Raw genomic sequence first — 144,179 nt, forward strand, 5'->3', positions numbered from 1 at the left:
TTTGCAGGGAAGTGAGACACCTAGTGGCCAAGACATGTTTTTTTTCTTGGATAAGAAGTCATTTTTGGTAAACAAAGTGATTTACATATATGTTAGGAACCACCTAGGCCATGGGTCTCCAAACTGCGGCCCTCCAGCTGTTGCGAAACTACAACCCCCTTGATGCCTGGACAGATAAAGCTTTAGATTTCGCTGTCCAGGCATGATGGGAAATGTAGTGTTGCAACAGCTGGAGGGCCGCAGTTTGGAGACCCATGATCCTAGGCTTTGCAATAGACATAGGTTGTCATTAATCTAGCTGTTGGCTTATTGTCTCTGGGATTTTTATTATGCTTATTAAAGCTTTTAATCAGTTTAACCCATTGCCTGTTTTATATTCTTCTATTAACCCATCACATCCTGCCGGGGGGGGCAATAGGGAAATCATAATTATTTTAAATTATCATTGTATATTTTTGGGTACTTGTGAAGACTATGCTTTATAAAGGGAACTAAAACCCTCTTCTTAGACAACTAAAGTCTCATGTCCTCCCCCCTCAACCCATTCAACATAAATTGTATTATAAAGCACTTTAGCTGCAATTTTGTAATGTTTTTAATGTTAATGTTTATTTCCTGGAGGCAGCCATTTTGGAGATTTATACTTCTATCCTGCACTGTCTGTGTAGACAGTGCAGCGGGGTGTGTGCACTTTATTGCAGCTATAATGAATGGAAATTAATTAATTGAGAATGTCCTAGAGCCTCCAGGATGTGATAGATCATAACCCATTTGTCCTTAAGCAACCATTGTGAGAAGTGCAAAATTTCAAGATTTCTTATGTTTAGAGTCATAAACAGAAATATAAATACCTCCAAAATGCTGGTAAAGTGACCCAGAAAGTTTTATATTATATATTATACATATTATGGTGATACATATCAGTTGGCTCAATTACTTCTATTAGAAAATCTTAAAGTGTACTTGTCGTTTTAGCTTTCAAAATCTAAATCAGCAGGGGATGTGATATAAAGCAAGTTTGCAATTTAAATTCATTTTTTTTTTTTTTTACTTATCTTAGAAAACATGGCACTTCCTGTTTTCTGACGAAAAACAGGAAACAGTCAGAAAACAGGAAGTCCTGTGTATACCAGGCCATCTGATCGGTCACAGAGAGAAGGCAGTCATGTGACTGATGGACACATTGAGCCGTGACTCTCTGTACTGGCCGGAATTCCTTTGTTTAGTCTGTTTTCAACCAGTACAAGTCAGAAAATCTGCGTTTAAGAGACTGGACCTGGATTTCTGGTAAGTACAGCTTTGTTTTACAGCATGATAACAACAAAGAAATAATGAATGTATATTGCAAACTTGCTTTATATCACATCTACTGTTGATTTAGATTTTGAAAGTTATAATGACACTTTAATTCTTCCAGTACTTGTCAGCTGCTGTATGTCCTGCAGGAAATAGTGTATCCTTTCCAGTCTGACAGGGTGATGTCCGTTGCCACTGGTGTCTGTGACAGAAACTGTCCAGAGCAGTAGCGAATCCCCATAGAAAACCTCTCCAGGTCTGGACAGTTCCTGACATGGACAGAGGTGGCAGCAGAGAGCACTTTGTCATACTGGAAAGAATACACCACTTCATGCAGAACATACAGCAGCTGATAAGTACTGGAAGGCGTGATATTTTTAAACAAAAGTCATTTACAAATCTGTATAACTTTCTGACACCATTTTTATTTTTAAAGAAATTCTCCAGACTACCCCTTTAAATCAAAGGGTTGAATCCTGTTAGTATTGAGCTTTTTGATATTTGTGGGAAAGTAACTGTTAAGATTTTGTGCTTCTTTTAAAGGTTTCAACCACCAAAACTGCTGAATCACTGTATGTTAAAGAATTCAGTAAACTCGTCTGACTGCATTACAATAGTCAGCACATGTCTTCTTTTAAATGAAACCAAGCATGAGGATGGAGTCAGAGCCTCTTTCAAATCAATTGGTGTCAGAAAGTTATATAGATTTGTTATTTACTTCTATTTATAAATCTCAAGTCTTTCCATACTTATCAGCTGCTGTATGTCCTGCAGGAAATGTTTTCTTTTTAGTATGTGTATGTTACTTTTGGACATGACATCATGTCTGTGTTACCTGGTTGACATTACTAATTACCTTTTGTGACGTTAAACCATGTCCACGTCCTGCTCGAGGGTAATAGGGAAGTGATTCTTTTTTAAGCCTATTTTTGGTGACTAGTAAAGAATGTGAAACATTACTCAGCATTCTCTGTTACCTTAAAAGAGATCATTGCACAGGGAGAGGGAGGCTGAGCTGTGAGCTGTAATGCTGTGCAGATCACTTTACAGCAGCCTCCTCCTTATCATCACACACAAAAGAGGAAGTCTCAGCATAGATTTAGACCCAGTAGTGATTATTTTATAATATACATATATACAAATACATCGTAAGCACTTGACGAAAATCCCCCCTCCCCCCCAAAAAAAAATATGTTTAACATAAATACCTTATTTTCTGATGTCGAATTCCCTTTAAAGTCCGCCAGCCAGGTTCTTTCATTTTTAAACCATGTATAAGATGATTATTATCCGGGGTATATAGCTGGAAATCCTACCTAATACAGTGTTCTACCTCTTCCTAGCCTATATTTCATCTGTTCGTCTGGGCCGAAAACATACTTTATTATGTCCCACAGTGTATTCAAATGATCTTCAGCCAGTCATCTGGGCGTTGTTCTTCTTCTCTCAAGGAGGCCTGATGGGTGGACAGTTATCTATAATAATCACTCCTCTCGCTTCCTACATCACAGAGAGGCGGCCCATAGCTTGGCTTTGGCGCTGACTGCATTTGAATCACGCCCAGAGGGGAATGAATGCAACGGATTACAGTCCACCCACCATAACTACTTGGAAGAAGAAGAAGGCCCAGATGGCTAGCTGGAGATCAATTGCATACGGTGTGCGATATAATAAAAGTATGTTTTGTCCGATAGCTGGCCCAGGCGTATAGATGATACATATGTTAGGAATGACTGCAGGACACTGTATGAGGTAGGATTTATAGCTACTGTATATACCTGTAAAAGCCCTGATTGGTTCCCTTTAAATTAAACTGTAGTATCCCAGCACAGGTGTGTCACTAAGTTCCTTATGCACCTGGGTAAAGTACCTCGCTCAGGTTTCCACAGTGGGTTGAAGGAGAGTTGTAGTGTTTGTTTTTCCCACTAGGTGTCCAGGCCTGTATTTAGAGTTCATGCTGCCCTAGGCACTTTGCACGCAGAGGCGCCCCCCCTCACCCCCCCCCCCCCCCCGCCGCGCCGTTACTGTACATGCATGGTATATACCCTGGCACTTGGGTGCCGCTCTGCTTGATGCCAGCTGTTCTCATCAAACAGACGTGATGGAGGAAGGAAGGAGGCCGGGGGACTGGTTCTGTCCAGTGTTGGACTGGGGGACCTGGAGCCACCAATATACAACCAGTGAGACACGACATGCTGACCCGCTCCTTTCCTGAATTCATCTGTATCTGTGACAAATCCCTACATTTATACAGCTCTCAGGGTATGCTGGGAGTTGTAGTCTCTGAGAGGACAACCCTGTAATAAATCACTGTGTGCAGAGGCTCCTGGTGGCTGCAATCTGTGGGTGACAACCATCAGCCCTGAGGGTCCAGCAATACATCTGTCTACAGCCGCAGTTATCATAGGATTGTACTTTACTACAACTCCCAGCATATCCTGAGGGCTGCAGACTGTCAGTACATGCTGGGAGTTGTAGTGCCTGCAGCTGTTGTAGTTGGGTCCTATACACTGAATGCTTTGTGGCATATAAGAATAAAGAGATCTGTGGGGGCTCAGTGCAGGGAAGTGACCCCAGAACATTACTAATAGGGGATAGAACAAAAACATCTCCCCCAATATCTTATTAGTGATGTTCTGGGGTCACTTCCCTACACTGAGCCCCTACAGATCTATGTATACTTATATGCCACAAAGTATCCAGTGTATGATGCACCTAGGACCCAACTACAGCAGCTGCAGGCACTACAACTCCCAGCATATCCTGAGGGCTGCAGACTGTTCTGGGAGTTGTAGTGCCTACAGCTGTTGTAGTTGGGTCCTGGAGGCGTTGCGGGAGATCAGAATACATAGATCTGTGGGGGCTCAGTGCAGGGACGTGACCCCAGAACATCACTAATATGGTAGGGGGAGATGTTGTTGTTCTATCCCCTATTAGTGATGTTCTGGGGTCACTTCCACACACTGAGCCCCCACAGATCTATGTATTCTTATATGCCACAAAGCATCCAGTGTATGATGCACCTAGGACCCAACTACAACAGCTGCAGGCACTACAACTCCCAGCATTTACTGACAGTCTGCAGCCCTCAGCATATGCTGGGAGTTGTAGTGCCTGCAGCTCTTGTAGTTGGGTCCTAGTTTAAAAGTTTGCACTAGTGTACTGTAGTGACCGCAGGGCTGTGTCAGTACACTACCGCAAACAATAAACTGACCCTTATAGACCCCAATGGTACACAGGCTCTGCACACTATAGAAGTGATTACAGTGCAGTTACTAATGACTCACAGGTGACGTCTTCTCGAATTGCTGTCGCTAACTTTTTGCTTTCTTCTCCATCTGGCGCAGCATCATGAAGACTTCTCCGACCACAACTTGTCTGCAGGGGCAGCTGGGGGTGACTGGGGCAGGAGGGCAGCTGGGGGGGGCTGGGAAAGGGAGGCAGCTGGGGGTGACTGGGAAAGGGAGGCAGCTGGGGCGACAGGGGGACTGGGGAAGGGGGGCAGCTGGGGGTGACAGGGGAAGGGAGGCAGCTAGGGGTGACTGAGGAAGGGAGGCAACTGGGGGTGACTGGGGAAGGGAGGCAGCTGGGGGAAAGAGAGAGCAGCTGGGGGAAAGGGAGAGCAGCTGGGGGGCAGGGGACCAGCAGGGAGGGGCAGCTAGGGTGGCAGGGGAGAAGCTGGGGTTCAGGGGGGGCTGGGGCTCAGGGGGAGAGGCTGGGGGTCAGGGGGAGCGGTAGGGGGGCAGGGAAGAAGCTGGGATTCAGGGGGAGAGGCTGGGGTCAGAGGGAGAAGCTGTGGGTCAGGGGAAGGGGCTGGGAGGCTGGGGAGCAGCTGAGAATGCAGGGGAGAGAGGCTGGGGGCAGGGGAGAGGCTGAGAATGCAGGGGGGAGAGGCTGGGGACCAGGGGAGAGGCTGGGGACCAGGGGAGAGGCTGAGGGTTAGGGGGAGAGTCTGGGGGGGCAGGGGAAAGGCTGGGGGGGGGCAGGGGAGAGGCTGGGGGGGGCAGGGGAGAGGGTGGGGGGGGCAGGGGAGAGGCTGGGGGGCAGGTGAGAGGCTGGGGGGCAGGTGAGAGGCTGAGGGGCAGGTGAGAGGCTGGGGGGGCAGGTGAGAGGCTGGGGGGGCAGGTGAGAGGCGGAGAGGCTGGGGGGGCAGGGGAGAGGCTGCAGGGGGGCAGGGGAGAGGCTGCAGGGGGCAGGGGAGAGGCTGGGGGGCAGGTGAGAGGCGGAGAGGCTGGGGGGGCAGGGGAGAGGCTGCAGGGGGGCAGGGGAGAGGCTGGGGGGCAGGTGAGAGGCGGAGAGGCTGGGGGGGCAGGGGAGGGGCTGCAGGGGGGCAGGGGAGAGGCTGGGGGGCAGGTGAGAGGCTGAGGGGCAGGTGAGAGGCGGAGAGGCTGGGGGGGCAGGGGAGAGGCTGGGGGGGGGGCAGGGGAGGGGCTGCAGGGGGGCAGGGAGAGGCTGGGGGGGGGGGGCAGGGGAGGGGCTGCAGGGGGGCAGGGGAGAGGCTGGGGGGCAGGTGAGAGGCTGAGGGGCAGGTGAGAGGCGGAGAGGCTGGGGGGGCAGGGGAGAGGCTGGGGGGGGGGGGGCAGGGGAGAGGCTGCAGGGGGGCAGGGGAGAGGCTGCAGGGGGGCAGGGGAGAGGCTGAGGGGCAGGTGAGAGGCGGGGGGGGCAGGTGAGAGGCTGGGGGGCAGGTGAGAGGCTGAGGGGCAGGTGAGAGGCTGGGGGGGCAGGTGAGAGGCTGGGGGGGCAGGTGAGAGGCTGATGGTTAGGTGGAGAGGCTGGGGGGCAGGTGAGAGGCTGGGGGGCAGGTGAGAGGCTGGGGGGCAGGTGAGAGGCTGGGGGGGCAGGTGAGAGGCTGGGGGGCAGGTGAGAGGCTGGGGGGCAGGTGAGAGGCTGGGGGGGCAGGTGAGAGGCTGGGGGGGCAGGTGAGAGGCTGAGGGGCAGGTGAGAGGCTGATGGTTAGGTGGAGAGGCTGGGGGGCAGGTGAGAGGCTGGGGTTCAGGGGGGGCTGGGGCTCAGGGGGAGAGGCTGGGGGTCAGGGGGAGCGGTAGGGGGGCAGGGAAGAAGCTGGGATTCAGGGGGAGAGGCTGGGGTCAGAGGGAGAAGCTGTGGGTCAGGGGAAGGGGCTGGGAGGCTGGGGAGCAGCTGAGAATGCAGGGGAGAGAGGCTGGGGGCAGGGGAGAGGCTGAGAATGCAGGGGGGAGAGGCTGGGGACCAGGGGAGAGGCTGGGGACCAGGGGAGAGGCTGAGGGTTAGGGGGAGAGTCTGGGGGGGCAGGGGAAAGGCTGGGGGGGGGCAGGGGAGAGGCTGGGGGGGGCAGGGGAGAGGCTGGGGGGGGCAGGGGAGAGGCTGGGGGGCAGGTGAGAGGCTGAGGGGCAGGTGAGAGGCTGGGGGGGCAGGTGAGAGGCTGGGGGGGCAGGTGAGAGGCTGGGGGGGCAGGTGAGAGGCGGAGAGGCTGGGGGGGCAGGGGAGAGGCTGCAGGGGGGCAGGGGAGAGGCTGCAGGGGGCAGGGGAGAGGCTGGGGGGCAGGTGAGAGGCGGAGAGGCTGGGGGGGCAGGGGAGAGGCTGCAGGGGGGCAGGGGAGAGGCTGGGGGGCAGGTGAGAGGCGGAGAGGCTGGGGGGGCAGGGGAGGGGCTGCAGGGGGGCAGGGGAGAGGCTGGGGGGCAGGTGAGAGGCTGAGGGGCAGGTGAGAGGCGGAGAGGCTGGGGGGGCAGGGGAGAGGCTGGGGGGGGGGGGGGCAGGGGAGGGGCTGCAGGGGGGCAGGGGAGAGGCTGGGGGGGGGGGGGCAGGGGAGGGGCTGCAGGGGGGCAGGGGAGAGGCTGGGGGGCAGGTGAGAGGCTGAGGGGCAGGTGAGAGGCGGAGAGGCTGGGGGGGCAGGGGAGAGGCTGGGGGGGGGGGGCAGGGGAGAGGCTGCAGGGGGGCAGGGGAGAGGCTGCAGGGGGGCAGGGGAGAGGCTGAGGGGCAGGTGAGAGGCTGGAGGGGCAGGTGAGAGGCTGGGGGGGCAGGTGAGAGGCTGGGGGGCAGGTGAGAGGCTGAGGGGCAGGTGAGAGGCTGAGGGGCAGGTGAGAGGCTGGGGGGGCAGGTGAGAGGCTGGGGGGGCAGGTGAGAGGCTGATGGTTAGGTGGAGAGGCTGGGGGGCAGGTGAGAGGCTGGGGGGCAGGTGAGAGGCTGGGGGGGGCAGGTGAGAGGCTGGGGGGCAGGTGAGAGGCTGGGGGGCAGGTGAGAGGCTGGGGGGCAGGTGAGAGGCTGGGGGGGCAGGTGAGAGGCTGAGGGGCAGGTGAGAGGCTGATGGTTAGGTGGAGAGGCTGGGGGGCAGGTGAGAGGCTGGGGGCAGGTGAGAGGCTGGGGGGCAGGTGAGAGGCTGGGGGGGCAGGGGAGAGGCTGCAGGGGGGCAGGGGAGAGGCTGGGGGGGCAGGGGAGAGGCTGCAGGGGGGCAGGGGAGAGGCTGGGGGGGCAGGGGAGAGGCTGCAGGGGGGCAGGGGAGAGGCTGGGGGGGCAGGGGAGAGGCTGCAGGGGGGCAGGGGAGAGGCTGGGGGGCAGGTGAGAGGCGGAGAGGCTGGGGGGGCAGGGGAGAGGCTGGAGGGCAGGGGAGAGGCTGAGGGGCAGGTGAGAGGCTGGGGGGGCAGGTGAGAGGCTGGGGGGGCAGGTGAGAGGCTGAGGGGCAGGTGAGAGGCTGGGGGGGCAGGTGAGAGGCTGGGGGGGCAGGTGAGAGGCGGAGAGGCTGGGGGGGCAGGTGAGAGGCTGGGGGGCAGGTGAGAGGCTGGGGGGGCAGGTGAGAGGCGGAGAGGCTGGGGGGGGCAGGGGAGAGGATGCAGGGGGGCCGGGGGGAGACGGAGCGGCCGGGAGCAGGATGGGCAGGCAGGCTGGTTCCCTCCCCCCATGCAGCGCCGAGGTCCGAGGTCCGGGGTGCAGGGCTGGTGTTGAGCTTCCGGCACACACAGTGTGACAGAGGCCGGAAGCTCCCAGCTGCAGCCCCGCGTTCCTGGATCTTCTCTCCTGCTAGGCGATGACGTCACATCACGTGAGCGCCGCCGAGCAGGAGAGAAGATCCGGGACCGCGGGGCTGCAGCTGGGAGCTTCCGGCCTCTGTCACACTGTGTGTGCCGGAAGCTCAACACCAGCCCTGCACCCCGGACCTCGGACCTCGGCGCTGCATGGGGGGAGGGAACCAGCCTGCCTGCCCATCCTTCTCCCGGCCGCTCCGTCACACCTCCCCCCCCCCCCCCGGCGCGGACTAGGCACCCGTGGGCCGGTGCCTACGGACGTTTTTTTTTTTTTTTTTTTTAATAATAATAAAAAAAGTGTTCCCTGCGGGTGCCGCCCCCCCCAGGGCGCCGCCCTAGGCACCGGACCACGGGTGCCTAGTGACAAATACGGCCCTGTAGGTGTCACTACTGTATTCACTGTATGTCTTATGTTCTGCAAAGCTAAAGAAAGCATTGGGTTAATTGTTGATGTCACATGTTTGTTCTCATCCTGTCACAGGTGCAGGTCTGTTTTCCTCTTTTGCACGCACAGCCCCACCAATCCTACACTAGCTAAGTTGTCCCTATAAAAAGGAGCTAGCTCCTAGTGGGAGGGTCTTCGAGTTCTTTTAATGAGGAGTGTTGGAGAGAAACAGATTTCTTTTAATGCAAGTAACCTCAGCTAGCATGCAGTGCTAGACCCCTCAGGAGAAAGGACATCTTCTGTGGATCACCTTGTCCATGCCAGGGATACACTATATACAACACAGGGTAGCATACCTGAGCTAGGTACTGACCCCAGTGGAACAAAGCTTCAGTTCAAGCCGACGTATCCTACTGCAACGCATGGCTATTCCAGGAAACCCTGCGAAGTCTGCTCAACACAGTGCAGGGACCTGGGACCTTGTACTATCCTAGCAGGACGGGTATCCCCACACTATACGCCATAAGGCAGTCAAATTAAAAAAGGGGTCTATACGTGAGTGCGAGTATCTTCTTTTCTTCTACTGTGCTATTCTGGCAGAGTACACAGCTACATTGGACAGGGCCCTCAAGACGCTCCGCTACTCTACTCACTTCTAAAGTTCTATACTACTACCTCTTGTCTGCACAGCAGTTACCAAAGTGTTATTACTATATTGCACTGAAGATTTCCTGGTTAAGCTATTGGACTCTGGGCTATTCTTCCTGCACCCAAACCTACGCACCCGGTCACACTTGAATTACCCTAACTTCGGGGCAGTGCCTGCTTGTCCGGGATTGGGTTCTAACACCACTCCAGGCTACCTTGAAAGTGCCCAAGTGACCCTACACCCACCTAGCTGCCACACCACCGCACAAGCTCCCCGGCATACGTCAAAACCAAACATCAGGATGGAGTCAGAACCTCAGGCTACATATGTATTTCCTCACCAATAGATAATACGCAGAATACTGATACCATTGATCTCCACCTTTATTGAACTTTCAAGTATTTTCAGGATTGTCTTGCTATTACTTTTAGGCGTGACTGCATGTCTGTCTCATCCGGTTTGCACTGCTTATTGTCCTTTGTGTGGCTAAACCATGTCGGTAATGAATAGAGCGATACCTTTGTCCTTTGGGTGAGAGGTGATGATTATGTGACGTTACCTCCGAGGCATAACCCACATCTTGTGCTATAGGCAGTAGATAGGAGTGATGTCATTGGAGTTTCCACACTATATGTCACATGACTAAAACGGTAATTGCACCACCTTATGCACACATTTACAATAACACTGTGTTGTATATATAATAAAAGAGGCAAAGTACTGCAATAAACATGATGGCTAGACATCACTATTGATTACACACACAAAGGAAGTCAGAGCCAGCTTTATAGGAAATTAAAAAATCTCTAGTTTTCCAGTATATATCAGCTGCTGCATGCCCTACAGGAAGTGGTGTATTCTTTCCAATCTGATACTGTGCTCTCTGCTGCCACCTCTGTCCATGCCTGTTTAGAGCAGTAACAAATTTCCATAGAAAAGCTCTCCTCGCTTGGACAGTTCCTGTATTAGACAGAGGTGGCAGCAGAGAGCACTGTGCCAATACACCACATCCTGCAGGATATAGGTGTTGTGGCTTCTAGGTGGGTGTAGGGTCACTTGGGCATTTGTCACGGTAGCCTGAAGTGGTGTTGGTACCCACCCATGGTTAGACAGGAACTTCTTCCGCAGGTTTGGATAACCCAAGTGTAACCTGATGTGTAGGTGCAGAATGATAGGCAGAGTCCAATAGCTTAACCAGAGTAACGTCCGTTTACTTTAAGTGTAACTGTCATTTCAGGGTAATTTTTCTGAAAACAATAAATATCAACAGTACAAGCGATTTTAAGAAACTCTGTAATAGGTTTTATTTAGCAAAAAAGTTTCCTTATGTACTGAAAAAGCTGTTTTCTTAGCCCCCCCCCCTTCACTTCAGAAGAAGCAGGATTTCTGTGTCCATTGTGCTCTATGAAGAGGGGAGGGACTTAAAGGAGTGAGTGAGCACAGAGCAATCCTGCACAGCACAACACCCTGCAATCTTCTCTCAGCAAGTTCCTAGATAAGCACCTAGATAATCCAGCGTTTTAGGTGGCCAGTCTACAAACATCTGACCTTCATGTGTCTTTTTCCTGCTAACTCATCTCCCTTGGCCCCTCCCCCCTCCATAGGATATAATGGACAAAGCAGAACCCGTCTTCACTGGCTTCTCTACAATGAAAACGTATTTGCCTGACAATGAACAGATAAGAAGTGGGGGAGGCTTGGAATTTTCTTTCTGAGTACAGAAAGAGGCTTTTTTGCTTAATAAAACCTATTATAGAATTTCTTAAAATCACCTATACTACTGATTTCTGCAATAAAAAAAAATGACAATTACACTTTAAGTTCTTCAATGCAATACAAAATAAGGCTTCAGTAACTGCAGATGCAAGCAAGAGGTAAAAGAAGTTGTAACAGCAAAAAGTGAGAGTAGAGGAGCGTCTTAAGAGCCCTGTCTAATGTAGCTGTGTGCTCTGCCAGGATAGCGTAATGAAGAGAATTAGACAAAGAAAATCATACGCACATGTTTGACTGCCTAATGCCCTTCAGTGTCGGGATACCCATCCTATAAGGGAAGTACGAGGCCCCATTTTTTAGAACAGCCGTGCGTTACAGCAGGATACGTAGGCAAGTGGCAGCTTTGTCCTGCTGGGGTCAGTACCAAACTCAGGTATACTGCTCTGTATCTTGTTGAAAGTATCCCTGGCGTTGACAAGGTGATCCTCAGAGGATGTCTTTTCCTCCTGAGGGTTCTAAGCACTGCATGCTAGCGATGAATAACTTGCATAAGAAATAAAGTCTTTTACTTGGCCCCTGACAAGGGTCTTGGCCTAAGCCAAGCCCTGGCTTCACTGCAGCAGGAACTGCTCTCTGTGTTGCTCTCTCTTACAAAACTGACTAGAGAATTCCTCCCACCAGGAACTAATCTCCCTTTATAGGGGCAAACTAAGCCTCCTAGTGATAGGTGGGGCTGTGTAGTGCAAAAGAGAGAAAGAAGTAGATAGGACAGAAAAAGGAGGGAACAGGCCTGCATCTGTGATTGGACATAAGAACAACATGTGACAGAAAACAGTTAACCCAGTGCATTCCTTCAGCTGTAAATCACATAAAGCATACAAAATCATAGTAGTGACACCTAGTGGAGAAAACACAGAATACACTTTTACTATATCCCACTGTGGGAACCTGGAACCAGGTGCAACAAAAACTTAGTGGCACATCTGTGCTGGGACACTACAAAGCGGCCATGTTTTTTAGGCCAGGACAACCCCTTTCAGTGTGCCAATTTATTTGGAGATGAAATCAGGAATCATCCTATGTGGATATATGCAAGTCAGCTGTACCCATATCAAATGTTCCCCTGTATGGGGAGAAGGGGACTTGACGGGAGAGATATCTGATTGCCGTCAGTTACTGAAGGTGTACATAACAAAGGTACCTGTACATAACAAAGGTTATATGCAGGTAATTTACTTCTATTTAAACATTTCAAGCCTTCCCATACTGCTGTATGTCATGCAGGAAATGGTGTATTCTTTCCAGTCTGACACTGTGCTCTCTGCTGTCACCTCTGTCCATGTCAGGAACTGTCCAGACAAGTAGCAATTCCCAATAGAAAACATCTCCTGATCTGGACAGTTCCTGACATGGACAGAGGTTGCAGCAGAGAACACTGTGTCAGACTGGAAAGGAAACACCACTTCCTGCAGGACATACAGCAGCTGATGAGTATGGAAAGGCTTGAGATTTTTAAATAGAAGTAAATTACAAATCTTTATAACTTTCTGGAACCAGTTTATTTGAAAGACAAAGATTTTCGCCAGAGTACAACTTAAATTGTTCTCTCCTCTTTCCATTGCAGTATTCTCCCCTATACATTGTATAGAAACTCTCTGTTACATAACTGTTTTAGGTAGGTTTGCATATGCAGTATATCTGGTGCCTTATCTCCGTATTGACTGGGAAAGGCTATATCGGTCACTTGCAGGTGTTCAGTCTCAGACATTGACACACATGGCTTATTAAAGGGCTACTCCAGCATCTATATACAGAAAACAGTAAAGATGTTATGCTTACCTCTCCACGCTCCTCCGATGCCCTCTGCCATGTCTATGGCCCCCCCCCCCCTGACCACAGCCACTGAACCAATCTCAGCAGAGACAACCCAGTCAACCAATCACTGTCTGTGGCACTGTTCCATCTTGGTCAGTGATTGGCTTAGCAGGGTGTCACTGTTGAGATCACTTCTGACCACTAGACCACACTATGGCTTGTCTCCAGTTCTCCTTCCGATACCAGTACCTGCACCTGTGATTGGTTTAAGAGGAGTGAACAAACAATATAACAAGTTAACCCATTCCCTTCAGCTATGCTCCTATAAAGATTTGTAGAGAAGAGTGAGACATCTAGTGGGGAAAACACAAATAACACCTTCATCCTCTTTATGCAATACCTGACAGAGATGCTTTACCCAGGTGGTATAGAACTTACTGGGCGACCCTTACTGGGACACTACAGAATGATGCATTGACCAGAGCACAGCTGCCTTATCATTATAGATGGGAAAAACCACTGCTTGGATAGGTTTAATGCAATCTGTAGTCATTTTGGCAGCTGTTGGGGCGCTGCCTGCCAGACCTATAGACAGCAGACTGTTGGCAGGATCGGTCTTTAAGAATCTAATGTCTACAGGCAGCTGAATTGGCAATCGCTTTACTGATCTGCATCCTGGGAGCACATCTGAGTTTACAGTGGTCCATGTCTTCTTCAATATATATATACTCTCATCTAATATTGTAGTCCCTCCCTGCTTCTCTCCTCATCCACACACATGTGGTCCATCCATTATTGGCAGTCACAGTGCTATTGCTGCCAGGATCCTCTAAATGATTAACTCAATTACCTTGGCAGGGGGCCCTCCATGATCTCAATGAGCTGCCTAAAGGAACATTTTTCCCAAGATACAGCTGTTAAGATTATTTGCATAAACTTTATATGGCTTTTTTGTATTACATTAAATTAGATATAAAGCTGATATTTATTGAGGCATGTGTGCGGCGTTCCAGGCACTGCCAGAGTGGGGGGCAGTGTTCCTGGCACTGTCAGAGGGGGGTGGGGGGTGCAGCGTTCCTGGCACTGCCAGAGTGGGGTTCAGCGTTCCTGGCAATGTCAAAGTGGGGGGCGGTGTTTCTGGCACTGTCAGAGCAGGGCAAAGCGTTCCTGGCACTGTCAGAGCAGGGTGCAGCGTTCCTGGCACTGTCAGAGTGGGGTTCAGCATTCCTGGCACTGTCAGAGGGGGGCAGTGTTTCTGGCACTGACAGAGCAATGTTTAGCGTTCCTGGCGTTGTCAAGTTCCCTTAATAGAACTCTCTAATGCTGCCCCCTGAAGTAGTTGCCCCCACAGTAGTTACCCCATCATTTCCCCCACACAGTAGGTAATCCTATTATAGCTCCCCATATAGTAGTCAACCCCCCCAATGGAGCCCCGTATACTGTAGTAGTTATTTCCCCTGATAGTTCCTAATTTAGTACTTAATTCCCCCAATTGTACCCCATATAAGTGAACTCCCCCAATAATGCCCCATATTAGTGAATTCTCTCAATAGTTCCACAATCCCCTCCCTTGTTATAAAGACTGGGCTGGACTTAGTTTTCCTGGCTCTCACACTGCAGCTCCTCTGGCTGCAGGACACCCTGCCGCAGGATGTGTGTAATGATGTCCCCATGCTTCCTGCACCTCACCCGCTTCTAGGCCACAGGCTTAAAATTGAGTGTGGCCTAGAAGGTTATAATATGGGCTGTCTGGACCACTCCTGTTATAAACCGCTGCAATATCCTGGGACCAGTTAATTTTCTTGGTGGGCCAAAAATTCTGGCTTCGCTAGAGTTTGACAAGCCTGATCTAGAAGGACTAATACTACAATGCAAGGAGGAATTGCATTTATTTTCATAGACTTATGTCTTATCCTGAACACAGGTCTGGTGACCTGACCTGAAGGCATCTATTTGCTGAATATTGCCAATATTACACATATATGGAACTGGCCAGGGCTCATCTGGGCAAGTGGGCAGGGCCCAGATGAGAGGGGCCCGGTGTTCTAATGTTCAGCCCCCTCACTGTAGTGCAGGGTGAGTGGATTGAACATCAGAAGACACAGGAGAGGGAGCAGGACCTGAACAGAGAAAAAAAGAGGGTGAAGGACCTGATCACATGACCAGAAGGTCCTCTACCTTAGAGTGTGGAGAGCAGCCTGATAGAGAGGAAGAGGGAAGCGACTCAGCTGTAAGTGCAGTGAGTAAGCATCTCAATGTGTGCCAGTCAGTCAGTGTCCGTGTCAGTCGGTCATTGTCAATCAATCATTCAGTGTCAGTCAGTCCGTCAGTGTCTGTGTCAATCAGTCAGGGTCTGTGTCAGTCATTCTCTGTGTCAATGTGTGTTTGTGTGTGTTAGTGGTGTCTTAAGTGATTGTGCATAGTGTGTGGATGATGGGTGCATAGTGGATGGATGAGGGGCCCACTCAGTCTCTGCAAAAACCTGAAACTGGCCTTAGGTTATGTTCACACACATTGGAGTTTGACTGCAGTAACACAATGAAATAATGCAGAATTTATAGCATTGTATTTTGTATAGAAAACAGGCAAAAAGTAAATTGCTATATATCCCTGCCCTGATGATTTACCTATTTTATTGGTAATGACGTTGCCCATATAATAAAATGATAGCCAGTTTACAAGCTCGGGGACAAGCGGAATGCCCACCTGGTTGAATCCTGGTTTTATTGCTATCCATTTTATAAGGCCCTTTTACATGGACAGATTATTGGCAGAATGGGCCGATTATTGCTCTGTGTACACGGTCCAGTGATCATACGCTCATTTGTCGTCTGTTTTATGTAGCACTAAAAATCATTGTTGGCAGCACCTCTCCCCGTGTAAATGGCCTCTGATGGCAACAATGTTTTTTTTTTTTTTTTTCAATCAACTGGTAGCAGAAAGTTATACAGATTTGTAACATTATTTCTTCTAGTACTTATCATCTGCTGTATGTCCTGCAGGAAGTGGTGTATTCTATCCTGTCTGACACAGTGCTCTCTGCTACCTCCTCTGTTTGTGACAGGAACTGTCCAGAGCAGCAGCAAATCCCCATAGAAAACCTCTCCTGCTCTGGACAGTTCCTGACATGGAAAGAGGTGTCAGACTGAAAAAAAAGAATACACCACTTCCTGCAGGACATACAGCAGCTGATAAGTACTGGAAGACTTGTGATTTTTAAATAGAAGTAAATTACAAATCTATATATTTTTCTGACACTAGTTGATTTGAAAGAAAAAGATTTTCGCCGGAGTACCCCTTTAAGAGTGCACAATGTATGGTATTATTAAGATTTTAGAGGATGTGCTGCAAAAGCAAAGAATCAAAAACATCTGTTTGTTAAACTTTGCCAAGACCAGTTGCGGCCGGGAAAAGCTGTCATGGCGGTTTGGGCTGAATGATGAAAAACAAGTAAGAGAACATATTCAACTCAAAAAACCCATTGCCTGAGGGGGAGAGAAAGTCATTGCTTATCCTCTGTCTGTGACCGTCTATCCAGTTCTCGATTCACTGTGTGGTCAGCGCTGAATGAAGATGGGAGGAAGCATTCGTGTGTAATGACTCTCTGCAGACCGTGTCATTGTTCAGGTCAAACAGAAAGCTGTACTTTCCCACTACAACAACATATACTGTATAGTAATGCGTACCCTGTCACCCACTCAGGAACAGGATACAAATGTTTAACAACACATTCCCTGTTTGGCCTGACAAGCCTGCTGTGTAGTGTGTCACAGAAATTTATAACACCGCCATATACTGCGCAACCTGAATACACTGTACTGTGCAGTACTTATCAGCTGCTGTATGTCCTGCAGGAAGTGGTGTATTCTTTCCAGTCTGACACAGCGCTCTCTGCTGCCACCTCTGGCTGTGACAAGAACTGTCCAGAGCAGGAAGGGGAATTGCTGCTGCTCTGGACAGTTCCTGTCTCGGATAGGGTGGCAGCAGAGAGCGCTGTGTCAGACTGGAAAGAATAGACCACTTCCTGCAGGACATACAGCAGCTGATAAGTACTGGAAGACTGGAGATTTTGAAATAGAAGTAAATTACAAATCTATATAACTTTCTGCTACTATTTGATTTGAAGTAAATAATTCCTCTCCAGAGTCCTGGAAGTGATTATATTTTTGTATGCAGCAATATTCTATAGTTTGAGCACTTTTATGAGTTGAAGCATGCAGAGGCTCCGATGCGCACATGACTAGGGTAGTTGCCAAGGCCCTTCCGCCCTACTAAGGCCCCCCTTTCTACCACTCTGTCCCCTTCCCTTCCCAATAACCACAGACACCGTTCTGGAATTAAATGGCCACAGCAGCCGTTTATTACACCAAGTATAAAACATATCAAAACTGTAACATATTTATTTTGACGGGGCGGTCCTCGGAGCCCCAAAAATCCCCTTAGGCGGCTTATTTAAACTTGACCCCAACTGCACGCAGGATTTGCCTCTGGTCGACGGGCCACATAACCCAGAGGCACCAACTATGCACCTGTGTGCGTATAACTGTACCCCTTTTAATGGTGGCTAACTACAGCCGCCCAGCCCAATAATTGTATTTCCTTTTCCGGGGAGTCCGGAAACACTCCGAGGTCCCCTCCCACCACGACCAAGTCCACACCAACCCCGAGGACCCCCACCGCCACAGACGCCAATTCCTGAACCTTTAGGTGTTGGCGTCCCGCCACACTCGGAGCCCCACATCAATCCTGTCCCGGACACCCAGCGACCACATGTCGGTGCCTACAGCGTTTAGGTGTACCCCATCCCGCCTCCAGTATGCTCCAACACCCGCCTCCAAGTCCATATGCCGTATAGCCAACGCCCCATTACGCGCCATAAATCTCCCCATGGCTCTGTTCACTTTAACTCGCGCCTTGTTAATCCGCGCTACCGAGCGCGCCCCCCGCCACACCTTGCGCGGCACTATGTCCGACCAGACCGTCACTAGCTTCGGAAACTGTGACCATAACCGAAGAAGGTCAAACTTCATGTCGGCCACCAGCTCCCTGATCGGTCGGGCCCCTAAATCGTTCCCCCCTACATGAAGTAACAGCACATCTGGCTCCCTATCCAACCTTACATAACGATGGAATTCCGGAAGCACTCTCCTCCCCGTCATGCCTCTCTCCCCCAACCATCGAACCACCGCCTCCGCACGTGAAATGCCCAGTTGCCGTCCGTCCGGCCACACCGCTGCATGTAACGCTCCCCAGTATACAAAAGAATGTCCAAGTATCCACACCAAACGCGGCTCGGGACCTGAGGAGGAAACAAAACAGATAACCAACAACGTGCACAACACCCCGTAACCAAAACAATCAACTCCCCCCCATCCACCCCCATCCTCTAACTGCCTGTTCCCTCCAGCCACCCGAAGCGGATGTAGGAACGAAAGCGTTCGGATTCCCATCGCCCAATGTGGCGAACTACCTCCTCACTCAGGCCCCACCTTGCCACCTCTGTTGCTGCACCAATCCGGAACAAATGCCCACAATACTCCCCCGGACAAAATCCCGCCGCCCCTAGACATTTCCTGAATACTGCTATGAATTGGAATCGGGACAAGAAGGAGCCTTCGTCATGCTTGAGCAACGGCCCCTCCCCTCCAGGTCCCAGCCCATACGCCCTCATACAAGCTACCGGGTACACTCGCGACCCCGGGACTGCAAAAAGCACCATTCTCTTACCCCTACCCCTCTGGTCCGTCTTAGAGCGGCGAATCCTAAACTCCACCCTATCCTCAAACATCTCCACATCCTCATCCCGTAAACCCCCCCGGTACCTTGACCGACGGGCTAACCAGCTCCCCCAGGCAGAGCGCACCAAAAAATGCCAACGAGAACGCCAACCTAAACAACCTAGCTTCACTGAGCGAGCGACACAACGACCCTACCTGCACCCCCAATGACTCCAAAACTCCAAATGACACCGGACGACGCTGATCCGCCACCCTGTAACCTCTCCGAAAACCCCTCACCGCCTGACGCACCAAAAAGGCCTTCGTAACGTCAGGAAGGCCACGCAACTTGCAGCCAAACGCTAGCCCCGCCAACATCCTGTTTAGCCTCGGGACCGTCCAGCCCTCCTCCCGGCAATTACCGATCAATAACAAAAAACCCCATTCCCCCTCCTCCAATCGTCCCCAGGTATCCTGCCACTCCACCCAATGCGACCAAGCCGCCTCGTAACCTCGACATGTATTCCGTGTTACCGACTCTCTAATCAGGCACTCAGCAGACCGAAGGGCAGCCTCCACAATTCCTCCGGAAACGGATCCCCCCTCTCATTCGCGTCCGGAACCAGTGACCGGAAACGATCCCACTGTGAACGAGAGAGAGAATCAGCAATGGAGTTAGAAACGCCGGGCACATGCACCGCGGTCACCCAAGCGTTCAACGACAAACACTGCAATACTAGATGCCGACAACCCGTTAATTGCTGAAACCAAAACCACGCTCATGTTATCACATTGAAATCGCACTTTCTTGTTCCTGAACCTGTTCCCCCAAATGGTAACCGCCACCACTATGGGAAACAGTTCGAGCAACGTAAGGTTCCTTACCAGCCCCGCCCTCTTCCACGACTCCGGCCACAAACCCCAACACCAACTCCCCTGCAAAAACGCCCCGAAACCCCCAACCCCAGCCGCATCGGTAAACAAATCTAAGTCCGGCGCCTCCACAACCAAGTCCATCATCAGCGACCTCCCGTTATACGACGCTAGGAACGACTCCCACACCCCCAGGTCGTCCCTCAGCTCTCGCCGCAGCCGCACAAAATGATGGGGGCATGTGATACCCGCCATCGCCTGGGGCAGGCGACGACAGAAAACACGCCCCATTGGCATGATCCGACACACAAAGTTAAGCTTGCCGAGGAGGGACTGCAACTCCCTGAGAGTCACCTTCCGCAACCCCTTTACTCTCCGCACTACCGCCCTGAGGTCTACCAGCTTATCCTCCGGCAAGCTGAACTCCATGCGCACTGTGTCGATTCAAAGCCGTAACCGGACCTTCTGACTTTTCCACCGCCAGGGGAACCCCAAAGTCGGAAAAAAAACCCTCCAACGTACGCAACAAAACCGAACACACCCTCGAATCCGCTGGCCAATGTACAAAAAATCATCCAGGTAGTAAATGACCGACCGGATGCCAGCCACGTCCCTCACCACCCACTCCAAAAACGTACTGAACGCCTCGAAGTAGGCGCAGGACAGCGAGCATCCCATCGGCAGACAGCGGTCCACAAAATAAGCCCCTTCCCAAAAACAGCCCAACAGTGGCATAGAATCTGGGTGGACCGGAAGCAGCCGAAAAGCTGCCTCCACATCCACCTTTGCTAACAATGCCCCCCTTCCATACAGCCGCACCCACCGCAATGCCTCGTCGAACGAGGTATACACCACCGAGCAAAGCTCCGGGTCTATCCCGTCATTCACAGAGGAGCCCTTGGGGTATGATAGGTGATGAATCAACCGAAACTTGTTCGGTTCTTTCTTCGTCACCACCCCAAAGGTGAAACCCGCAGACCCGCACACGGGGGCGCCCCGAACGGACCCGCCATCCGTCCCAGAGCCACCTCTTTCCCCAACTTTGCCGACACCACCCCCGGGTGAGCCTCCGCCGATTTCAAGTTACGCCGCCCCGCTGCCCCCCCCTCCCGAGACTCCAACAGACGGAATACGAAACCCCACCGCAAATCCCTCTTCCAACAAACCAGCCGAAGCACGATCCGGTTATCTACTTAGAAACCCCCGCATTGCCTCCAGACGCACCGGCGTCACCCCCTTTTCCAACCGCGTCCCTCCCTCCTTGCTGCCTGTTCTTCTTAAAACAGCGCGTCTCCCCATGGGTACCCCCGCAGAAGGAGCACTCATGCCTGAACTTGCACTTAGCTCCGTACTTACAACTTCCCTTGTTAAAGAGGAAACACAGCCCCCGTTGAGCCGCCGTCGAATGTCCGGGCTGGCTAGGACCTCCAACGGACCCTGGAAAAGACTGGGACCCCACCCCCGTGCGTACTGGAGCCGTCACCCGCAACCACAAGCTGATATCCTTGTGATCCCCACGAATTCTGGGTCGCAAAGCCTTCCGCTGTCTGAAACCCTCATCATAACGGAGCCAAGCCTGGCCCCCATACACCCTATAGGCCTCGCCTATAGCGTCCAGATAGCAAAAGAGGCCGCAGCAATGCTCAGGCGCCTTTTCCCCAATAACACTGGCCAGGATGGAGAACGCCTGCAACCAGTTAGTAAAAGTTCGAGGTATCAACCGATACCTCTTCTTTTCCTCCTTGTCCTTTTTCTCCTCAGACGGCTTCACCTTATCCAGGTTAAATTTCTCTAGCGGCAATATTGAGAAAATCTCAACTTATTCCCCCCGCCATATCTTCTCCCGCACTTCCGGCTTGAGGTGTGCCCCCAACGGCCCCTCAAAACACACATACACCTCCCCCCGAGCCGCATCCCCCAGTCTCACATATTCCCCCTCCCCGTCCACCTCCGTTTCCCTGCCCTGGGCCCTACCCAACCCCCCTCCGCCACCAGAGCCGGCGTCTCCAAACCTGCCCCACTCCCGCTAGGCCCAGCCACACTGCCACTCACCCCCCGGACCCCGGTCCACGCAGGTACTGGTGATCCTCCCCCGCCCACTCCCGGGCCAAAACCAGCCAACAACTCCTTCAGCCCATACAACAATGTCCCCAAACCCCCCAGCAGCGCGTTCCCCAACCCCCCCAACGCAGGCGCTGCTACAGCTGCACACTCACCCGGCTGTCTGGGAACGGCGGGCCCAACAACGGCCGACCCTGGATCCGGACGCACGGCTTCTCCTCTCTCCTGGGCCTCCGGTCTGCGTCGGCTGGCTTCCGGTGACTCGCAGCGACCAACATCCGGCAACACCTGACGGCTGGCTCCTGGTGGCTGACGCTGGGGCACTTCCGGCTGAGGCTGATGACGACGCCCATCTTTGTCACTCTCGCGACGCTCAGAGCCCGCGCGGCTCCGCCCCCTCACCTCCGCTGGCGAGTGGCGCCGATCATCCCGAGCCCGACCATGGCTGCTGGCGTCCGAACCAGGGGAACCCAGTTCGCAGTCCTCCCCACGCCGAGAGGCCGCCGACTGCGGCCCCCGCCTCCTTCCTTTGCTGCTTCTCACCGCAGCGGTCCCCCGCCGAGCTGGCGCTCTTCTCCCTCCAGGCCTCGCTGCAACAGCCGCTCTGGACCCCGATCCACCCGCGACGCATCTGAAGGAGGGGAGAGGACTTCTCCCCTCGGCTGCGAGTCCCACCTTGTAGAGGGATTCCTCCCGGATCCTGCACGCCGGGCGGAAGCGGCCCTGCCCGCAGCAGAACCCGGAGGGTCCCTAGAGGGGCTCCCGATTCGGCGCCGGACCCGGGGGGTCACTTCAGGGCTAAGGCGCTCAGGAGGACGTGACCTCCTAGTCCGTCTCGGAGGGGAAGGAGCTGGCGGCGCCGCTTCCCCGGACCCCAGCAGACCTTGGAGTTGGGTCTGCAGCCATTCTTAGCCCTGCTCATCGGCCATCCTCCTCAGCCTCTCCATCAGAATCTCGGCAGACATGAGGCAAGCAATACAGCGCAGCAGTACAGGTAAGACGATTGCTAAACCACAATGGGTGACCACCCCCACTCGTGGCTAACTTTTATACCCCGGCCCCTTCAGCTACTCCCCCCTCTTCCTTCTGACCAACCACCTCTTCTGTTTACTTCTCCACACTCACTTTTCTTCCTCCCCCCTTGTGCACGTGCTCCCCACCTGCTCACCCTGAGCCTGGTGCCCCCCATCTGACCTGCTACTGGCCTGTCAATCCCTGTCATGAGGGACTCCCCTTTTGCTGCGCACTAGTCCGTCCCCACTGGATTATTGTAGAGGTATTGCACCTCTATAGTTAACCATGGCACTGCGGGGGCATGTTTAAGCCCGGGGCAAAAAATGGCAGACTTAATAAATGTCCCACATGTCTCTATGCAGGTTGGTGTAGTTTTTTAAGGGTTTTTTTGTCACTTTTTTTAGCTTTAAAAAACATGAAAAATCAGTGTCTGATGAAAATCTTAAAGTTGCATTTTTGCTTACTTTGCATGCTGCATTTGAGTTCATATAGATTTAGGGCAAAGATATATATATGTGTGTGTGTGTGTGTGTGTGTGTGTGTGTGTGTGTGTGTGTGTGTGTGTGTGTGTGTGTGTGTGTGTGTGTGTGTGTGTGTGAAATGTGTAACCTCGAAAACTAGCACCATCTGCTAATGTTATAACACACAAAATCAGGCAATAAATATATCAGCCTATTCATAAAACGCCATGAATGCTATTCCACCTACTGACATAGCATGAACCGTATGTAAATATATAAATACATTCCACCTTAAAGATGTGCAAAGTGCAGAGCAACACAAACTGGACAAGACTAAAGCTGATTTAGTAAGTAGTGGAATGACAAGGGGAAAAAGTGAAATATTAGTGAGCGTTCTTCACCGCCAGAGAATGCATCAGGTGTGTACTCCACAAAGAAAACATTTTTCAACATTTCGTTGTTTTTTTTTTTTTTTTTTTAATAATGTTTTTTATTATTAATTTTTTGCTTTTTTTCTACCGTTTTGTCAGAAGAGCAGGCTGGATGATGTTACGTCTGTCCAGTTGTTGTATTATCAGAAGGCAGGGAACACTTTTTAGGGACCACTTTAAATAGAGAACACGGGGAGAGATTTATCAAACATGTAAAGTGAAACTGGCTCAGTTGCCCCTAGCAATCAATCAGATTCCACTTTACATTCCTCACAGACTCTTTGGAAAATGAAAGGTAGAATCTGATTGGTTGCTAGGGGCAACTGAGCCAGTCTCACTTTACACCATGTTTGATAAATCTCCCCCATGATCTTTATTAGCAGCTGTATATTTAACATTCAATGACTAATTAAGTTCAATAGGTCCATGTTAGATACTGTCCAGAGCAGGAGAGGTTGTCTGTCTGGATCTTCCACTGCTCTGGACAGTTCCCAACATGGACAGAGGTGGCAGCAGAGAGCACTGTGTCAGACTGGAGAGAATACACCACTTCCTGCAGGGCATACAGCTGCTGATAAGTACTGGAAGACTTGAGATTTTATAAATAGAAGTCATTTACAAATCTGTACAACTTTCTGACACCATTTGATTTAAGAACTATTTTTTCTCTGGAGTACTCCTTTGAGAAGACAGTATTTTTTTTTTGCACTTAATTCTTTATTTGTATAGCACCATTATTTGTGCAGCACTTTTCATAGATTTGATCCCTGTCCCCATCTTTATGTGGAAGGAAACTCCTGCAAAGACAGGAAGATCTTACTAACTCCTTGCAGATGATGTCCTTGGTGGGATTTGAACCCAGGACCTCCGAAACGTGTATACTAGAATATAAATCTGTAACGATTTCACTTGTTTCTTTTTATATCTGGGGAAATTCATATGATTCTGCTGATGGAAGCAATCTCGTCTCCATCCTATAAGATGTCCACAGGGAGGACACTTTAAGAGAGTCCATTGACGCAACTGAAAGGCTGATGACACAGTGTTCTTTATCTAATGTGATAATGCCCATTGCCCCCATTCTGGTTGCCAAGCATTTATTAAAAATATTAAAAAAATAAAACCTTTAGAAACTAGGGACACCTTTGAACTATTCATGTCGATTTGTTTCCCGAATGTACAATAGAGCAACTAAAGATTTTCTATCATATAGCTGCAAGCCAGAGAAAGGCAAGATATATCCGACAGACTTTCTGCTCTCAGTGTTGAAACCAGCAGCAGCAAGGAGGGGGTTACACACCAGCTTAAAGAGTGGACAGGGGGCATAGAATTCTTGGAGGACAGCTCACACAGGGTAGAGAAGGAGAGAAGAGCAGACAGAAGCTAGTTTGCAGTAGATAATCATACTGGCTGTATATAGAGAGAAGTGTAGAGAGAACACAGAGCTCATGCAGCAAGCAAACAGGAGGTGTTTTGATAGTACTATGGTAGCACTGATGACTCCTATGTGCTACTGACATTGCAGTTTGGACAGTAAGTGCTGTAAGACCAGGTGGCTTTTCCTGTAACCTGCATCCTTTCCTCTTCATCATAGTATTGAATGAGGCTTTCCCACTCCCAACCTGCTGGGGACATATCCAAAGAGGACATTTGATGCCAGAAGGAGAATGAAACAGCATGGTGGAGGGTCTTCATGAACTACTGGATTTGTATAAGGCCTTATTTATTGAGGTCATGAAAGCACACCATTTTTCCATAACTGTACAGAACTATGATAGTCTTGGCACAAAAAAGTAGATTCCAGTGAGTTCCAAGTAATCTAGGACATTGGTAGGTCAACCAACCAACTAACCATGCAACAAACCAACCATGATACACAGGTGAGAGACAGCATTACAGACTACTCCATGAGTCCCAAAGGTGTCATGCTCTGGAAATGTACCTACTTCAGTGATGAGCAGCTTGTCCTGTAATGATAGATCTTGTATCAAGATTCATTGGAAGACCACCACCATCCTAAAGAGCAATGAATGGACTATTCCCATCTTAGCTTGTTATCCTATGAATAGGGGATAACAAGCTGATCGCGGGGGGTCTGACTTAGGGTCCTATTCCACGGGCCGAGCAGGGCCCGATCAATGATGTAAACGAGCGTGGATCTGCTAGATCGGCGCCCGTTTACTGGGCCTATTCCAAGGCTGCAGGGACATTGTTACCGATGTCCTTGCAGCCCTTGCAGCATACATTACCTAGCAGGGTTTTCCTCCCCTCCGTCTTCCTCCCCCGGGCCTGCGGCGCAGAATTAACTCCGGAGCGGCCTGACTGAGCTGTCAGACCGCTCAGTCAATCACTGGCCGCAGCGGTCGCGGCCAGTGTAATTGGCTGAGCGCTCCCACAGCTCAGTCAGGCCGCACCGGAGTTGATACTGTGCCGTGGGACCCCGGGGGAAAGACGGAGGGGAGAAGAAGCCCTGCTAGGTAATGTATGCTGCTTCTCAAATCGTCGGTGCGCACCGCTATTCCACGAAGCGATGTGTGGTGGGTGACCGATGATTTTAGGTTTGGGCCTAAATAAACGATCAGCCAATGACACAATCATCGGCTGATCGTTTTGCCTATTCCACCGAGCGATAATCGGCCGAATCGATTATCGCTCTGTGGAATAGGCCCCTTAGTTTCTATGAATCTTTCTTGCATGACAGCATATAAGGAGGTTGATTTTGTAGAAGCAAGAACAAAGAGACGTTAGAGGGGCTCTCCTCCCACGTCCCACTGGTGCATCCAAAGGTTCACACTGCAAATTCTTGAAAGTGAGGACTGTAACACATCGGCGCTCATTTACTGAGCCTAGCACACGGCGTGCTGCACGGAGATTGTTAGTGATGTCTGTGCAGCCCTTGCTGTATATAGTAAATAAAAAATTGTTTGCGTTACTTCTCTATGCTCCCTGGTGTCTTCTTGGTTTCTCCATGCGCCCCGCAGCCACCGGTACAATTTCAGAACCGCCTTGTGAAGTGACAGGCTGCCCTGCCAATCACTGGCTGCAGCGCTATCCTGGCCAGTGATTGGCTGAGCAGCCTATCACTTCAGAGACCAGCTCTGAAGTTGTATCGGCGGCTGCAGGGAGTGAGGGGAAACCAAGAAGACACCGGGGAGCGTGGAGAAGTAATGTATACAATTTATTATTTTTTTTTTACAGATTCATCACGTTGCGTTGCACTGACGTCGCCCGATGATTTTAGATCCAGACTAAAAGACACGATCATAGCCAATGATCGCTGTCATCGTTTGATCGTTGCTATATTAGTCGTTTGTCTTTCAACATGTTGAAAGACAAACGACTACAAAGATCAGCCGACATCGTTCATGTCGTTGCCTTGTATTACACAAGACGATTATCGGCTGTAACAGCCGATATCTGCCGAATACAGTCGATAGTCATTTCCTGTAATAGGGCCAGTGGCGTAGCCACCGTGGTCGCGGGGGTCGCCGCCGCGACCGGGCCCCCCGATCAGTCACTCTTGTGACCGCAAGCATTGTTTTGCTTGCGGTCACAAGAGTCCGGCTCCGTCTTCCCCCGGCTGCTGCGCGGCTGCCGGGGGTGTCGCGTCTTACCCCCGGCAGCGCGCGCATCCCAGAACTCCCTGCGCGCCTTGGGCCCTGACTTCCGGTTTCCGGCGCGCAGGGAGTTCTGGGATGCGCGCGCTGCCGGGGATAAGACGCGACACCCCCGGCAGCCGCGCAGCAGCCGGGGACAGACCAGGAGGAGTGAGAATCAACGTGGGAGCGCGATGTCAGGTGAGTTAAGTTTTGTTTTTTTTATCAGCCTGTACGGGTGGGGGGAAAGGAGGGGGCCATCTATGAGGGTGGGGGCAAAGGAGGGGGCCATCTATGAGGGTGGGGGGAAAGGAGGGGGCCATCTATGAGGGTGGGGGGAAAGGAGGGGGCCATCTATGAGGGTGGGGGGAAAGAGGAGCAATCTATGAGGGTGGGGGGAAAGAGGGGCCATCTATGAGGGTGGGGGGAAAGAGGGGCCATCTATGAGGGTGGGGGGAAAGAGGGGGCCATCTATGAGGGTGGGGGGGGAAGGGGACCATCTATAAGGGAGGGAGGAAGGGGACCATCTATAAAGGGGGGGAAGGAGGGGGCCATCTATGAGGGTGGGGGGAAGGGGACCATCTATAAGGGAGGGGGGGGAAGGGGACCATCTATAAGGGAGGGGGGGAAGGGGACCATCTATAAGGGAGGGGGGGGGAAGGGGACCATCTATAAGGGAGGGGGGGGGGAAGGGGACCATCTATAAGGGAGGGGGGGGGGAAGGGGACCATCTATAAGGGAGGGGGGGGAAGGGGACCATCTATAAGGGAGGGGGGGGAAGGGGACCATCTATAAGGGAGGGGGGGAAGGGGACCATCTATAAGGGAGGGGGGGGAAGGGGACCATCTATAAGGGAGGGGGGGGGGGGGGGAAGGGGACCATCTATAAGGGAGGGTGAGGAGAGAGGGGGCCATCTATAAGGGAGGGGGGGGGGAGAGGGGACCATCCATAAGGGAGGGTGAGGAGAGAGGGGGCCATCTATAAGGGAGGGGGTATAGGGGGCCATCTATAAGGGAGGGGGTAGAGGGGGCCATCTATAAGGGAGGGGGTAGAGGGGGCCATCTATAAGGGAGGGGGCCATCTATTTGGGGGGGCAACATAGGGGGAGAGGGAATACACAGAGGGGGGCATATATTATTAGGAGGTCACATAGAGTCAGGGCTACCCACTAAATGAGGGTGTAAAGGGGACAGTACAGATGTGCAGTGTGTAGAGAGATGGAGATGGTGTCAGAGTGTGGAGCCTAATATGTCTGTCTGGCAGATTCTGTGGATTCGTGGCTCGGAGAAGTTCTCATAACGGCCCAGGACAGATGGAGAAGATGATGAAAAGGAAAGAACTCCGATCAGAGAAGACGTCCCCCTGTGAGTCACCTGATATAACTGCACTGTAATGTATATGGTGTATAGAGCCTGTGTAGAGCTGGGGCCACCTCTATATGACTGGATGAGGTGATTTAGTATACTGGATTTGGTCAGTAACAATATGGTGGTGATGGTAGTGGTTGTGGTGTGGCGGTAATGTTTCCTCCCTATATACTGGTATTACTGGTAATATTGGTCTCAGTATACAGGATTTGGTCGGTAACAGTATGGCGGTAATAGGTAATATCTGTCTTGGTGTGTGTGTATGTGTATATATATATATATATATATATATATATATACATACAGTGGTACCTTGGTTTAAGAGTAACTTCGTTTAAGAGCGTTTTGGTTTAAGAGCTCACAGTTTTTCAAAATTGTGACTTGGTTTAAGAACATTGCTTTGGTTTAAGAACTTCCTGTATTGGGTGGGAGCGCGAGTGGAGAAGGGGCATGGCCTGCATAGCGGGGTCTACAGCACTGTACTCTAAACACCTTCCAAATCATAGCAGATCCCATTCAGGCTGGGGCTTACATCAGGGGACAGGACTGTGGGGGGGGGGGGTAATCTCTCCATAGCTGTAACCCCTCTCTCCCCGGACAGAGAGCGCTGCATGTATGTGCCCACATCTGTCCTGCTCATTCCTTCCTGCTCCCTGCAGTCTCTGTCAGCCCTTGTGTTTCCCATCCTCTCCATTACTGTACAGTACAGAATAATAAATATATTTGGGGTGCGGAACCAATTGTCTGCATTTACATGATTTCTTATAGGAAAATTTGCTTTGGTTTAAGAGTGGATTTGGATTACAAGCACGGTCCTGGAACGAATTATGCTCATAATCCAAGGCACCACTGTGTGTGTATATATATATATATATATATATATATATACACATACATACACATACACATACACACACACACACACACACACACACACACACAACAATAGCATCACTTGGTCGTGAAAGGAGGGGGGGGGGGGCCCAAGTTGGCCTCTCGCACCAGGGCCCAGGAGACATTAGCTACGCCCCTGAATAGGGCTTTAATCCTTGGCTGGATAGCAGATCCATATAATACAAGGCAGGTTTGACCAAGAAGCAGCAGCCTTGTAATTCGTGTAGGGCGTGTGTTCTCTTCTCCACAATCAGGGGCGTAACTAGAAATGTCTGGGCCCCATAGCAAACTTTCCAAGAGGCCCCCCCCAACTTTTCAGAGACCAGCCGCTCCGTGACCTGGAACAGCTGGTCTCATACGCCATGTGAACATGGCCTGGCACTGCACACACACACATATATATATATATATATATATATATATCCAGCCTGGTACTGCATGTATACATCCTGTCTGGCACTGCACATATATATATATATATTTCTGAATACGATTGGGGGTTGGCCGAACCCCGTGAGGACTGTGCGTCTCGTACTGCATTGCCGCGGATCCAACTTGCATTATATATATATATATATTATATATAGATAGATCTCCAGCCTGGCACTGCATATATATATCCAGCATGGCGCTGCATATGTATATCCAGCCTGGCGCTGCATATGTATGTCCAGCCTGGCGCTGCATATGTATGTCCAGCCTGGCGCTGCATATATATATCTAGCATGGCGCTGCATATGTATATCCAGCCTGGCGCTGCATATGTATGTCCAGCCTGGCGCTGCATATGTATGTCCAGCCTGGCGCTGCATATGTATATCCAGCCTGGCGCTGCATATGTATGTCCAGCCTGGCGCTGCATATGTATATCCAGCCTGGCACTATATATATATATATATATATATATATATATATATATATAAATTTATCCAGTCTGGCACTGCATATATATATCCAGCCTGGCTCTGTATATATATATCCAGCCTGGCACTGCAAGTAAAAATGGGACAATTTGCATTATTCTATGATTGTATGCAGGGTGACTATAATGCATAAGGATGGGGGGGTCAGTCCTCCAGGAGCTGCAGCCACAGGGTAGCTTTGTATATTGACAGTGTGGGACTACAACTCCCAGTGTGATCTGTCTGTGCAATCTGTGTATCCATTGAGTCTGAGGAGGGTGGAGGGCACAGACAGCAGAGAGACCACATTGGGAGTTATAGTCCCATAATGTCACAGCACCTGCAGGAATACAAACCCGCCCCACCACACACACACACACACACACACTATAGCAATAGTAATTGCGATCGTTTTTCTTCGCTATTTATTCGCTATTGCGTTCGTATCTATTGCAAACGACCGAACGATGTCTTATTCAATGCGAACGATTGGCGAACGTTTTGCGAACGAGCAACGATAAAAATAGGTCCAGGTCTTATAAAGCGATCAACGATTTCTCGTTCGGTCGTTAATCGTTAACTACATTTCAACCGAACGATTATCGTTTAGATTCGAACGATTTAACGATAATCTGAACGATAATCGTCCGGTGGAATAGGGCCCTTACAGGAGGAGGAAGGAGCTGTCACCGAGGTCCGGCAGGAGAGGGCAGGGGGTCAGAGGTTATCATGCTTCTCCGTGCAGGCAGCTGATAGGCCAGACAGGAGAGCGGCCTCTAGCTGCAGCAGGAGGAGAGGAGTCTCCTGTCACGGCGCACTGACAGTGATAGGGGGGGGGGGAGAGAGAGAGAGAGTGAGTGTACACCAATGTTTTATCTCTCTCTCTCTCTGTATATTCTGTGATGCGGCTGTGAAGTTGGCCCGAATCACGCTGTCACAGGGGCCTAGAAGATCGCACAGTTGCACATGTTCTACCACAGGGCCCCATAGCCCCGGGCCCCATAGCCCCGGGCCCCATAGCAACGGCATACCCTGCCCCCATTGTAGCTACGCCATTGTCCACAATTTATGTCCAGATAGTGAAGATGTATTCTCTTCGCCTCATACTGTATAAAAATGAGAAGATACTGCTGGTAAGAAATAGAGATCTTAGTCCAGGATGACTCTTGTTAGGAAGGTGAATGAGGTATAGTAGAATAAGCTATAACTTACAGGAGGATTGGATTTCACCTGTCCACCTCAGGGAAGTTATTGCCTGAATAAAAGGTTTTTCAGACTTACACGTTTAACACAAGATTCTTTAACAAGTTCAAAAGAAAGGAAAGTTAATGCTGAAGGAGCCCGGATCAAATTCCAATGAGAAACTTAAGACCTGGGGGAAGCTTCTCTCCTGGAGGTTAGATATATATATATCTTTTCAAGCATCTATGCTTCACCAGAGAACAGTCATAAAAGGAACTTAGGGCAGACGCCTGCACTATAGAAGTGATAGGTCTGAGAACTACATCAAGTTACGCCAAGAATCTGAGAACGTGGAGCTTAACAGAATCAGGTTTTTGAGAGGAATTTATTTCCAAATGTTTAAAGCGTACCTGCCTCTTCAGGTGACTCTATATCTTGTCTTTCTTAACCATGTTCTATTTGCTCGCTCTTTAATCCCCCTCCCATCTTGACTTGTAAATTGATCCAAGTAATCAAGTTGTAACCAGTAAACAAAAGTAGTTTAATAATAGGAGAAGGAAGCATTTTTGTCTGATAAGATATATTACATGTCTGATAAGATATATTAGTTTTCTTTACTTGCTTGAACTATTGCTCTGTGCAAAAGTTGCTAAAATACCAGTGCCTATTAAAGCTTACTTCTTCTTCCCACAGGTAATATTACCACTTTCCCTTAACTTGGCCCTTTAAGGATCCAGGGCAGTAACCCAAGATAGATGAAGGATGGGACTGCAAGGCAGAAGATTCCGTCAGGATGACTGCCATAGTCAATCTTCCAGTTCAAGTTTTCTCAACCAAGAGAACCAACTGTACTGGGGTCAAAAAGTAAGGAGGATTCAGAATGAGGATTGTTGTCTCTGAAGTTTTTGGAGAACTTTGGAAATTATTGGAAAGGAAGAATAAGAAGAGAACATTCATACCTAGAGGGGAATTCCTCAAAAAAAAAAATCTACTTTCTATTTCTTCTTACAACTTTCATAAATTCACAAAGCTCTAGTCTTGAAAAGCATCACTTTTTTCATTTATTCACAGAATATGTGATAAGTATCTGATTGGCTCTGATCAATGGGACCCCCATGACCCCCAGATATCCTCTGCTGTAAATGAAGCTATTGGCTTTCCTTGGCAGTCACATAGCCTTGGCAGAATGCATGCTGAATCACCTCTCCTTTGAAACAGGATCATGCCGAATATGACAACACTTTGGAAAAGTTTTCAGTGATCATATGGAGACTGGAAAGCAGATTGGTTGGTGTGATGAACAAATCGGAAGTAGTTGCTCAATAACAGCTCGTATAGAATTTCTTCTAGACCTAAAGGTGCTAGATATTTAAAGGACAGTATGCACCATATCTATATAGTAGTCTGTTAAAGGAGTACTCCAGAGAAAAAAGGTTTTTCAATCCTCTGGTGTCAGAAAGTTTTACAGATTTGAAACTTACATCTATTTAAGAAACTCAAATCTTCCAATACTTATTAGCTGCTGTATGTCCAGTAGGAAGTTGTATATTCTTTCCAGTCTAACACAGTGCGCTCTGCTGCCACCTCTGTCCATGTCAGGAACTGTCCAGTGCAGGAAAGGTTTTCTATGGGAATTTCTTACTCCTCTGGACAGTTCCTGACATGGACAGAGGTGGCAGCAGAGAGCACTGTGTCAGACTAGAAAGAATACACCACTTCCTGCAGGATATACAGCAGCTGATAAATACTGGAAGAATGGGGATTTTGTTTAAATAGAAGTAAATTACAAATCTATATAACTTTCTGGAATCAATTGATTTGAAAACTATATACCCCTGAAGAACCCAAATAAAAAAAAAATTAGTTCTTCTATATTATTTTTTCCTATAAGACTCTATCAAAGTATACAATTTTCTTTGGAATAATATTGCATGTAAATACATACCTAGACACCCCTTGGTCACCTCCAAGCATTAAGTTCCAGATTCTGAAAATGAATTCTTTCTGTTTCCTTCCACTGTAATAAACTAGGGATGTGCTTATAAGCAAGTGTTTCTAAAAGGAAAGTAAACATAAGAACAATGTGAGGAAATATTTTACTGAAAGAGTAGTAGATGCTTGGAGGAACTTCCAGCAGATGTGGTTGGTAAGTCTACAGTAACTGAATGTAAACCTGCCTGGGATACACATATGGCTATCATAAGGTAAATATAGGGAGAATGTTGTAAGGGAGGACCTGACTGGGCAGATTGGGTCATTGGTTTGTTGGCTGATCGCTGCTTCTTTTACACTGGCAGATTTTTGGGACTGCCTGATAGTCAGTCTGTGTAAAAGTGCCATAAAGGGGTTTTCCAGGCAAAATAAATGAATGAACTCCCCAGAATAGGTCATCAATATCAGGTGGGTGGGGGGCCAATACCCGTCGCCCAAATGATCAACTGTTTGTCAGAGCTGTAGCTTGTGTATGCACAGTGAGGGTACAAACACACACGGCTTATACGCTGCGTATTTAATGCTGCGATACGCAGCAGATTAGATCTAAATAACTGATCACAGTATCAAATCTGCTGCGTATCTGCTGTGTGTGTTTGTACCCTTAGAGTGAGACAGAGCAAGAAGCAGACAGCTCCAAACACTGTGCAGTGGCCAAGCTGGGTTACTGCAGCTCAGCCCTCATTCACTTGAGTGGGATCTGAGCTGCAGTAACCCAGTTTGGCCACTATACAGTGTACAGAGCTGTCTGCTTCCTGCTGTGTTTCACTAAATGCAGCTTCACTGCTCTGGAAAACAGTTAATCTACAGGGATTTTGGGTGTTGGCACCCAAATGATCTGTAATTGATGACCTATCCAAATTTGCCCTGAAAACCCCTTTAAGTGATGATAGTGGTGATAGAGTAAACAGAGACTGTGTAGTACTGTGCCCTTGGTGTTAGGGTCTTGTGGGTATATTAGACCCTTTACTGAAGGATCATAATGGATTCTGAATTATAGAGACATTGCCGCACAACTAAAAATTTCAACAGCCAGGCATTGTAAGCTAACATTTCCTGTACCCACCCTTGAGTCACCAGCTCATCTGAGTAAAGAGTTCCTGAGTTTGCACGCAAAGGACTGTGTTTGTCAGGTTATTGCAATGTTATCTCCTCACCAGAACTGTCATCATGAGACCCGCTGGGGTTATCATCCCATAAATGAATGGCATAAGCCTCTTCTCACATCACGTGTTTCTCTTTCCACTGGATGCATACGTCTTATGACAAGAGAAAGCCCTGTGACTTATGAGTTTAACATATATAGCCATTGGCCCAGATTTATGAGGCATAGTTATTGTTGAGTAACTCTTATACTGCTGGGTGAGTTGGTCCCGTGAGGTACATTGTTGCTGAGATACTAAACAAATCAATACAATACATATGTATTTCCATGATCTCTGTAACCAATTTATCATCTTTCCGCCATCTTGCTCCCCCCTATCTAATCTGTCAATCACAATCAATGGTTGCACCCTGTCCCCCGAGTCTGCTGCCTTGGGGGTCACCTTTGACTCTACCCTTTCTTTTAAAGGGGTACTCCGGGCCAGCTGTATAATCCGTATCTGGCCGGGGAGGGGCTGGAAATAGAAGCCTCCGGTGACTTACCTCCCCTGTTTCAGTGCCGGCTCCCGGATAGCGCTGCCCCGTACTCCCGTGCCGCGGCCGCTTCCTGGTGTGAGCTGCAGCATAAGACGTGACATCTTAAGGCAGCTCAGCCATTCTGTGGCTGAGGCGGGACTCCGCTGGAGTACGGGGTGGTGCGATCCGGCGCTGGAACCAAGGAGGTAAGTCACTGGAGCCCCCTCCCTGGCCAGACATGGATTATACAGCTGGCCCGGAGTACCCCTTTAAACTGCACATTCATCCCCTGACCACCTCCTGCTATCTACACCTCAAAAACATTTACCGCATGCTGGTCCATGCTCTCATTATCTCCAGCTTGGACTACTGCATCCTCCTCTCTGGCCTTCCATCTAACTTCCTTGCTCCCCTCCAATCTATCCTTAACTCTGCTGCCCGACTAATCCACCTTTCCCCTCGCTTTGCCTCTGCCTCTCCCCTCTGTCAATCCCTCCACTGGCTCCCATTGCCTAACAAATTCATTTTAAATTGTTGACATAATGGCTATCCACACCCTGTCCCCTCCATATAGGTCTGACTTGATAACCCACTACCGTCCCTCACACAATTTTTGTGCTCGCCTCTTGTTCGTACCTTACTCAACCACTTGGAAGATTTTGCCTGAGCCTCCCCCATACTCTGGAACTTGCTTCTCTGACACATCCGGCTCTCATCCACCATCAAGACCTTTAAAAGTAACCTGAAAACACAACTCTTTAAACTAAGCTACAACCTACAATAACTCTGCCCCATACCAGCTGCTCTTTACCCTCCATCTTACCTTGTAGATTGTAAGCCCTTGCGGGCGGGGTCCTCTGTCCCCATGTACCAGTCTGCCATTTACCTTATTCATGTAACATGGTTTTGATTTTGTAATGTTCTGTCACCTCCTAATGCTCGTATATCCAGGATGCTTAGAATCCAGAGTGCTTTAAAAATAAATAAGAATAACAACAATGTTTGAATGTTCCCTGTGGAAGCGAAAATAAGTGTAAAATAAAGGTAAAAAAACACCAAAACATTAAAAAATTATAAAAAATTTTCATTACCTCCTCTATCCCATTTTTCATGGTGAACGGCATAAATGAAAAAAAAAAAATGTAGCAAATGCCAGAACTGTGTTCTTTTTGGTCATATTTTTGGAAAAAAATGGAATAAAAAGCAATCAAAAAGTCCTAATGAAGTGTAAAATAAAAGCAAAAATATAATATTTTTTCTTTTTCTTTAACCCCGATACGACATAGGACGTACCGGTGTGCCTTGGGTGCCTGTCCCCAGTCAACCCTGGGCGTACCGGTACGTTCTGTGTCATGAACCCTCAGCGATCGCGCTGCAGCGTGTCATTAACCCCTTAAACACCGCGGCGTTTAAGTGTAAGTGACAGGGGCAGCCCCCTGTCACTTACCGATCGGGATCCCCGCAGTGTGACTTCGGTCCCGGTCGCTTCACGGGACCACCAGAGGTCTCTTACCTTCCTCTGTGCGGTCCAATCGGCGCTCTGTTGCTTGAGTATGCCACAGGCAGGCTCAATGAGCAGAACGCCTATAACACTGACCAATGCTATGCCTATGGCATAACATTGTACAGTGTATGCAATCTAATCAGGTAAAAGTCCTCCAGGGTGACTTAAAATGTGTGTAAAAAAAAGTAAAAATGTTTTTATGAATACCCCAAAGCCCCTCCACCAATAAAAGTTAAAATCACCCCCCTTTTCCATTATATAAATAAAAAATATAAAAATAAGTAAATAAACATATTATATACCGTAGCATGCGTTATTGTCCGATCTATTAATATATAACAATCGCATCGCGAACGGTGAACGATGTAAGGGAAAAAGTGCCAGGATTACCAATTTTTTGTCACATTATATATATATATATATAAGAAAAATAAAAAGTGATCAAACGTCGGATCTTCACAAATATAGTATTAATAAAAAACAGAGATCATGGCGGAAAAAATGACACCCCATACAGCCCCACAGGTGAAAAAATAAAACGTCACAATAGGCCCATTTTATTAATAATTAATTGTAAAAAAAAAAAAAAGGATTTCATAAAAAATATATATATATAACATTAGAGAATCTGTGTACACCTGCATATGGTTGTGTTCGGGCTGACCTATAGAATAATAGTATCATGTCGCTGTTACCATATAGTGCATTACGTAGACACAGGAACCCCCCAAAAGTTACCATATTGCATTCTATTTTTACAATTACATCAATTTATATCTTCATAAATAATAATTATGGGGTTCCATCATACATGTTATGGTAGAATGAAAGACGCCATTACATAGTTCACCTATTCCCGGAATAAACAAGCCCTTACATGGCCTTGTAGATAGAAAACTGAAAGTGCTAGAGCTCTTAGAAGGGGAGGAGGAAAAAACGAAATCGCAAAAATGAAAATTTGACTGGGTCATTTTGGGTTTAGTCCTCCAAGGGTTAAAAAAAAAAAGATCAAAAGCTCACATATATCCCGGAATCTCCCTGTGGTGGGGCAGTTGTCGTCTTCCTCGTGGGGGTTTTCGACCCTTCTTTGAATCAACACAGTGGGGTTTCTCTCAGTGGTCTTCTTTCAAACTTATTAACTATGTTACTATGTACCAATAAACACTACAGATCACAGTGTTATAGGGGTCAAAAAGTTTTACATTTTTAGTAGTAAAATATCACAAAAGCCTTACACTCACCACTGTACACATTACTCCTTATTGCTGGGAGACCTCCACTGTACATTACCCCTATTGCTGGGAGACCTTCACTGTACATTACCCCTATTGCTGGGAGACCTCCACTGTACATTACCCCTATTGCTGGGAGACCTCCACTGTACATTACCCCTATTGCTGGGAGACCTCCACTGTATATTACCCCTATTGCTGGGAGACCTCCACTGTACATTACCCCTATTGCTGGGAGACCTTCACTGTACATTACCCCTATTGCTGGGAGACCTCTACTGTATATTACTCCCTATTGCTGGGAGACCTCCACTGTATATTACCCCTATTGCTGGGAGACCTCCACTGTACATTACCCCTATTGCTGGGAGACCTCCACTGTATATTACTCCCTATTGCTGGGAGACCTCCACTGTATATTACCCCTATTGCTGGGAGACCTCCACTGTATATTACCCCTATTGCTGGGAGACCTCCACTGTATATTACCCCTATTGCTGGGAGACCTCCACTGTATATTACCCCTATTGCTGGGAGACCTCCACTGTATATTACCCCTATTGCTGGGAGACCTCCACTGTATATTACTCCCTATTGCTGGGAGACCACTGTACATTACTCCCTATTGCTGGGAGACCTCCACTGTACATTACCCCTATTGCTGGGAGACCTCCACTGTATATTACCCCTATTGCTGGGAGACCTCCACTGTATATTACCCCTATTGCTGGGAGACCTCCACTGTATATTACTCCCTATTGCTGGGAGACCACTGTACATTACCCCTATTGCTGGGAGACCACTGTACATTACTCCCTATTGCTGGGAGACCTCCACTGTACATTACCCCTATTGCTGGGAGACCTCCACTGTACATTACGCCCTATTGCTGGGAGACCTCCACTGTACATTACCCCTATTGCTGGGAGACCTCCACTGTATATTACTCCCTATTGCTGGGAGACCACTGTACATTACCCCTATTGCTGGGAGACCACTGTACATTACTCCCTATTGCTGGGAGACCTCCACTGTACATTACCCCTATTGCTGGGAGACCTCCACTGTACATTACGCCCTATTGCTGGGAGACCTCCACTGTACATTACCCCTATTGCTGGGAGACCTCCACTGTATATTACCCCTATTGCTGGGAGACCACTGTATATTACCCCTTATAGCTGGGAGACCTCCACTGTACATTACCCCTATTGCTGGGAGACCTCCACTGTAAATTACTCCCTATAGCTGGGAGACCTCCACTGTACATTACCCCTATTGCTGGGAGACCTCCACTGTACATTACCCCTATTGCTGGGAGACCTCCACTGTAAATTACTCCCTATAGCTGGGAGACCTCCACTGTACATTACCCCTATTGCTGGGAGACCTCCGCTGTACATTACGCCTTATAGCTGGGAGACCTCCACTGTACATTACCCCTATTGCTGGGAGACCTCCACTGTATATTACCCCTATTGCTGGGAGACCACTGTAAATTACTCCCTATTGCTGGGAGACCTCCACTGTACATTACCCCTATTGCTGGGAGACCTCCACTGTACATTACCCCTTATAGTTGGGAGACCTTCACTGTACATTACTCCCTTATAGCTGGGAGACCTCCACTGTACATTACGCCTTATAGCTGGGAGACCTCCACTGTACATTACCCCTATTGCTGGGAGACCTCCACTGTATATTACCCCTATTGCTGGGAGACCACTGTAAATTACTCCCTATTGCTGGGAGACCTCCACTGTACATTACCCCTATTGCTGGGAGACCTCCACTGTACATTACCCCTTATAGTTGGGAGACCTTCACTGTACATTACTCCCTTATAGCTGGGAGACCTCCACTGTACATTACGCCTTATAGCTGGGTGACCTCCACTGTACATTACTCCCTATTGCTGGGAGACCTCCACTGTACATTACTCCCTATTGCTGGGAGACCTCCACTGTACATTACCCCTTATAGCTGGGAGACCTCCACTGTACATTACCCCTATTGCTGGGAGACCTCCACTGTACATTACCCCTATTGCTGGGAGACCTCTGGGGGCTCTTACGCTTACATTGCCGCCATTACTAGGAGACCTCCACCATAGATACATGCATGTTCCTAGAAGACCTCCACCCCCCTCCCTTACTGTATTTCCCATCTGCACTTCTCACATTCCTGAATAGGGGATTCAACCAAAACTAAATGCATAGGTAGACCCCCTGCTGCAGAGGGGTCTTTTCCTTCCTGTCCTATTGTATGGGACCCCCCTCCATCCAGAACTTTGTCCCTGTAGCTGTGATCCTGCACACATTGCTGAGCTCCTACCCTCTCCCCACCCCCTGCTTGCACATCTCCACCCCTATAGCCTCTCATCCTGCTGGGTGACTGGAGGCAGCATGTTGTGATGTGACTCTCTCCAGAGATGTGACTCCTCTTCTCCAGCCTCCTTCTTATTCCCATGAATCCGCTTTGCCTCTAGCACCTTTCCCTATAGCTGGATGTGAAGCCCAGGACTAACCTCACAGCCGCCCCTCATCCATGTAAGTTTACTGGTGGTCTTTCCTCCTTTAAGAAAAGTTTGAGTTCTCAGAGTTGGGGGCTGGGGTGGTCTTCACGTTCCTATGCCTCGGTCTATTGGATGTGGCTAGAAAGTGAATGAGATTTCGTAATGAGTAGAACATTTAGAGATGTAGTGGAGCTGAGTATGTCAGGGCAACTTATTGTCATATTGCGATGTGTTACATAGGACTGTACCTGTTGCTTTACATAGGACTGCAGTTAGGATCTGCCGTTAACGGCAAAGTAGCAAAACCCCAAGGACCCTATTATTGCCGGTGTAGGTTGCATTAATTTTGCGATAGATCCGACTATAGATCCTGGTTTCTAATATAATCTAAAACCACAATGTAAATGTGAACATAGCCTTAGGATCTACTACATGCATAATAAACACTGCTGAATATTCATCCTGCCTGTACGTTCCCTATTCCTGTAGGGATATATTATATTTACCAGGATACTATAATACCGGGGAGATCCGTAGCTCCCAAAGTAACATTTATAGAAGCAGAATTTTTTTTTTTTTATAGAATAAAGTTCATATAGTTTATACGATACAATAAAAACAATAAATACCGCCTCTCCTGTACAAGGAAGGTTATGTCGAAATGATGTAGAAAAAAAGTACCTATAATAACATAAAGCAAATTAGCAGAAGTCACTTTTGTGGTTTACAGAATAATTTCTCCTTAAATTTAACCCGAAGAAGAGGAAACGAAATTTCGGAAAGAAACACAATGGGGCAAATGAGTTAGAGAGCTATATGGGGTGAAAAGGATGGAGCATTGTTGGATATTTGTATGACTGATCCCTTTGTTCTCTGGAGAGGATTCTGGCAGCGGCTGAACTGAGCGTTCATGTGTATAGAGGATTTCGGGAGAGACAGCTATGTGTATGGGCACCTGATGTTGGGAATATTAGTTATAGAAATAGGTTGGAAATATGAATAAGTCCACAACCGTTTGTGATATTGTATCCCATACTTTTATAATATTATTTAATATTTGATATAGAGCAGGGGTAGGGAACCTTGGCTCTCCAGCTGTTGGAAAGCTACAACTCCCATCACGCCTGAACAGCCAAAGAAGCTTTGGCTCTCCAGGCGTGATGGGAGTTGTAGTTTTGCAATGGCTGGAGAGCCAAGGTTCCATACCCCTGATATAGGGTATCTTGTTTTGGGGGTATCCAAGACTAAAGGTTTATGTTCAGCTATCACATACACAAGAACACAGTTCATATGTTCTCAATCATACAGGGTGGGGGGGGGGGGACTCCTCCGGCTGCAGCTTATCTCTCTAAGAACAAAAGAGTCGGTCAGCTGAAATCCAACTTTTGACTAATGTGTACGGGGTCCTTAGGAACATATACTGGATTAAATATAGTTGAAATGATTATAGAATAGCTATCCTGAAAGTGTCAATGGAATTATAATCATCATTTTGGCCAACTGGACAACAGAATGGAATTGAAGTGAAGAATGAATTAAAGAAAGTTATGGGACATCCTAACCTGCTGTTCTTTGTTGTGGACATTAGGAAAATAGTGCCTTTATATGGCCCAGCCGTGTCGGTACACAGGGAGGGGGGCTGGTGGGGGGGAAAGTTTCCTTCCCAGGACACCAAATGGCCTCATTAACATACCAATTAAAATGCTGGTTTTCACATAGTAAACGTTCCCCTTTAAGGATTTATTAGAAGGTTAGGATGTCCTTTAATGTATACCGTATCAGGTTATAGAGGCTGGGTTCACAACAACGTTATAACTGCAATGCCAGATACCCCGCATGCAAAACACCACCACCGCAATGCTTCCTATCCCATCATGGTGCCCGCTCTTTTACAGGGCACTATAGTGCAGAATTTTGTCTACGATTTATTACACAATCTTCACAAAGCCAACACTTTTGTTTTGTGACTTTTGCCCTGGTGTCATGTGTTGTTGTTTTTTTTTGTTTTTTTTGCAAGCATGTGTTTTTTATCCTATAAAAGAGCCGACAATTTTTATACAATGACGTATGCCTAAGGGTAGGGTCAGTTTTGGGGAAGATAATGAAATTTTGTTCCTTTTTTTATATTCTCGATGTTGTATTATTGCCTAAAAGGAAGATATGTAATAAATTAAGTGTATAGGATAGCCATGTGTGCTGCTGTAATCCGCCATCGTTGTAGCTGTCCTCAGTATTAACAAGCATGTGTGACATTCTTACCGTGCACATAAATGTGTGTGACTGAAGCAGCAGAGCTGGGTTTGCAATGTGGCACACCTCCCCTTGAGATCACAGTTTATTCTTTGGAGTCTTATGTAGGATTCTAGGTGAATTACTATTTCTACCAGCTACAGACCACCTCAGGATATGTCTTATATTAGAGGAAGGGGGGCAGCTACGGTGACTCCATGCCTATGAGAGCTGCTCACGCGTATTAACTGAAGAGTTACACAACCACGTTAGCTCTGCTACATCAGAATGAGAAGCAGTTCGAATTTACTAGAATTGATGAGTGTTTATAGGCAGGGAGTATCACATTCACTTTCTTCAGATGAACAGTATCTTACTCATTTAGTCAGTTGTGAGGTGATATAATAACCTGTAATATGAGATGTATGTGTGAACTATTTGCATCCCCCTATACACCCCCCCCCCCCTACAATATACATTGTTAGACGTTTCCGTTTGGGTGTGTGACTGCACAAGACTAAAAGTCTTGCCGCCATCAGAGCTCTGCTATGTACACATAGCGTTACCCATAGGAACTGTATGAGTTTATAGTAAATAATTTCCCTGTCTGTATATCTGGATGCCTCCTGTTATAGCCACGTGCCCCCATGACTGGACAAAGTTAGTTATACACATACTATATCAGCCGGCAAGTGTCTCTCCCACCCCTCCATACACATGGCTGAGGAGTAACCACAATGGGGACGTCCTTTGCTATGTGTACGGCCTTTCATGTCTATGGCCATCCTTTTCTCTGTGGTGGGGCTACAGGGGTATTAAAGACTTGCTAGTGGGTTACCCCATTCAGTTAATTTTTGGCCATGCAGCCGAACCCGACAATTTAAGGCCCCCCCCTTATATACTTTAGACTTGACTATCTAAAGGCCCTATTACACAAAGCGTTTACCAGCCGTATTCGGCCAATATCAGCCAATAATCGTCTTGGCTCGTTGACAACATGTTGAAAAATCTAGATTGCACCGATATGCTGCAGTCGCTCCCATTTATACGACGGCAGTAGACCGTGGATATCTTCTATGGGCCCCCCTGCAGCTCCCCGCGCCCCCCCCCCTCCGACTCTTACCCACTCACTGTCGGGCGTGTAATAGTGCCGGCAGCGAGTGGGGAACGAGGAGTAAGCGAGCGCTGACCTGACAGGTCGGTGCTCACTTGCTCATCTGAATCACCCCGTGTAATAGGGGCTTAATGTGAATGGAGGCCTTCTGAGATTAAAGGAGACCTGTCACCCCCCGTGCCGGGGTGAAGGCCGCCCGACCCCCCGCTAGAGACCCTCATACTTACCCCTTCTCCCAAGTCCCGCACGATGTGTTTTTCATAACGATCAGTCTTTAGACGGAACGATATATCGTACGGAAAAATCGTTTTGTGATCACCTAAGCCTATCTCACACATAGGTTAAATTGGTGAAAGGCTGTTTACATGGAACGATCTGCGAATTTTTTCCGAAGGACCAACGACGATTTGAGAATTTGTTGAAAGATCAAAATGAACGATTTCTCGCTCGTCGCTTGATCGTTCGCTGCATTTACACGTACGATTATCGCTCAAATGTGATCATTATCGTGCAAATTCGAACGATAATCGTTCCGTGTAAAACCACCATAAGACAGGAACTGTCTAAACAATTAGAGGCTTTTTTATGGGGATTTGCTACTGCTCTGGACAGTTCCTGGCATTGACAGAGGGGGCAGCAGAGAGCTCTGGAAAGAATACACAGCTTCCTGCAGGACATACAGCAGCTGATAAGTACATTACAAATAGTAAATTACAAATCTATATAACTTCCTGAAACCAGTTGATTTGAAAGAAAAAGATTTTTGCAAATACATTAATTTATCAAACTTGCCTCCTGATATGCTGCTCTTTCCCTTAAAGTGTTGAGAGCTCGTTGTCTAGGTTAGCAACCACTGCTCTGCAGTAAAAGCAGTAGTCTGGTTGGTGTATATATAGCTATAGTATACATATTTTTATATTAAACAGTATATATACACATAGGGGGGAGATTTATCAAACATGGCGTAAAGTGAAACTGGCTCAGTTGCTCCTAGCAACCAATCAGATTCTGCCTTCCATTTTCCAAAGAGTCTGTGAGGAATGAAAGGTGGAATCTGATTGGTTGCTAGGGGCAACTGAGCCAGTTTCCCTTTACACCATGTTTGATAAATCTCCCCCTATATCTATACTTTATATATACACAAGATAGACCACTGCATTTAGAGCAGAGTGGTGATCGGTAACCTAGGCAATAAGCTGTCCAATGGGAGGGAAAGAGCAGCAGATCAGGAGAAGGAGGCAAATTGTATTTGCAAAAAATTGAAGAGTCCTACAAGTATAACGATGTTAGTTGAGAAAGGAATATCCCTTTAAGCCAGACACTCATTGCTTATGGTCACATGCATGGATTAGCCTGAAGTCTTTCTGTCTGGCTCTACACTCAGCCAATAATAATGTCTCCTCGACTGTATCTTTTACCGCGCTTGACAATGCAGCTCTTGTATTCCCCAGTCTTCCCCACACATAACACTGGGCCACTTGTGTATGATGCAGGGCATGTGAACTTCATGTGTTGTACGCTGGGATCAGGGGGGCTATGACCTGTACTGACCTCATTCTATTCTCCATACACAGGGCGATGCACCTGACTGAAAACTAACACTGGCTTTTTTTTTACTTTCATGTTTGTGTAATAGTTTAGAGCAAACACAAAGCAAACGCCGGCATGTCGGAGCTCTCTGGTAACCGCACATGATAAATGAGAAAATAAAAGCACATACACCATATTCTTCTTATTCCTTTAATTGGAGGTAACTTGGGGGTATGTTCTTTAAATTCTAAATTCCTTTTGACATATCATCAGGAATGTCAGAAGTTATTGATTGCAGTGGGTCTCAATGATGAGACTCTGATCAGGAGATTTATCCGTGGAAGAGAACGGCGGCTGTGAGATCCACTTCCCGCTTGCTCGCTAATTCCGACAGTTTGGCCTCATTATAGTCTATGAGGCTAAAGTGTCGGAACAAGCGAGTGACCAGAGAGTGGATGGCGCAGCTGCCACACTCTCTCCCCACCTATATCTCCTGATCACAGCGGGTCTCATCATCGAGACCCACTGTGATCAATACCTTCTGACATGCCTGATGATATGTCAAAAGTTAATTTTAATGACAGTGACCCTTTAAGTATGGATTTTCCTTGTCCAAATCCTGTTTGTTTGAGGGACATACGCCAATAATCTGCACGATCTTATATTGTCCTGTTAGCTATAAACGTTAGGGTCCTATTACGCGAAACGATTTTTAACGATTAACGACTAACGATAAACAATCGCAAACGAGATTGTTTTTCGTTATACTGCGTTTACACGAAGCGATAATTCGCCCAATCGATCGTTTAACGATTTTGAAGCAACGATTTGGCTTTTATAACGATCAGCGTTTAGACGAATAAATCGTTAGAAAAATCTTAAGAAAATTCGTAAGAAAAATCGTTAATGCAATCGTTTTTAAGATTGCTTAAGCCCATCTTTTACATAGGGTGAATCTTTGAAAGACCGTTTACACGAAACAATCTGTGAATTTTTAGCAAACGATGAACGACAATTTGAGAACACGTTGAAAGATCAAAATGAACGATTTTTCGCTCATCGCTTGATCGGTTGCTGTGTTTACACGGAACAATGATCGCTCAGATGCGATCGTTATTGTGAAAATTCGAACGATAATCGTTCCGTATAAATGCAGCATTAACCTGAAATTGTTCACCATATTACACAGAACGATAATCGTTAGCTACGATCGTTACTATGATCGTTATTGCGATCGTTACTATGATCGTTTATTACATCTGATCCCAGCAAAACAATGGACAATGTGCAATTACACTGAACGATTAGTAAACAAATGCCGAACTTGAGTGAACGAATATGGAATTACAGCTAACAATTTGCGAACAATTAACGATAATTTTAGGTTCAGATCTAAATCAACGATCAACGACATACGAACAATTTTTCGGTCGTTGCCTGCAATTACACAGAACGATTATCATTTAAATACGAACGATTTAACGATTTTTCGCTCGATAATCGTCCCGTGTAATAGGGCCCTTAGATGTGCCGAGAGACATGTTGTGGCTTCTGTAATTATTGGTATTCTTCTGTATGAAACTGTAATTTGAGGAAGTTTTAGCTGATTGTATGAAGATAAATAAGAAAGAGAGATAAGATATTATTGAAGGAAACTACTGACTGTCTATGAGGACTCCCTGCAAATAACACATTTTCAGGCATAGTCAGACAAACTTCAGGTTAACAGGATCCAGTCTGAGCCTTGGGGTTATTATCCTGTAAACCTACACTATAGAAATTGCATTTTGGCTTTCTTAAGGCTGCCTGAAAAACATGGATACAGCTGTAGGCTGTATCCGTATTTTCCAGGACTCCCCAGGGCTGCATCCACTGGTAATCAAATGCCGAACAATTGGACTCTAGCATGCTCAATTGCGTTCATCTCTAGCCCATATACATTAATTCACCATCCCATAAAGGCAGACCATGCCACTGCTTTGGTCCATAGGTCCCTCGACCCTTTAACTGAGCATTTATGATGAATGCTCACAGTTAAATGCTGACTGACAGAGCAAGAAACCATTGGCTCCCCGCCCTGACAGTTTCTCTTATAGCTGGCATTACACCTCCAGCCACAAAAACATTCCCCTCTTACACTTACTGAACTGGCCCAGTGCAGTTTCCCGGGGAGCTGGAAGAATGAATGAACATGAGTATGTGTGTGTGTGTGTGTGTGTGTGTGTGTGTGTGTGTGTGGGGGGGGTTCCATACAGGATTCATGGGCAACAGTGTTTTTGCTATGAGGCCCCTATGATGATGCTAGGAGTAGAAAGAGTAGAAAGAGCAGATGATTGAATCTACATAGACAACTCTTCCTGTTGACCCCATGCTGGGGCTGATAACATATGTGCAGACTGGATAATGGGGACACTGCACCCCTAGGAGGATGGTGTAGAAGCTGTAGAGGCCCCCTGCAGGGTTCTGACCACTGCCACAGCCAGCCATGGGGAGGGGGAGGGCAGCTTCCCACACTGAGGTACAGTATAAGAGATACAAGATATAAGATATAAGAGAGGGTTGTTGTTGAGGTTGTAGTTGATCTATGAGGATCTGAGAGGAGCTGATGTGAGCATAGCATCTCTGTAAGTTGGCGGAGAAGCCATTGCTCAGAGGGGTGGGGTTGTTGACCTGTTCCGGACTATATTGCTGTGGTTATCTCTGCTAAACAGACCTCACTGCTTTCCTATCTCTCGTTTTGTTGAATATGCAGAACATATCTAGTATTTGTCCCATCACAGGCTGTATGGAATTTGACCACTGAACCCTTTTGTTCTTTGAGAGATAAGCTGATGCTAAAGCTTGTTGATTGAACGATCGTTCGGCTGATAATTATTGAAGGTGTATGGGCATCCTTACGCTGCGTTTACACGGAACGATTATCGTTCGAATTTGCACGATAACGATCGAATTTGAACGATAATCGTACGTGTAAACGCAGCGAACGATCAAACGACGTGCGAGAAATCGTTCATTTTGATCTTACAACATGTTCTTAAGTCGTCATTCGCAAAAAAATCACAGATCGTTCCGTGTAAACAGTCGTTCACCGATTTAACCTATGTGCGAGATAGGCTTAAGCGATCGCAAAACGATTTTTTTGTATAATATATCGTTCCGTCTAAACACTGATCGTTATAAAAAAAAATTGTTACTTCGAAATCGTTAATTGTACGATCGGGCGAATTATCGCTCCGTGTAAACGCAGCGTAAGAAACCATAAGCTCTGTTTAAGGAGCCCAAATAGCAATTATACATCTCCTAACCATAATAACCAAGTGTATAGCTTCAAATGAATAGGAAAAAACAGGAGATAACCTTGCTTAACCTTGATTTCCCGCATGTTAGAGCCTTGCAGAGAACACGTGTTCATTCCTTGCTGAATTCTTCCACGTTTGGCTATGGAACAGTGGAGCTGAGACAAGGGGGAGGATTTATCAATCTTTTTGTCTAAAAGTAGCCATACAGATTACATATGTGCTCGGTGGCAGCGACCAACCATTTATTGTCTAGAGGGCCTCTTGACTCCTCACAGATGAGGTCTGGTAAAAGAAGGATCGGGCATGTTGGATTTATTCTCCTTTTGTTTTTGGAGAATAACAATGCACATACAATTTATACCCTCAGAAAACATAGTTGCGTGTTCAAATGACAACAGTCTTAAAGGGGTTATCCAGTCTTGAACGCTTTCTTCCAGAAACATCACCTCTCCTGTCCCCAGGCTATGTTCACACTACGTAAGTGATCAAGTGTTGTTGATCAAGGCCGTGATTACTACGGTATTTACATAGTGCTGCCGTTGAAGGAATCCCGGGATCACCAGGATCCAGTAGCGGATTATAAAAGGGGCGTTCCGGGCGGCAGCCTGGGGCCCTGAGCTCCTGTGGGGCCCATGACCACCCAAAAAGACTTATACTTTCAGTGGTGTACTGTCTCCTGGCTACACTTCCGCCATGATTTGCAAAAAAATCACAGTTTTTTTATGGCAATATTGCACAAATCAGGACATCATGACATTATCTATGCTGTACTATGAACGCCAGGCTAGTGCCGCCATAGTTACAGTGGGGTTTGGGGGCCCAGGCTTGGTGAACAGCCCGGGGCCTATGGTAAAGTTAATCTGCCCCTGCCAGGATCCCTAGCGGCTCCGCAAGAAACTGACATGTCAGTTCACACAAGAGACCCTGTCAGTTCACACAATGGAGTGTGTGGCTCCGGCCACACGCTCCATTGTGTGCAGCGGGAAATTCGGATGCGGGCGCAGAGGGATTCGCCCGAATCCAAATTCAGTGGAGGTAAAGATAATCCGGCCAGTACTGCAGTTCTGGCCAGGATGATCTTTTTTGACACTGGCCGGTCTCTTACAGAATGGGAACATGGCCTCAGTTTGGGTGTGGGGTTTGCAACTCAGTTCCATTGAAGTAAATTGAGTTGATTTGCAGTATCGCACGCAACCTGAGGACAGGGGTGGTGCTGTTTTCACTAGAAAATAGCTGTGCTTTTTCTCATCCTGGATAATAGCCAGGAGGGGGGGAGGCTCCTGCTGCAGCAAGTTGTTTTATAAGAGACAATAAAAGACGAACCAGTGGAATATTACTGCACCCGCATTTTCTATATTTAATGATAAAATATAGCATTTCCTGTAACTGAGGCTTTCTTCTCAGAACATCTGTTATTGTGGTTGCTCACGTAAAAAGCATTGTTTGTGCTTTTTTTTTTTTTAAGTTTTGGAAAGAAAAATTCTGTATCAGTAAAATTACAGTATGTTAAAAGAGGGGTTTCAGTGCTAGAATAATGGGGGTCTATCTGGTACTACAGGTTTACCCCATAAGAGTGACCGGGGCAGAGCTGTTATACCAGACACATCCACTACCAAACTTAGTAGATTTGGTGGACTCATTAGTCACCGATCAGAGGGAGTCAGACCCCCCTTTTATTACATATTATTCTTAAATAAGCCATCAGTGTAATTGTCCCAGACAATCCACCAATAGTATGGGGGTGTATGGGGGTTTCCCAACCCCCCATCGACAGAAAAGGCCAGTGGAGAGAAGGGTCAAGCGTGATGAATTTCCAAAGCTTTCGGATGGAAAAGCCAAAGCTGTGTATCAGCGGCTCCCCCCTCCTGAATGTTTACATCAGTGATGGAGAACCTTCAGCGAAGCTTTGGCTGTCCAGGCATCATGGGAATTGTAGTTTTGGAACAGCTGGAGGGCCGAAGGTTCCACATCGCTGGTTTATGTGTTAAGCAGTTATTGAGGTGGACACCTTTATAGTATGCACCTATGGATTTATATTCTACCTACAGTATATCAAGGATCTGGGCAAGTGGGACCTTTATCATTCAGTAGGATGTCCCAGGGGGTTCAGAAATGATTTCTCTTCTGTTTTTTGCTCAGAAGTCTCTACATTTCTGAAATTCCCTGAATTAAACGTTGACATTGTCTCCATAGACCAAGGAAGCTATGGATTCGACGTGATCAGCTACATCAACTTGTCAGGAACCTAGAAGTACTTCCATGTGACTGTGATGAAATCCTGAGATCATTTCTTGGACTCGTGGTAGCTGGCGCCACTGCTGGTTCTTATTTGGAAATATTTGCTGGACTATCATCAGACCATTGGATTTGTTGTGGGAACGAAAGCTGAGCTGCTCAAGGGTCCAAGCCCTTCCCATAGAACTGTGCATGACAGCACACTGCAAAACTAAGTATTGGATGCAACGCCTCATTCCATGTGCATTAGAATTGGTTAATTGGATCCAGGTTGTTAGGAGACTGGAACAAATCTCGGCCTTGTATGAAGGCAGGGCTGAAAAATTCCTTAAAATCTGGTCCCCATGGGATGCATTTTATAAACGGTCACACCGTACCTAGTGCTCAGGGCTCCGTGTTGTGAATATTCACCCCTTGTGTGTCTGTCTTGTCTAGTCTTCCCTTCTATCTTTCTATTAGTTTAGGTTTGGTATAAGGGCACAGGAAGAGTTCTGTTCTTGAGTTGTCGTAACACTGGTGACTGATGGACTGGGCGAGCTGCTACAGTGCTCATAAAGGACTGTTGGAAGATGATTACTTAGGACAGCCCGTTCGCCCTCAGTTATGTTGTATGATATATTTAAATGTGTTTGGTTGGATGTGCTACAGCTTACTTTAACCCCCTAATGATGGCGGGCGTACATGTACGCCCCCACCGACTGTACTTAATGCAACGGGTGTACATGTACGCCCTGTCAGGTACCACACTATGAAAATGAGCTCAGGAGCTGAGCTTGCTTCATAGTGGGTGAGGACTGTTCTGGCTGTGATGATAAGGAGGAGGCTGATGTAAAGTGATCTGTACAGCATTACAGCATCAGGTGACACTAGTAGATAAATAGCACCAGACAATAGGAGCTCCCTGTGGAATGACTTTTTCACAGGTCACAGAGTTCGCTAGGTACTCTGTGGTTATCCAGGACTCGAAAAAACAAAATTGATTTCTTCTTGGGTGTGGTATTGCAGCTCTGTTCCATTGAAGTGAATGGAGCCAAGTTATAATAACCCTTTTTTTTTCTTTTTTTTTTTTTTAAATAAATGTATTTTTATTGAAAGTTTTCATTTTTATAACAAAGTTGACATTGACAAAACACCATAGAAGAATTCGGTCAGGTATTTCTAAATCAAACTACCATTAATCGTGTTGTAGTCGTATTGCTGGAGGCTTGTAACTATGGGTACCAAACAGTACAGAAACTGTAACCGTATGAAGCACAGCAAAAAAAAAACCCAAACATCAGAAGCAGAAAAGACATTGACAAAAGAGACTGGGAAAACACGATGGGAGGAGGAAAGGATAAGAAAGGGAAGAGGGGAAAAGAGAGGAGGTAATGTAAACGGTAGCAATCTCTACCAATTCAATGAGACGCAGGAAAAGTGTGGTTATCCCATGGGGACCAAGTACGGTCAAAGGTATCCAAAGTGGTCAAGCGCTCAAGAGATCGTAACTCTTTGATTCTGGTGATCAGGCAGTTAAGAGATGGGGGGGGGGGGGGCAGTTTGCTTCCAAGACCTAGCAATTAGTGACTTGGCCGCTGTCAACATAATCATAAGTAGTTTGGAGGCCTTTTTCCCAAGGATTTTAGGAGGCAAGCTAAGAAGTCAGAGAACAGGATCCGGGGGAACATCCTTCCCAAAGATCCTAGTGGCCAATCCACAGACCTCAGACCAAAAACCCTTGATAAGAGGACAGGTCCAGAAAATGTGGAATAAAGATCCAACCCCCCCCCCCCCCCAGACAGGGCCAACAAAGCGGAGAAATAGAATAATTCAGCTTATGGAGGAGTTCTGGAGTATGGTACCACATCATCATAACTTTGTAGTTAGCTTCCTTAAAAGTTGTACATATTGATGATGTGGCCGCCCTATTCCAGACAATTTTCCAGCATTTTGGAGAAAGTCTTCTACCCAGTGTCTCCTCCCACTTGTCCATATACTTATGCCGAGTAGCAGTATCGCCTGTCGGGGAGTTGAGTGTGTTGTATCTGGCCGAGATAAGCCCACTCGTAGATGTTCCCATACGCACCAGCTGCTCAAAAGCCATGGGCTTAGCGACTGTCAGCGTCCCCAAGCGTCCCCCAGCGTACCTTCATGTAAGAGAAGAGTCCAGTGGAGGCCAGGTCATTTCTCTCCACCAATTTGTCAAAAGGAAGCAATGTGCGGGATAGGGGGTCCACTATATCAGCAAACTGGAAAAGCTTCTTAGAAGACCATGCCCTCACAGTGGAAGAGTCTAAGCCTGGAGGGAAATCTGGGTATAGCAAGAAGGAGTTAAGAGGAGAGATCATAGAGAACAACACAAATCTAGAGGCACAGCTGACCAGATTGAAAGACTGAAGCGCATAGGGCCTAAAAGGGATAGGTGAGAGTAAGAAGGAGGGGAGGAATGCCATAGAAAAAAATTGGGATGAAAAGGAGAAAACCATATTCGTTCTATGTCCACCCACTTTTTATATGCGTGCTATTTAGACCAAGCTACAATTTGTCGCAAGTGTATAGCCCAATAATAATTTTAGACGATCTGGACTGACAGTCCCCCCTGGGTGTTACTGTTAACTGACTTTGGAATACGATGTCTACCGGAGTGCCATATAAATTTAAACATTACACTCTGTATGGTATCCACACTGGCAAAGTTTTAAAACAGTAGAGAAGCTTTGGCAGAACAGTCATTTTAACTGAAGCAATATGACCCAAGAGGGAAATATAATAAGAGGACCATTTAGACATCAAGGACTTAATATCACGAAATAAACGGGAGTAATTAGCTGAGTATAAAGTAGCATAGGTAGGGGTGAGACAAATACCCAAGTATTTAATGGACGCTGTCATCCAGCGGTACAGGAAGTTAGATTTCAGTTGGGACACTGTAGAACCAGGAAGGTTTAAGGACATCGCCTCAGATTTAGACAAGTTAAAGGGGTTATCCAGCGCTACAAAAACATGGCTACTTTCCCCCTACTGTTGTCTCCAGTTTGGGTGGGGTTTTAAAACTCAGTTCCATTGAAGTAAATGGAGCTTAATTGCAAACCACACCTGAACTGGAGACAACAGTAGGGGGAAAAGTGGCCATGTTTTTGCAGCACTGGATAACCCCTTTAACTTTATATCCCGATAGTATTACAAATGTGGTAAGTAGGCTGTGAAGGACAGGAAGAGTAATGATCGGTTCCGACAGGGTGAGGAGAACATCGTCTGCAAATAGCATTATTTTGGACTCCTTTCCCCTTATAGACACACCTCTAACATCCCAATTCTCTCGAATGGCCGCCGTCAGAGGTTCAATGCATAAAATAAAAAGTAGTGGGGAGAGCGGGCAGCCCTGGCGCGTGCCATTCGAAAGGGGGAATGTGTCAGAGAGACAGTAGCCCAGCCGAGTCGCCAAGATCTTAGTAAAGATTTTGAGGTCAGAGTTCAAAAGAGCAATCTTTTTTTTTTCTTCTATTCCTGGATAACCCCTTTAAAATGTTTTGGAGCCAGACAACAACATGATAATAAAACATGAAAATTTACTTTAAATAACACATAAACCAGAACTGTAACGAGATAAAATGACAGAAAATGACACGACTCCTTTGTTTTGTGTAATGACCCAGCATTATGGAGGAGGTGGAGAGGTGATACTTTAAAGATTAACAAGGAACACGTTGGGACTGGTGGATCTGCCAATGGAAAATGCTTAGTAGTGGAAAATGCCCATTGTGCAGCATCCTGGGCGGAGCAGATGTGAAGCTGCTGGATCGGACATTGCTGAGCTGTGCTTATTGCTGAGCCGTACCTTTAAGTATTTAAAGACAAAAATGTTTTCTGCTTCATGACCCTGGGATGTTGTGCTGAGAACGTCTGCTTTACAGGCCAATAATATAACCACAAGCAAACGTCATATAATACATAATAAGACACAGATCACGAGGAGCAGGAAAACCACTGAGCCTCTGCTCAAGATCCAGTTATCAGTACGGTGCACAGTTTCCACCCTCTCGCCTCTATATAAGTTGTATAGATTATTATTGTGACCTATGAGTCTCTTTGTTCCATGGCTTTTTTTTCCCCAGAAAGGGAAGTCCGGAGATTTTTAAAAATTAGTAGCGGGCAGGGGCGGGGGGACATACTAAACAGGTGTTACCTCTCCCCGTGCCCCCGATGTGCCACATTACAGGCTCCAGGATCCTTGTTGGAACTCTTTTTCCCCAAATCAAAACTTGGGGGGAAATGCCCAACCTGGCTAATGGATCGCTTGCTCAGCCAATCAGTAACTGCAGCGGTTTCCTGCCTCAGTCATTGATTGGTTGAACGGGCAATAGATCAGCCAGGTTGTGACGTTGCTAGAGACCGGGATCCCAGAGCCCGGCGGGAGTCCCAAATCCATGAGACAGTGCTTTGGAGGCACAGGGAGAGGTAAGTTAAAGGGGTAGTGCAGTGCTCGACATTTATTCACTAAATAACACACATTACAAAGTTATACAACGTTGTAATTTGTGTTATTTAAAGGGAATCCGTCAGCTCCCGGGCACTACCTAAGGTGTTGACAGTGTGCTGTAGCTGGCAGCCCCCAGTGAGCATGGTGCCTTTTTTGGTAATTTTCCGTGCAGCGGATTATGTACAATCTTATGTCTCCTACTGTCACAGAGTTGTTGTTCGTGCCACACTTGTCATGCATCCTCCTCCCTCTTCATGAATAATCAATGCTGCCCGGCCTCCTGCTTGCTCAGCTGTTAGATTGCAGATCAGTCCTCTGTAGGCAGGTTATGTCTGATAGAATCTCTCCTCCCTAATGTGTTGGAGTTGTGGTCTAGGGGTAACTCACCTGTATAGAGACCTGACAGCTGTTCATTCTCTGGTTCAAATCCCCTGATGGAAATTAAATAGATGTCTTTTTTTCCCTCATTATTGTATAATTTTTAAGGCTATGTTCACACACAGTAATTTTGGTCAGTATTTTGCAACCAAAACCAGAAGTTGATTGAAAACACTGAAAGGCTATGTTCACACACTTGAAATTAAGTGGATGGCTGTCATTTTATGGCAAATAATTACTGTTTTTTAAAAACATGTCCGATATTTGCCATGAAATGACTGCTATCTGCTCAATTTCAATAGTGTGAGAACATAGCCTTTTTGTGTTCTCAATCCACTCCTGGTTTGGGTTGCAAAATACTGAGCAAAAATACTGTGTGTGAACATAGCCTTAAAAATGATACAATAGTGAGAAAAAAAAGACATCTATTTAATTTCCATCAGGGGATTTGAACCAGAGAATGAACTGCTGGCAGGTCTCTAGTTAAGTGAGTAACCCCTAGCCCACAGCTCCAACACCTTACAGAGGAGAGATTCTTTCAGAGATAACCTGCCTACAGAGGACTGATCTGCAATCTGACAGCTGAGCGAGCAGGAGGCTGGGCAGCATTGATTATTCATGAAGAGGGAGGAGGATGCATCCCTTCCCTGTCTTTTCCCCCCTCCACCCCCCACCAGGAAGTGTCCTTACTCACACAGACCTAATTACTGTCGTCACCGTCACCAGGCAGCTCCTTCTTGTGAGGATGAGTCATCAGCAGGAGGGCTGCTCTAGGTCCTGTTACAGCAGCCCCCCCTCCCCACTCCAAGTGATGGCTTGCAGTTGTTCAGCCAATGGGAGCTGAGCAAGCTAAGTCACCTGACAAGCCAGGGGAGGGGGGGGGGGCTGCTGTAACAGGAGAAGGAGTTGAGAGAAGAACTTGGTGACGGTGACGACAGTAATTAGGTCTGTGTGAGTTAGGACACTTCCTGATGGTTGGGTGGAGGGGGGGAAAAGACAGGGAAGGGAGGCAGATAGGTGATTGAAGCATATTACACAGTTGTATAACTTTGTAATGTGCTTCAATTACTGGGAAAAAGTTTTTCATGGCACTTGTCCTTTAAGTCTTCCAGTAATTCCCTATAGAAAACCTCTTCTGCTTTCCAGAAAGAATCCCTCACTTCCTGCAGGACATACAGCAGCTGATGAGTACTGAAAGACTTTGGTGTGTACAGATTATTAGGTGCAAAGCGTAAAATACATAATAGCGGAGCAATTACGAAATGCGCAGCATTAGCGTATCTTTTATTCCCCCGTGTGTATATGTACGCAATTATGAGCATACATGTATTGCGCAGTACGCACAAGGAATGCTAGGCCACAGCGTACAGTCAGCTTAGCAAGATGTCCCAGTGAGCCTCACCTTTTGACCTCGAAAAGCTCAAATACTATGTGAAGATAATGGACAAGATGGACTATGATGGACACCTGGTCACTACAGGGTTATGAAATGAATCCTTAACACTGGATTCTGTCATCCTCCCTACACTGATAATTTCCCAACCTTCTAAGCCCTACTCGGTCAGCTCTCCCTCCCTACACTGACTACCACTGTGAATATTGCTGCCTAATTAAATTCAGATGCTGTCCCTGCTCGTGTCACTCTCCCTACTAAACGGCACAAAAATCAGGAAAGACTGTGAGAAAATTTTCCTCAGCGTCGCGTTTTTATAGCATGTACGTAACGCACGTAATGACGCTAATCGTACAGCCAATCACAGTGATGCCAGTAGTGAACATGGCTACTATATTACCCGATGTGCCCTTCCATCTCCTTACGTTCATTGGCTCTTTCAAATTGGTGGGAGGAAACTTATGCAGTGGTGTACATCGCAAGATAAACGTTCGCATGTTCTAATATGTTCAAAAATTATCGTTATAACCATTCCGATCATCAAACAAATAATTTATGATCGGAGAACACAAACAGTTAGCGTCATGTTCGTACGAACATATGAACATTTGTTCGCTCATCACTACTCAGCTATCTCAGAGAGTGCCATAGAGACTGAATGGATTGGCAGCAGCCATGCTCAGGACCCCCAACCATCTGATACTTTGCTACAATGTGGGAGGAAACCAGAACACCTGGCAAACAGGAAGCCGGAGACATTATAAGATAGGAGAGATAACCGTAATAAACCGTGCGGTGCTGCTGTGAAGATATTGTATGTCAGTAACAGGTGCAGTTATTTGTGACCAGGCCATAACCCAGCCAGGAGACGATGCAGAGCAGTGCAAGGAAAGACCGGGGGCGGTAGAATTTTCCAGTACACACAATGGAGGAGATTTATCAAACATGGTGTAAAGTGAAACTGACTCAGTTGCCCCTAGCAACCAATCAGATTCCACTTTTCATTCCTCACAGACTCTTTGGAAAATGAAAGGTGGAATCTGATTGGTTGCTAGGGGCGACTGAGCCAGTTTCACTTTACACCATGTTTGATAAATCTGCCCCAATGTGTATATAACATGCATTGCAGTGTTTATCTGAATGGGGCTGCAGTACCGGACATGGCCACCAGACAAAAGTGGTGCTCTTTAAAGGGAAAAAGCAAACCCTTTCTTATTTCTTATCTCATACAATACACCTACATCTGGACGGACATCAATTTTGCTATGGATTCTATAGGAGGTTGTGCTAATTTTGCATGTAGACATGTAGGCATGTGCTAATATTCATATAGACATGTGTCTCATGACTAATAGGCTCCATATAGATATGAATGATAAACTTTGCTCTGTAACAATAAGAGCTGCAAACATTATTGAGCGCTCGCTGCCATCACCAGCAGGAGCTGACGTATAGGAATGGACAGATTACATAAATTTCAGCACAGAATTGGTTTTTTGGGACCTCTTTGGTGCAAAATCAGCTTTATCTATAAGTTTCTGTGGGACATCAGCAACATTTATGATGAACATCAACTTAAATAAGGTCAGTATAAACTAGTGACAGAAATGCTTTACAGATCGGTGTATTGCTTACATCATTTTGTTAAGCCGTTCTCCTAATATGCAGGCGAATAGGATTCTTGCCACACCCCTCCCCCGCCCTCCAGCTGCTGATTGACAGTTGACTGACTATACACAGCATGGATAGATGACAGCCAATCAACAGCTGGTGGGTGGAGTTTTCTATTTCTCATGAATATCCAGGACTACTAGGCTCATACACATAATGAAGAGGACTACTTATTGTCCATGTTATTCACGAGGATATCTCTTGATCAGCTGCACAGAACAATGTAAATGATCATTCTGTTCACCTTCAACTTAAGGCCCTATTCCACGGAACGATTATCGTTCGTATTCGGCCAATATCGTCCCGTGGAATAGAGTGCAACGATCAGCTGACATCGTTCATGTCGGCTGATCGTTGCAGTCGCTTTTTTTTCAACATGTTGAAAAACAAGCGACTGATATAGCAGCGATCTGCTGCCGTCGCTCCATTGAATAGGAGCGTCGGCAGCAGACGCTGCTATATCATATGGGCTGCCCGGACGATCAGCGATCACCCGGGCAGCCCCCCTGCAGCTCCCCGCCGCCCCCTCCCGCACTCACCCGCTTGCTGCAGCCGCGCCGAATAGCGGCGGCAGCGAGCGGGGAACGAGGAGCAAACGAGCGCTGAGAGCGCTCGTTTGCTCCTCTAACGACCCGTGTAATAGGCCCATAAGACAATTCTACTTTACATCAGTTTGATAAATCTCCCCCATAGAGTTTATTTAATAGGGAGACCAAAGGAGTTCCCCTTTAAAAAATGCTGATAGGTTTATACAGTGCACATATGTGTGAGATCTGCTTCAGCGCCTGCAGTGTATATTAGCCCTGACTATTGGGTTAACCTGAGATTGAACCATAGGGGTCCCTGTTACTGAGCTGTATATAAATCTGTCCATTCCTATGCCCCATCTCCTGCTGGTGATGGCGGCGAGCGCTCACATGATTGTTAGCATAGCGGGAGGTCACAACTTTCATCTTTACTCTTATCGCTACAGGTCAAAGTTTATCATCCATGTCTATATGGAGCCAATTAGTCATTCTGTTATGTGATGACATCATGCAGACAGTGCCATGACAGCCATAGCTAAATGGGAGGTATGGAGGCACTTAGGCCCTGTGTGTTTGAGGGTGCCCAGATACCCATCCGCCACATGATAGCAGGGAGTATGGTTACAGACCTTGCATTAGGGCCCATGAGTGTTTGCTTTAAAAGTAGATTGCCTTACACAATTGTATGACCAGTGCAACCTACCAGCACCTTTAGCACAACATCCTACAGAATCAGCTCATCGGCTGGTAGGATCTTTTGACCGGTGGAAATATTGATAGTTATTGGTCGCAAATCTCTCTGTATAAACAGGAGTCTTGTGACTGATAACAATAAATGTTAATGGTCACATGCATGATATGTGGCCCAGCTGATCATCACTTGTTTGTAAAAGGAGCCTTAAAGTGATGTTTTAATATGTTATTACTTACGGAACCTTAGACAAATTTCTAATGTACATTAATTATGGGAAATGCACATATAGGGCTATTTCCCTTAATTTAGTAGATCATGGAGCGTTAAAATCTTCTCAAAATTTGTGACGTCACAAATCAGTTGTAATTCTTATGGAGTGTCCAGCAGGGGGTGCACTGTATATAGAATACAATGAGTACCATTGACTTCTATATAAAGTGGGCCCCTGCTGGACACCCTGTTGTCCTTTAACTTTAGTACATCATCTTACAGAATACATGGCAACATTTATGTCGGGGATGTAACCGGTGTAGCCAGGTCATTGTTTTATGACTGTTTGTAGACTGTGTCATATTTACATACAGTCACACCGGTCAAGGTGTGACTCAAAACCTGCACAGTCATTTCAGATAAACTGCAAGCACAAAGTGCGCTCTGAATCCACACACTAGGTGATACCCACTTCTGCATATTACACACACAATGCTACAAGGAGTGTGGTGTCTTGTGGAAGTGCCTACTTGTGAAAAAGTGAGATTACTCTTACTGCATGTAAAGGGGTATATTGCCTCTTATCTGGAAGTGTTTTTTTATTCTGATCTTGGGAATTTTGCGTAAAAGTCAAGACATGGTGCAGATTTCAGAGACTAGACTTAATGAATTTGGTGGAGATCATAGGGACTGGTGGCGATCTCAAGGATTTTGGTTGTATGGAGATAGTAGCGATCTCAAGGATTGTGGTTGTATGGAGATGGAGATCTCAAGGATTGTGGTTGTATGGAGATGATGGTGATCTCAAGGAATGTGGTTGTATGGAGATGGTGGCGATCTCAAGGATTGTGGTTGTATGGAGATGGTGATCACAAGGATTGTGGTTGTATGGAGACGATGGTGATCTCAAGGATTGTGGTTGTATGGAGATAGATGATGGTGATCTCAAGGATTGTGGTTGTATGGAGATGGTGATCACAAGGATTGTGGTTGTATGGAGACGATGGTGATCTCAAGGATTGTGGTTGTATGGAGATGGTGGCGATCTCAAGGATTGTGGTTGTATGGAGATGGTGATCACAAGGATTGTGGTTGTATGGAGATGATGGTGATCTCAAGGAATGTGGTTGTATGGAGATGGTGGCGATCTCAAGGATTGTGGTTGTATGGAGATGATAGTGATCTCAAGGATTGTGGTTGTATGGAGATGATAGTGATCTCAAGGATTGTGGTTGTATGGAGATGATAGTGATCTCAAGGATTGTGGTTGTATGGAGATGATGGTGATCTCAAGGATTGTGGTTGTATGGAGATGATGGTGATCTCAAGGATTGTGGTTGTATGGAGATGGTGGCAACCTCAAGGATTGTGGTTGTATGAAAATGGTGATCTCAAGGGTTGTGGTTGTATGGAGATGGAGGAGACCTCAGGGATTGTGATTGTATTCAGATGGTAGCTGTCTCAAGGATCGTGGCTGCATGGAGATGGTGGTGATCTCCAGGGTTTTGGGTTTATGGACATGACACAGATCTTGGAGACCAAGGTTGTGTAGAAATGTTAGAGATCTTGGCGACTGTGGTTGTATCTGTATGGATATATTAGAGAACTTATGGATCGTGGCTGTATGGATAGGGCGCTTATCTCAGGGACTCTGGTTGTATAGACATATAAAAAGATATTAGAGACTGTGGCTGTAAAGACATAGTCCAGATCCTAGGGAGGGTAGTTAAATGGCCATTGTAGATTTTTTGGGAACTGTGATTATATGGACATAGTGGGGTCTCTGGTTTTATGGACATGGTGTAGCGGTTAGTGCTTTTAGGTTATATAGACATGGTAGTGTTCTCTAGGACTGTGGTTATATGGGCATCATAGAGTTCTTGGAAACTGGTCGTTTAGACATGGTGAAAATGGCAGAGACTGGGGTTGTATGGACATGGTAAGGATCTTTGGGACCATGGTTGTATAAAGATGGTTGAGATCTTAGAGACTGTATTGGCAGTAATGATGGGGACTGCGGTTGTATGGACATGGTCGAGATTTTAGAGGTTATGGTTGTATGGATATGATAGGCATGATGGGGACTACGGTTGTATGTACATGGGGGAGATTTTAGAGGTTATGGTTGTATGGATATGATAGGAATGATTAGGAATGTGGTTTAAAGGAGATTTCAAAGACTGTGGTTGCATGGACATGGTGGTGATCCTGGAGGATATGGTTGTATGGACATCTTGGGAGATATGTAGACATTATAGTTGGTGACAATCTGCCCGACTTTATTCGTCAAACATGGTAAAGATTTTGGGGACTGTGCTTTTATGGATTACGGCACTTGTTTGCTAACATATAAACATGCACGGCAATACCCTGCAACCACAGTCTCTAATATGTTGATTTCCTGACAACCACTAATGTAAGTGCTGCCTCTCATGGCTGGATAAAGCACACTGCAATTTCTTAATCCGAGAGATACTCATAAACAATGGGAAATGATTCATTGACAATTGATACTGGAGGCAGTTTACATAAGGAGACTTCTGGGGCACAGAACTACAGATTAAGTCCCTTATCCCAGGAACAATAGAGAGAGCCTGAATGGGTGCCAACTTCCAGAGAACAGAGAACTCCTGTTCTACGTCCCTTTACAGGCCGTGTTTCACCTGACAATAGGTCTGTTCCTTTTCTTTTATCTGACGGGGTGCATAGGGCAGATCAATGCAGGGGATGAGAAAAATGTGATACAAATCTGTTGTATTGCACACATTAAAGGGGAACTCCTACAATGACATGGTTCCCAGTTCTATCTGTGCACAGGATATACATGTTCCCCAAAATCTTACTGGAACCTCTTAGTTTAGGACATTGCTGGGGACCTCAGTTACATCTGATTGGCAGCTCGTTGTCCTGTGCAATACATTTACTCCCTTTAAGGGGTGAGCCACAAATTATAGCATTTAAGTATCTGATTAAAAGGAGTTCTCTACGATGGTCACTTGTCCTCTAAGTGAATGGAGCAGCAGTCGTGCTGTTTCCCCTAACCTTGGCAGTTCCATAGGTAGTGACTAGAACAGGGGGGCGCCTGCTCAACCGTGGCTCCATTCCCATGGGAGACAAGAGACCCCCTATTCTCATGATCAGTAGGTGTTCTAGTGGTTTATTACCTTTATTCAGACACTTATTACCTACCCAGTGTTTTGATCATATTATAATATCCAGATAGACCCTTTAAGGGGAAGGAAAGTGACAATCAGCAATGTTTGCCAATCATACAGTATAAAGTCCCCTATTCACACTCTCTATTATACCCAGTGGGACATATATAGTTTCTATAGATTGAAAATAGACACAGGTCCATCAAGTTCATCCATTCTGGGATCCATTATACATTGTTCAATACTAGATAATATAAAGCCCTTGATGCCATTTGTCATTAGATATTATTTAGCCCTGAATGTTGTGACTGGATGTGCCGTTACTACCTCTCGGGGCAGGGCGTTCCATAGTCTCACTTCTATAGCTGTAATGAACACTTTTGTGTATTGACGTCTGAACCTACTTCACTTGTAAAGAATGTCCCCTGCCCCTTTGTATGTGGATGAATAAATCATGTATTAGTTCTTTGTATTACCTTCACATATATTTACACATGTTAAAAACCACCTCCAAGGCGTCTGTTTATTGCAAGCTTTCATCCGTCTATTCATTGTTGGATGATCTCATTTATTATTCCAGTCTGCCACCTGAGGAGAGGCAGTATTTCTTTAAAGGGGTTATCCAGGATTAGAAAATGCTACTTTCTTGCAAAAACAGCGTCACCTCTGTCCTCAGGTTGTGGTTGGTATTACAGTTCACCTCCATTCACTTCAATGGAACTCAGCTGCAAAATTCTCACCTATACTGAGGACTGGACTGATGCTGTTTTTGGAAGAAAGTGGAAAATGTTTATCTAGCAGACTGTGGTGATGGGGAAACAGTTGTCGGGTTAGGCTATGTTCACACTGCATTTTTGCAATCTGTTTTTTTTCATCCTTTTTTTTGCAAAAAACGAATGAAAAACACGGATGCATTTGTGTGCATCCGTTTTTCCATTGACTACCATTGTAAGAAAAAACAGAACAAAACTGATCCGTTTTTTTTTTGACGGACACAAAAATGTAGCTGACATTACTTTTGTGTCCGTTAAAAAAAACGGATCCGTTTTTTTTTTTTTACAATGGACGTCAACGGAAAAATGGATCAAAACAGATGCACACAAATGCTTGTTAATGTATGTTTAATAACTAGAATGTATATGCAGTAACAGGATTAATCTGGTCCAGCTGTGTTACTTTACAGTTACACAAGTTATTATAAAAAAAAATTATATAGCAGCAACATATAGCAGAACACTCATATATGTCCTCTATGGGGTTCACAATCTAAATTCCAAATAACCTATGAACCTCTCAATCGAAGTGTTAAAGGCCACCCCCACCAGCCCGATAGCAATATACAACCTCCATACAGATGTTGCTCTTTGTCAGATTCGAGCCAAGGACTCCAGGTTTGCAGGTGAACAGTGCTGGCCATAGAGCTGCTATGCTGCTCCCTGCCTCCCTACTTTTTTGACATGGACAGAGGTGGCAGCAGAGAGCACTGTTTCAGACTGGAAAAAATACACCACTTCATGCAGGACATACAGCAGCTGATAAGCACTGGAAGACTGGAGATTTTTAAATAGAAGTAAATTACAAATCTATATAACTTTCTGAAACTAGTACCCCTTTAATTGTATATTCTAATGCTTTGATGGTAATACTGGACAACTCCCATAAAAGATATATGTGTATATAATATATGTGAGGTTTGGCATGCTTTCTGGATATATTTTACCTTTAAAGAAGCAGTTCTAGGAAATGTTTCACTTGCAGACAGACTCTTTGGAAAATGAAAAGTGGAATCTGATTGGTTGCTAGGGGCAACTGAGCCAGTGTCACTTTACACCATGTTTGATAAATCTCCCCCTATGTTTTTAGGCCCGGCTAATGGCAACCTGTAAGGATTCATGGCATCTGTATAAACAGTCCTATTTTCTTCCGGGTCAGACATGTTTTAGTGCTGTAACTTAGGCCCAATATTTTTTTTTTTATCAATGGTTCTTTTTATCTAATTGCATTGGGAGTAAAAATTTGATGGAATGGTTCCAATGTTAGGAATGTTGAGGAATTGCCTTATGAGTAATTCCCCCAAAGGTTTATCCAGGATTAGAAAAAACTTTCTTAGAAAAACAGCGCCACCCCTGTCCTCAGTTTGTGTGTGGTATTTCAACTGAAAAACCCAGACCCAACCTGAGGACGAGTCACTTCCACTCTGTGAAATGCTATCCTAGGACACGCAGTCTAATAGACATTGGGCAAGCAAATGAGAGGTCCATGCCTTAAAGGGGTATGCCAGCGGAAATCTTTTTCTTTCAAATCAACTGTTTTCAGAAAGTTATATAGATTTGTAATTTACTTCTATTTAAAAATCTCCAGTCTTCCTATACTTATCATCTGCTATATGACCTGCAGGAGATGTTTTCTTTTGACTCTGACACAGTGCTCTCTGCTGACATCTCTGTCCGAGACAGGAACTGCTTTCTTGCTCTGGAAAGTTTCTGTCTCAGACAGCAGAGAGCACTGTGTCAGATTGTAAAAAGATTATTTAAAAGATTAAAAAGAAATTTCAAATCTATATAACTTTATAAATCAGCATAGTTACCAACAGTCCCGATCCTGAGGAGACAGCCTCGGCAAAACCATGTCCCGGGTATGTCCCGGGAAGCTCCGCCCCATTGTGGAAAGCCCCACCCCCTTCCAGTGCAAGTGATGTCACTCATGCAGAGCAGGGAGAGGAGTCCATGGGGGACTTGAGGAACCATACTGGTGAGGTAAGTATACCTTTTATTTAGTTTTAAATACAGATGAAGGGACAAGAGGATGCTGAAGGGTGTACTGGTATGATGATGAAGGGACAGGAGGAGGATGAAGGTGGAAGTAGTATGATGATGGAGGGGCAGGAGGATGAGAGGGGTAGTACTATAATTATAGAAGGGCAGGAGGATGAAGGTGGTAGTAGTATAATGATGGAGGGCCAGGAGGATGAGAGAGGTAGTACTATGATGATGGAAGGGCAGGAGGATGAAGGGGGGTAGTAGTATGATGATGGAGGGGGAAGGAGGATTAGAGGGGTAGTACTATGATGATGGAAGGGCAGGAGGATGAAGGGGGTAGTAGTATGATGATGGAGTAGCAGTAGGATGAAGGGGTAGTATGATAATATGGGGTGCAGCTGCATCATATGGGTACAAACTACCACTGTATGTACAGTCAGTAAGTAGAATGCTATCTCTGAGTCTCAGCCTGCTCTGAGTGGGGTGTGTAATATACTGGGGACCTAATACTGGGTTGTGTAATATACTGGGGACCTAATACTGGGGTGTGTAATATACTGGGGACCTAATACCGGGGTGTGTAATATACTGGGGACCTAATACTGGGGTGTGTAATATACTGGGGACCTAATACCGGGGTGTGTAATATACTGGGGACCTAATACCGGGGTGTGTAATATACTGGGGACCTAATGCTGGGGTGTGTAATATACTGGGGACCTAATACTGGGGTGTGTAATATACTAGGGACCTAATACTGGGGTGTGTAATGCTCCTTTTTTGTTGTTTTGACTGTAAATTCTAACTGGAAATTTTTAAAACCACACCCATGATAGGCCACACCCCACCAAGGCCACATCCACAATAAACCACACCCCTTTTTACCACTAAAGGGTCCCTGGAAAAAAAACTATGAATCAAGCTGATTTAAAAGAAAAAGAATTTCGCTGGACAACCCTTTTAATTCTCTTGGATAGAATTTGGGACCAACATGAAAGTAGAACATAGCATAAGGAACATTGCCGGGTTTCTGAGGTTCCTATTGCAAAATGCACCCTGGCCACTACTTATGCAAAATTCACTATATCCAGTCCCATTCACTTACCTGCAGCATGCTGCTAATCCCCTGTACTGCTGGGTGGCCAGGAGCCGCTGTGCTGGAAATAACAGTGAATGGGCCACACAGCTGTGATCCCTTCGTTTTTAGGATCATAAAACTAAGTCCTCACCAGTCATAAAGTTATAGATGTGCTCTAGCTGTATGCCATCAGCTTATGAGAATCAGAATATTCATTTAAAGCGGTAGTTCACAATTTTTTTTCTCACCAATGAACTGGTGGCAGAAAGTGCCAGAGATTTATAATTTACTTCTATTAAAAAAAATCTCAAGTCTTCCAGTACTAAGCAGCTGCTTTATGTCCTGCATGAAGTGGTGTGTTCTTTCCAGTCTTACACAGTGCTCTCTGCTGCCACCTCTGTCCATGTCAGGAACTGTCCAGAGCAGTAGCAAATCCCCATAAAAAACCTCCCCTGTTCTCCAGACTGGAAAGAATACACCACTTTCTGCAGGACATACAGCAGCTGATAAGTACTGGGAGAGGAGATTTTTTAATAGAAGTAAACTAGAAATCTCTGGCAGTTTCTGTTACCAGTTGATTTGAAAGAAAAACATTATTGGTGATCAAGCCCTTTAAGTCGTCTCTATTCAATCTGCATGGACAATCTGCCTAGTCAGGCTGCATAACCATATGCTTCCAGATATATTTAATACAGATGTAGCACCCACCATTTAGCTATGGCTAGCTGGTATGGTGTAGAGCCCATGCGAGGGTCCCGCGTCATTCTGTACTGTCTCTCTGGGCGTTACATTGCATAGATCCTGTGCAGGCTGCAGGACTCCAGACCCCAGCCCTGGCCCCTTACTGTTACTATTTGTAAGAGGCCGGGGTTGGGGTCTGGATTACCATGGCTGCCGCGGCTCAATGGCCTCAAGCTGTGGCAGCTCTAGTAATCCAAGCCCCAACCCCGGCCTCTTACTATATTGTATTGTACGCTGAGTCTGGGGTCTGGGTCAGTGTACTGAATTTACAGTACGTTCCACCGATAGCAATGAAACAGCATAGTGCATCGCCAATATTGAATTTTTAACTAACTCACTGAAAGGGATTTAAAAAAACAAAAAAAATTGCTACTTTTTTTTTCAAAAACAGCGCCACTCCTTTGCTTAGGTAGTCTGTAGTATTACAGCTCTCAGTGGAACTATGCTGCAGGGACAAGTGTGGTGCTGTCTCTGTGTTTGTAGTCATGTAACGGACGTTACTACCATTGTATGTGAATGAAGGATAAGTCGGTTAGGGTCCTATTACACGGAGCAATCTTTAACGATTAACGACTAACGATAAACGACCGCAAAGGAGATTGTTTATCGTTAACCTGAAATCGTTCACCATATTACACAGAACGATGGTCGTTAGATACGATCGTTACTACAATCGTTATTGTGATCATAGGGCCCTATTCCACCGGACGATTATGGTTTGCATAATCGTTAACGATTAACGATCTTAAACGACTGCTATTGCGAAAGACCTGAAAATGTTCACTCATTTCCATGAAGCGATAATTGTTACTTATGATCGTATTTGCGATCGTTTTTTCTTCCCTATTGCGTTCGTATCTACAGCGAACGACCGAACGACGTCTTATTCAATGCGAACGATTTGCGAACGTTTTGCGAACGAGCAACGATAAAAATAGGTCCAGGTCTTATAAAGCGATCAACGATTTCTCGTTCGGACGTTAATCGTTAACTGCATTTCAACCTAACGATTATTGTTTAGATTCAAACGATTTAACGATAATCTGAACGATAATCGTCCGGTGGAATAGGGGCCTTACTCTCTGTATATACTAAGAAAAGCTGAGCTATAAAGGTGGATGAAGCCAACTAAAGATGACATCAGCATGTATATGTATGACCTCATACAGTCAGATACATTTGGGGACTCCTTAGTGCCAGGTATTGATGTAAATGGGACAGCCTTTGTACAGCGCTGCAGAATATGTCGGCGCTATATATAAATATTCTAAATCTGTCTATAGATGTGTGATGAGCGCAGTCACAGCTGGCAGAGCAGTAACAGGAACGTCCTGCCTCCCATGCTGGCCTCTCTCCACCTCTCCTCTCCTCTTACAATCATCTGATCCTCCTCATGAGGATCACACAGCGGCAGTGGATGTGGAGCGAGGCGGAGCGGTGGAGCCACATGCCTCCCAGCAACTATGCAGAGGGGGGGTCAGCCACTACTAGGTGAATGCTGAAACTTTCCCTCACCATGGAGAAATGTTCAGCCAGGACAATGTGCCATTGTTTCCATTCATCCCAGAAATTCTGCCCTCCGTGTACCACTTCTTCTTCTTCTTCACTCAGCACGGATCCTGGCATCGTATCCGTTAAGGTAACGCGTTTCGGTGCCAGCCTCTGGGATTTCTGTTTGGTTTCCTCAGTATGCATGTGATGGTGGCGGAACAGATAGGAGGTGAAGAACATAGAGGTGACTGCTGACTCCTTCATCACCAGGGGGATGTTTTATTCATGCTGTGACTGTGCCCTTCTAGCGACAGATATAAGAGAGCGCAGGGGTGACCGGTCGCTCTTAGAAAGTTCTGCACTGCAGCATCTTGAGGATTGGAAACTATTGTGTTCTGGAAACTTTGCCTTCTGGGTCATTGTTGGTCTGCGGCGAGCTTTAATATGAACATGTGGAAATAAGATGTAGCAGAGTTGAGTGTGTTGGACACAGCCGGCTGAATGTGTTGGACACAGCCGGATGAATGTGTTGGACACAGCAGAGCTGAGTGTGTTGGACACAGCAGAGCTGAGTGTGTTGGACACAGCAGAGCTGAGTGTGTTGGACACAGCAGAGCTGAGTGTGTTGGGCACAGCAGAGCTGAGTGTGTTGGGCACAGCAGAGCTGAGTGTGTTGGGCACAGCCAGATGAATGTGTTGGACACAGCAGAGCTGAGTGTGTTGGACACAGCCGGATGAATGTGTTGGACACAGCAGAGCTGAGTGTGTTGGGCACAGCCAGATGAATGTGTTGGACACAGCCGGATTAATGTGTTGGACACAGCAGAGCTGAGTGTGTTGGACACAGCCAGCTGAGTGTGTTGGACACAGCCGGCTGAGTGTGTTGGACACAGCCGAGCTGAGTATGTTGGACACAGCCGAGCTGAGTATGTTGGACACAGCCGAGCTGAGTATGTTGGACACAGCCGAGCTGAGTATGTTGAAAACGGCCAAGCTGAGTGTGTTGGACGCAGCCGGATGAATGCGTTGGACGCAGCCGGCTGAGTATGTTGGACGCAGCCGGGCTGAGTGTGTTGGACACAGCCGAGCTGAGTGTGTTGGATACAGCCGGGCTGAGTGTGTTGGACACGGCCGGGCTTAGTGTGTTGGACACGGCCGGGCTGAGTGTGTTGGACACGGCCGGGCTGAGTGTGTTGGACACGGCCGGGCTGAGTGTGTTGGACACAACCGAGCCGAGTGTGTTGGACACAGCTGAGCCGAGTGTGTTAGACACAGCCGGGCTGAGTGTGTTGGACACGGCCGGGCTTAGTGTGTTGGACACGGCCGGGCTGAGTGTGTTGGACACAGCCGGGCTGAGTGTGTTGGACACAGCAGAGCTGAGTATGTTGGACGCAGTACAGCTGAGTGTGTTGGACACAGCCGGGCTGAGAGTACTGGACACAGCCGAGTTGAGTGTGTTGGACACAGCAGAGCTGAGTATGTTGGACGCAGTACAGCTGAGTGTGTTGGACACAGCCGGGCTGAGAGTACTGGACACAGCCAGGCTGAGTGTAGTTCTCTGTCTTTCTTGATGTCATTATTATCGATTAGAGATGAGCGAACCGGGTTCGGGTTTGAGTCGATCCGAACCCAAACTTTCGCCATTTGATTAGCGGTGGCTGCTGAACTTGGACAAAGCTCTAAGGTTGTCTGGAAAACATGGATATAGCCAATGACTATATCCATGTTTTCCACAGAGCCTTAGGGCTTTATCCAACTTCAGCAGCCACCGCTAATCAAATGGCGAAAGTTTGGGTTCGGATCGACTCAAACCCGAACCCGGTTCGCTCATCTCTATTATCGATGTAAAGAATAACAATACTTTTCCAGCCATAAACACCATGGTGGAACCCAGCAGTTCTTTTATAAGACTGGGTTCACGCTGCGTTTTTTGAAATCCGCTCAGTGTATACATTTTTAATTGGTTACTTTTACCAGACAGAAAAACATAGTCGACACCGCAAAAAAAAAACGCATCCGTTTTGATCCGTTTTTTCTTTAAAATGGACGTCAATGGAAAAACGGATCCAAACGGATGACACACAATTGCGTCTGTTTTTTTGCATCCGTTTTTTTCCAGAAAACGTATACGTTCAACGGATTGCAAAAACGCAGTGTGAACCCGGCCTCAGTCCGGACATTCTGCGGTCATTGTTTTGTTGAATTTCAGGTGTGAACAAAGGCTTTAAATAGATGCAGAAGAGTCAAACTTTGCTGTAGCGGAGACGAGTTAGTCATTCGGCACAACCCATGTTAATATCAGAGCTTAAATCATCTGCAAAGTGTTAAGTGACAAATCCATTACTATTCAGTGCTCTCGTACACGCTACAACCATAAACAGCCACTGCTCCTCTTATCCCCTCCAGCTCTTATGGGACTTGTGATAACGCAGAAGCAGGGAGTGCCTATTATGCAATGAGGGCAGATGAAGCGATAAATGTACCATAGTTCATTTGCCCGGTTAACCCTGTCATGCTGCCGGGTTTCAGAGAATACTTGGATTTTCATGTCTTTGGGTGATACTTGCCAAGGTTACGTCTCTCATAATCTGTACTATGTGCCGCCTGCAGGTCTGCTGTGTAAGCGTGGAAGAACGTACGCTGTCCTCCGAGCTGTGACCTCCAACCTGACTGTGATGTCCATCAGAGGGACGGAAAATGATGATGAAAAGGCCGACCTGTAAATGCTGCTGCAGGGTCTTATTCAGGTCAGTTCTCTTATTAACATGAATTGTTAATTCCAAGGGACGATTATCGTTCGCATAATCGATAACAATAAACGATCTCAAAGACGAAAGACCTGAAATCGTTCACCCACTTACATGAAACGATAATCGTTACTTATGATCATTCTTGCGGTCGTCTTGTCAACGCTATTGTGTTCGTCACTAATGCGAACGACCGAACGATGTCTTATTAAATGTGAACGGTTTGCGAACGAGCAACAATAAAAATAGGTCCAGGTCTTATTAAGCGATCAACGATTTCTCGTTCGGCCGTTAATCGTTAACTGCTATTCAACTGAACGATTATCGCTTAGATTCGAACGACTTAACGATAATCTGAACGATAATCGTCCTGTGGAATAGGGCCGTAAGAGGTCATGGTCATGATGTGTCTCATATATTATAGCTTGCAATAATCTTGGTGCTTGAAGCAGTAACATGTTAAAGCCTTTATATCATTAAAATTAGAAATTAGGGATATAAAGTTCTAAAAGCCCTAGAATGAAACAAATCGGGGATCCTGGGCCTCTTGATCCTCCCCATGTTGTGCTAAAAGGGGTTTGGTTTTTGTTTGGTGTCCATTCCAGACATAGTGGCGGGGGGGTTTCTGCTTCTTAGGACCCTATTACACGGGACGATTATTGTGCGAAAAATCACAATCTTGTTCGAATTTAAACGATAATTGTTCTGTGTAATTGCAGGCAAAGATCAAAAAATCGTTCGTATGCTGCTGCGTTTACACGAAGTGATAATTCGCCCAATTGATCATTTAACGATTTTGAAGCAATGATTTGGTTTTTATAACGATCAGCACTGAGACGAATAAATCGTTAGAAAATTCATAGCAAAAATCGTTTTTAAGATCGCTTAAGCCCATCTCACACATAGGGTGAATCTGTGAAAGACTGTTTACACGAAGCGATCTGCGAATTTTTAGCAAACGACGATTTGAGAACATGTTGGAAGATTAAGCTGTGTTTACACGATTTACAGCGAACGATTAACGCTAATTTTAGGTTCAGATCTGAATCAGTGACATACGAACGATTTTTCGATCGTTGCCTGCAATTACAGAGAACGATTATTTAAATTCGAACGATATAACGATTTTTCACTTAATAATCGTCCCGTGTAGTAGGGCCCTTAGTCATACATCTAAGCCCCACCCCTTTGCCCATAGGTGCCAATAACATGCCCCATACAATGGATTGGCCCATAGGTGCCAGTCCCATGCCCCATACAATGTATTGGCCCATAGGTGCCAGTCACATGCCCCATACAATGGATTGGCCCATAGGTGCCAGTCACATGCCCCATACACTGGACTTTTTTTTAGCATAATCATTGCATAATGGTAAGTTTTTGCAACTTTTGGCTACTCTTACATTTGTCAGATCTCTGCTTCTTCTTTGTGGGATTCTGAATGTCAACTAAGAACTAAAAGCTCTGACTGCTGAAGCCTTGGTTCCACAATGCTTATTCCTACATAACATTGCTAGCACAAGTCTCTTGCAGAGTCAGCTCCTCTAAGCAGGGAAATGTGCGAGCTTTGCAGCTGCAGCCGTCACCGAGCGCCTGATGTGATGAAACGCTCGCTTTTTGAGGATTGAAATCTTGCATTTCTTCTCTAAATACCTTGACGGTGATGAAACAGAAATAGAATCCTGCAGGGGGCAGTCTGGAGTCAATTGGTTTAACCCTCTGTAGGAAAGCAATACAGCCGGTAAAGGGATCTTTATCTGAAACATAAATGCAGATTATTATATCAAATGGAAAATCCATTAAAAACATGAAAAATTGTGATGGACATTTGTACAGCATTACAGTTTATATTGGCACTATACAGGTAACTGAATACAGGGCTTATATATACTTTGACTTTTCATTGTTAATATCAGGCATGACTAGACCTGCATGACCTTAGTTTAGAGTGTAGTGTAGAGCTCTACAAAGAACGTCTCACATTCTCTGATTTCACTGGATACAGTATTACTATGTTCACACTACATATATTTCAGTCAGTATTGTGGTCCTCATATTGCAACCAAAACCAGGAGTGGATTAAAAACACAGAAAGGATCTGGTCACACAATGGTGAGATGGCCGCCATTTAATGGCAAATATTTGCTGTTATTTTAGAACAATGTCTGTTGTATTAAAATAATGGCCGTTATTTACTGTTATATGGCGGCCATCCACTCAATTTCAACATTGTGTGAACAGATCCTTTCTGTGTTTTTAATCCACTCCTGGTTTTGGTTGCAATATGAGGACCACAATACTGACTGAAATATACGTAGTGTGAACCCAGTAATAAGCCTATGTTCCCACACAGTATTTTGTTCAGCATTTTGCAACCAAAACAAGAAGTGGATTGAAAACGCAGAAAGGCTATGTTCACACACTGTTAAAATTGAGTTGATGGCTGTCATTTAATGGCAAGCAACGTCCGTTATTTCAAAACAATGACAATTGTTTTAAAATAACGGCCGTTATTTGCCAACAAATGGCGGCCATACATTAAATTTTAACAGTGTGTGAACATAGCCTTTCTGCGTTTTCAATCCACTTCTGGTTGCAAAATACTGAGCAAAAAATAGCCTAATCCTTTATATCCCCAGTAGTGGCTCTGCAGGGGAACTCAATGCTTTCCGCCAGGCATACCCCATTAACAATTCAACTAAGCTTATTGCGGCAGGAAATCCTGCATTTAGCTTATTGTCAGAATGCGTTTCTAACAAAACCACCTTTTTTTTCAAGTGAAAAAACGCCAGTAAAAAAGATCATTATCAGTAATCACGGTTGTTCTTATCAAGTAACCTCCATTATTATAAAGAAAAAAAACTGCAGTTTCTTCTCTTTAAAAAAACAGTGTGTGAATATAGCGAAAGGGGTTGTCTGGTTAAAGCTACTTTCATTGACCCTGAATTCTGAGTTAGGCTATGTTCACACAACGTCAAAAATAGAGAAGAGGCGTCCGATTTTGATATTTAAAAAAACGTCCGATATTGCCGCGATTTAACTGACGGCAAAGGCAATGCATTGAAGTCAATGGAAAGATGGAAGTCCAATGCACACAATGTATTAATTATCGGACGTTTTTACCGCGGACGGCAAAATATTGAACATGATCAATATTTTTGCTCGTCTTTTGCAAACAGCGGACGTTTTTTATTAGTAGTTCACACTTTTTCCTTTTTCCACCGTTCTTTCTCCGTTTTACTAATAAGTTCAATGGACTTTTCAATTAAGCCGCACCCAAAGTCCAATTAGTAATCCCAAACTAGAATAATGTACAAACACCAGTCATTGCACTAAGGGAAGGTCAGGCTGCTAAATGACGTCCGTTATTTTGACTCAAAATGACGGACGTAATTTTTAATGGAGCTGAAAAAACGTTGTGTGAACATAGCCTTAATAGATGGGAGTTAGTGGTTTAGCATCCTCTTCTTTAAGCCAGAATGTTTAGGGTATATTCACACGGGCGGGCTCGCAGCGAGATTCTCGCTGCGAGCCCGGCAGGTCCTGTCAGTTCCCATAAACTACATACTTGCTGCGGTCTAAACGACCGCAGCGAGTATGTAATTATACCGCGCTTAACCCCTTCTACTCCCGCCGGCTCCCCTGCTGTAAGCAGCATACATTACCTGTCCTCGCTGCACGGGTTCGGCGTCCTGCTCTCCCGTCTGGCCAATTAGTGTGTTGCCCAGCCGCAGCCACTGATTGGCCGGGCGGGAGAGCAGGACGCCGGACCCGTGCAGCGAGGACAGGTAATGTATGCTGCTTACAGCGGGGGAGCCGGCGGGAGTAGAAGGGGTTAAGCGCGGTATAATTGCATACTCGCTGCGGTCGTTTAGACCGCAGCAAGTATGTAGTTTATGAGAACTGACAGGACCTGCCGGGCGCGCAGCGAGAATATCGCTGCGAGCCCGCCCGTGTGAATATACCCTTACAAAGAGCGTCTCCTGCTTTGGAGAACCTGTCCTGTCCTGTGTTACTCAGACAAACCATTCATTTTAGTGGGTACCTGTAATACCTAATTTCCCCTGTGGCGGTGCTGCAGGGAACACTTATTGCCAAGTTTCTTCAAACATTATAGCCGATCACTGGATCGATGTCAAGGGACCCTTCTTAGGACTCGTTCACACAGAGCAAAAGCAGCTGAATTTCTGCGCTGAAATTTCAGCCGTTAAATGAATTCTCCAAAGCATACATCCCTATCAAGTTTTGTTGACCATGTACTTATCATGTGTGTACAATTTTTCTTTTTGTTAACAATGGGCGGAATCCTTTCGGACACCATGTATAAATTTCTGGTTATAAAGACGAATGTTCTCCGAATTACATGTGGATAAGAAAAGCTGCATGACTATATTGGTCCCCGTTAACTTTTGACATTTGACTGTTCCCAATTGCACCTGCACTGCGGCTGGGTTCACACTACGTATATTTCAGTCAGTATTGTGGTCCTCATATTGCAACCAAAACCAGGAGTGGATTAAAAACACAGAAAGGATCTGTTCACACAATGTTGAAATTGAGTGGATGGCCGCCATTTAATGGCAAATATTTGCTGTCATTTAAAACAACGGCTGTTGTATTGAAATAATGGCAGTCTATTACTGTTATATGGCGGCCATCCACTCAATTTCAACATTGTGTGAACAGATCCTTTCTGTGTTTTTAATCCACTCCTGGTTTTGGTTGCAATATGAGGACCACAATACTGACTGAAATATATGTAGTGTGAACCCAGCCTAACCTGCAACCTCACAGCCCAGTGTTACAGTGCAACTGCTGCACCACTTCAAAAACAGGTACGGCAAGTGCCGCCATGTTATATCTAGGTGACCTTTTAACTGTTAGTCTACCACAGAGGTCAGGGTTGCTCATATTTGTACTGAAACTACTTCTTATTCCACTAATGCTACAGCCAAAGTCTTATCATACAGGGTGGAGATCCCCGTGATTATATGCATATCCTCCTCCCTGTATAGACTTATACAAAATTACTATAACTATGTATTATAAACACAGTAACCTCATCAAACGTTATCTAACATAAGATCAAAGTCATCTGGGGCAATGGAGATCTCCCTCATCCTGTCTGTTCTTACTGACTGATTTCTTCGGAGGACCTATCCTATCCTGCTTTACATCAGTCTATTAATATGAATGAGCACTCACTGTGTAATGCTTCATTTCCCCTGTGGGGGCACTGCAGGGAGAATAAACACTTACTATCAGGTCTCCACACAACTGATCGATAAACGTTTTGTGATCAGCTCGTTTTCAAGGGACACTTTTAACCAGCAGGGAAGCGAAGAATCCCTTTAAGGACTGTTCCAAGTACTACTATGTGTTTGTAGAGAGTCATCACAATGTTTTTTGAGTTTGAACACACAGTACTTAGTCCAGTGGGCCATAGTCACCATAGTTTGCATAGAGAATGCATTCTATGCCGTTTCCTATATAGCAAGGATGAGGAACCTTCAGCCCTCCAGCTGTTGCAAAACTACAATTCCCATCATCCTTGGACAGCCAAAGCTATAGCTTTGGCTGTCCAGGCATGATGGGAATTGTAGTTTTGCAGCAGCTGGAGGGCCGAAGGTTCCTCATCCCTGCTATATATCATGCTAGTTTCCATATAGAAATGCATTATAAGGGCATCTACATTTTGTTTTCAGCATAGAATAAGATTAATAACATTAATCTACAGAGATAAGAATAAGAATACCACTCCTAAAACGTGGATGTAGAGATAATCTATTGGCAATAGCACAGAACTAAATCCGGCCCGACCGAGGATGCCTGTGACACCTATGACTGGTGAGGCGTCTCCCAGTACTCAGACCCAGGGGTGGAGCTATAGGGCGTGCAGTGGCTATAGTCACACCATGAGGAAGCCAAATCACATACCAGTAAAAAATTTTTGCTTATCTACATAACCTTTGGGTGTCAGTCTTCCTTTTTGTTTACATTGAGTTGACAGTTTTACGTGTATCTGAAAATAGTCAAAATTCCATTTTATCCTCCTTTTCCCTATTCCTGACCTGAAGTTGTGAGTAGACAGTGGATCAATGTGGATTAGTGGTAATCTAATGTGTATGGGAATGGTGATCGGCCATTTTGAATTCAGCACGTCCAATATAAACTACTATCAATAGTGTCTCCCAAGTTTGACTCTTCATATAGAAGTTGATAGCCGAGTATTTCACTAATAGCCATCTTAAAGTCCTCATATACTTTATATGCTGACTGACAGTATATTTGTCTATCAGTGTAAAGTGTATGGGGGTCTCCCAAAACTCCACCAACAGATGATGTCAGTGTGAATAAGGATTGGGCTTGATGGACTTTAACTTCCTGACCCCTTTGTCAATGAGGCTTTCCCAGCTTTCTGACAATGTCAGCAGTTTGGAATCTAAATTATAGCTGACTGATTCCCTTTAAATTAAGAAACATTTTTTTTTCTACATGAGCAATATATGTTATGCAGGACATGTAGCCAAACCATCACCTAGTTTCACATTTAAAACTAAGGACGGCTATAAAATTTGATCTAACGCATACGATCCGAACCCCAATCAATACATAGGGAATGGACGATGCAGGAGCTGGAGTGTGCTGTGCCTAGTGCAGGACCGGAGGAGGTGGAGTGTGCTGTGCCTAGTGCAGGACCGGAGGAGGTGGAGTATACTGTGCCTAGTGCAGGACCTGAGGAGGTAGAGTGTACTGTGCCTAGTGCAGGACCGGAGGAGGTGGAGTGTGCTGTGCCTAGTGCAGGACCGGAGGAGGTGGAGTGTGCTGTGCCTAGTGCAGGAGGTGGAGTGTGCTGTGCCCAGTGCAGGAGGTGGAGTGTGCTGTGCCTAGTGCAGGACCGGAGGAGGTGGAGTGTGCTGTGCCTAGTGCAGGACCGGAGGAGGTGGAGTGTGCTGTGCCTAGTGCAGGAGGTGGAGTGTGCTGTGCCCAGTGCAGGAGGTGGAGTGTGCTGTGCCTAGTGAAGGAGGTGGAGTGTGCTGTGCCTAGTGCAGGGGGTGGAGTGTGCTGTGCCTAGTGCAGGAGGTGGAGTGTGCTGTGCCTAGTGCAGGAGGTCGAGTGTGCTGTGCCTAGTGCAGGAGGTCGAGTGTGATGTGCCTAGTGCAGGGGGTGGAGTGTGCTGTGCCTAGTGCAGGAGGTGTAGTGAGTGTGATGTGCCTAGTGCAGGAGGTGCAGTGAGTGTGTTGTGCCTAGTGCAGGAGGTGCAGTGAGTGTGTTGTGCCTAGTGTAGGAGGTGGAGTGTGCTGTGCCTAGTGCAGGGGGTGGAATGTGCTGTGCCTAGTGCAGGAGGTGGAGTGTGCTGTGCCTAGTGCAGAAGGTGGAGTGTGCTGTGCCTAGTGCAGGGGGTGGAGTGTGCTGTGCCTAGCGCAGGAGGCGGAGTGTGCTGTGCCTAGTGCAGGAGGTGGAGTGTGCTGTGCCTAGTGCAGGAGGTGGAGTGTGCTGTGCCTAGTGCAGGAGGTGGAGTGTGCTGTGCCTAGTGCAGGGGGTGGAGTGTGCTGTGCCTAGTGCAGGAGGTGGAGTGTGCTGTGCCTAGTGCAGGAGGTGGAGTGTGCTGTGCCTAGTGCAGGAGGTGGAGTGTGCTGTGCCTAGTGCAGGGGGTGGATTGTGCTGTGCCTAGTGCAGGAGGTGTAGTGAGTGTGCCGTGCCTAGTGCAGGAGGTGAAGTGTGCTGTGCCTAGTGCAGGAGGTGGAGTGTGCTGTGCCTAGTGCAGGAGGTGGAGTGTGCTGTGCCTAGTGCAGGAGGTGTAGTGTGCTGTGCCTAGTGCAGGGGGTGGATTGTGCTGTGCCTAGTGCAGGGGGTGGAGTGTGCTGTGCCTAGTGCAGGAGGTGGAGTGTGCTGTGCCTAGTGCAGGAGGTGGAGTGTGCTGTGCCTAGTGCAGGAGGTGGAGTGTGCTGTGCCTAGTGCAGGAGGTGGAGTGTGCTGTGCCTAGTGCAGGGGGTGGAGTGCAGAGGCTGAGTGTCCATAGTATAGCAGATTATCCATAGTACAGGGCCTGAACTGATGGAGCATGACACAATAATTCATAAAGCAATGAAGAGAGAGCGTCTGTGATATCTACAGCTCCATCAGGCCCTGCACTAAGCATAACACTCAATATCAGCTTTGCCTGGAGCATTCCTTTAATACTTTCCTCTCCTGTCTCATATTGGAATCCAAACTATGTAAAATTAATTTTCCCAGTGTCCCAGGTGTTCAGTCATGTCCCCCCACCTCCCTAGATGTCAGGCGGAGCCCTCCCCCACTGCGCAGTCAGCAGTAGGATACCAGGCCCACCTCATCACTGCTGTCCTAACAAAGATGTAAGAAGAAGGTAGAGGATAGAAAGAGCTAGGAGGAGACATCTATCCAGCCATCTTATAGTAAGATAGTATACCATGTATTTGTTGCCCATAGCAACCAATCACAGCTCAGCTCTCATTTTACCACAGCTTATAAATATATGAAAGCTGAGGTTGCCATAGACATCGGGCCTTTTTACATACTGCTCGAAACGGTCAAATGGCCGATAATCGAGCAGTGTGAAAGTGTCAACAATCAGCTGAGGAGCAGGAAAACCCCTGGGGGGACATTTATTAAAGATAGGCCTGAGGCGTACGCCAGGGAGAAGGTGCAGCCTCCCGTACGCCTCCAGTACGCCCCACTGGGTGGGCTGGCGGAGCTTGGGGGGGCGTGATAAGGCAGGGAGGAGGCGTGGCCTACTCTCGCGCCTAATTTTTAATGATTTACACCTGCCTTGAAAGACGTCGCAAGACAACGATCAGCTGACATTGTGCATGTTGGCTGATCGTTGCCTTTTATTACCGTAAGCGATTATCGGCCATGATACAGCCAATAATCACTTCATGTAATGGGGCCTTTACTGGCCGCACATCTCTCTGTGTAAACAGATAGCAATGTATATCGTGCGTCATTTATACTGCTAATGGCTTCTTATGTGCTACCCTATTTCTTGCTCTGTAGTTAAAAGAAATACAAAAATTAAGTAATAAAAACCGTAATGTGTGTGGTTGAAGTGAGGCCCCTGTTGGTCTTATGGCTGGCATTTTTTGGGACTTGGCTAGAGGCACTACCAGGGTGTATCCATACTGTGTGTGTATTTTTTCTGTTTGCATTTTGTTTAGCCTGTTTACATAAAGAAGTGGCCAAAAGCAACACATGTTTTCATGGGAACGTTTCTCTTTATATCTCTATTTATTCATCCTTAGGTATTTACCCCCAAGGGTAGGGTGGGGGTGGGGTGACCATCATCGTAGCTTTTTGCTATTAACATTTATGGGGAAATCTTAAAGGAGAAGTCCGTCATTTTTTGAAATTAGGCAGCAGTTGGGGCAGGGGAGAATTTGATTTCAAGTACTAACTTACTTCTCCCTGTGCCTGGGGTGAGCGGCAGGACCGGCCTCAGGACCCCCACCGGGCTTCATGATCTCTGGTGCTGACACATCATGACCAAGCTGATGGACTGGCCGCTTAGCCACTCAGTGACTGGGGTGAGCAGCCAGTCCATCAGTCGGGGCAGGCATTTTCCTCAGACATCATCACAATGCCTTCCGGCGGGGGTCCTGAGGCCGGTCCCACCTTTCACCGCAGGCACTGGGATAGGTAAGTCCGTACTTAATCAAATCCCCCCCTGCCAGCTTTTAAAAAATGGACTTCTCCTTTAAATACCATCACTATATGTACCGTATTGCTTTTTGGCAAAAGCCAATTCAAGGAAAATGTAGTATTAAATGGTGGCCATGACAGGAGAATCTGAAGAGGGGAATCCCTTTGAAATCTATGTGCTGTAATACAGAGATTGTTTTCACAGAACATCCCCCCTGCTTTATTATGTATAATCCCTAAGCTTTTACAATTGACTATTATCTGCATGTGTAATCTTTAGCATCACACCTGGAAACTGTGAATAAGCCGCTGTTGACAGATCTGTTGTTAATATGATCTGACGACATTTACTATTCGGAGTACATATGGCTGTCTGCACATTTTAGAGATGTCTGAATGATTGGTCCTACACCTATCTCTTCCAGTAATCCCACCCATATCGATTGAAAGTTTTTTCCCCCATGATAATCAGCCCGTATAAAAGGCCCTTTCCTATCACTTAAAAAAACATAGGACATATTACACACAGGTAGCAAAATTTTTGGTCTGAGATCAATTGATAGACATAGCCAGGAGAAGTGCCAGGATGTGCGCTTTACCCCCCAACTTGCTGCTTAGGGGTGGGTTCATTCTGAGGAATTCTCGCGGATAATGTCCGCGGAATTCCTCTGTCTGTCCGCGCGCACGGCCGCACGCCTTTCCGCCGGCTCCATAGACACCGTTCTATGGGCCGGCGTATTCCACTCTTCCGCTAGCGGAATACGCCGGCCCATAGAACGGTGTCTATGGAGCCGGCGGAAAGGCGCACGGCCATGCGCGCGGACAGACAGCGAGAATTCCTCAGTATGAACCCACCCTAATCCCTGGAGTCGGGCTCAATAGACTTACAATGCACCAAGACCGCGACGATCAAAACTTTAGACATTGCTGTGCATTTTATTTTAAAGCTTTAAGTTTTATTATGCAATAAAAGAGCCTGTATGAGTATACAACTTCAAGGGAACCCACAGTAAAGACTGATGTAACCATATTGAGTAACAGGCCATCTCTGCTGACTAATCTGCCCTTTCTTGCAGACTATTACATTTTCTCAGACTTCAGGGGAGGGGCTCACTGGATGATCTTTAGAGCGTCCGGGGAACCCATAGGAGATAACTTTGGTCTCCTATTACATGGAGCAACGGCCAGCAGACCGTCGTTATTGTTGACATTTTTTTCAACATGTTGAAAGACAAGGATCAGCCGACATTGTGCATGTCGGCTCATGGTTGCCCTTTTAACAGGAGCTATTACACCAAGCACTTAACAGCCGTAACAACCGATAATCGGCCAAATATGGCCGATAATCGCTTGGTGTAATCGGGCCTTAACAGTGGGTATCCTGCTTGTTGACTGTTTCTATGCTACGACAGATTTGATTATGCTTTGGCTGCATTTTATACACATGTTATAGCGGTTATATGTATTACATCTTGCTCTTTGCTTCGTCTTTAGGATTTTGTTATTCATTGGCTTCATGATATGTATCCTGTATATCTGCAAAGTGGGACTGGATGCCGAGACATGTGACCTGCGAGCTGTGGACCCCGACCACATGAAGGTTGGATGCTGCTTATTTTTATCATGTAGTCAGTGATGATTATTGGGGGTGGTTTAAGGGGTCTTGTATTGTGGGGCACCAGAATAAGGGCCTAACATCTAGGTATACCCCTACATGGAACGCAGATTCTTATGCCTTTAAACCATTCACGATCCATCCACGCCCTAGATGCTGAATCACGTCCTATAATCTGGTAGCATTGTCATTAACAAAAAAAAAAAAAAAAAAAAACAACAACAAAAACCATTGCATGCCATGGACTGTAACACTACACTGATCAGGATAGGGACCAGTGCCTCCATCTCCCCTGTGAAACTGTATCCTGCCCTTGGGGTTTGCTTGTTTGTTATCCCTGAAGTGGATCCCAGAGCACAGACAGATGCATTAAGGAGAACCTGAGGAGGCATCCTATGTGAAACAGTAACCTCTGTTGTTGCTATATATAATTAAGACCTTTTGTATTGAACCCTCTGGGGATCTGCAGATGAGGTGCAATGACAGTCATTGGCTTTGGAGAAGGAAGAATTAAAGTGAGTGATGTAAAGTTATTGTATGGGCCCTTGTAAGGATTTATTGTATGTATGGGTCGGGGGCCACAGGAGGGACTTCAGCATATGGCTCAAGAATAGGTTCATTATAAAGATTGACTGGCTTAAAGGGGTAATTCAGCAATTCCCCCCCCCTTTTAGATCAATTGGTGTCAAAAGTTATATAGATTTATAATTTACTACTACTTAAAGCGACTCTGTACCCACAATCTGACCTCCCCTAACCGCTTGTACCTTCGGATAGCTGCTTTTAATCCAAGATCTGTCCTGGGGTCCGTTCGGCAGGTGAGGTATTGTCCTAAAAAACAACTTTTAAACATGCAGCCCCGTGCCCAACAGGCGTGGCCTAGAGTGTGTACGCATTAGGCTGGCACACCCTCTCTGTCCCTCCTACCCGCCCTCTTCATCATTAGGAATGCTCCAGGCAGATTGTCTCCTATTCATCACCTGTGTCAGTCCGGCTCATGGGCTGGATCGTTAAGGCACCTGTGAAAATGTTCAGACAGGAGTAAATGTTCCAGTGGCATTCCTAATGATGAAGAGGGTTAGGAGGAGGGACTGAGGGGTGGTGCAAAGTTAGGGCACAGATACTCCCTTTTGGCATGGGGCTGCAAGTTTAAAAGTTGTTTTTAGGACAATACCTCACCTGCCGAACGGACCCCAGGACAGATCTTGGATTATAAGCAGCTATCCGAAGGTACAAGTGGTTTAGAGGGGTCAGATTGTGGGTACAGAGTCTCTTTTAAAATCACATGTCTTCGAGTACTTATCAGCTGCTGTATGTCCTACAGGAAGTGAAGTTGGAAGTGTGCTCTCTTCTGTCACCTCTGTCTGTGTCAGGACTGTCCAAAACAGGAAAGATTTTTTTATGAGGATTTGCTCCTGCTCTGGACAGTTCCTGACATGGACAGAGGTGGAAGCAGAGATCACTGTGTCAGACTGGAAAGAATACACCACTTCCTGCAGGAAATACAGCAGCTGATGAGTACTGGAAGATTTGAGATTTTTTTTTAAATAGAAGTAGTTTACAAATCTGTATAACTTTGTAACTCCAGTTGATTTAAAAGAAAAAGAAATCGCTGGAGGGTACTCATTACTTATTACTTAGGTGATGTATTTTTAGAAAAATCTGATTAATAAAGATGGTTGAAAAGTGGTGTGATTACCAGTCTGCTCGTCAAAGCCTTGTTTTTCCCCAAGGCTAAGCTTAAAAAGCCAGGCCGCAAGCTTCTATATATCTTTTTCCCTTATTATTTTTGATAAATTTTTTTTAAATAAATACTTGTAAAAGGAGTAAGGGTCCGGTGACTTGGCAACTACTGGTAGTTGTTACTGCCAAACCCATATTAGCAGTGATTCAGCTTCATTATGCTGCGTTTACACGGAGCGATAATTCGCCCAATCGAACGATTACCGATTTCGAAGTAAGGATGTGTTTTTTATCGACCAGTGTTTAGATGGAACGATATATCGTTTGGAAAATTTGTTATAGCGATTGTTTCGAGATTGCTTAAGCCCATCTCACACATAGGGTGAATCGGTGAAAGACTGTTTACACGAATCGATCTGCGAATTTTTAGCGAACAACCAACGACGATTTGAGAACACGTTGAAAAATTAAAATGAACGATTTCTCGCTCGTCGCTTGATCGTTCGCTGTTTTTACACGAGCCAATTATCACTAAAATGCGATCGTTATTGCGAAAATTTGAACGATAATGGTTCCATGTAAACGTAGCATTATACACGTGTATATGGGGTGGAGCCGTTCTAAGGTCAGCATACCCTCAGGAGCATCTGGAATTTGGAGGCTTTGTGTGAATTACTCTAAATAGTTGTACTAAACAATGAAGAATAAAATGTAAATATAATAATTTACAACAAGGGAGCTGCAAACTGGACAGTCTTGATCTGTCACCCATAATTACATGTAGGAAATTCCCTGACTCCACCTAGGACCTGCCTTTAATGCTTAATCTTTGTAAGTCAGATGGAGGCAGATGGAGATTTAGTAACGTAGGTCTAGTAAAATTCTGCGCTTTTCCTGTGTAAACTGTATATTGCTGTGTTTGGCTGTAGGGGACTAGATGACAATTGAACAAGAACCTGTAGTACACTACCAAAGTAAAACTTAGACTTAAAAGTGAATGTATCACTAGGTACATCGCTTTGTGTTTTTTACATTTCTATTCTATTTCTGAGCACCAGCCCAGCATGAAGGACTCGAGGTGGGCCGGCCATTCTCCAGTGTGACGAAACCCCCTCCCTATTGTGATGCAGCTCCAATAAAATCAATGGAGATCAATGTGAGATCATCACACTGGGGGCTGGCGGGCCCGCCTCCAGTGCTTCATACTGGGCTGGTGCTCGGCAAGAGATGCGGGAACCAGACTGCGGTTTAGAAAAAGGACCGTAGCATCGGCATCCCCACCTCGGCGCCAGTCTGTTCATGTAAAAAACACAAAACGATATACCAAGTGGTATATTCGCTTTAAGCAGTTGTAACCAATTTGAATTTTGTGGTCTACCTCTCCTATAACCCTAATTTGGTTATAGGGTGCACCCGACGTCTTCATTGTGGTAGATGTCCTGATTAAGACTGTTGTGAACTTGAGGTGTGGGTATTCTGGGTAGGTGATCCCCCTAGATAGATGCAAACCATATGCCTCTGGTGATATAGTACCAAATGGTAAGTATACTGATACACAGTAGGATGAAGAGTGCAGCGGTAGTGCGACTGGCAAATAGCCCTTGATTTTATATATAGGTAGAAAGATATATGTATCGTGGTTAAATCAAGATCTGCTTGTCACTGACCAGTCCTAGGTCCCGTTTTCTTTTGATTGTTTGTGTTAATATATGTAGCTGTTAGTTGGCAGTAACGTCATTTGGCCTCGGTCAGAAGACAGGATATCAGGGAGCTGCAATGAGGAGTCCCTTGGCAGCAACACAAAATTTAGGGGGACATTTATCAATCTTCTTGCGCCTTTGTGTAGGCCCCTGACGTGGGCTCCTCCGGTGCCCGATTTACCATGATTTACACCTCCTGCTAGTCCCAAATCATGGCAGAAATCAACACCTGCTCAGAAGCAGGTGCAGCTTTCTGCGCAGGTCAGGCCGGTGTGTGCATCTTAGTGAATCCGGCGGGGCCTGATTTAAGTACGCCAGTCTTCATATACAGTAGATACCCCACTGTGTAAACTGGAAATTCTGCATTGGTCTAAATATATATTTTGAATTTTTAAGAAGTATTGAATACTATCTGTCTTGTTGCATAGACGTGCGTTGAAAAGTGACGGTTAATAAAGTTGGTTCAAGCCATTTTGCCCATGCATTTAGCAAATAATAATGCAGTGTAATAGTGCGTTTGTTCAGCACTTTATATATTCATGCTGCTATTGTATGTCGACACTATAAACTGTTCCCACAACACGAACATATAACTAGTGGAATTACTTCCCAGTCATGCTCAAATCAGTGAGTTAAAGGGGTTATCTAGCAGTAGAAAAACGTGGCATCTTTCTTTCAACATGACAACACGTCCCTATTACACGGAGCGATAATCATCGGAACCAGCAGATTCAGCCAGTTATTACACCGTGTAATAGACACTGATCGGCCGATGACAACGATCTTTAGGTTCGGACCTAAAATCATTGGCCGCCGACCACGCATAGCTACGTGTGATAATGATACACAGCCGACGGCTAATGATTAAATAAACTGTTATACATCACCTCTCCACGCTCCCTGACAGCCAATCACTGGGGTAGCAAAGGGGTATGCCACCGCCAACTACAACTGCGCATGTCCACCTTGTTACCCCAGACCTCTCTTTGACTTATAAATACAAGCAAAAGGGGAGGAAGGGTGGGAAAAGCTGTCTGGAACCTGCTCTGTGGACTGTGGGGCGCTGATGACATGCCCACTTTAAAAGGGGAACAGGAGCAGTGACGTATAGATGCCCAATCGGGCTGCCATAGGCCCATCTAATAAGACTCTTAGAATCAAGTCCCGTTCTTGCAAGGAATTCAGAGACCCTGGTTCGAGGAAGATTTCTTCTGTGGCCTTTGAGAGGATGACCAGCATCACTTCTTCTAGCCTAGAGAGTAACATTTAGTCAAGGACCTCTTAACAATCTGAAACCTTAGTACACCTCCAGATGGGTTCAGACCTCCTTCTACCGCTACTAACCAGTGCAATCCATATCACCTCAGGGACTCTAACCACTTCAGAACACCAACCACAGCAGAGAAACTCTAAGGTCAGATTCCATTCTAGTTACCATCTACACTGTTATCACTACAAGCCCCAGCAAGCCTTGGAAATCCCATCTGCAGTGGTCACCTACATGGTCATGCTACAATATGATCACTTCTGGTCCATGGCCAATATCCACTGTTGTTACTTTCATACTGTTATACTATGGTTTTGGGGCACTGAATTGTTTCCAGTGGTGGGCAATGCCAGGGCTCAACCCTCCCCCCTCTAACAGATTTTTCATGTTATCGACGCTTCTGCGTTGTCAGGAATGACTGGATCCCTTTTGGGCTCATTTGCTTAACATGCCATTTGCATTGTCCAGCAAGTAAATTATGTTAACTGTGTAGTGACACTTCGGCATGTGTATTCTTCTGTATGTCCACATTTGCCTGTCAGTGCAGTGATATATAAGCTGAGGACAATGCAGAGCTTCTTCTGGTTTGCGTGCGTATCCTGTAATGGGATCTGTTGCTTTCTCATCCTTATGTGACATGGGATACGATTACACTTGGTTCAGCCCTGCCAGTTGGCGGATCTGGGGCACTTGGTAGTGAATAGGTGGACGTTTCCCAGCAGTTAATTGTGGGTCAGCAGTTATATATTGTAATGAAATCCACCATACTTCGACATAATTAGCAAAGGTAGGCTGCAGAGCATGCTTTATAGAGACATTAAAGAGAGAATGTGCACACAGCAATAAATGGGACGGCAGATGGCGACTGGGGAGACGTCTGCCCATTCTGCAGTGGTCAGCCAACATATATTGATGTGTATAGAATTTGGTAGGAATCCTTTTTAAAGAGGTTTAAAAGGAAGTGCTTTGTTCAGCAAAGAGTCTCTCTCTCTCTTTGGACGACCTGGCCTGTCCTGCATTACACAGACAGCCCATTGAGTTTCATCATTCTGTTCAACCATTCTCCTGATATGCAGGAGAATAGGATTCTTGCTACATCCCTCTCCCCGCCCTCCAGCTGCTGATTGACAGTTAACTGCCTATACACAGCATGGATAGATAACTGCCAATCAGCAGCTGGTGGGTGGAGTTTTATGCTTCTCATGAATATCCAGTACTACTGAGCTCATGTACATAATGGAGAGGACTACTTATTGTCCATGTTATTTAGGAGGATATCTCTGGATCAGCTGCACAGAACAATGTAAGTGATACATCATTCTGTTCAGCTTCTCTGTCACTAGTTTATGCTACCCTTAGATAGGACAGCAGAAACCTACTGACAGAGTCTCTTTAAACAGTTTTCTTCAGAGATTAGGGTTTTACAGTAAAGGAACACTCACAATAAGGGACGGTAAAAAAAGGCCAAGCAATTCTTAAACTATATATATATATATATATACTGTTTTGACAGCACAATGTTGGCAGCGCAGCAATATAGAGTCCCATTTGGGTATTTGCTTTCTAATGAAATGTCCTCTGTCTCCGCAGAATGCCCACGCGTTTGCCAAGAGCGTTGTGGAGGCCCAGTGCAGGCCGGCGTTTGCAAAAAAGGAAATGAACCGATTGTTCCGAAGCAAATACAATGTGGACCTGGAGGGCTTTGTTAAGAAAAACGCAGACTTGAATGATTCATTGTATCAGTATGGCCCCCCTTTTGGGTTCCACCAGTACCTCGAGAAACTTGATGGCATTTTGGAAATGCTAACCGATGACCATCTACCTGTGGGACCAAGTTCAAAAGAGAAAGACTGCAAACGTTGCATCGTCATAGGGAGCGGGGGAATCCTCCATGGGATGCAGCTGGGACACGCCATCGACAAATACGACGTTGTCATCAGGTAGTTTTTATGGGTTTTTTTGGTGATTTTTTTTCTCATTTTTGCCTATATATGTTATAAAATAATCCTGTACTCTTAAGGCTGTATTACACAACCCGATCACTAATGTAAGTGCTAAATCTGCTAGATTGGGGCTCGCTTACTGAGCCTATTACACGGCTCGGTAATCATGCAGCAAGGTTAGCAAAGTCCGTGCAGCTAACTGGTGTCCTGTTTAGGCTCCCTGGTGTTCTTCTGTCCACTCATGTGATTGGTCATGGTCAGTGATTGGCTGAGCGGTCTCTCACTTCAGACACCGGCTCCACCGGTGGCTGCGTGGGAACAGGCAGAGGAAAGAAGAACATCAGGGCGCATAGTCAGGTAAGTATAAAGTTTATTATTTTTTACAGTCAGCCGTGCATGACTATTACACTGTGGCCAATGATTTTTCAGCATGTTAAAAGAAAATGATCAGCCGAGGGTCAATTATCTTTATTACAGGAGTGATAATATGCTGAATTGCACTGATTAGGCAGATTATCGCTCTGTGTAATAGGGCCTTCAGTCTGGCCACCAGGTCTAAAAGTAAGCTGAGATTTCCTGTTCTGTACACATCACTTTCTAGCAGTGCCCTCCTTATCACAGACAGGAATACAGTGAAAGGTGACACCAGTATATAGATATGACAATACGTTATGCTCACAGCTCAGCCTCCCCCTCTTTGTGGAATGACCACTGCATAGGTCACAGAGCAGCCCTGAAACCTTTCCCATTCATTTCAATAGGACAGCTCTGATCTATGTCCATGGGGATTTTGGTAAAGAGTTTCTCTAAATGCTGTTAAAAAACAGCTCAGACAAGATGGCTGCCCCCACAATAACATATAAATATACAATTACAACCAGATAATAGCAACAAATTATCCCCTGAATGAATGGATCAGCAGTATGGTTGTGCAGCTATCTCTCTATTGATCTTCTGTTCTCTACTGAACATTGCTGACTTGTATAATAATTTGGACGGAAACAGAATCCTGATATCGCTAGTCAGTGACTCATCATCTTGTGCGTCATAAACAACAACCACCCAGTGAAAAAATGTTAAAAGGGTTACAGATGGGACCTACTTCTGGAGCTGTTAGCATCTGCTTGTTTAACCCTTGACAGACCTTTCCTAGATGTTATGAAGCTCAAACATTGGATTGCAAAGTGGTGGACCAGGTTCATTATTCATTCTGTGGTAGTAGCAAATCAGGACACGTGCAGTTGGGCTGGTTGCAGGTGTTGTTAGTGGTAGTACCCACCCTCAGACACACAGGCACCTGACCTTGGTGGAACTGGTGTGAGGAGAGTCCTGACTTAATTTTAGGGTACTATTACACTGAGAGATTTTTAACGATTAACAACTAACGATAAACGATCGCACACAAGATTGTTTATCGTTAACCTGAAATTGTTCACCATATTACACAGAACGATAATCATTAGTTACGATAGTTACTATGATCGTTATTGCGATCGTTACTATGATCGTTTATTCCGTCTGATCCCAGAAAAACAATGAACAATGTGCAATTACACTGAACAATTAGTGAAAAAATGCGGAACGAATGTGGAATTACAGCGAACGATTAGCGACCAATTAGCGATAATTTTAGGTTCAGATCTATATCAACGATCAACGACACATGAACGATCTTACGATCGTTGCCTGCAATTACACAGAACGATTATCGTTTAAATTTAAACGATTTACCGATTTTTTGCACGGTATAACAAAAACACTGCTCACAGGTGCTAGTGTAAAAATAAAACTTTAGATAGGCCTTTGGGGTAGGCTGGAGGTTGTAGAAGAAATGAAGGCTTGTGTGCAAGGGTAGTATAGTGGCCAGGGTAGGAGCCCCTGTCTAAGCAGTAACAGTACTTTGCCAGGATGTGTGTTTAAGAATATACTTGAACGAAGAATCCTCATACTCACATTTAGATATGTTTGTATCTGACCACCTTCTGCCTGCAATAGTTCAGAGACCACCTTGTAACATAGTACAAGTCCCATTTCTCTGTCTCTGGTTAGAGCTGACTAGTGAAGATTACCCCAACTAGTTGAGCGTAGTGTCAATAAAGTACTTTGGCTTAGTGCACCTTTGCTCTACTTGGGATCAGTCCCTCTTCCTTTCCTTTGGAGGTGACTGTCCTAACGGAAGAATCCACAGCATAGACGAGGATTGGTCCTAGTGTCTGGTTACCCGTCCTCTAGGGTTCAGCATTGCATACTGGCTATTGGCTCTCACTGAACTCTGAAAGGAACTAACTACTATATAGGAAATCCATATCTTATATAGGGTGGTGTGACAGGAAGTAAAGGTGAAGGTGAAGGTGAGGGTGAGGGTGAGAGTGAGAGAGAGAGAGAGAGAAAGAGAAAGAGAGAGAGAGAGAGAGAGAGAGAGAGAGAGAGAGAGAGAGTGGTATACAGAGTGTAAACACAGGCTAAACCTTTTGTAGTGCTGCAGCTATGCATAGGGAAGTGAGACACCTAGTGGCTGGAGTGGAAATCAGCAGCTACTGGCGCTTCTTGGTGTGGCACCTGAAATTAGTATTGTTTCTCAATGTAACTGCAGGCTGCTCATCTTTGCAGGCAGCCCCATGGATATTTATGGGATAGGAGCAAGTAGGTGGATCTGTGCACTAAAGGGTTAAGTAAACAGAGCACTAAACATCCTCATAAGCATATCAATAAAAAGCATGTGCAACAGATCAACATAATGAAGGTATATTAGTAGTCGTATATGTACTAATATGATAAATGCTTTATGTTAACCATAGACTGAACAATGCCCCGGTTCATGGCTACGAGAAGGATGCTGGGAGCAAAACCACCATTAGAATGACGTATCCAGAGGGGGCGCCGGTCTCGGAGCAGGAATATTTCAATAACAGTCTTTTTGTCACCGTCCTCTTCAAACATGTAGACTTCTTGTGGCTTCAGGCCTTACTGAAGAATGAGACTCTGGTGAGTATGTGCTGTTCAGTGCATGGTGGATATAGAAATATCTTCTGTGTCTATATTGTATGTGTGCACTATATAGTGAACTAGTATTATTTACCGCTGTGTCTTAACTTGCACCTTGGGCACTATGTATTCTGCAATTTCAAACTGCTCAGGATGGGAGAAATGATTTAAGAATGTGGTACTCACCTGCTGCTGCTCCCCTGCCGCTGCTGTTACAGCTTCCTGTTCTCACATCTAGGGCTGGGCGATATGGGCAAAAAATAAAATCTCGATTTTTTTAAAATTTTTTGACGATTCTCGATTTAAATCTCGATTTTTTTCCTTTTTTGCTAAATAAACAGAACATTTTCTCCCTGCAGCATCAGATACTATTTTAATATTTTAGACAACAACTGTATTGATTTCCAGTGTAACAGAGGCCCCATATAGTATAGGAAATCATGTTTGTGCCTCCATCTACGTAGGGTGTAGTAGTGGAGGTATAGTGGATAGGGGGTGTAGGAGTGGAGGTATAGTGGATAAGGGGTGTAGTAGTACAGGTATAGATGAGGGGTGACTGGGGTGACACTAAAGGGGACTGGGGTGACACTAAAGGGGACTGGGGTGACACTGGGGGACTGGAGGGACAATGGGGGACACTAAAGGGGACTGGGGGGACACTAAAGGGGACTGGGGTGACACTGGGGGACTGGAGGGACACTGGGGGACACTAAAGGGGACTGGGGTGACACTAAAGGGGACTGGGGTGACACTAAAGGGGACTGGGGTGACACTGGGGGACTGGAGGGACAATGGGGGACACTAAAGGGGACTGGGGGGACACTGAGGGGACTGGGGGGACACTGAGGGGACTGGGGGGGACACTGAGGGAACAATGAGGGGACTGGGGGGGACACACTGAAGGGGACTGGGGGGGGACACTGAAGGGGACTGGGGGGGGAGACACTGAGGGAACAATGAGGGGATTGGGGGACACTGAGGGGACTGGGGGGTGACTGGTGCAGCTGGAGGTGATTGGAGCAGGAGGGCACATACATCTCCTCCTCCTCTCACCTCCACACACACGCTCCCCTCCCGGCCAGATATGGAGGTCCCGGGTCTGTGGAGGAGGAGGAGGCCGCAGGGACTACAGTAGGTGGTGATTGCATAGCTGCGGGTCACGGAGCTATACAGCGGGAACAGGGGTCTGCACCGAGCCCCCCGATCCCGCTGTATAGCTCCAGGACGAGCAGCGCCGCGATCACCACCTACTGTAGTCCCTGCGGCCTCCTCCTCCACAGACCCGGGACCTCCATATCTGGCCGGGAGGGCAGTGGGACGCTCAGTGGAAGGGGCGGGGGCAGATCAGCGGCGGCGCTGTCAGTGGCTGGAGGCCGCCGGCACTGCACCGCCCCTCTCCAGCCTGGCCACCCAGCATCTTCTCCCCGCTCACCCACACCGCCCCTCTACGGCTCTCCCGCCGGCCTGCACCGCAACCCCCCTTCTCTCAGCTCCTCCCCGGCACCGCAGCCCGAAATGATTTTTTGTGAAAATCGAATTTACGATTTTCACAAAAAATCAAATCGATTTCAACGTTCTGGACGATTAATCGAATTAATTCGATTAATCGCCCAGCCCTACTCACATCCGTTCAGCCAATCACTGGTAGGGGTGGGTCACTGCAGTTTTCAATGATTGGCTAAGCGGGCATTTCCTTTGTGGGGACCTGCATTGATGAGGTATTAGCAGCAGGTGAGTACAGGATGTTTTGTTTTCATTGTTACATGCTCTTAAGGCATAGTTGGTTTGTACCCCTTACATTGCCATTGGTTTAATGTAGTGGCTGGTGACAAGCAGCTTTTATGCTTATATAGCAGCAGTGTGTGGTCTCTCCGCAGCAGGAGAGATCTCTGACCACTTCTTCTGGGGGAGATGGAACATCCTACCTTTGGCAACTGCTGGATGCCAGGTTGCCAGGGCTGATTTTTTTTTTTAGTGTAATAGCAACCTGGTGACTTTCTTAGTATATGATGTAATACAGAGGAAACCTTGAGGTTCCTGTGAACTAGACACACCTTGGACTAGGTGTAATGTAATCAATATCTTCCCATCTGCAATTATTTGTCTGGGTTACACTGGCCGCAGACTATAGATGTGTAATGCTATATAATAACATATATTTCATCATACTTTTGCTTCAACTTCACAGTCTACCTGGGACAGGCTTTTCTTCTGGAAGAGTGTCACAGAAAAACTACCTCTTAAATCTCACCAGATCCGGATTCTGAATCCACTCATAGTCAAAGAGACGGCCATGGATATCCTGCAATTTCCTCCACCTCGGCATAAGTGGTGGGGCTGGGACAAGGTATACTTACTGAGGATGTGTGATGGGAATTAATAGATTGTACTGATCAGTTTCTCGCAAGGCTTGATGCCAGTTATCATTGACATGAATGGAGGTCTGCCTACTCCTTCCATGCTCTAATTATAAACTCTGTATACAGCTGCTCAGTCTCATGTTGAGTCAGACGTGGGCGTCTTTACATAAGTCGAAATTTAATGTCATTTTGCTGTTTTTTCTTCTAGAACGTTCCCACCATTGGAGCCATAGCCTTGGTCCTGGCCACCCATTTATGTGATGAAGTGAGTCTTGCCGGCTTCGGATATGACCTCAGTCAGCCGGACATACCCTTACATTACTTTGATAATTTATGCATGAACGCCATGAACCGTCAGCCGATGCATGACGTCAGCAAGGAGAGGAAACTGCTGCAGACTCTGGTGCAGGAGGGTGTGGTGAAAGACTTAAGTGGGGGGCTCCATTGTGATTTCTGCTCCTCCCATCAAACTCAGGATATCACCACTAATACTTAGGCGTTTGGGACGGATGATCATATCATGTGATGAGGGAATGCTCCTTCAAGTGATATAAAAGTCAGCCTGCCTCCTGTGGAGTATTTATCATATTGCTGCTTGTCGTTGCATCACGTTTCATCGTCGGAAGATCAGGGTGGCCATCGCTCCAACCATGGAGGGAGTGTTGAGAAATGCAGGAAACTCATACCCGGAAATGCTGCAAAACCATCAATATCCGAACCACTGCTTGTTTATTGTTTTGGCGCCACCAGTCCCCTCATGGTGACAGACATTTTGTTCACATTGACATAACCAGTTTGCAGCCTCCGCATCATCGTATGGAAAATGAAGCACTGAAGACCAGAACTCCCAGTGTGCATGCTGAGAGTTTTAGTATTACAATGGCTGCAGACCACTGGTTTATAAACCACATAAAGCAGCATTTTATTTTTCAATTATTCACTTGTGATGTCTCAGTCGTGGACATATCCAGCTGCCCCCATTATCACAATGGCAGAGCACTCGCCCTGCCAGAGAAGCACTGTCTGGAGGAGGGTTGATCCAGCTGGTATATCTAGATGATGATGTGTTCTGGACCAAGATGGTGGAACTGTCATTTATTCCCTCATATGGAGGTCCCCCTTCACTATTGGGTAGTGACTTGAAGCGCTGCATTATATGTAGTACTCACTCCTTCATGCAATCTTCAGAGATGTTGTAAATATCCCATTACCACTTTAGGATGCTTGGGCCCTATACTGTCATAGTATGTGCCTCTTTGCAGATTTCCATACATGTGTGATAAAAGGTTATGCTTCCAGAAACAGTGCCACACCTGTCCAAAGGTTGTGTGTGTTGTTGCAGTTTTAGTTCGATGGAACTGAGCTGCAATACCAGACACAGCCTGTAGTCAGATGAGGCGCTGTTTTTTGAATAAAGCAACAACCCCTTCAAAGGGAATCTGTCAGCTCTGTATTATGCCCAGAGCTACAAACATGAGCAGATAGCTGACAAAATAAGTGTTACCTGTCTCTTAGCTGATGGCTGTTTTCAAGGTTATAAAATCATGTTTTCCTTTTAAGCTCAAGAGTCATAGAGGTCATGGTGAGCTGCAGTATGCACGCCTCTACCCCTGTCCACCACCCTCGTCCTACACTATTAATGTACAGGACTTAAAGCCAAGTAGGAAGAGGTGAGGGAGGAAGGAGGTGAGCATGTTGCAGCATAGCCTGGCACTTTAGTATAATTAACCCCTTCAGGAATGGGGGGCATGACTGTACATCCATTTTTGCTGCTCGTTCCCGCTCATGTACATATAGTATATCCTCGGATAAAAGGGGTGCAGAAGACTGTCAGTGATAGTCGGGGACCCACTGTGCTGGGATCCTGGCACATAACCCTATAGATGCTGCGGTCAGGAAAGAACAGAGGGAGAGTCCTGATGGTTGCTATGGCCGTCGGAGGCCTCCATGAAGCCTCCAGTATAATAACTACGGAAGCTGATTAGGCCCATCCCTAACACAGAGTCTGATCAGTTATGCTTCCGACAGGCATATTACAGGGCAGATCAGCACTGTAATGTAATCTGTAATGTAATCAGGCAATCAGATCCCATAGGTTCCCATGGAGGGACAGTAAAATAAAGTCAAAATGTAAAAATAAATAAAGTGATATACACAAATAATCCCCATATCCCCCAATACAATAATAAATATAGAAGAAAATAGACATATTTGGTATATTTGTAACAACGCTGGCAATAAAATTATTACAGGATTAAACCCACACGGTGACCGAAGGAAATTCAAAGATAGAAAAATGCTACTTTTTCCATTTTTTCATGAAATGGGGGCATTTTTCATAAAAAGTTGTAAGGATATCGGGCAAAGTTTACCACTTACCTAAAGTACAATAGGTCACGAAAAAACAATCCCATGGATAAGTTACAGCATCAGGGAGCTATAACCACATAAAGTGAGACAGATCAGATTTTAAAAATGGACCCTGGTACTTAAGGCCAAAATGAGCCCAGCCCTGAAAGGGTTAGGCTTTGAAAGAAAACATCATTTAATAACTAATGGTCCTTTTACACGGAGCAATAATTTGCGCAATTGAACGATTAACGATTTCAAAGTAACGATGTGTTTTTTATAACGATCAGTGTTAGGCTATGTTCACACTACGTATGAGTCCGGCCGTAGTTCGTACGCAGCCGTACATGTGCGGCTGAAAGTACGGCCGTGGGAAAAATAGACATGCGGCTGGATTGCGAACATGCGGGCGAACCGCGAACATACGCCCGTAGTAGAGTTATGCTTCCCTAGCTTGTTTCGAAGCGATCTGAAACAGGTCATTTACTTGGAAATCTTTGCCCAGCCCCGTAAACCATACAGAACCTTTTGGATCTTCGTATGGGACCGCATGGAAATCCACGGCCGTGAGTTTCAACATTTCCGTCCTCAAACAATGGTCTTGTTCTTTTTTCACGGCGCCGTATGCGATCCATCCGTAAGCTCATACGTAGTGTGCACTGTGCGGGCGTATATCGTGTACTTTCAAGCGCACGCATCAACCTCAAAACTACGCGCGTATATTCGCGGTTCGCACTACGGCCGGAAAGATACATAGTGTGAACATAGCCTTAAGCTGGAACGATAAATCATTTAAAAAATTCGTTATTATGATCGTTTTAAGATCGCTTAAGCTCATCTCACACATACGGTGAATTATTTAAAGACTGTTAAGACAAAGCGACCTGCTAATTTTCAGTGAACGACCAACGACGATTTGAGAACATGTTGAAAGATCCCGATCAACGATTTATTGCTTGTCGCTTGAATGTTCGCTGTGTTTACACCAGCCGATTATCACTCAAATGCGATCGTCATCGAGAAATTCTGAAACGATAATCGCTTAGTGTAAACGAACCATTAGAGACTGGTCTTGTTTGTTTTATCTCCCATGCTATCGGCCCGTGTCTGCAGCTCTGGGTATGATATAACGCTGACAGATCCCTTTTATGCTGTAACTCAGGGCCTCCCCCATGGTCCCCTGCGCTTGCCTTGGTTTACATACAGCATTTGTTCATTATGCACCAGGGGATATAGATATAATCCATACTACTACACAACAGAGAGCAATGCCTCCTAATATCAAAAGAATCTTAGCTATTACATCTTATTCTAGTATAGCTGGGTGACAACTTTTATAGCCACAATACAGCTCTGACAGGTTGTCACCCAGCTTCCATAGTGTGGTGAAGACCAGATATGTCTGTGTATGCAGCAACCCATTCCTTGTCCCCTGTTCCTGCATTAGGGTGGGTTGACACTGAGGAATTCTCACGGATTTTCAGGTGGATTTAGCGTCAAAATGCGCGCGGAATCCGCACGGAATTCCGCCCGTGTAAATGCAACATTGCTCTTTTCCATAGAGAACAATGGGATTTCCGACTGCCTGTGCACACAGAGTAAATTTCCGTCCGGAATTCTGCGCAGAATATGCATTTCGGCCAAAAGAATTGACATGTCAATTCTTTGGGCAGATTCCGCTAAATTCTGCTTGAAATCCGCTTGCATTCCGCTCGATTTCCGGTTAAATTGCGCTCAAATTCAGCTCCTATTCTGCCAGAGCAGAAATTTCAAGCATAAATCTTTTTAGCTACAATTCCTCGAGAATTGCTCAGTGTGCACATACCCTTACAGAGGAGCAGGGAAGCTGCATTATAAGAAGCTGTATGCATTGCTTGTTGTCACCCAGCTTTCCTAGAAGCAAGTGAAGGATAAAACTTGAATGCGTCATATTTTTTCACTCATCAATTTCTATGCTGTGCAAAAGTTTTTTTTTTAAATTGTAGATAGGAAATATCTAGTGGACAATACTGTATATTTAATTTCACACGCTATATCCATTGCAGGCAATGGATGGAATGTATTATTGTGTACCAGTATTAGGCTCTGGCCTCAGCAGGGTCATGGAAAGCCCATGCCTTTAGCTTGCCAGAGCAAGCGGAATAACATATGTACCTGTATGTGCAGTGTAAAGAAGATTCCAAAGATACATCTAGGGTTAAACCCACAAAGGTGAGAAAAAGACTTTTGAGTGTCAGTTTAAATTCTGGTTAAAAAACGAAAAACTAAATATAAACACAAAACATAAAAACAACAACAAAAAAAAGTCAGCATTACATGTACTGCTGTATGATATTTCCTTACAGGGGGAGATTTTTCAACAATGTGCCCCAGATTCTTGCCTTCTCCTTGGCATATACCAGCTGTATCCAGATTTATCATGATTTACGCCTGCTCACAGGTGTGCATCATGATTATAGATTAGAGCGAAGCGCTTCGTTTGATCTGCGCTGTGCTCATCAATCCAATCTTCTGGATTTATGATGACAACATACCGATTTGATGTATGAGAGTTTCAGAGTGTGGTTTTGAGGCAACCAAACAAGTGTCAGACGGGTTTCAACACTGTCAACAAAAATTTTTTTGACATGTCAGAGAGACATGAGAGTTTTAATCGGCTGGGCTATTGGAGTGTTCAGACCCTAAACAGTCGTGACAGCGAGCTGCGAGAAGCCATGCTCAGCCCGTTCCTCATCGTTCCTCACCTGGTTCTGCGTCACATGAAAAGACAGCCTTATAATAGAAGTCTGTAGGGACGTCTTTTTCAGTAACACAGAGTGGGAAGTGGACAGCATAGTGATCTCCGGCCTCATTCTAGTGATCGCTCAGGGTCTGAACACTCCAACGCTGACCGATAAAAACTTGACATGTCAAAAGCTTTTTTTGGTAACAGAGACACTTTAAGCTACCCATACAGTACACATGGGATGGATGCCAGCTAAACAACAACTATCTATCCTGATACCTCTTTAATTATGAATGTTTAACTCGGCTTGGCATTCCTTCATTCTGAATGACAGGTATGCCACTGCTAGACTCTTTTGGTAGCGGATTATGTCTCCGAGAACAAAAGGATTGGGCAGTTACAATCCAATATGCTTGATCCTTTTATCCTTAGACAGATGAAAAGTCTGGAGGCCTCATAGATGTTTTTCTAATGTGTATGGAGTCTTCAGAGAGTACAACAGCCTACATGGAAGAGTCCGGGATAAAGTGCAGCCACAATCATCAAACATTTCTATATAAGTAATGGATCAATTGGTAAAGATGCCAATTGAAATAGACAATAGAAGCACAAAAAATAAATGTATTCCCCCCTGCCCCCATCCCTTGTGTACATTATTGCCTGGGTTCACATAGATAATTTGCCTAAACACTCAAAAATATTATTTTTGGACTGATCTTTTTTTTGTTGTTGAGTTTTTGACTTGTGCAAAAATAATTTATTTTGTTAATGTTGAGCAGAAAATAATGAAGGTTTTCTGTGGTTGTATGATCAAGTTGCATTGTTCGCTTTTTGATGTATTTATTCATCATTTTTATTATGTTCTCATTTTTGGGTAAAGTGATGTTTCAGAGAGTCTTCGGTGAGTTTTCAGAATCCAGAGGTATAGTTTGGGATTTTTTTTTTTTTAAAGATGTTGATTTCCCAATCCCCCCCAATAAATAAATGGGTTCAAAATAAAGTTGAAGCTACTGTGTATTATGTTTTTCTAACTACATTTGCCATTGATTCCTAATGTAAACAGTCACCCTTGGGGACTCTCATTACTCCCTTAATGGTCCTGGTAATCTCTAAAGTGTTATGGTGCCCTTCAATAGCTGTTAGCCACCATAGCTGATAGGTGTATGTCCCAATTGCCACTTACATATATTGTAAATGTAGAGAGAAGAGAAAGCTTCTGCCATAAGAGCACCAGTAGTTAAAAATTACTAGGATTACTAGGGTGATCATATTACTAATATGGAATTACCCTTTTATTCCAGAGTTTCCATTTGGATGATCTTAAAGGGGTTCTCCCTATTAGTGTAACAATGCCCACTGGTCACAAGACAGCAGAACCAGACTACCAAAACAGACACCTTTCCTGAGTCCTAACAGTGGCTTCTAGTACTCAGATACCTCCAGGACTTACAGTAGAGTTGAATAGTATAAACAAAAAGCATATGGTTGCAAGAACAAATGTATTAATGCAATACATAGAATAAAAACTCAGCAATAGATGACGTAAACCAGATCATGATGGAAATGGAGGATAACACAAACAAATGATGAACACAGCAGTCAGGAATAAAAGCAGATGCAGGATGAACAGAAACAAACTGGCTTTTACTAGTTATCCCTGAACACTATCACTAACACCTAATACAACTGACCCTCGCTAATAAAACCTTAACACAAACAAATAGATACAAGGACTACACATAAATGAACCATGAACCGAATAGACTAAGAACTAAACTAGGCTACAACCAAGTATTAGGGGAAAAACATGCAAAGTAGCTCTTTCTGCAAAAAACATCCTTTTGAGCCGTTGTTTGACTTGAGCTTCAGAAAATTACTAGGCACTATCATTTTTCATGGTTATGGTTCATTTCACAAGGTAGAGAAAGCCTGGTGGTTACATCTGGTCATGCTTGGTGGTGCAAAACACTTGAATGTCTATGATACAGGTATAACAGTCTATTCAGCAAATACACTTCTGACTGTAGACAGCTCCATGAAGACCTCGGGTTTCTGTTACTTTCACAGAGACCTCCTAACAGGGCCGGCACCAGGTTTTGTGGGCCCTTGGGCAACAGAGCCTAAATGAGCCCCTTTGTTGAGCAAATCATTTCGTGTCGTGCCCCTTATAGATGTCCCCCCTCTGTGTTGTCCCCTTATAGATGGCTCCCCCTTATAGATGTCCTTTTGTATTGTCCCCCTTACAGATGGCCCCTCTGTGTTGTCCCCCTTATAGATGGCCCTCCTCTGTGTTGTCCCCCTTATAGATGGCCCCCTCTGCATTCTACCCCTTATAGATGACCCCCTCTGTGTTGCCCCCCTTATAGATGGCCCCCCTCTATGTTGTCCCCCTTATAGATGGCCCCCTCTGCGTTCTCTCTCTTTAATAGATGGCCCCTTCTGTGTTTTTTTTCCCTCATTGATGGCCCCCCTCTGTGTTCTACCCCTTATAGATGGCCCCCCTCTGTGTTGTCCCCTTATAGATGGCCCACCTTATAGATGGCTCCCCCTTATAGATACCCTTTTGTATTGTCTCCCTTACAGATGGCCCCTCTGTGTTGTCCCTCGTATAGATGGCCCCCCTCTGTGTTGTCCCCCTTATAGATGGCCCCCTCTGCGTTCTCCCCCTTATAGATGGCCCCCCTCTGTGTTGTCACCCGTCTATGTTGTCCCCCTTATAGATGGCCCCATTCTGTGTTGTCCTTCTTATAGATGGCCCCCTCTGCATTCTCCCTCTTTAATAGATGGCCCCTTCTGTGTTTTCCCCCTTATTGATGGCCCCCCTCTGCGTTCTACCCCTTATAGATGGCCACTCTGTCTTAATACTGATGCCCTTTTGTACAATCTAGATTAAAAGAAATAAAAACCTATCACCTAACAACTCGCTCCCCTGTTGCTGAAGCTCTCCCTGCAGGTGGTCTCCTTTCAATTTCGGGACCAGCAGGATGTGCTAGATACGCAACCTATGCCGGACCCGGTCGGCTGTGCTGCATTGCGTGTGCGTCTTAAAGGCGTACACGTAACTGACTGGTGAGGTCACCCAGGAATCTGGGACAACTGTATTCCAAATTCCCGGGATGTCCCTGGACGGCGGCACATCTGTCTGGGCCAACCGGACCTCACTGAGCTCAGTGAGCAACTGGCGACTGGGAAACACAGCCCCTAAAGGTGCTTTGGGCCCGGCACTTGCCCGACTAAGCCAGGTGCTGATGCTGGCCCTGGAAATGTGTCAACTCAAGTGCTTATTTATTAGAACTACACATCTCTTCTCAACAGTAGGAGTGTCACTGTAGACAGTCAGCCTTATTTATTATTTCTATACTCCCATTATGTCCCTTTTGAAACAGAATTGAACTATCCAGATCACATTACAGCCCATTCAATAGCCAACACTACTTTAGTGGCAGCCCTCAAAAAACTCCCCAAGCTGTCCTGTACCATGACTGAAGCTACTCTAAGCTACTGCTCTTTCATCAGCTCATCGTATGCTACTCCATGACTTTCTCCAAAACTTGCTAAGCATCTCCATAATGGCACTCTCTGCCTATGGGTCGCGAAGTGCTCTAGGTGATTCAGCATTTTCTTACTCTCCCTTTGTCTACCATCCCACCAAACACTTCCACAATGGACAAGCCCATTCCAACATACAAAGCACTCATTGAAACGTGTACATCTTCATCAGGTCCTTCATGGATCATTACTGAATTACTGATGCTAACAGGGTGGTATCAGCTTGATTTACAAGCAAAAGCTTTGTTATAGTGAGATCAGAGATATCCATGCAAGCACTGTGCAACACACAAGTGTGGAATGGCGGCCTGAAAAAGGGGTAAGAGGCCTGTAATATCTGGGGGAAGAACTGTAATATCATCATAAGAAGCGTTGGCTTGAGTTTGCAAAAAAGTATGAAAAGTGGTGGGTGCAAATGGGTCTAGAAGAATCAAGGGAAAAGGGGGCAGAAGGATTTTAAGTTGACAAAAATGTCAATTTTGGTGGAGGAACCCTGATGATATGGGGTTGTTTAACAGCCAAAGACGTTGGATACTTGACCAGGATCGATGGTGGTCTTAATTCTGAGCCATTTGTGAGTATCCTACAAGATGAGTTTGTACACTTAAGTACTATGTGCATGAAAAGGAAAACATAGTGTTCCAGCATGACAACATCCCGAAGCATACGTCAAGATTGGTGAAGAAATGGCAATGAAGTAGAGTTGCTGGATTGGCCCCCACAGTCCTCAGACCTCAACCTAAACAAACAGGTTAAATTTGGAGGCAAAAAGTCAAAAGTTCAAAACATTGTTACCCTTTTGCTTGTCATTATCGTCGATGGAGGTAGTGACAGACTATGAATAGCCTGTCATAGAGATGCGCTATAGAATAGAAACCTGGTGAATGTGAATCTGGGGACCCAAAGAAAACTCACTGTCGTGTCTGGAGTGAGTCCATAAAGGTACAACAACAGTTGCTAAAACCAGCCTTCTTCCTCAGGGAAAACAGCTGCCATAATGGGATGAAATGGTAAGCCACACTGCTATGTCCATCCACTAGTGACAGGGGACAAAAAAAATCCCCACACCATTACTGCACGTGCACTGGCCTGAACTGGTGAAACTTGAAACAAAGGGTTCATTGATTCCTGCTGCTTATGTCAAATTCTGACCCTCGGATCAACATGGGGCAACATATTTTTTCACTGCTCAGACACAGTGATCCAATTTTGGCATTCTTAAGCTCACTGAAGTTCCCTTGAGGGCAATGGCACTGGATCGTCTGCTGTTATAGCCCATCTGTGCTGAGGAACAGGTTGTGTGTTGGGTCACATTCATCGGCGCACCAGTTTGGTATTACAATTTTACACTCTGTACAACAGAATGATCCTTTAATCCTCTTCTAACCCCTTCTGACAAAAGGCTGTATACTGTATATATCACCAAGACCTACATTCAATACCTCCCTTTTTTTAGCATTTAGCATTCCAAGAGACTACACAGGGTTGCGTAATCTCCTTGGTGGGCCCCACCACCAATAGTGGAGTTCCAATCCACAATGAAGACCTATGCACATGTTTGATGAGGCTCTATATGCTGCAGTTCCACCTTACGGCCATGTTCACACATCGTAAGAGACCGGCCATTCCGTGACCTGGGCGGTCTCTGAAAAGTATTGGACGGATGATCTTCATGGACGCAGAGTTCTGATGCGGGCATATCTGTGCACGCCCGCATCAGAACTCCCCACAGTACATGACCCGGGTATTGCAGATTACGGGGTAGGGAATAATACCTTAACCACACCTCCCTTCCTTCCCCCCTTATACCCCTTATAATAAAACACCGGACACTATGTAGAATTGGAATAATGGCCACAGCAGCCTATTTATTATTAAATAACAGGGATATCAAATATATATATATATATATATATATATATATATATATATATATATATATATATACCAACTCTGTAATAAACATATTACATATAAAATTCTATAACCAACCCATTATCATAACAGTAACACTGAAATCCCGAGGAGGTCACGGATGGCCCATAAATGGCAGTACGGATAAAATAATGATCCCCAGTCGCTACGCACAAATCTGTCACGTACTGCCCATCACCATATCACCCCACCCAAGTAGTAACCACATTCCGTACTCCAACTAGTTGCCAGATAGACACGGGGATTCTCCATTCCTCCACAGGGCCTCCTGATAACCCCCTCAGTCCGAGCCATCGATGACCCCCCCTCCGCCAGCTGCCGCGACAAGTGAGGCATCGCGAACCCAGGCCAACCACCCACCGGCCAAGTATCAATAAGGGCGGGCGGGCGTCTCAGGTCCTGTCGCTTCAGAAGAATGGTAAGTTCCTTTCTCCTCACTTCCTATCCCTAGTTAGCCCCCTCCCTCCCCAAGCTATTCTAACCACCCCCATTGGCTCTCACCTAGCAACCCCCTTTAGCCACCATATCCTGAACTCCTCATAACCTCTCTCCTGCTCCCCCCCCCTTGTCACTGTTAACCCCTTACTGCCCACCCAGTCATGTACGGGCTGCCACTAGGCTGCGCCGTTTTCGCCCTCCCTCTACGGAGCGAGCGGCCACCGCTGCTTGCTTCAGAGTGTGCACTGACATGGGTTTCTGCGGACGCTATTCAATGACATGTCAGTTGTTTGCGGCTGTGTGTATACGCTCCGGCCTGGATCCCATAGACAACAATGCAACGTATATTCTCGTAATAATAATTGTACAACGGCCGTGATTTTACGAAAATATACGTTGTGTGAACATAGCCTACTGGTGTATAAGCTGTGCAGAAGTGGGTGACTCCCAAAGAAATCCGTAACAGCATTGGGGGCATAGAGGTCTGCAATCCTGGGCACAACTGTATGGTGGGACTCCTACATAATAGAAGTCCCAAGCGTCGGAGACTGGACCACTGGAAAGCTCTAGACTCTAGAGAGCTTTAGTACTATGTATGTATGTATTCTGTATGGAAGCTGGTGAATCCGGGAATTGTGTCTGGGCACCAGTATAAGACAGCGCCTTTGTCTTGTCTCTGGTTCCGGTATAGTCTGTGTTTATATAAATAGTATATTGCTTAAACCGGCGTCCCCCAAAGTCGTAATTATCATGTAATATGATTCCCTTTTATTTTTACTTGTTCATAGAAAGGTGAAAGACACAATGGAAAGTTTACAAAAAAAACCCCCTCACTACTATAAAGGAGTAAATTTAAAGGAAACACTAGTCCACTAGGTAATGCTCCTTGTCCGCATATTGTATCACCCTCCATCTAATATTACAATATGGTTTATACAGTGCAAAAGTTTGTTGTATTTTAATAACATTTTATGAAGCAGGGGAGGCGGGGGCTCTGCTTGAAATTCTGCCACTTTTGTTCAGTGTGAACAGGCCCTAAATCCAGCAGCAGCTTGTGCTGGCTGTGGGGTTACAGGAAGAATCCTCCAGACAGCAGGACCCTGCGCAGATGTCTGTCTCTCTTCCTCCCGCAGGATGTAGTCTCTTGGCTGTAGCAGGACCCAGGGCCAGTCTTGGCATTTCTGGGGCCCCAAGCAAAGTCATGTCCGGGGCCCCCCCATGCCCCCCCTCCCCCCCTCGACATGCGCTCCCCCCCCCCAGTAGTCCTCTTATAAGTCTCCTACCACCATACAGAGATTACATATCGCCTCAAAACTGCTCTGAACAAAACAGGAAGATATTACCAATGATGCCATAACATAATACTGCCACACCATGATCCCTATCACTACAGACCCTATAACAGAGTGCAGTTACATCCAGTGATTCACAGGGGGCGTCTTCTCTGATCAGCGTCTTTTACTTCTTTTTCTTTCTCTCTCCATCCAGCCTGGGCCACCTTGAAGCCCTCTCCTGGCTGGGAATCTTCCCTCCAGAATCTGTGAGAGAAATATTTTAGGCTCCAACACATAGTAGTTAGTTCCCCTCCTACCCCTCTATAGAAGTTACACCCCTCTGTGCCACCACAGATTAAAGGTGTCCCTGTGCCCCCACTTAATTAGGTATGTTCTGTGCCCCAGTATAGTAGTAAGGCATATAGGCACTTCTGTGCAGTCCCAATGTAATAAAGACCGCTGTGTGCTGCCCCCAGTTATATAGACCCCTTGTGCGCTGCTGCCAGTAGTAAATACCGCTTGTGTGCTGCTCCCAGTAGTATATACCCCTTGTGTGCTGTCCCCAGTAGTATAGACCCCCCCTGTGTGCTCCTCCAGTTATATATAGACCCGTGTGCTCCCCCAGTTATATATAGACCCGTGTGCTCCCCCAGTTATATATAGACCCCTGTGTGCTCCCCCAGTTATCCATAGCCCCCCTGTGTGCTCCCCCAGTATACTATATAGACCCCCTGTGTGCCGCCCCCAGTCGTATATATCCCCTGTGCGCTTCCCAATTGTATATAACCCTGTGTGCTCCCCCCAGTTGTATATACCCACTGTGTACTCCTGCACTAGTATATAGCCCCCCATGTGCTGTCCCCAGTTGTATATACCCCCTGTGTGCTGCCCCCAGTCTTATATACCCCCTGTGTGCTCCCCCACTTGTATATAGCCCCCCCTGTGTGCTCCCCCAGTTTATATAGCCCCCCTGTGCGCTCCCCCCGTTTATATAGCCCCCCTGTGGGCTCCCCCGTTTATATAGTCCCCCTGTGCGCTCCCCTGTTTATATAGCCCCTGTGCGCTCCCCCGTCTATATAGACCCCCACTGTGTGCTCCCCCCGTATATATAGCCCCCTGTGCGCTCCTCCCATTTATATAGACCCCCACTGTGTGCTTCCCCCGTTTATATAGACCCCCGCTGTGTGCTCTTCCTCCCATATAGTATATAACAAAAAAAAAAAAAACTCACCTGGGTCCGGGTGTCTCCTCTTCTCTTCCCTCTTGTGGCCGCGGAAAGTGTTTTCACAAGTCACAAGTGGCCGCTCTCCCGTTGTCATGGCACCAGTGCTCCAGTGACTCCTCTAGAGCATCGGCACCAGGGACACAGAGCGACCTCTTATGACCGCAGGGAAAACACTTGCTGCGGCCACAAGAGTGACTGACAGGGAGGGAGCCAAGGGCTCCTGCCCTGTCAGTGCCACTGCTGCCTGTAACTATGTGCGCTCGTTATGAGCGCACATAGTTAGCCGCAGCAGTCTTGGGCACCAGAGCGGGCCCCCCCTGGATGTCGGGGGCCCCACACAATTGCATGGGATGCTTGGTGCCCAAGACCGCTACTGGCAGCACCCATCTCTTATCTGCCTGGAAGTAGGATTTGTTTTTGCCAGAGAGGATGCCACGTTTCTTTATGCCATGCTGCTCTTTTCAAGATGGTCCCAGGCCTCTTCTGCTTCTCCAGCCATCTCCCACAATTTTCTGCTCAGCCCAGCCCCTCCTTCTCCTGCCCCATCTCCTATAGGCCGCTGGAACAGAAAGGAGCTAGTGTTCATGGGATATGTCGTCCAGCTCCCCTCAGCATCAATGTCTTAAGCTGTGAATCCGTGTCTGTATCTAACAGTACCAGCTTCCTGTAGCAGAGGTTACTTTAAAATAATAGTTTTCGCTTTGTTTGCTGTAGATTAAAGGGCCTTTTATACTCACCCCAGGTAACTCTTCTCCTTCTTAATCTCCTCCTTGTATCTGAATATCACAACAAACATGAAAGGTTGGCACCAGAAGGGCCCGGCATACAGGTCAGACCCGCTTCTGAGGGAACAGATCAATTACCCAGGAGTGAATAGATGGGAGGTATTCTATATCTTACACAATTCTTCTGCTATATACAGTATTATTGTGTATACATAGATAAATCATCGTAGCGGACAATGCTGTATTCTCCTCTGAGTAGATACTCTTCATAAAATGGAAGGATAAATATTACGTATAAGACAAAGGCGGCATTTATGAGCTATCTTACCTATAAGTTCTGATGATAGAAGCTTTATTCATCACTAGTCCCTGCCAAAGAGACAAGACCTAAGAACTTTCCGGATGCTTGCAGAATCGTTGGTGCCTATTGCTCATCTGTTTACATAGAAGCCCTAAAAGCTTTCACCCTGGGCAGCCGTCATGGTACACTGGCCGTGTATATACACCTGGTTTACATTCATTGACATCGGGATTATGAATATGATTTGCAACCGTATTTTCATATTTGCAATTTCCCTTAATGCATAATGATAACCAAAACGGAACGATCCCTTACAGGGTCAGCTCTTCACAATATAACATATCCAGTGGTGATGGAAGGGTTATAGGAAGCTGAGATCTCGGATGCTGTTCACCTCATGTCCATTTTAATACAACTGTGGTCCAAGTGCCAATAGTTTTCAAATCAACTGGTGTCAGAAAGTTATATAGATTTTTAAATTATTACCTGCTTAAATTATTGTACTTATCAGCTGCTGTATGACCTGCAGAACGTGGTCTGGAAGTCTGACACAGAGCTCTCTGCTGCCACCTCTGTCCATGTCAGGAATTATTCATCTCTTTATTAGTCTGCAAGGGCTTCTGAAACAGCCATGGGCTGTAACCATGTTTTCCCAGACTCCCTAGGACTGCATCCATCAGCCACCAGTAATCTTTCAAATCGATTAATTGATTTGAAAGAAAAATATATTAGTTTGAGTTCCCCTTTAATCATGATAAATCAGGCGCAGGAGAATGCCTATTCCCAGCCTTGCCGCTTCCCCTGCCCACCCATTATGCAAGTGGGGCGTACACCATGGAAAAGACAGATTTTGCTCAAACTGAGTGCTTTAAAAAAAAAAAAAAAAATCTGTGTCTTTAAATCTTCCTCTATATGGCTATAAATCTGCAAACCAATAGGAATCTGTTCTTCTCTCCTATCAGCTCTTTCTTTACTTCTTCTGCACATCCACGACGTCGGCCCCCCAAGGCCTGGCCTCCTCGTGCTTGTTGGCTACCTCCTGGATGCTAAGAAAGAGTGTCCCTCAAAAGGCACTGAAAAGGACGCTATGCTGTCGGCTGAGCTGCTCTGTTGAGCCACGTTGGCTCCTCTTGTTTTGTGTATCCTTAGTTGCAACATCCGCTGTTCAAGATCCCTGCACCTGGCCTAGCCATGATTCCCCTTTCCTTTTTTATTACAAGGACTGATGCATCACAGCACCATTGAGGTTGTATATGGACAGATGCATCCAGTACCAAAGTTCTATTGTGGATGATTGTATTATTGCCCAAACCAAAGTTTTATATATGCACCTAAAGTATTTTTTTTAATATATGTTATGTTTTATAACCCATGCTGTGCCTTAACAAACGTTCAGCCAAAGGTGTTACACCATGGACTGCTTTTCTCAAGTGGGGGAGTATGTGGTGTCCTACCACGGTTGTTATGTACTGTTATATACATCCTTCCTAAAAGTCTGTACTTATTGTACTTGTGTGGTGGTGAAAGTAGTAATAAAGTTTCACCACCTCTATTAGTTATGTGTATTTTGAAGCTGCACAGCTAAAGTGTATAAAGGGTTATTGTTTCTCTATGTGTTACACGAATCTGCAGACCAATAGGAATCTGTTCTTCTTCTCTCTTATCAGCTCTTTCTTTACTTCTGTTGCACTCTTAACCCACTCACAGCGCACGTTAGTTACGCTAGGGAAGAAAGTCACATGGGTGGAGGAAGTGTAGGAGTTTTTCGTGTTGAATATTGTGGAGGAAGGACGCTAGCTAGATAGCTCTCCACAGTGGTCCTATCTGCCAGGTCCCCTACCAAGTCAGTCTTAGCTAGAACCAGGTATGGTTAGGCAGCAAGACTATACAACACCCAGTTTTTTCTTAGCAATGCTACACAGCACTATGCACTGTTAAACCACTTCTAAGAGAGGACAAGTCAGAGAACCTCAACCCACGCCGTGGACAGAGTAGCAGAGCAGGACAGTATTCTAGGAACTCTATCTCGCAGCGCAGGTGTCAGCAGGGAAGCCTCAGCATTCTGCTCATCCCAGGTAACAAGGTCTGGGGCCTGTGTCACCCTCTAGGAAGGTTTAGCCGAGTCTAGTGGGCATAAGGTGGTGTGAAGACTATTCAAGGTCAATACACGGGCAAAGGTGTTCTTCTTCTCCTAAGCATTCTTCTACCTCATCCTCCAACATCCCGGCAGAGCACAGTACTACTTGGGTTGAGACTCTGATGACATCCTCCTCTTTGCTATTCTGCTTCTTTGTATCACTCAGCACACTACTCAGTCGGCACGACTATATCCTACGCTGCATTCCTACTACAGATTTGGTTGCTGCATTGTCAAGTATTTGTCTGGAACTACTGTCAAGTGTACAGACACAGTACATCACCTAATCTTGGGACTTCCCCTTTCTATGGGTGGGGGTCCGGGAGGGTCACTACACCACTCTGGCCATCCGTGATCACACTAATCCAAGGGACCCCATAGCAGCCCGGCAGGACACTGACCACAGGGGAAAAGGGTACAACTGGCCTTGTGAAATAAAAGCAGGCGTGCCATCACACCTGTGTGCCTACTCGGCACTGGCGTCATGAAGTAACGTCCCAAGGCCAACCTCGGCCAACCACCTCCGGCATGGAGTCACACCTCACCATCTGGCAAGGGACCGGCCGCTCCTCTGATATAACATCACCCCGGGGGTACACCACATAGACAACAAGCTGTCAGCCATGGGAGGGAAAGAGCTGCATATCAGGAGAAGGAGGCAAGTTTGCTAAATGATTGTATTTACAAATGTATTTAGCTTGACGAGTGCTACAAGTTTAAGTATATTAGTTGGAGGACTGATGGTTCCCCATGTCTGGTCTAATATGAATGGCAATCTTTACTTGCCATATGCCCCAATAGGCACCCTTTATAAAACAACCCTTTAACAGTTTGTGCCACTCAAAAATGTCCCATAAGTGCCTTAACTTTGGAGGACCGTCATATTACCTGCCATAGGGATATTTACCAAAGTTCCCGCCCCACACATCAGAATCAGAAGCATAACTACCGCCATTGTGGCTGCTACGGGGCCCGCCGCATCAGTGGCCCACTCCTGCAATATACTGGGCCCCCTGAGCTGTCATTATTTGCAGCATCAGGTGGTCGAGCAGGCCTTCTGGGTGCTGCAAATATCCCTTTAACTGCAAATTTTCCAGACAAGCACTTGCTGTAAAATTTTAAAGGTTATGACTACACTTAAAGGGTTTGTGGTCAGTTGGGGGTAGGGGCAATCAAAAGTTTGCTAAGAGGCCCAGCCATTTCTACTTAGGACCTGGCTAGAATGCCTGGTAAATGTAATAAAACCCCCAAAAAACTATTTAGGGTATAAACGCACACACCATATACGCAGCAAAAACGCAGCAAATACGCAGCAGATGTGATGGTGAAGATTTGATGCTGTGTTCAGTTATTTAGATCTAATCTGCTGCGTATTTGCTGCGTATTTGTTGCGTATTTGCTGCGTATCGCAGTAGATGCATATACGGTGTGTGGGTTTGTACCCTTAGGGTACAAACACACACAGCAGATACGCAGCAGATACGCAGCAGATTTGATACTGTGTTCAGTTATTTAGATCTAATCTGCTGCGTATCTGCTGCGTATCGCAGCAGTAAATACGCAGCGTATATGCCGTGCGTGTTTGTACCCTTAGGCTAGGTTCACACTGCGTTTTCAGCATCCGTTTAACGCATCAGTTTTTTGCAAAAAACGCATGAAAAACGGATTGCAAAAAACGGATTCATTTGTGTGCATCCGTTTTTCCATTGAGTTCCATTATAAAAAAACACCGATCCGTTTTTTTTGGCGGACCAAAACGGACCAAAAAACGTTGCTGACCCTATTTTTCTGGACGTTAAAAAAAACGGATCCGTTAAACAGATGCTGAAAACGCAGTGTGAACCTAGCCTTATAGGAAAATCAGAAGCCAGAGGAACAAATGACTTATTAGACTTTTGTGATAACTTTTTAACCCATTGCTCTTTAACACAGGAAGTATACAGTAGCTGATGTGCACCACAATAGCCAACTATAACCCGGTGTGATCCGCTGTGTGGGAGGAGCTTTGGGGAGAGCGGCTGAAGCTTGTTGTGACTGTTGGTGGCTTTTTTGTTAACACAATAGAGTCCTTGTGGTTTTCTTTAATTATAGTTGGCCCATAATGAGAATCAAGTGAAAATTCTACCATACGGGGATGGCATGTGGGTATGATTTTAGTCTAGTTGTAGTAGTTTTAGTTTTAGGTGAGTTGTAGTAGTTTTATTTTGTTGTAATTTCACTGTACCTGCACCATACACTGGAAGGGGTTAATACAAAGCCAAGCTATGACACAAGAAGCTTAGAAGGTGGTAGTTTTCCACTGATGCTGTGAGATAGTGTGCACTGTGCAAAGCTGAGTTTTGGAGGGGAAAAGAACAAAACATGTTGACCTTTTCAAGCTTGTTTATGTCTAGAAACTGCTTTGTCTTTCCCATATACTTGTATGGAAACTCAATACAAGTCTATGGCAGACTAAAGTTGAAATTTTTTATCTGTTAAGACTGTGCTTCTCCATCCCCCCTCCCCCTCACACAAACCCCATTGACTAGAGGGTTCTAGTTTTTTCACAAACAATATAAAAGGAAGAGTCAGTCAGTAGCTTAGTGTTCTGCTAGACACAGAAGACAAAGAAGAAGACCCTGACTCTACAGAACCTGGGTCACCAGCCCCTTGACAGGAGCACAAGCCTGCAGAGTCCTAGAAGAAGACGGTAGGCTTAGGGTCCTATTACACAGAGCGATTTTTAATGATTAACGATAAACGATCGCAAACGAGATTGTTTATCGTTAACCTGAAATCGTTCACCATATTACACAGAACGATGGTCGTTAGATACGATCGTTACTATGATCGTTTATTCCTTCTGATCCCAGCAAAACAATGGACAATGTGCAAATACAGTGAACGATTAGTGAACAAATGCGGAACTTGAGCGAACGAACGTGGAATTACAGCAAACGATTAACAATAATTTTAGGTTCAGATCTAAATCAACGATCAACGACATACGAACGATTTTTCGATCATTGCCTGTAATTACACAGAGCAATTATCGTTTAAATTCGAACGATATAACGATTTTTCGCACGATAATCGTCCCGTGTAATAGGGCCCTTAGGCTTTTTCTTTGTACAATGTTTTGCACCCTGTCTCTCTGGGCTTATTTTCAACTTGGGTGCACCACGCCTTATCACCCCTTCCAGAGAGCCGGTGTCTGGGGCACAGCATTGGGACCACTCTAACCCTGGAAGATGCAAATAGAGAGCCCCAGTGTGCACAGTGTGAAGGAAGAAGCTCCTGTCCTAGCAGAGCCTGGCCAGCAAGAAGAGTGGGTCTACTCATAATAACGGTGCTCATCACAGAGCACAGTAGTGCTATAAGCGTACACTTATATTAGAGTGTTACTCTCCTTTGAGATAATGAGACTTTATACTGACATCTGCAGTTGTTGCAACCTGTAAATGTTATTGCATTCCACTATCGCCTGGTTATAATAGCTTACATAACATTATGCAAGTTTTTTTTTTATTACAGCATATCACAATATAGTGAGCTATAAATACGTGGAGTCAGCATAACCCCTGCGATCAGTGAATAGTGTAATTACAATAGGTTAGATGCAGGATGTGGGTGGTTGGCAGCTCTAGCACTAGGCGTGAGAAAGGGATTAGGTGGTAAGAACATGCAGAGGTTGGGCTGTAAGGTAAATCTGCCTGCTGTTCATACAGCTGTATAGGGGGGGGGGGTTCTCTATGGAACATAAAGTACGAAGTGCGGAATATACTTAAATGTACAAGTGTATACCAAATAGAGGTTTAGGGGACTACATACTACATTTATCTATAAGTGTATTGATCTATGTGACTGTGCTGACTGTGGGCATGGTGTGACACCCTGCCGGGAATATTGGGGAGACTGTGCAGGTCATGTATAGGTCATATTTATGTGAACATAGAATGACTGTGTAACATTAGGCTCTCTGGAAAACATAGTATTCCCTATATATCAGGGTGTGACGTGACATAACCCGGTCATTATGTTGTAAATACACAGTGATTGAGGAGCACTTTCACAGTAAATGGGTGATGTATGGTACTTTCTGAGTAATATGGGAACTACAGTGTTTATCTGTGTATTCTGTGCACTATTCATCCAGGAATTATACTGTTCTATGACACGAATGATGGTGGCTGCCCCTAATGGTGAGATTATATGGAAGGGCAGACGTTACAGCATCAATGGATGCCCGTGGGATGGCTGGGATTTGTAGTCCACTGCCACTGTAGTTGCTATCTCACTGGTCACAATAGTTTGGGAGTTCCTACAGGGACTTATCAGCTGAAACAATGACTGTGCTGATGATAGTTGTAGTTCCTCTGGTACACACTCTATATGGTGCCAGGCCAGGAGCCATTTTGGGGTGCCTGCGATGGTCTTAAAAAAAGAAAAAAGAAGGTATATTTACCTGTGGTGGTGCCTGCGCATTGCCGCGTCTTGTTCCTGGACCCCACCGACAGTCTTCATATCTCCCCTCCTGCCACATCACGACCCGGCTGACGGATACCCCGCCCAGCTAGCCAGTGACTGGGGCAGGATTGGCGCCGTGAGCTAAACCCCACCTTTTCATGAAGTTTCATCCCATTCGTGATGTACGGCAAAGCCGGGAGAAAATGATATCCTGCAGGGTATGGTAACCTGAAGATGCTGCGCTGCACGGGCACCAGGTCCGGTGGGCATATCTTCTTTATTATGTTCCCCCCACCTCCTTCCTGAAATGACCCCGTCTCCTCTGTAATCTGTAAACATTTTCCCTGGATTCTAGGAAAACTATTGCACACCTGCAAGGGGCATGACTGCCTACACATCCTGCTGACCTGGGCACAAAGACAAAACCACTAATATATATCTATAACACGAAGAACAAATACACTGGAAATTTATTATATAGAAACATGACCACTTGGTCCATCTAGTCCGCCCTTATATTATTTCCCTTATTATCTTAGGATAGAAATATGTTTATCCTAGGCAGGTTTACATACAGATCACTGATCTTAGGGAGACCAACCAAAGATAACACTTTTGGCTGCCAGTTAAAGCGATCAATGCAGTGAAATCTTAGGTGCATTGCTCCCTGGGAAATAGAAATATGCTAAATATTCCTCCGGGAAGGGCCCAGACAAGGGGCGGCTCCTGTAGGGAAACCACCAAAATCACCATAGCAAGCAGCCCTTGCTTTCAACTATTGTGGATTTACCTACCACATTTTCTGGAAGTTTGTTCCAAGGATCTACTACTCTTTTAGTAAAGTAATATTATCATGTGTTATTTCTGACCTTTTCCCCAACTAACCTCAGATTGTGTCCTCTTGTTCTTGTTCAGTTTTTTTTTTTAAATTAAAAACACTTCCCTTCTGAACCCTATTTAGTGCTTTAGGGTGCGTTCACACGTACAGGATCCGCAGCAGATTTGATGGCGCAGATATGAATCTGCAGCAGATTTGATAGCCCAGATTTGACTTCCTTTGAATCTGCCCCATCAAATCTGCTTCCGATCCTGTACGTGTGAACGCACCCTTAGGGTCCTATTACACGGAGCAATTTTTAACGATTAATGACTAACGATGAACGATCGCAAACGAGATTTCCCTCTCACCGTTTCTTCCAGACTATACAGATTTAGATCCTCATGTATGATGGTTTATGATTTTAGCTTGCATTTTTTCTCGTTTGCCAATTTTAAATGCACTAAAATTACCATATTGTTGCAGTATGTAGGATTTTTCTGTCCACTTTTTTACCTTTCCCCACTCATTGCTTTGAGAGCGGTGGATTATTTTTAATAGTAAATCTGCCATATTATTTCTTTTCTGCAGACTTTCATCCGATGACTTATATGCCACACATGGGTGCCGAAACGCGTCGCTATCTTTTAATAAATCTGCTTTGGCAATTTTTTACCATTATCGGGCTTGGGAGTCATATCCACTGGCAGCCAGCAACACAAGGCTTACCATTGAGTACCTTGCCTTTACATATATATACCTGCGCTATGCGATTTGGGGCATCGTGTGTGGGCCCTAAAGTCTTTTAAGGACCCTATCTTTTTTATGCCACACATGAGGCATGTCCTTCTTGACAGATGATGACTTTAGGGCTTATAGTTATTGATGTCTGATTATTTACATGGAGAGCTGTACTTGAACTTGTGTGACATTCCTGTATTGGTTTCTGCAGTGTATGTAGCTTTTCAGTGATACTCCGCACCTTACTCCAACAACCTGGTTTACAGCTAGGGCTAGTGGGGTTAAAGTGACAGAAATATTTACAGAGTGATTCTAGTTCCCCTCCTGTCCATCACTATCACAGGATGGTAGACATGCCGTGACATCCAACCATAATCACCTTTGTCACACCTGTTAGTTGCACACTCTGCAATTCCACCTGTGTTCACCTTGTATTATATATTTGCTATGTGTTAAGGCCAAGTAGGGCAAATGCAATCTCTCAGGCTTGTATTAGCTGGCTGTATGTGTTGGAGTAATCATGGCTCAACCTGTCACATTCAGTAAGGGTATGTTCACACTGAGTAAAATCGGAGGAATTCCGCAGCGGAGCTTGCCTGCCTCAGTGTCCAACGGTATCTCTATGGGAGGGCTTGCTTGCCTCCACTCCCATCAAGGATTGACATGTCACAGGAGAGCTGACAGATCCTCTATACTACACCCCACAGAAGAGCTTACAGATCCTCTATACTACACCCCACAGAAGAGCTGACAGATCCTCTATACTACACCACACAGAAGAGCTTACAGATCCTCTATACTACACCCTACAGAAGAGCTGACAGATCCTCTATACTACACCACACAGGAGAGCTGACAGATCCTCTATACTATATCACACAGGAGAGATGACAGATCCTCTATACTACACCACACAGGAGAGCTGACAGATCCTCTATACTATATCACACAGGAGAGCTGACAGATCCTCTATACTACACCACACAGGAGAGCTGACAGATCCTCTATACTACACCACAGAGGAGAGCTGACAGATCCTCTATACTATATCACACAGGAGCGCTAACAGATCCTCTATACTACACCACACAGGAGAGCTGACAGATCCTCCATACTATATCACACAGGAGAGCTGACAGATCCTCTATACTACACCACACAGGAGAGCTGACAGATCCTCTATACTACATCACCCAGGAGAGCTGACAGATCCTCTATACTATATCACACAGGAGAGCTGACAGATCCTCCATACTACACCACACAGGAGAGCTGACAGATCCTCTATACTATATCACACAGGAGAGCTGACAGATCCTCTATACTACACCACACAGGAGAGCTGACAGATTCTCTATACCAGTGCTTCTCAAACTATTTCTACTGGAGCCTCACCCAACAGACCTATCCAATGCCTGGGCCTCACCAGACTGAACAAGAGGATGCTGGGGCCTCACCATTTGTGGTGAAAGTCCATTTAAAAGCTGAAAATAATGCAAGGACTACGTTTCACCCATCTTCCAAGCTCAATATACTAATAAAGCAAGTACAAAATAAATTAATAATGTTGCTAAAATTGAGATTTTGGAGGACTGTGCAGATCATAGTTACTTTTGTGAAAACTGGCTCCCCAGCTGGGCCTCACCAGCAACTAGGGGGCGCCTCACAGTTTGAGAAGCACTGCTCTATACTACACCACACAGGAGAACTGACAGATCATCTATACTGCATAACACAGGAGAGCTGACAGATCCTCTATACTATATCATACAGGAGAGCTGACAGATCATCTATACTGCATAACACAGGAGAGCTTACAGATCCTCTATACTATATCATACAGGAGAGCTGACAGATCCTCTATACTATATCACACAGGAGAGCTGACAGATCCTCTATACTACACCACACAGGAGAGCTGACAGATCCTCTATACTACACCACACAGGAGAGCTGATAGATCCTCTATACTATATCACACAGGAGAGCTGAAAGATCCTCTATACTATATCACACAGGAGAGCTGACAGATCCTCTATACTACACCACACAGGAGAGCTGACAGATCCTCTATACTATACCACACAGGAGAGCTGACAGATCCTCTATACTATATCATAAAAGGAGAGCTGACAGATCCTCTATACTATATCACACAGGTGAGCTGACAGATCCTGGATAGTATACCACACAGGAGAGATGACAGATCCTCTATACACCACACAGGAGAGCTGACAGATCCTCTATACTATATCACACAGGAGAGCTAGCAGATCCTGGATAGTATACCACACATGAGAGCTGACAGATCCTCTATACTATATCACACAGGAGAGCTGACAGATCCCCTATACTATACCATACAGGAGAGCTGACAGATCCTCTATACTACACCACACAGGAGAGCTGACAGATCCTCTATACTACACCACACAGGAGAGCTGACAGATCCTCTATACACCACACAGGAGAGCTGACAGATCCTCTATACACCATACAGGAGTCATTTTGTTCCAAAGCGTCCTCTATGCAGGTCACTATAATGTTTCTAGTTTCATCACATTCCCAGAGGACCCTCTGCAGCCTAACACCAGAGGACACAGCCTGCTATACATAGCTATTCTCCTGTATACACCTGTTCTATAGAATCTGATGGCTTTGTTTTAAGAAAACAAACAGTTCTGCGAGTTATTATTAGTTGTTGCTGTATATGCAGTTTCTTAATACTGACATCACAGGGAGGAAATGTGGGCAGCGTACCCTTCTGTGCTTTTATCTGAGAGATTGCTGGCTGTGATCCAAGGCTTACAGGGACTTCAATGAATCAAGGGCAAGCAAGACATTTACAGCTGCTGTGAAGATCCCAATGTGAGTCAAGGTAGCAGAATACAAGAACTATGATTTAGCTTTTTACTGCTACCATTTGCAATCTAAATATTGTGTTGCAGAACATGGAGGTGTCACACATTTAGCTATGAAAGGGTTTGTGTTTTTATGCAATTGACTTTCACTTTAACCATTGATCATCAAATGACTTTTTGCTTATATTAAAGCTTAGGAAATTCTGAAAAAGAACTGTATGTGTGAGTCAGTACCGGATAATATCAACATTGCTCAGAAGTCATTATTGTGCCCATCTCTGTGCAGCACCTGTGTTTTAAAGGGGTACTCCATCAACTGGTTTCAGAAAGTTAAATAGATTTGTAATTTACTTCTATTTAATAATTACAAGTCTCCCCATACTTATCAACTGCTGTATGTCCTGCAGGAAGTGGTGTATTCTTTCTAGTCTGACACAGTGCTCTCTGCTGCCACCTCTGTCAGTGACAGGAACTGTCCACAGCAGTAGCGAATCCCCATAGAAAACATCTCCTGCTATGGACAGTTCACGACATGGACAGAGATGTCAGCAGAGAGCACTGGAAACAATATACCACTTCCTGCAGGACATACAGCAGCTGATAAGTATGGGAAGACTGGAGATTTTTAAATAGAAGTAAACTACTAATTTATATAACTTTCTGAAAACAGATGATTTAAAAGAAAAATATTTTCGCTGGATAACTCCTTTTAATGCTGCAGGGATTACCAATAGGAAGGAGTGCGGAGTTCCTCTTCTCCCTTATATACACTGCCACTATATACAGCTACATGACATACCTCTCATATAATTGACTGTCCAATATGACAGGTCAATGTGTTCACCAGGTGTAGCAGTAATGAGGGCAGGTACAACCCTTGAAGCATGAGATGGTGTTTCGTATGGTACATGATGCTTCTGGTCCATCCGGCTAAATTCAACTGCAACAAAAGAGCTGGACACAGGATCCAAATAGGAGCCGCCACAATGAATGGAGAAGAATATTGCAAAAATATTTTCAAGCATGACCTCTCAATGGGGTAAATACAATGAAAAGTATCCGTCTCATTCCTAAGGTGAAATCTATGGAAACATTGTCTTTACATTAACTCTTTCCTGACTCCCCTATGGGATGCATATTTTTGGTGGAACTTTTTACCAGTACCCTTCAATGACCCTTATTACAATACAAATTATTACAATAAAATATTATTTGTGGGGAACAACTAAAAAACAGAAAAAAATTATTATAATGTTGTTATAGACGCTCCACTAGTAGAGGCAGGCTGTATTAGTAGCTCAGGCATGGAAGGCACGGAGGCTTAGTACAGGACTTGATATCCTGACATGTGCCTTAAGAGATCAGCCATATTACCCTCCTTTTCTGTGTGGTTGTAAGACAACTGGCTGAGGCAGGAGTCCTCCCCCTCTGCCCCATCCATAGTGGGGATTTTCCACCATAGACATATACCATAATCACAGGCCAGCGGGAACCCGACTGTCTTCAGCACTGATTTGCACTTTGTTCAAATGAGAGTTTTGTGAGTCCCATGGAGATGGAGAGAAAAAGAAAAATGAGCGACTGCTATCAGAGTAGATGCCTCCTGTGAGTCACTGGATGTAACTGCACTGTGATCACTTACATGGTTACATGGTGTGCACAGCCCGATACTAGTCTTTGTTTAGTGGATGCTATTTACTAATGGTACGGCGGTATTAGTCACTATGTAGTGGTAATGAAAGTGGCCATATCTATTTTCAAATACTGTCATTATAGGTCTTGGTTTACTGGATTTTAGAAATGGCATCTGGGAGGTACGTGGTGGTGTCTAGCCACATCTACAAGATATTTACCTCTTTTGGCATGATGGTGAGTGTGACTGCAGGGAGACACTATCACTAAGGGCCCTATTCCACCGGACGATTATCGTTCAGATTATCATTAAATCGTTCGAATCTAAACGAACAGAACACTTATTGGCTGATGTAAGCGATAAGGCAACCACACCAAGGAGGTCGAAAGAGACTCATTTCCTGTTGGGCTCACATATGTTTGCCGATTAGCTAACACTATTAAATCGTTCGAATCTAAACGATAATTGTTCGGTTGAAATGCAGTTAACGATTAACGACCGAACGAGAAATCGTTGATTGCTTTATAAGACCTGGACCTTTTTTTATCGTTGCTCGTTCGCAAAACGTTCACATTAAGACAATAAGACATCGTTCGGTCGTTCGCAATAGATACAAACGCAATAGCAAATAAATAGCGAAGAAAAACGTTTGCAATTACGATCATAAGTAATGATTATCGTTCCATGGAAATGGGTGAACGTTTTCAGGTCTTTCGCAATAGCGGTCGTTTGAGATTGTTAATCGTTAACGATTATGCAAACGATAATCGTCCGGTGGAATAGGGCCCTAAGTAACAGGAAGCAGAACAGAACACTTATTGGCTGATGTAAGCGATAAGGCAACCACACCAAGGAGGTCGAAAGAGACTCATTTCCTGTTGGGCTCACATATGTTTGCCGATTAGCTAACACTATTGACTGCTGCTGGATGAAAAAAAAGTGTTTATTACATGTTCCTCATCAGTCTGTCACTAGAGATCGAGTTCTGCAAACTACAACATAAGAAACTTTAAAAATCAATGGTAGAGAGAATGGAAGCAAAGAGTGATGTGCAATCAGGGAGAGCCGGAACAAAAAGTGATGTGCAAGCAGGGGGAGCTGGAACAAAGAGTGATATGCAATCAGGGATAGCCGGAACAAAGAGAGATGTGCAATCAGAGAGAGACGGAACAAAGAGTGATGTGCAATCAGGGATAGCCGGAACAAAGAGTGATGTGCAATCAGGGAGAGCCGGAACAAAAAGTGATGTGCAATCAGAGCCGGAACAAAGAGTCATGTGCAATCAGAGAGAGCCGGAACAAAGAGTCATGTGCAATCAGAGAGAGCCGGAACAAAGAGTCATGTGCAATCAGAGAGAGCCGGAACAAAGAGTCATGTGCAATCAGAGAGAGCCGGAACAAAGAGTCATGTGCAATCAGAGAGAGCCGGAACAAAGAGTCATGTGCAATCAGAGAGAGCCGGAACAAAGAGTCATGTGCAATCAGGGATAGCCGGAACAAAAAGTGATGTGCAATCAGGAATAGCTGGAACAAAGAGTCATGTGCAATCAGGGATAGCTGGAACAAAGAGTCATGTGCAATCAGGAATAGCTGGAACAAAGAGTGATGTGCGATCAGGGAGAGCCGGAACAAAGAGTGATGTACGATCAGGGAGAGCCGATAGATTGTCCCTATAGTTAATTTATCAAGGACCAGTCCAGTGTAATACTCATCAGATCTAAATAATTATATGTCGGTAGGGGTAAAAATGTGAAGTTTAATATTAGCCTTTAGGGTGTGTTCACATGCAACACATTTACAGCAGATTTCCCATTTCACAGTTAGATCCGCTGTGGTACTATTACAGTCTATGGCCCTGCATTCTCGCAGCGGAATAAAAATTTAGTTAAAACCATATTTAAATGGGTACGCAGATGAAAATCATTTTCTTTCAAATCAACTGGCGTCAGATGTGTAGTTTACTTTCATTTAAAAATCTCCAGTCTTCCAGTACTTATCAGCTGCTGTAAGCCCTGCAGGAAGTGATGTATTCTTTCCAGTCTGACACAGTGCTCTCTGCTGCCACCTCTGTCCATGTCAGGAACTATCCAGAGCTGGAGCAAATCCCCATAGAAAACCCCTCCTTTTCCTGCAGGACATACAGCAGCTGATAAGTAGCAGATTTAAGATTTTAAAATAGAAGTAATTTACGAATCTATATAACTTTCTGGTTGCCAGATAACCCCTTTAATATTGTAACCAAGAAACATCAGATTAAGGTATAGTACACCTTTAGTTATACTATGTCTGAGTATACCTCCTAGAAACTATAGGAACTATAGGAACGTAGTAAGGAAACAGGACTGCCTTATCTCCCTGTTGTCCCTCGAAGGCCATTATGTGATAAAATGTGGGGCACAGTTCAGTCTCAGCGGCATAACCTCTGCTGTCAGTACATCCTTTATGACCCGTATTATATAGTGCTCTATAGTTTTATATTGTTTGTGTTATTGACTGTAATGACATTATGAACCTTGCAATGATGAACAGGAATGTAACTGTATGTATACTAGTAACTTATATTATTCATACTGAGTGGTTATTACCATCTAAAACACATAGAAGCTGGTTTCAGGGGAAGCTGAAGGGGTTATTATGAACCTGTCTGCTTTCTTCCAAAAACAGCGCCTCTCCTGGCCCCAGTTTGGGTGTGGGCTTTGCAGCTCAGTTTCATTAAAGTGAATGGAGCTGAGTTGTTTTTGCAGGAAAGTAGCTGTGCTTTGTCTAATCCTGGATAATCCCTTTAAGCGAAGGGAGGAACTGTGTCATGTTTTATATGAAGGTATATTAGGTAAATGAAGGTAAATTGCCAAAGGACACACACATATATATATATTGTGGACATGTCACTGGTAAAGTGCTCGAGGGGATGTACATCTCACCCAGGTTAATACATAGCGTGAGATGGTGAGTCCAGGAGGCATCTGTGCTCAGCAGTGTTATGCTGCTGAGCTATTATTTATTATTGCCGGGCCTGGACTTACATGGAATGGCAGGTAGGTTTTTGGTAGTGGGACTTGCCATTCCCTTCCCCCGATCCAGGTCAGGTTTTGGGGTCAGGCAGGGCCGGCACAAAGGGTAGGCCAGGGTAGGCGATGGCCTAGGGCGCCATCTAGTGGTGAGGTACAGGGGGCGCAATTTCAATCTTCCAAAAAAAAAAAATTACTCCAGGCTCCTGTACTCCTGGTGGCCTCAGAGTGCTACCCCTCCCTGCTCACCTTCAGCATCCTCATGTCCTCCCACTCTCTCCCCTCCTGGGCAGGCAGTGTGAATATCCCCTCACCCCGAGCAGGAGATCATTGCTCTGCCCTGAAGATGGCCTGCAAGGACCTGCTAGGACCTTTCCCTAGCGTCCTATTAGCCTCACAACAGATGGGGTGTTTCCGCCCCTATGAGCTCTCAGGACAAAGGAATTTTAATGAAATAAACCTGTGACTCCACCCCCTGCAGGCTATATCCTGCCGTTAGCCCCCCTTTACCTCAGTTTTTTTCTTTTGTCCCTTGAGTAAGGATGAAGGATTCACTATGCAGCACTCTCACAATGGCCTTAATCGCATGTCTCAGGAGCAGAGCTTGTGATATCGGGCTGTTGGGAGTGTATACACATCTTGTATCTCTCCTCTGGAGTGTCTGTAGCTGTTTGTCTCCTCCTTAGGGCGCCGCCATTTTTCCGGAGTCCGTGGCGATACCGGAAGTGACGTCACACGCCGGTGACGCACTTCCGGTCCGCGGTCCGGGCCGGATTACTGCCCCTTCTCTCTGTAAGTACTTGAGCGGCGTTTTTCTCATGGAGGATGGGCTACAGCTAAAGCTCAATTCGACCTGGCTGGATTTTCTGTTGTTTTCGGGACCCGGAAATTTCGCAATTCCGGGGGGCGGAGCCTATTTTGGGGCGGAGCCTATTTTGGCGCCATTTCGGCCATTTAAACCCAGTGTGTTTGGGCGGCCAGTGCTGTCATATGGTGTACCATACCTACAGCTCAGGATTTACATTACCTCCTCTTTTTGCTGCTTCTCTCCTGTATTTGAGAGTAAGTACCTGGATATAAGATTAATATTACTTGCTATATGATTTTAATGCATGTTTTTGTGGGCTAGATGTCTTCAAGAGAGGATTCAGGTGGACCAATTCCTGCAAAGAAAGCTACCCTGAAGAGAAAACATCTCACATGTGCCCAGTGTGGTAAGCGGTGCGCTGCACCTCGACAGTCTTTTTTTTTCTGTTCCATATTTGCCTATTTATTTAGGGTCTTATCACTGTTATAGATAAACCCCTTCCTGATGAGTGGGAATATATTAAATGTTTGGATTGCCGGGCAACACCCTCTGAAAAAACTGAACCCACTATCCATGATGTGGTCGTCTGGGTAAAGGACTATATGGAACAGTCCGTCAGTGGTAAGCGTACCTAGTCTCCTCTGCCGCACTCCAGTGTAATACATAGCTTCTAGCTGATTTCCCTTTTTTCTACAGGCCTAAACCAGGCTTTCAATGACCTAAAGGAATCCTTTCGCCAGCCCACAGGGGTCGTAGTCATGAAAAGGCCAAGGAGGGAGGATTCCCCTATGCAAGAATCTCCGGCAGGAACTAGTTATAGGGTTGTGGACGAGGTTTACGCCACCTCCCCTGATGAAGAGGAAGAAGATTTGCAATCTGTCAGATCCTATTTCCCGACAGAGAAGATGGCTAAACTGCTGAGGGCAGTTAGAATACAAAATCAGCCGGAGGAGGATGATGAGGAGCCATCTACTTCTAGGGGTCGTAGAGGGTTTGATATAGACGATTCGGTCCTAGACATGATGAGGGTCGAATGGCAGAAACCTGAGAAGGCTGCTGTATTGTCCCGGAGATTTAAAACCATGTATCCCTTAGTTGAACAGAAGTCTAAGGACTGGATGCCAGCCCCCAAAGTAGACGTAGCAGTGGCCAAATTGTCCAAAAGGACCTTAGTCCCAGCAGATGATGGCTCCAGCTTAAAGGATCCCATGGACAGAAGGCTAGAAGTTTCTCTGAAAAGGGCATATTCAGCCGCTGCTGCCCAGGAAGCGGTTTCCATCTCAGCCCTTGAGGTTAGCAAAGCCCTAAGGAAGTGGCTGATGAAGGTGCAGGAAGAGATAGAGACTGGAGTGGGGAGAGATGATATCCTAACTAGGTTTAAACAGGTAAACATGGGTATTGATTACCTATGTGACGCCTCTTCACAGCAAGTGAGACTTGCTGCAAGATCTATGTCGCTATCAACCGCAAGCCGCAGAGCTTTATGGTTGCGACCTTGGACAGGCGACTGCTCATCCAAATATTTTTTATGTAATCTTGAGTACACTCCGGGACGTCTATTTGGTACTGAGCTGGACCAGCTCATGCTGGACCTTTCTGACAAAAAAGGTAAGTCGCTTCCCCAAAATCAGAAGCCTTTTCGTAGGTTTCGGAGGGAGAGAACCCCCCAAAGAGTTCGTCAGTTCCGTTACTCTTCCAGAGGCAGAGGAGCTTATGCCAATAGGAGAGGTAACACACGGCAACAAGCCAAAGGAGCCACTAAAAAGTCAGATTTCTGACGGTGGATGCCTACCGGTAGGAGGCCGGTTAACCTTTTTTGTCAATGCCTGGGAATCTGCAATAAAAGATCCCTGGGTTGTAAATTTAGTTCGGGAGGGTTACTCCCTTTCTCTGGACCCGCTACCTCCAGAGAGATTTTTAATTTCACGCAGACTAGGACTCTCGGAAAACAAGTTTTTGGAGCAGGAGCTACAGATGTTAATTTCAAAACAGGCCCTGGAGGAGGTTCCACCGGAAGACCAGGGCAGAGGAATATATTCCCCGGTTTTTCTGGTCCCCAAACCCTCCGGGAAATGGCGGTTGATCATCGACCTACGGTTTCTCAATCAATTTATCATAAAGAAAAGATTCCGCATGGATACCAGAAGATCGGTACAGTTTGTCCTCCGAAGGAACGAATATCTAGCGTCTCTAGACCTGCAAGATGCATATTTCCACATACCAATATGGAAACCACACAGGAAATATTTGAGAATTGCTGTATACATCGGAGACCAACTGAGACACCTTCAGTTCAAAGTGTTACCCTTTGGCATAAGCACAGCTCCTTTCGTGTTCACCAAAGTGGTGTCCTCAGTAGTAGCGGAACTCAGGCTTCAGGGAATCAGAATAATTCCCTACCTAGACGACTGGCTGATCATTGCAGCCACAGCCGACCTCCTGAGCACGCAAATCTCTACGATACTACAATTCGTACAGCACCTAGGATGGATCATCAATTTAGACAAATCAGATCTAATTCCGGCGACATCCAAGACTTTTCTGGGGTTCATCGTGGACTCAGTACAGATGAGGATTTTCCTAACCAGAGAGAGGAAGATGAGAATTGTACGAGGTTGCCAATTTCTCTCGAAGCCGAGACAGGTTCCTATAAGAACAGTAATGAAATTCTTAGGTCTCCTTTCTTCAACAGCGGATGCTGTACCGTGGGCCCTTTGGCATATGCGAACGCTTCAGTGCAAACTCCTGAAGTCATGGGACAGATCCCAAGAATCTTTGGACAACAAGATTGTTCTGTCAACTCGCAGCAGGACTTCTCTTGGGTGGTGGAACGATATAAAGGATGGCCTTCATATAGAGGAACCCCTCTGGACAGTTCTTACAACCGACGCATCAGGTACAGGATGGGGAGCCCACCTGGAGGATCGTCAAGTCTCAGGTCTGTGGACAGTGGAGGAGTCCCTGATGTCTTCCAATGCGCGAGAACTGAGAGCAATCGGTTTAGCACTAAGTCACTTTGCTCCAAATATCACGGGCAAACCAGTGAGAGTACGAACAGACAACGTTGCGTGCGTATGCTATATCAACAAGCAAGGAGGTACCAGATCCCAAGCTCTACTCAAGGAGGTAGAAAGGATCTTCAGTTGGGCAGAGGGGAGGATAACGAGGTTATCCGCAACCCATATCAAAGGGGAACAGAACGTGCTCGCAGACCGCCTCAGCAGAGGCCTTACTATTCCGGGAGAGTGGAGTCTGAAAGAACAGATTTTCAATCAGATAGTGGACAAGTGGGGTCTCCCCCAAATAGATCTAATGGCGACGAGAACCAATACCAAACTCCAGAAGTTCTGTTCCCTATACAAAGCAGACAGCCCAACTGTGATAGATGCCATGTCCATTCCGTGGAAGTACCAGCTGGCATATGTCTTTCCGCCTGTATCAATGATACCGCGAGTATTGGCAAAGATCAGGCGAGACCAGGCGTCAGTGATTGCAATAGTTCCCTTCTGGCCAAAGAGATTTTGGTTCCCGGTCCTTTGGAACATGAGCAAGGGGAACTTCTGGAGACTTCCCCTACATCAAGACCTTCTCTCCCAGAGCGGACAACTCTGCAACAATCTGAAATCATTCAATCTGACAGCCTGGAGGTTAATAGGCCCCTATTGAGACCCGCTGGGTTATCACTAAGGGTGTTGGAAACGCTTTCTCACTCTAGGAGTGAGGCGACCAATAGATCCTATGAAAGGATAAAGAGGATTTTTCAGAATTGGGCCACTCTTAAAGGAATAGATCCAGTTTCTCCCACAGTACCAGAAATCTTGGACTTTCTGCAGGACGGGTTCGACAGAGGCCTGAGACCTAGTTCCCTAAGGGTTCAAATTGCAGCCATGTCAGCTTTCCTAGGCAGAAAATTGTTACAGATTCAAGAAATTAAGGACTTTACCAGAGCCATCGATAGGTTGAGGCCTCCATTAGTCAGACCGGTATCTGCCTGGGATCTTGGCCTAGTCCTCAAGCGACTCTGTGGCGAACCCTTCGAACCCTTACAGGAAACAGACCTCAAGTTTCTTACCTTTAAGGTGGTGTTCCTGCTAGCGATCACGTCAGCAAAGAGAGTGGGAGAAATACAGGCCCTAGGCTCCTCTGAACCATATGTGACCTTTTTTACAGACAGAGTTATCCTCAGATACCTACCAACGTTTAGACCAAAGGTGCCTTCCCACACAAATCTGAATCAGCCAATTCTTTTGCCAGTTTTTTCTCCTCCTTCGGAGGAAGACACGGATTTTTCCTCACTTGATGTTGTCCGCGCTCTTCAAACTTACCTTTCCAGGGTATCTGAATTCAGGAAGGAGGAAAATCTTTTTATTCTTTTCCAGGGAAGATTTAAAGGGAAAAAGGCCTCCAAGCCTTCGATATCCAGGTGGATTTCCGATTGTATTCGTACATGTTACGAATTAGAAGGACTTCAACCACCAGAGTTCTTGAAAGCTCATTCTACAAGAGCGATATCAACGTCTTGGGCCGAAAGATGCTCGGTGCCCATTGAAAACATATGCCTTTCGGCAACTTGGTCTTCTCCTCTGACTTTTGTCAGACATTATCGTTTAGACTCCATCCTGTCTAAGCGAACTGAGTTCGCTAGATCCGTTTTAAGTGTTGTATCTACTGAGTGCCCTCCCAGTGGGGGTAATTCTTGCTAGATCCCCATCTGTTGTGAGGCTAATAGGACGCTAGGGAAGTTAACATTTTGTCATGTTAATGTGTTTTCCCTGAGTCCTATTAGCATCACAAGAGTCCCTCCCTGTTGACTACTTTAAAAATTAACTGAGGTAAAGGGGGGCTAACGGCAGGATATAGCCTGCAGGGGGTGGAGTCACAGTTTATTTCATTAAAATTCCTTTGTCCTGAGAGCTCATAGGGGCCGAAACACCCCATCTGTTGTGATGCTAATAGGACTCAGGGAAAACACATTAACATGACAAAATGTTAACTTCACTCGGACTAGAGGCTCCGCCCCCTCCTCACCATGTGACCTCCTCACTATCTGACTGCTGGAGGCCGTGCCGACTGCTGGGGCTGCTGTCTGGTGAGTTCACTGACTGACTCTCATCATCCTGTAGGTGTAGGGAGGCTGGGAGTGCTGGGAGAGGGAGGTCACCTAGGTCACAGGGCTGCCCCATATAACACTGCCCCATATCCCTGCACTGCTCCTCTATACACAGCACTTCCCATATTGTTCCCCAACCTGTGGGTCACCAGCTGCTCCAAAACTACAACAGTCACAGTATGATGGGAGTTGTAGTCCTGCCACAGCTCAGGAGCCACAGGTTGGTGAACACTTATGTGTTTATTATGTACAGGCTAATCCCCCTGACACTGGTGCTTTATATCCTTATTGTATTGGGTCCTTGTACTGGGTCAGGCAGGATCAGTATATGATGTGTATATGGTGCTGTGACTGTGCTGTCATGGTATAGGGGAGGTGTATGTGGCAGGATCAGTATATGATGTGTATATGGCGCTGTGCTGTCATGGTATAGGGGAGGTGTATGTGGCGGGATCAGTATATGATGTGTATATGGCGCTGTGACTGTGCTGTCATGGTATAGGGGAGGTGTATGTGGCAGGATCAGTATATGATGTGTATATGGCGCTGTGCTGTCATGGTATAGGGGAGGTGTATGTGGCAGGATCAGTATATGATGTGTATATGTGACTGTGCTGTCATGGTATAGGGGAGGTGTATGTGGCGAGATCAGTATATGATGTGTATATGGCGCTGTGACTGTGCTGTCATGGTATAGGGGAGGTGTATGTGGTAGGATCAGTATATGATGTGTATATGGCGCTGTGACTGTGCTGTCATGGTATAGGGGAGGTGTATGTGGCAGGATCAGTATATGATGTGTATATGGCGCTGTGACTGTGCTGTCATGGTATAGGGGAGGTGTATGTGGCAGGATCAGTATATGATGTGTATATGGCGCTGTGACTGTGCTGTCATGGTATAGGGGAGGTGTATGTGGCAGGATCAGTATATGATGTGTATATGGCGCTGTGCTGTCATGGTATAGGGGAGGTGTATGTGGCAGGATCAGTATATGATGTGTATATGGCGCTGTGACTGTGCTGTCATGGTATAGGGGAGGTGTATGTGGCAGGATCAGTATATAATGTGTATATGTGACTGTGCTGTCATGGTATAGGGGAGGGGTATGTGGCAGGATCAGTATATGATGTGTATATGGCGCTGTGCTGTCATGGTATAGGGGAGGTGTATGTGGCAGGATCAGTATATGATGTGTATATGTGACTGTGCTGTCATGGTATAGGGGAGGTGTATGTGGCAGGATCAGTATATGATGTGTATATGGCGCTGTGACTGTGCTGTCATGGTATAGGGGAGGTGTATGTGGGAGGATCAGTATATGATGTGTATATGGCGCTGTGACTGTGCTGTCATGGTATAGGGGAGGTGTATGTGGCAGGATCAGTATATGATGTGTATATGGCGCTGTGACTGTGCGGTCATGGTATAGGGGAGGTGTATGTGGCAGGATCAGTATATGATGTGTATATGTGACTGTGCTGTCATGGTATAGGGGAGGTGTATGTGGCAGGATCAGTATATGATGTGTATATGTGACTGTGCTGTCATGGTATAGGGGAGGTGTATGTGGCAGGATCAGTATATGATGTGTATATGGGGCTGTGACTGTGCTGTCATGGTATAGGGGAGGTGTATGTGGCGGGATCAGTATATGATGTGTATATGGCGCTGTGACTGTGCTGTCATGGTATAGGGGAGGTGTATGTGGTAGGATCAGTATATGATGTGTATATGGCGCTGTGACTGTGCTGTCATGGTATAGGGGAGGTGTATGTGGCAGGATCAGTATATGATGTGTATATGGCGCTGTGACTGTGCTGTCATGGTATAGGGGAGGTGTATGTGGTAGGATCAGTATATGATGTGTATATGTGACTGTGCTGTCATGGTATAGGGGAGGTGTATGTGGCAGGATCAGTATATGATGTGTATATGTGACTGTGCTGTCATGGTATAGGGGAGGTGTATGTGGCAGGATCAGTATATGATGTGTATATGGGGCTGTGACTGTGCTGTCATGGTATAGGGGAGGTGTATGTGGCAGGATCAGTATATGATGTGTATATGTGACTGTGCTGTCATGGTATAGGGGAGGTGTATGTGGCAGGATCAGTATATGATGTGTATATGGCGCTGTGACTGTGCTGTCATGGTATAGGGGAGGTGTATGTGGCAGGATCAGTATATGGTGTGTATATGGCGCTGTGACTGTGCTGTCATGGTATAGGGGAGGTGTATGTGGCAGGATCAGTATATGATGTGTATATGGCGCTGTGACTGTGCTGTCATGGTATAGGGGAGGTGTATGTGGCAGGATCAGTATATGATGTGTATATGGCGCTGTGCTGTCATGGTATAGGGAGGTGTATGTGGCAGGATCAGTATATGATGTGTATATGGCGCTGTGACTGTGCTGTCATGGTATAGGGGAGGTGTATATGGCAGGATCAGTATATGATGTGTATATGGGGCTGTGACTGTGCTGTCATGGTATAGGGGAGGTGTATGTGGCAGGATCAGTATATGATGTGTATATGGGGCTGTGACTGTGCTGTCATGGTATAGGGGAGGTGTATGTGGCAGGATCAGTATATGATGTGTATATGGGGCTGTGACTGTGCTGTCATGGTATAGGGGAGGTGTATGTGGCAGGATCAGTATATGATGTGTATATGGCGCTGTGACTGTGCGGTCATGGTATAGGGGAGGTGTATGTGGCAGGATCAGTATATGATGTGTATATGGCGCTGTGACTGTGCTGTCATGGTATAGGGGAGGTGTATGTGGCAGGATCAGTATATGATGTGTATATGGCGCTGTGACTGTGCTGTCATGATATAGGGGAGGTGTATGTGGCAGGATCAGTATATGATGTGTATATGTGACTGTGCTGTCATGGTATAGGGGAGGTGTATGTGGCAGGATCAGTATATGATGTGTATATGTGACTGTGCTGTCATGGTATAGGGAGGTGTATGTGGCAGGATCAGTATATGATGTGTATATGGCGCTGTGACTGTGCTGTCATGGTATAGGGGGGGTGTATGTGGTAGGATCAGTATATGATGTGTATATGGCGCTGTGACTGTGCTGTCATGGTATAGGGGAGGTGTATGTGGCAGGATCAGTATATGATGTGTATATGGCACTGTGACTGTGCTGTCATGGTATAGGGGAGGTGTATGTGGCAGGATCAGTATATGATGTGTATATGGCGCTGTGACTGTGCTGTCATGGTATAGGGGAGGTGTATGTGGCAGGATCAGTATATGATGTGTATATGGCGCTGTGACTGTGCTGTCATGGTATAGGGGAGGTGTATGTGGCAGGATCAGTATATGATGTGTATATGGCGCTGTGCTGTCATGGTATAGGGGAGGTGTATGTGGCAGGATCAGTATATGATGTGTATATGGCGCTGTGACTAGGCTGTCATGGTATAGGGGAGGTGTATGTGGCGGGATCAGTATATGATGTGTATATGGCGCTGTGACTGTGCTGTCATGGTATAGGGGAGGTGTATGTGGCAGGATCAGTATATGATGTGTATATGTGACTGTGCTGTCATGGTATAGGGGAGGTGTATGTGGCTGGATCAGTATATGATGTGTATATGGCGCTGTGCTGTCATGGTATAGGGGAGGTGTATGTGGCAGGATCAGTATATAATGTGTATATGGCGCTGTGACTGCTGTCATGGTATAGGGGAGGTGTATGTGGCAGGATCAGTATATGATGTGTATATGTGACTGTGCTGTCATGGTATAGGGGAGGTGTATGTGGCAGGATCAGTATATGATGTGTATATGGCGCTGTGACTGTGCTGTCATGGTATAGGGGAGGTGTATGTGGCAGGATCAGTATATGGTGTGTATATGGCGCTGTGACTGTGCTGTCATGGTATAGGGGAGGTGTATGTGGCAGGATCAGTATATGATGTGTATATGGCGCTGTGACTGTGCTGTCATGGTATAGGGGAGGTGTATGTGGCAGGATCAGTATATGATGTGTATATGGCGCTGTGACTGTGCGGTCATGGTATAGGGGAGGTGTATGTGGCAGGATCAGTTTATGATGTGTATATGTGACTGTGCGGTCATGGTATAGGGGAGGTGTATGTGGCAGGATCAGTATATGATGTGTATATGGCGCTGTGCTGTCATGGTATAGGGGAGGTGTATGTGGCAGGATCAGTATATAATGTGTATATGGCGCTGTGACTGCTGTCAAGGTATAGGGGAGGTGTATGTGGCAGGATCAGTATATGATGTGTATATGTGACTGTGCTGTCATGGTATAGGGGAGGTGTATGTGGCAGGATCAGTATATGATGTGTATATGGCGCTGTGACTGTGCTGTCATGGTATAGGGGAGGTGTATGTGGCAGGATCAGTATATGATGTGTATATGGCGCTGTGACTGTGCTGTCATGGTATAGGGGAGGTGTATGTGGCAGGATCAGTATATGATGTGTATATGGCGCTGTGACTGTGCTGTCATGGTATAGGGGAGGTGTATGTGGCAGGATCAGTATATGATGTGTATATGGCGCTGTGCTGTCATGGTATAGGGGAGGTGTATGTGGCAGGATCAGTATATGATGTGTATATGGCGCTGTGACTGTGCTGTCATGGTATAGGGGAGGTGTATGTGGCAGGATCAGTATATGATGTGTATATGGCGCTGTGCTGTCATGGTATAGGGGAGGTGTATGTGGCAGGATCAGTATATGATGTGTATATGTGATTGTGCTGTCATGGTATAGGGGAGGTGTATGTGGCAGGATCAGTATATGATGTGTATATGGCGCTGTGACTGTGCTGTCATGGTATAGGGGAGGTGTATGTGGTAGGATCAGTATATGATGTGTATATGGCGCTGTGACTGTGCTGTCATGGTATAGGGGAGGTGTATGTGGCAGGATCAGTATATGATGTGTATATGGCGCTGTGACTGTGCTGTCATGGTATAGGGGAGGTGTATGTGGCAGGATCAGTATATGGTGTGTATATGGCGCTGTGACTGTGCTGTCATGGTATAGGGGAGGTGTATGTGGCAGGATCAGTATATGATGTGTATATGGCGCTGTGCTGTCATGGTATAGGGGAGGTGTATGTGGCAGGATCAGTATATGATGTGTATATGGCGCTGTGCTGTCATGGTATAGGGGAGGTGTATGTGGCAGGATCAGTATATGATGTGTATATGGCGCTGTGCTGTCATGGTATAGGGGAGGTGTATGTGGCAGGATCAGTATATGATGTGTATATGGCACTGTGACTGTGCTGTCATGGTATAGGGAGGTGTATGTGGCAGGATCAGTATATGATGTGTATATGGCGCTGTGACTGTGCGGTCATGGTATAGGGGAGGTGTATGTGGCAGGATCAGTATATGATGTGTATATGGAGCTGTGCTGTCATGGTATAGGGAGGTGTATGTGGCAGGATCAGTATATGATGTGTATATGGCGCTGTGACTGTGCTGTCATGGTATAGGGGAGGTGTATGTGGCAGGATCAGTATATGATGTGTATATGGCGCTGTGACTGTGCTGTCATGGTATAGGGGAGGTGTATGTGGCAGGATCAGTATATGATGTGTATATGGCGCTGTGACTGTGCTGTCATGGTATAGGGGAGGTGTATATGGCAGGATCAGTATATGATGTGTATATGGCGCTGTGCTGTCATGGTATAGGGGAGGTGTATGTGGTAGGATCAGTATATGATGTGTATATGGCGCTGTGACTGTGCTGTCATGGTATAGGGGAGGTGTATGTGGCAGGATCAGTATATGATGTGTATATGGCGCTGTGCTGTCATGGTATAGGGGAGGTGTATGTGGCAGGATCAGTATATGATGTGTATATGGCGCTGTGACTGTGCTGTCATGGTATAGGGGAGGTGTATGTGGCAGGATCAGTATATGATGTGTATATGGAGCTGTGCTGTCATGGTATAGGGGAGGTGTATGTGGCAGGATCAGTATATGATGTGTATATGTGACTGTGCTGTCATGGTATAGGGGAGGTGTATGTGGCAGGATCAGTATATGATGTGTATATGGCGCTGTGCTGTCATGGTATAGGGGAGGTGTATGTGGTAGGATCAGTATATGATGTGTATATGTGACTGTGCTGTCATGGTATAGGGGAGGTGTATGTGGCAGGATCAGTATATGATGTGTATATGGCGCTGTGACTGTGCTGTCATGGTATAGGGGAGGTGTATGTGGTAGGATCAGTATATAATGTGTATATGGCGCTGTGACTGTGCTGTCATGGTATAGGGGAGGTGTATATGGTAGGATCAGTATATGATGTGTATATGGCGCTGTGACTGTGCTGTCATGGTATAGGGGAGGTGTATGTGGTAGGATCAGTATATGATGTGTATATGGCGTTGTGACTGTGCTGTCATGGTATAGGGGAGGTGTATGTGGTAGGATCAGTATATAATGTGTATATGGCGCTGTGACTGTGCGGTCATGGTATAGGGGAGGTGTATGTGGCGGGATCAGTATATGATGTGTATATGGCGCTGTGACTGTGCTGTCATGGTATAGGGGAGGTGTATGTGGTAGGATCAGTATATGATGTGTATATGGCGCTGTGACTGTGCTGTCATGGTATAGGGGAGGTGTATGTGGCAGGATCAGTATATGATGTGTATATGGGGCTGTGACTGTGCTGTCATGGTATAGGGGAGGTGTATGTGGTAGGATCAGTATATGATGTGTATATGTGACTGTGCTGTCATGGTATAGGGGAGGTGTATGTGGCAGGATCAGTATATGATGTGTATATGTGACTGTGCTGTCATGGTATAGGGGAGGTGTATGTGGCAGGATCAGTATATGATGTGTATATGGCGCTGTGACTGTGCTGTCATGGTATAGGGGAGGTGTATGTGGCAGGATCAGTATATGATGTGTATATGGCGCTGTGACTGTGCTGTCATGGTATAGGGGAGGTGTATGTGGTAGGATCAGTATATGATGTGTATATGGCGCTGTGCTGTCATGGTATAGGGGAGGTGTATGTGGCAGGATCAGTATATGATGTGTATATGGCGCTGTGACTGTGCTTTCATGGTATAGGGGAGGTGTATGTGGCAGGATCAGTATATGATGTGTATATGGCACTGTGACTGTGCTGTCATGGTATAGGGGAGGTGTATGTGGCAGGATCAGTATATGATGTGTATATGGCGCTGTGACTGTGCTGTCATGGTATAGGGGAGGTGTATGTGGCAGGATCAGTATATGATGTGTATATGGCACTGTGACTGTGCTGTCATGGTATAGGGGAGGTGTATGTGGCAGGATCAGTATATGATGTGTATATGGCGCTGTGACTGTGCTGTCATGGTATAGGGGAGGTGTATGTGGCAGGATCAGTATATGATGTGTATATGGCGCTGTGCTGTCATGGTATAGGGGAGGTGTATGTGGTAGGATCAGTATATGATGTGTATATGGCGCTGTGACTGTGCTGTCATGGTATAGGGGAGGTGTATGTGGTAGGATCAGTATATGATGTGTATATGGCGCTGTGCTGTCATGGTATAGGGGAGGTGTATGTGGCAGGATCAGTATATGATGTGTATATGGCGCTGTGACTGTGCTGTCATGGTATAGGGGAGGTGTATGTGGCGGGATCAGTATATGATGTGTATATGGCGCTGTGACTGTGCTGTCATGGTATAGGGGAGGTGTATGTGGCAGGATCAGTATATGATGTGTATATGGCGCTGTGCTGTCATGGTATAGGGGAGGTGTATGTGGCAGGATCAGTATATGATGTGTATATGGCGCTGTGACTAGGCTGTCATGGTATAGGGGAGGTGTATGTGGCGGGATCAGTATATGATGTGTATATGGCGCTGTGACTGTGCTGTCATGGTATAGGGGAGGTGTATGTGGCAGGATCAGTATATGATGTGTATATGTGACTGTGCTGTCATGGTATAGGGGAGGTGTATGTGGCAGGATCAGTATATAATGTGTATATGGCGCTGTGACTGCTGTCATGGTATAGGGGAGGTGTATGTGGCAGGATCAGTATATGATGTGTATATGGCGCTGTGACTGTGCTGTCATGGTATAGGGGAGGTGTATGTGGCAGGATCAGTATATGATGTGTATATGGCGCTGTGACTGTGCTGTCATGGTATAGGGGAGGTGTATATGGCAGGATCAGTATATGATGTGTATATGGCGCTGTGCTGTCATGGTATAGGGGAGGTGTATGTGGTAGGATCAGTATATGATGTGTATATGGCGCTGTGACTGTGCTGTCATGGTATAGGGGAGGTGTATGTGGCAGGATCAGTATATGATGTGTATATGGCGCTGTGCTGTCATGGTATAGGGGAGGTGTATGTGGCAGGATCAGTATATGATGTGTATATGGCGCTGTGACTGTGCTGTCATGGTATAGGGGAGGTGTATGTGGCAGGATCAGTATATGATGTGTATATGGAGCTGTGCTGTCATGGTATATGGGAGGTGTATGTGGCAGGATCAGTATATGATGTGTATATGTGACTGTGCTGTCATGGTATAGGGGAGGTGTATGTGGCAGGATCAGTATATGATGTGTATATGGCGCTGTGCTGTCATGGTATAGGGGAGGTGTATGTGGTAGGATCAGTATATGATGTGTATATGTGACTGTGCTGTCATGGTATAGGGGAGGTGTATGTGGCAGGATCAGTATATGATGTGTATATGGCGCTGTGACTGTGCTGTCATGGTATAGGGGAGGTGTATGTGGTAGGATCAGTATATAATGTGTATATGGCGCTGTGACTGTGCTGTCATGGTATAGGGGAGGTGTATATGGTAGGATCAGTATATGATGTGTATATGGCGCTGTGACTGTGCTGTCATGGTATAGGGGAGGTGTATGTGGCAGGATCAGTATATGATGTGTATATGGCGTTGTGACTGTGCTGTCATGGTATAGGGGAGGTGTATGTGGTAGGATCAGTATATAATGTGTATATGGCGCTGTGACTGTGCGGTCATGGTATAGGGGAGGTGTATGTGGCGGGATCAGTATATGATGTGTATATGTGACTGTGCTGTCATGGTATAGGGGAGGTGTATGTGGTAGGATCAGTATATGATGTGTATATGGCGCTGTGACTGTGCTGTCATGGTATAGGGGAGGTGTATGTGGCAGGATCAGTATATGATGTGTATATGGGGCTGTGACTGTGCTGTCATGGTATAGGGGAGGTGTATGTGGTAGGATCAGTATATGATGTGTATATGTGACTGTGCTGTCATGGTATAGGGGAGGTGTATGTGGCAGGATCAGTATATGATGTGTATATGTGACTGTGCTGTCATGGTATAGGGGAGGTGTATGTGGCAGGATCAGTATATGATGTGTATATGGCGCTGTGACTGTGCTGTCATGGTATAGGGGAGGTGTATGTGGCAGGATCAGTATATGATGTGTATATGGCGCTGTGACTGTGCTGTCATGGTATAGGGGAGGTGTATGTGGTAGGATCAGTATATGATGTGTATATGGCGCTGTGCTGTCATGGTATAGGGGAGGTGTATGTGGCAGGATCAGTATATGATGTGTATATGGCGCTGTGACTGTGCTTTCATGGTATAGGGGAGGTGTATGTGGCAGGATCAGTATATGATGTGTATATGGCACTGTGACTGTGCTGTCATGGTATAGGGGAGGTGTATGTGGCAGGATCAGTATATGATGTGTATATGGCGCTGTGACTGTGCTGTCATGGTATAGGGGAGGTGTATGTGGCAGGATCAGTATATGATGTGTATATGGCACTGTGACTGTGCTGTCATGGTATAGGGGAGGTGTATGTGGCAGGATCAGTATATGATGTGTATATGGCGCTGTGACTGTGCTGTCATGGTATAGGGGAGGTGTATGTGGCAGGATCAGTATATGATGTGTATATGTGACTGTGCGGTCATGGTATAGGGGAGGTGTATGTGGTAGGATCAGTATATGATGTGTATATGGCGCTGTGACTGCGGTCATGGTATAGGGGAGGTGTATGTGGCAGGATCAGTATATGATGTGTATATGGCGCTGTGCTGTCATGGTATAGGGGAGGTGTATGTGGCAGGATCAGTATATAATGTGTATATGGCGCTGTGACTGCTGTCATGGTATAGGGGAGGTGTATGTGGCAGGATCAGTATATGATGTGTATATGTGACTGTGCTGTCATGGTATAGGGGAGGTGTATGTGGCAGGATCAGTATATGATGTGTATATGGCGCTGTGACTGTGCTGTCATGGTATAGGGGAGGTGTATGTGGCAGGATCAGTATATGGTGTGTATATGGCGCTGTGACTGTGCTGTCATGGTATAGGGGAGGTGTATGTGGCAGGATCAGTATATGATGTGTATATGGCGCTGTGACTGTGCGGTCATGGTATAGGGGAGGTGTATGTGGCAGGATCAGTATATGATGTGTATATGGCGCTGTGACTGTGCTGTCATGGTATAGGGGAGGTGTATGTGGCAGGATCAGTATATGATGTGTATATGGCGCTGTGACTGTGCTGTCATGGTATAGGGGAGGTGTATGTGGCGGGATCAGTATATGATGTGTATATGGCGCTGTGACTGTGCTGTCATGGTATAGGGGAGGTGTATGTGGCGGGATCAGTATATGATGTGTATATGGCGCTGTGACTGTGCTGTCATGGTATAGGGGAGGTGTATGTGGCAGGATCAGTATATGATGTGTATATGGAGCTGTGCTGTCATGGTATAGGGGAGGTGTATGTGGCAGGATCAGTATATGATGTGTATATGGCGCTGTGACTGTGCTGTCATGGTATAGGGGAGGTGTATGTGGCAGGATGAGTATATGATGTGTATATGGCGCTGTGCTGTCATGGTATAGGGGAGGTGTATGTGGTAGGATCAGTATATGATGTGTATATGTGACTGTGCTGTCATGGTATAGGGGAGGTGTATGTGGTAGGATCAGTATATGATGTGTATATGGCGCTGTGCTGTCATGGTATAGGGGAGGTGTATGTGGCAGGATCAGTATATGATGTGTATATGGCGCTGTGCTGTCATGGTATAGGGGAGGTGTATGTGGCAGGATCAGTATATGATGTGTATATGGCGCTGTGACTGTCATGGTATAGGGGAGGTGTATGTGGCAGGATCAGTATATGATGTGTATATGTGACTGTGCTGTCATGGTATAGGGGAGGTGTATGTGGCAGGATCAGTATATGATGTGTATATGGCGCTGTGCTGTCATGGTATAGGGGAGGTGTATGTGGCAGGATCAGTATATGATGTGTATATGGCGCTGTGACTGTGCTGTCATGGTATAGGGGAGGTGTATGTGGCAGGATCAGTATATGATGTGTATATGGCGCTGTGACTGTGCTGTCATGGTATAGGGGAGGTGTATGTGGCAGGATCAGTATATGATGTGTATATGGCGCTGTGACTGTGCTGTCATGGTATAGGGGAGGTGTATGTGGCAGGATCAGTATATGATGTGTATATGGCGCTGTGCTGTCATGGTATAGGGGAGGTGTATGTGGCAGGATCAGTATATGATGTGTATATGGCGCTGTGACTGTGCTGTCATGGTATAGGGGAGGTGTATGTGGCAGGATCAGTATATGATGTGTATATGGCGCTGTGACTGTGCTGTCATGGTATAGGGGAGGTGTATGTGCTGCATCATTTTCTCTGTTCCTGAAGTCTGTAGCGCTGTATATTCCTGTTATACCTATAGCACAATGTGCACCATCATTATACCCGAGGGGCCTGGTGTGTGACACCTAAATTCTCAGGATGCCATGTGTGACACTACTACATTCAGGTGGCACGGTGTGTTACAGTCAGGGGGTACAGTATACACGTTCCTGTTACAGTCAGGGGGTACAGTATACACGGTCCTGTTACAGTCAGGGGGTACAGTATACATGGTCCTGTTACAGTCAGGGGGTACAGTATACATGGTCCTGTTACAGTCAGGGGGTACAGTATACACGGTCCTGTTACAGTCAGGGGGTACAGTATACATGGTCCTGTTACAGTCAGGGGGTACAGTGTACATGGTCCTGTTACATTCAGGGGTACAGTATACATGGTCCTGTTACAGTCAGGGGGTACAGTATACACGGTCCTGTTACAGTCAGGGGGTACAGTATACATGTCCTGTTACAGTCAGGGGGTACAGCATACACGGTCCTGTTACAGTCAGGGGGTACAGTATACATGGTCCTGTTACAGTAAGGGGTAACAGTATACATGGTCCTGTTACAGTCAGGGGGTACAGTATACACGGTCCTGTTACAGTCAGGGGGTACAGTATACATGGTCCTGTTACAGTCAGGGGGTACAGTATACATGGTCCTGTTACAGTAAGGGGTAACAGTATACATGGTCCTGTTACAGTCAGGGGGTACAGTATACACGGTCCTGTTACAGTCAGGGGGTACAGTATACATGGTCCTGTTACAGTCAGGGGGTACAGTATACATGGTCCTGTTACAGTCAGGGGGTACAGTATACATGGTCCTGTTACAGTCAGGGGGTACAGTATACATGGTCCTGTTACAGTCAGGGGGTACAGTGTACATGGTCCTGTTACAGTCAGGGGGTACAGTATACATGGTCCAAACCAAAACTCCTTGTCCCGGCCCTGGGGTCAGGTGTTTCTGACCCTAATCAGCCTGACAAGGTAAAAGCCCTGCAGAGGATCCAGTGTGGGCTCTAAGCCAGGGGTGAACAGCCTGCATGCTGGTTCTCCTGGGAGCAAGGAATACAGACGCTGCTGGAGCAAATATACACCCTGCGGTATCCAGGTGAAAGACGCACTGTTTGTCTAGTGTCAGATAGGTGAAGAAACCTGTTAGTAAGCGCCCAGACGGGCAAGACCTTTTTGTTTGTTTTATTCTTAAAGCACGGTGC

At 46.1% G+C, this 144,179-nt stretch overlaps 1 protein-coding gene across 4 annotated transcripts; it reads left to right on the top strand.

Annotated features, from left to right (window-relative positions):
- The first annotated feature begins 40,101 nt into the window (after window positions 1–40,101).
- ST3GAL5 (ST3 beta-galactoside alpha-2,3-sialyltransferase 5) lies at window positions 40,102–101,208 on the top strand. Of its 4 annotated transcripts, none has more exons than XM_069977252.1 (7): window positions 40,102–40,251; window positions 71,791–71,927; window positions 83,082–83,187; window positions 89,443–89,792; window positions 92,594–92,780; window positions 94,969–95,127; window positions 95,349–101,208. In XM_069977252.1, exons 2-7 carry the CDS (start codon window positions 71,878–71,880, stop codon window positions 95,634–95,636), a joined length of 1,140 nt encoding a protein of 379 aa, XP_069833353.1. In that variant the 5' UTR covers window positions 40,102–40,251; window positions 71,791–71,877; the 3' UTR covers window positions 95,637–101,208. The 4 variants fall into 4 exon arrangements, with proteins under 4 accessions (XP_069833353.1, XP_069833352.1, XP_069833355.1 ...); XM_069977251.1 differs by lacking the exon at window positions 40,102–40,251 and adding an exon at window positions 69,090–69,328; XM_069977254.1 differs by lacking the exon at window positions 40,102–40,251 and adding an exon at window positions 69,128–69,180.
- Window positions 101,209–144,179: the final 42,971 nt, after the last annotated feature.

This window comes from Dendropsophus ebraccatus, chromosome 7, assembly GCF_027789765.1.
Source record: "Dendropsophus ebraccatus isolate aDenEbr1 chromosome 7, aDenEbr1.pat, whole genome shotgun sequence".
NCBI lineage: Eukaryota > Metazoa > Chordata > Amphibia > Anura > Hylidae > Dendropsophus > Dendropsophus ebraccatus.

Excerpts from the sequence above, each read along its gene's own strand:
- ST3GAL5 (XM_069977252.1), top strand. The coding sequence starts at position 71,878 with ATGATGATGAAAAGGCCGACCTGTAAATGCTGCTGCAGGGTCTTATTC. Across the intron at positions 83,188-89,442 it reads TGGACCCCGACCACATGAAG|AATGCCCACGCGTTTGCCAA; the intron begins GTTGGATGCTGC and ends CTGTCTCCGCAG. Across the intron at positions 95,128-95,348 it reads AGTGGTGGGGCTGGGACAAG|AACGTTCCCACCATTGGAGC; the intron begins GTATACTTACTG and ends TTTTTCTTCTAG.